Source organism: Sus scrofa, chromosome 4, assembly GCF_054392235.1.
Source record: "Sus scrofa isolate SSC_HxYL_T2T_F1_AM1 chromosome 4, Sscrofa_HxYL_maternal_Yorkshire_Landrace_v2.0, whole genome shotgun sequence".
In the NCBI taxonomy this organism is placed as follows: domain Eukaryota; kingdom Metazoa; phylum Chordata; class Mammalia; order Artiodactyla; family Suidae; genus Sus; species Sus scrofa.
Genome location: NC_139386.1, coordinates 85,698,379 through 85,820,274, shown reverse-complemented (window position 1 = coordinate 85,820,274; position 121,896 = coordinate 85,698,379). Strand labels below are relative to the sequence as shown.

Genomic DNA, 121,896 nt, shown 5'->3' with positions numbered 1-121,896 from the left:
TCTAGGGCCGCACCCGCGGCATATGGAAGTTCCCAGGCTAGCAGTCCCATTGGAGCTGTAGCTGCCGACATACACCACAGCCACAGCAACACGGGATCTGATCTGTGTCTGCGACCTACACCATAGCTCACGGCAATGCCGGATCCTTAACCCACTGAGCAAGGCCAGGGATTGAACCTGCAACTTCATGGTTGCTAGTTGGATTCGTTAACCACTGAGCCACGACGGGAATTCCAATCACAGTTCTTTTAAAGAAAAATGTAGGAGTGAAAGTTATCCAGGTTTATAAATGGTTTAAAAGAGTAATATCTCTTTTATTAATGTGTATAGGGTTTAAAAGAACTATAATGAAAAATGTTAAATACATGAATATTACTTTATATAGCATTTTTAATCAGTGAAAGAAATCTTCTCTTGTTTCTTGCTATTTTCTTATTTATATTCAAATTAATGCAGAAACAACAGTCATCATCTCAGTGGTTATAAGGAGCTATATCATAAAGATTTCACATAGAAAATTTTATTCTCTAATAGAAAAAAGAGAAATAATGGAAAAATTTTAATATTTAAAATAGCTACAAGATAAATTGCCCACTCTGATATCTTTGAGTCCCTCCTGTCTTTTTGAATATTCAGTTCTAGTAAATATCACAGCCAAAGAGTTCCAGGCGAAGTGCAATACTTTGATTCCACATTTTAGGAATGATGCGTATAAACCTGGAAATGATTGGTGGGTTGAAAAAGTTCTTCACATGTCCTTTGATATTATTATTTCCTTCAAAAATCTGAAAACGAAATATGAGAAAATCTTTAATGATGGTATAATGGATATAAAGATCTTATACCTGAAACTAACATAATATTGTATATGAACTATATTTTAAAGAAATAACTTATAGATAATTTTTTATCCTTTTAGTTCAAACCATGGGCATCAGTGAACACATGCAATTATTACAAGGATGATCCTCTATTAGTTATGAAATCACACTCCAGACATACCTCTTTGAGGATATCCCCTTACCCGTGATCTGAATTGAAACAGGGAAAAACAAAGAAATCTGCTATGGTTCTGTGAGGCAGCTGCAAAACAATTCCTGCCTTTAGCCCCTTTGTAGCTTTGTGACTTTGAGCAAATTTCTTACAGTCTCTGATTCTTCATTTCCTCATTGGCAAAATGGGGATAATAAATTTTACCATGTAGAAGTTATTGTAAAGATTTTAAAGAGTAGGCAAACATATGACAGGTGTTTAGTAAGTGCCAGATAATGGTCACCAATAAATGGTTAGCTATTACTATCATTTAAAATAAAATGCAATCATACATTTTTATTTTTCTTATTTTTCTTAAACCCTTTGTGCTGAAAAACTGCACTCTGAATACCTTATCTGGATAAAGATTACTTCTTCTTCTTTTTTTTTTTTTTGCTATTTATTCTTGTTTTCTTTTTTTAAATTTTATTTTATTTTTTAAATTATTTCCCCAATACAGTGTTTTTTCTGCTGTACAGCATGGTGACCCAGCTATACAACATGTACACATTCTATTTTCTCACATTATCATGCTCCATCATAAATGACTAGACATAGTTCCCATTGCTACACAGCAGGATCTCATTGCTAATCCATTCCAAAGGAAATAGTTTGCATCTATTAACATGCATTTTTATTTATCCTTTTTTGTCATATGCCCTATTTCCTCAACCAAACTGTGTTTTAGGCCTTTTTTTTTTTTTTGGTCATCCCCAGCAAGTTCCATAAGATTTACATGCATTAAAAAACTAAGTTACTATGTGTTTATAAAAATGATGTTTACACTGCTCTGAGAACATCTTGATACAGTGAGAAATAAACCAAAACCCAAAGAAACAAATAAACCACCCAGGGGTTTAAAGAGAGGTTCAAATTCACTAACTGAGATCAGCGCTGAGCCCATGATGAGCATTAAGTAAATGTCCATACTCTTCTTCTGTGTTGCCCCTCCTAAGGGTTTCAGCCCAATTCCCTTTCCTAGAATATCAGGTTCATCTCCTTAACTTTGCCTCTGATAGAAGTTTAAAACCATAAGTAGGAATTTAGGAGTACAATAGATTAGTTCATCTTGCAGGAAATTAGTCCCCTCATCAGGAAGGCTAACAATTGTTTTTTGCTTAGTAACCATACGACACAGAAAAGTATATATTATGGCAACAAGTGTTTGATTAGCCATGAATAATAAGTATACCCAAGCTAATGCTAGTATGATAGGTTTTCTAGATTGCTCTTATAGATAGTGTGTTTGTGTCCTTCAAAAATTCATATGTTGAGGAGTTCCTGTTGTGGTTCAGCGGTTAACAAAGCCGACTAGAAACGATGAGGTTGCGGGTTTGATCCCTGGCCTTGCTCAGTGGGTTAAGGATCTGGCATTGCCATGAGCTGTGGTGTAGACTGCAGATGTGGCTCGGATCCTGTGTTGCTGTGGCTCTGGTGTAGGCTGGTGGCTACAGCTCCTATTGGACCCCTAGCCTGGGAACTTCCATATGCTGCGGTAGCAGCCCAAGAAATGGCAAAAAGACAAAAAAAAAAAAAAAAAATTCATATGTTGAAAGCCTAATCCCCAGTGGAATGGTATTAGAAGGTGGGGCCTTTGGGAGGTGATTAGGACTAGGATGGGGGTAGAGCCCTCATGACATCTCTCTGTGTGCATACACCAAGGAAGGCCATATGAAGGCACAACCAGGAAGACTACCTTCACCAAAAATTTGACCATGTAGACACTCTGATCTAGGATTCCAGCCTCCAGAACTGTGAGAAATAAATGTTTTTCACCTAGTCTATGTTAATTTGTTACACAGCTCAAGCAATCAGGGACAACCCTTTTGCCATCTTTCCCAACCAGAGCTAATTAAGTTTCACACTATCCCCTGTTGTTTTGTCCTCATTATTTTATATGTGGCTCAGTCAAAACAGGAAGGTAGTGTGCAGTCCCTGTCCCAAGACCAAGTACCCTACAGAGAGGGGACTTGGAAGGCTTAAAGAGTAATGCATGTCAGTGCATATTTATCAAATGCAGAGAGATTTTGCAAGCTAAGGTCCTGTTCTCATAGCAGTTTTCAGACTGTTTTCTTTTGGCCAAGACACCACCCGTACCTTGTCTACCATCGAGGATTTCTCCCTGTAAGACTTCCATTCGACTCCTCGGTCACTATACTGGATGGTGTACCTCTTCACGTACATTTCAGAGGACAGGGACTTGCAACCCTGGGTTGTAATTGCAGTTATCTTCTTGATTTTGAGCAGATCAATCTGTAACCACTGATTGTTGTTGTTTGCCTATGAAAATGAAAAGATCAATGACCAAGACAGATGTTGAAACCTTTGCTTTTTTAGAGTAAGGTACCTAAAAATGCACTGAGCTCAGAAGATTTCTGTCTCATCCTTGAGGATTCCCCTTCTCCTAGAAGTCTTCCCTGTTCCTGCTTATTTATTGTCAGTGCATATATAAACTCTTGGAATATTTCACACATTTAGCTATTTGTTTCCTCACTCTTCGAGGGCAGGGACTTACCACAATGTAAGGCACACAGATGCTGCTCAACAACTAGTCACTGAATGTACAAATAAATGAATTTTATTTGACAAAATATTAAATCCCTAAATTATCAGTCAATGATCTTCACTTAAGCAAGCTTGTTTAAATATAATGATGATATTGCTGAAGAATTATCTGGGAAAGAATCAGATAGTGTGTGCTGTCTATTCAACTTATTTTAGAAAAGCCCCATTTATCTTTTCATTGCTAATGTCAAATAGGAGAAGTATTCCAATTTCTTCTTTTCTGACATTTCAAATAAATGTAGTATTTTGAGACCTAATAAAGCTATTTCCAGGGTTGGATATAGCACAGTAACTGTGCTGTCTCTGGCCTAACAAAATGCCTGATGAAAGGCCTAATCACATGTTTGGTGATATGCACTTGGAAAAAGAGGATCAGAAAGACAAATTGAGTTTTGGAGCAATTTGAGATGGTACTTTCATCTTTGAGAGATTTATCATGGCCCGCTGTCTCATTCAGTTCTGTATGAAATAATGAATATTGGTCTGTTTTCTCAACATCACTCATTTGTGCATGTCTGTGTATACATGTATACATATATGTATGTCTATGTATGCAGTCATATGTTATTATATTTTTAAAGCAAATTAATTGAAGTAAAATGACTATTAGATAACTCCGGTTAATTTTGTAATAACCTCTAGTGGCATCTGGTGGTGTTTTAGTGTGTTTTCAAATCAAGGTTGTATGAGTGATACAGAATATATATAGATAGCTAGAGGATTTTTATAAGCATAAAAGAGGTAGAGACACTTCAGTCTGCATGCATACCTGCATATGTCTGGCTGAGATTTTTTAGCATCTCTAAAGAAACCCAATAAAAGATATTTCATACTAATTCAAGGTTAAGCAAAACAGTCTGACTTAAAATTCCAGACTTAAAATGACAGCATTAAGACTTAAAATTAGCCCTTTATCTTTAGAGCCTTTATTATATCACAAAGACTAAGAACAAATTATATAGAAAGAAATATTTTTAAAATAAAATTGATGGGGCCATTTGTGAAAGAATTGGTTAATATCATCTCTCTCTCTTTAACTTTTTATTTATATTATATTTTTATTTATTTATATTATATTTATATTATAGAAATTAAATAAACATAATGTTAAACAACATTATTACTTTTATTACTTTCACTTCTGTGCCTCTAAGTTTTCCCCTTTACAAAACTGCAAATAAGGTGTTTGGTTTGCTTCAAATGGTGCAAGAAGTGCTGGTCTCTTTATCAGGAGAATGGCATTCCTGATTCTGCCACCAGGCTAAGCTAAGCTTATTTAATTTCCTTTGTGTTTGGCCTTAAAAGGAAAATCTGGACAAGATTCTTTGTGAAACTCCTTTCTTTCTAACATTCTCTGATTCCGTGATAGTCTAGAAATGAGTGTCAAGGTACAAATATTGGCTCCCGAAATTAACTCTATGGGCCCTGATCTCCTCTGTTTACTCCACTTGCACCACACAATTCCCTTCCCTTTCTGGTGGTCTAATTTAAAATTAGCACATGGAATTCTATACAGAGTCCAAGGAATGGGAGTGTAGGTGTCTTAAGGGAGGGAATTAGGAGGGTAGAAAATAGGGAACTTGGATTAAGTTGATTGACAGGACTGTTCTGATTTCTGACGCTGTTCTGACTTTCCAGGTCAGTTGAAGAATGAAATAAATATGAGTCAATTATTAATAATTACCCTAGAACTAAGTTACCTGGATTTCTCAATAAACTGATATCAAGGGCAATGTAACTCTCCATGAGATATTTGTTCAGATTTATAAACCTGGTTTTGCAGCATTTTATCATGCCACCAACTCTAAAGGAATATCATAAAGTTCTCAAAAAATGGGAATAAAAAATTTTAAATGACACTCTTAAGAAAATGAAACATATTACTAAATTGTGAGGGAAACAAAAAGAATAGAAGATGTTGCAAATCTAAATTATTTATCCCTAATGATACTTGTTTCAATCAGGAGTTGGCAAACTACAGCCCAATGCCAAAATTGGCCAAATGCCTATTTTTATAAATAAGATTTTTATAAATAAGATTATAATGAATGAGCCATGCTCATTCATTTACATATTGTTGGTGGCTGCTCTCTTCTACAATGGCGGAGTTGAACAGTTGAGAATTGATGAAAAATGTATGGCTCAAAAAGCTTAAAAATTATCTGGCCCTTTGTAGAAAAAATTTGCCTACTCTTAATCTAAATAAAGACTAGACCAAGAACCACAGAAATGATAAATAACTTCTAAGACAAAGTTCAAGCTAAGGCTATCAAAGTGACACACATCCTAGTTCTCAGATCTAGGATCATAATCTGCAGAAACAGGATATGACACTCTGGCTTCCCAGACTGTCCATGTTCCCTGTAGCGAGAGCCTATGCTTTTTTCTGAAAGGCTGAGAGCTCCATTCACAGGAGACATTTCACCTTGGCTTGCCAGGCATTCACACGGCCCTGGGCATTGAGACGGGCACGGAAGGGTTCCCAGTAATCTCCCCACCAAGATTTTTTAAATGAGGAAGCTGTGATTTGCTCGTTTTTGATATTTCCACTTTCCATACCCAGCGGTGTGGAGCATCCTGTCAGGAGACAATAATGTGATTAATTACACACTACTGATATTCCTTGCATAGCCCTTTATACTTCAGAGGAGACAAGACATAATTTGAATGCTAAGTAACAACAAAAACAACCATCACAGCAATGACCACTTATTGTCCAAGTGCTAAACCCTGTTTTCAGGCTTTACAGGTATTCCTTAATGCTCTCAAATATCTCCAAATGAGAAAACAAAAGCACAACAAGAAAAAGTAACTTGCCTAAAATAACACCATTGGAAGAATCAGAAATTAGATTTGAGCCCAGGCAGTCTGACATTAAATACCATGTCCTAAACATCTAAATGCATTTACCTCCTTTTAGACCAAATGTTCCATGATATTGTCTGTTTTTGGGGCAGACAATACTCCTAAACTATCTATGTACATAAAAACACACTCTCTTTCTTCTAACAAAAGCTACAAAGAAGAGGTTATAGTGGACCTCATTAGTCACATTTAATGTTTTATTTTCAACCTTTTGAGGACGATTCATGTTATATAGTCTTTAAAATTTTGCCAAGGCACGAATTTAAATACCACAGGCAGCAAGTGACCTGTGAGTGTAAGAAACATATCTAGTGACAGAATCCAGCTGACGGCCCACTATCATCATCTCTGTGACACTTTGTCTTTGCTAGTAAATCATATAGGAATTCTCTTGAAGTGACACCTTACTTTCTCCATTAAAAAAAAAAAGTTTAAAAAAGAAAGGCTACTGCTAAGACTAATTATATAAATATCAGGAAAGTGAAGTGTTTTTATTTTATTTTATTTTATTTTTTTGGTCTTTCTGTCATTTTAGGGCCTCACCCATGGCATATGGAGGTTCCCAAGCTAGGGGTGCAATAGGAGCTGTAGCCACCGGCCTACACCACAGCCCCAGCAGCCCTGGATCCGAGCCATATCTGTGACCTACACTACTGCTTGCGGCAATGCCAGATCCTTAACCCACTGAGCAAGGCCAGGGATTGAACCCACGTCTTCATGGATGCTAGTCGGATTCATTAACTGCTGAGCCACAATGGGAACACATTTTTTTTTTTAAGAACGTGAAGAAATTTTTAAAAATAACCCTCTTGTATGGAAAATAGAGGTTTTAAATAGACTAATATTGTTGAATGTCATATTTTAGGGTATCTGGATATTGTGATCTGAACATATTACATATACATCATAACCATATGGAAAGAAAAAAAACAATATTTAAGGAGAAATCTCAAAGAGATTCCCTGCCTGTGAAAAAATGTGCATTTTATGTGGGAGATGTTATATACCGTGGCTATCAGGTTACTGGCAAGATGCCCAAATCCATATCCCTCACAATTATCGAGTTTAGTGTACTATTATCTGCTTTGATAAGAAACTGATTCCAAGGTTCAGCTACTTCCTCCACTATGGCTATTCCTCTCTATCCTGAAAGAAGTCACTGTAGCTCCCAACGGATGTGCCACAGCAAGTTTCAGCTGTGCCTATATATTGATCTCCCTCCTCTCTCAACCCTGAGCAGCTGGATGATGCCTGGATCAGGCAAGTCCACGGTCAACTGCTTCATTCTTTTACCCCAGACTGCTAGACAAGTATTATTTTCTATACATGCTTTGAAATAAAAAACACTGGAAAGCACCACTTTAAGTGTCAGACAAGGGGAGTTCCCGTCATGGCGCAATGGTTAACGAATCCGACTGGGAACCATGAGGTTGCGGGTTTGATCTCTGGCCTTGCTCAAGTGGGTTAAGGATCTGGCGTTGCCGTGAGCTCTGGTGTAGGTTGCAGACATGGCTTGGATCCCACGTTACTGTGGCTATGGTATAGGCAAGTAGCTACAGCTCTGATTAGACCCCTAGCCTGGGAACCTCCATACGCCATGGGAGCGGCCCTAGAAAAGGCAAAAAGACAAAAAAAAAAAAAAAAAAAAAAAAAAAAGTCAGACAAGTTCCCACTGTGGCTCAGCGGTAAATGAACCCAACTAGTAACCATGAGGGTGAGAGTTTAATTCCTGGCGTGGACAGTGGGTTAAGGATCCTTCATTGCTGTGGCTGTGTGACCCCTAGCCTGGGAGCTTCCATATGCCATACATGTGACCCTAAAAAAAGAAAAAGTCTAAATTTTGGAATTCCTGCTGTGGCTCAGTGGTAATGAACCCCACTAATAACCATGAGGATGTGGGTTCTATCCCTGGCCTCACTCAGTGCATTACGTTTCTGGTGTCGCTGTGAGCTGTGGTGTAGACAGGGCTCGCAGACATGGCTCAGATTATGTGTTGCTGTGGCTGTGGTGCAGCCCGGAAACTGCAGCTCTAATTCAACCCCTAGCCTGGGAACTTCCATGTGCCAAATGCTTAGCCCTAAAAAGAAAATAAAAGTCAGATAAGAAGAATAGTTTAGAAGACTCTTAAACATCTTGTTATGTACACTATAATTTTATTATGGCCATTTATGATTACCTTGATTTATTTATACCATGGGTCACATTATATCCCCTGAAAAACAGAATCTTACATAGAAAAGGTTTGGGTACCTACAAAGAGTGTGAAACAGAATACAGAGTACAATCAAAGTTTCAGGGAGGTGGAAAGCAGATTTATGTTTCAAAAACATTCACTGAACAGCTAATATATGCCAGTGATGTCACTAGATACTTTTATTACATTATAGTCTGAATGACCTGGCTGGAAGACTTGAGAAGAGTCAGACTAGCTTGAATCTCTGATAATTTGAAAATGGGCTGCTGGAGGTCATTCTAAGTTAGAGCCCTTCCTTGGATGGTCAGGGCAGTGTCCACGAAATCCAGGTACCATTCAGAGAGATGGTGCCTGCCCTCTGGCTACTAGAACCAGTCTCAGACTAGATCACAAAGAGAATTTACCTGAGTGGAACCTCTGTGTCACAAAGGTTTTTTTAAGGAGCCTAAGTGATTGAAGAGAACTAAAAATTCTACCCATTCTCCCATACCTCCCAAATCTTGATTTTCTGAGCGGTGGTGAGAAAAAAGTACATCTGTGTTTCTTACCGTTAACCTCACAACCTTGCAGCTCCAATCGAAGGGCAGGTTTGTTATAGGATTCAGTTGGAGAGATCCTAATGTATCTAGCCACAACAGGTGGATCAAACTGATTCTCTGTTATTGTAGAGGCATCTGAATTGCCATTAAAATACTAGAGGAAAAGAGACAATTTTAGTTATGTAAACCTTTTCTATATGGTTTTAAGGTTTTCTATAAGACTTTAGTTATGTAAACCTTTTCTATAAAGTGATTTTATAATACAATTTGGGTCCAATTTAATATTGTAATATTAAGTTTTCATGTAGCCTGAACCAAATCAATGTGGTCTTATAAGATAATTGGGGATACTTCCACTTCAGGAAAATGGTATAGATGTGGTATTTCTCTTGATGAGTACAACTGAAAACAAAAAGACTCTGAAAGGTGGGGTAGAGAAGGCAGACTGTCCAGGGTTCTCAGGACCCAAGGAACAACACAGTGGTGAGTCCCCTGTGTTTTCTTTTTACCTCATATACTGATTTAGAAGTGAAGAAGCCAGGATCCAGGAATCACAAATAAGAACAGACCAAAAAAAAAAAAAAAAAAAAAGCCCCAGCAAAAAACTTTTTTTTCTTTAGCTTCAGGACCAGGAAAGGGCTGTCTAATAAGACAGAAAACTTTAAGACAACAATTGTTCTACTTCAAGCCAAACACCATAAAAAACCTGTGGGCCCCCACTCCTACCCATAGTGGCAAAGGCCAAATGGGAGCATAGATTTCCATGCAACTGTTATGAGGCACCCCAGCACCCTCACTGGGGTTGTGTCAGAGAAGGCCAAATAGAGACCCAGGATTTTTCATTCCTTCAAGCTCCTAATAAGGCTCCCTCTCCCCACCGTGTCAGTGGAGTTCCCATCCTTACCCAGCAGCAGAGAGGAGCGGTCCCAGCTCAGGTGTCACCCACGGAGGCTAAGTGGGGAATGGACTTTGACCTCTACCTGGCAGTTAATTTTACTTTTTATTTTTGTCTTCCATGGCATATGGAAGTTCCCAGGCTAGGGGTCAAATTGGAGCTGCAGCTGCCGACCTAGGCCACAGCCACAGCAACATTGGACCTCAGCCATGTTTGTGACCTACACCACAGCTCACAGCAATGCTGGTTCCTTAACACCACTGAGTGAGGCTAGGGATCGAACCCACATCCTCATGGATATAGTCGGGTTCATTACTGCTGAGCCACGATGGGAACTCCTCTACCTGGCAGTTAAGAGACTGTTCCCCCTCCCTTTTCCCTGCCAGAACAGTGTCTAAAAGAGCCAACTAAAACAAAAGATAAGAGCAGAAATCAGTAAGATTGAAAACAGAAAAGCAATAGATAAGAGCAGTGAAACAAGGAGCCAGTTATTTGAAAAGATAAGAAAAAATTGGCAAATCTCTAGCAAGACTGATGAAGCAAAAAGAGAAGAGATGCAAATTACCAATATCATAAATGAAATAGGGAATATTGCTATAGACCCTGCAGATATCAGAAAGATAATAAGGGAATAAATACTACAAATAAGCCTATACACATGACTTTAACAACTCAGAGGGAGCAGATCAATTTACTGAAAAACCGAATATATCCCAATTCATCCAACATGAAATAGATAATCTGAATAGCTTGTAACTATTAAAGAAATGGAATATAGAGTGGATAAACAACAGGGTCCTACTGTACAGCACAGGGAACCCAATTTAATATCCTGTAATAAACCATAATGAAAAAGAATATATATATATGTATATATATATATATTCTTCAAACAGAGTCACTTTGCTGTACAGCAGAAATTAACAGAACATTGTAAATCAACTATATCTCAATAAAATTTAAAAAAAAGAAATCGAGTTTGTAATTTTAAAATTCCCAGAAAAGAAATATCTAGGTTCACATAATTTTGCTGGTGAATTATACCAAATGTTTAAAAATCTAACACCAATACTAGATAATATCATCCAGAAAATAAAATAGGAGAGCACACTACTTAATTTATTTTATGAAGCTAGTATATTTGATATTAAAACAAAAAGACAGTATAAACAAAACTACACACATCTATCTCTCATGAACATAGATATAAAAATCTTTAAGCCATGAACTTTACCTGTAATCTGTGTACTCTCTCCAATACTGATTGGTAAGAGCCATGATTTAAAATTTTCATGATCTGTTCTAAGGTATAGTGCAAATAAATTATTATTAGAAAGAACTAAATGGGAGTTCCCACTGTGGTGCAGTGGGTTAAGGATCCAGCATTGCTGCAGCAGTGGCATAGATCCCCACTGTGGCTCAGATTCCATTCCTGGCCCAGGAACTTCCACATGCCTCAGGTTTGGACAAAAAAAAAAAAAAAAAAAAGGAAAGAGCTGAATGATAATATAGAAAATAGTAAGTAGTAAATGATTTATAGAAAAAATGAAACTGATTCAAGGTTATCAGTATAGTAATGTGGACTGACTCCTTGCATTCAGATAGCTTTCTTTGGAGAGGGGGACAAGAGAGGAGGGGAAGAATTAGGGTCTTTGGGAATAACCATGCCTGAGCCCCTGGGAGATCTAGCAGGGCAGGAAAAAAAAAAAAAAAAATCTGAGAATTACACTGCCTCAGAGCATTGCTGGTATTAACACTACTAATTCCTTCAGTTACACTGAAATAAAGAACAAAATGCACTGTAAAAGTTAGTAAAATAAAAACTCTTGGTGGCCAATTTTTAGCCTGAGCTCCTTTAGGCACAAGACCAGACATTCTACTCTGTTGTACACCATCTGCCAATCTGAGAAGTCTGGGTATTTAGTTTGATGATAAAGAGACTTTTTTTTCAAGTTTTACATAGTTTGGAAATTTCAGAAGTCAGGCTTATCCCTTTAATTTGTAATACATAGACGTATCATTTTACCACTTTCCTCCATAAGGCACTAATCCATTCATGTGTACAACACCCAGAAAGATGTTTTTTTAAAGACACTGTCATAGTAACCCTAGGCTGAGGAAGAAACAGTGGTGTACACAGACCATCACGTTCTTTGTGCTGTTCCCTTTGAAGATCCGCCAGTTTCTCTGGTCAGAGCTGTAAGCCACATTGAACTCAGTGGTGTAGTAGGACTTCAGGTAATATTTGGCACCTTGGGTCTGGATCCCTGTGAATACGACTTCCCTTTGCATGTCTACCTGCAATAGAGCAAAGCCATTAAACAGAACCATCCTTGTCAACAAGTCACATGGGGCCTTAATTCATTGCACAACTAACTGCTTTTAGAACAAAAGAACCAATACCTTGCAAACTAACAAAATGTTTAGGTGCAGTCCATATTTGAGCAGAGTACCTGAACTTGAATCTAAACTCAACCACTAATTAGTCGTGTGTGACATTGGGAAGTTAGTTAATATCTCTGTGTCTTAGGGGTTTTTTTTACCTGTAAAATAGAATATTGCTGGAACTAACCTCATAGGGCTCATTTTGAGTATGTAAAGTACTTAGAATGGTGCCTAGCACCTAGTAATTGTTATTTCCCTCAACAACATTGCAAAAACAGCAAGAAGAAATTACTAAATCACTGTCATTTTTATTAGTACAATATCAATAAATATTATCGGGTTAATAAGACATACCTGAATCCAAGGTTTAGAGTTAGATTCTCCTGAAAATTTATCTGTAATCCAAGCATTATATGATCCACCATTGTTTAATCTTGCTAATTTTGGTTGCCAATGTCCTAAAACAAAAGAAAGGAAAAAACTTATTCTGAATTGGGAAGAAAATAGTTTGCAATTTCTCAAGGAAGTTTAGTCCCAGTGGAAAACCAGATTCCTAGAGGAAGCTCTGCTATAGTTAGGAGATCAGGGGATTGACACAGGCCTCAGCCACTAAGTCAGTCCCCAAGGATGAATTCTTGATTTCAGGCCTGTGCTTGGACAGCTGTTAACCATCACCCACCCCCTTTCTTGCATACAAGTCATATTTATCTTTTCTCAGTTATGCTGATATTGTTTCTGCTGAGTGTGCCTGACTAATAGGAAGACATGGAAGGGATTTACAGGAGCCTCATGTTCCCTTACAACTGACCTCTTGATTTTGGGAAAAGTTTGAGAGAGAGAGAGGACATTTAGGAGGACTTCCAGACATACTGTGGGTGAACAAAAAAGTTTCTTGAAGAGAAGAACAGTTGTTGACACAGCAAAGGTCCTTACTAATGGGCACTGTAATACCTGGCCAAGAAGACCCTGTGAATCTGGCTAGAATTTTACATGGCTCAGTCCCGCTGGTATTTCACGTTCTAGGAAAGCATAATGAATAATTTCTGCTTAGAACATACATATGACAAAGTAAAAGCTCCATGGCTAGAGATTATACTTTAGATGGGTCAGTAATTAGATATTTTCTAATTTAATTAATTTTTTGCGAAGAATCGCAGCCATTTATTTAGCTCATATTTCTACAATTTGGGTATTAGGGTTGGGTTCAGCTGGTGGTCCTCTGGTTTCGGTTAGGCTTGGTTGATCTTGACTGAAGCTTACTCAAACGTCTGTATTTATTAACCTGCTCAGTAAGAAGCTTAGGATCCCTTGTTTCTTTTCCATATGACTTATCCTCTAGCCAGCTAGCTTGGGCTTGTTCATATGATAGTCAGGGTTCCAATGCATAAGTACTATTCATGCCTTTGAGTGAGTTACGCTTGAGACAGTTCCACTGGTCAACCCAGATTCATGCGGGAGGAAAACAGAGTCTGTGGGAAGGACCTGTAAAGTCACCAGATAAGTACCCCAAATGAAGCTGCTTTAGTATGTTGTGGTAGAGAAAAGCCTAGAGAGGAACAGTGACCAATAGATTCAATAGGCTGTTTGTCATGTGTGGTTTTGCAGGCTGTATACTGCCCAAATGTAGGAGGTGACTTCCACAGGTTATAACACTACTACTTACCCCAAAACTCAGAAGCCTTGATCTGTGAATCAGCTATGAGACCAGTGCTTAGTCCCATTGGCATCTTACATTCTACAAAAAATAGAAAAGTGAATAACTTTTTCTTAGAAAGAAAATGTAACAAAGTAAAATCTCCATAGCTATAATTATACCTCTGGTGGGTCAGTAATTAGTTATTTTCACCTACCTGTGTGGCACTGACTTAAATACATCAGATCATAAAATAGTAAATGAACTAGCAGGACTGGTATTTTAATAAAAATTAAAATTAGTGGCACCCTAGTGGAAAACAACTTATCTGAAATGCAGTTAGTTTTTAAATTGATTTACATCTGTTTGTATCTTTTTTTTTTTAGGGCCGCACCCAGGGCATATAGAGTTTCCCAAACTAGGGGTCAAATAGGAGCTATAGCCTCTGGCCTACACCACAGCCACAGCAACACCAGATCTGAGCCACATCTGCAACCTACACCATACCTCACAGCAAATGTCAGATCCTTAACCCACTGAGCGAGGCCAGGGATCAAACCTGCATCCTCACAGATACTAGTCAGATTCGTTCCCACTGAGCCATGATGGGAACTCCCAGTTTGTATCTTAATATAAGCCATTTAACAATATTAGGTACTATTCCTCCTAAGACTATGTTCTCAAAAGTTGACCTGAAAGTTTCGATGTTATTTATATTTGGATCACAGAAGAGAATACCAGCCACTGAGCTATCTGGATATTGAGCCAGTGCTTGGTATTCAACAAGTGTTTAAATGCTGGCTAATTGGCTGGCTGGCTGGACAGAGGGATGGACAAATGTAAATTGTCCATACCTCAAATATCAAGATGCCAAGTTCAGTGACGATCTTGGTCATAGTTGAATTTCTGGTATCTTTCCCCTCCCTTACTCCATGAATCTGAGGTTTCTTACATGCACTTCCCCATGGATCACAAATCATGAAAGAGGATGCATGATTGGCTCCCCAATTGAGAGAAATGCCTCTGGTTTAAACCATGGGTTTAAGATTCCTAGATGACTGATGTCTGCAGTACAGTCAGATCATAGGTCAGAAAGAAAATCATTGTTGCTATAGATTATTGCCTCCATCATGTCAGTGTGCTCAGAAGTTGAATATTTTCAATGGAGAAATTGGTAATCTTCTAGTAACAGGCATTCTCCTGCTAAAAATATCATGTGATTCTTGGATGATACCTCTGTCTATGATGAGAAATGGTGTTTGCATCCCTGCTCTCTGGTTTTCTCCGACTTCTGTGTCTAGGAGCCACCAGCCAGCTTTTGATGTCTTCATTTCAAGAGTTTTAAATGATCCTAAAATAGAGAGTGAAAGACAACATTACATACCCAAAGATTAACAGGTTAGCATTGGTTGACAGTTACCAAAGAATCCTAAAATTCCTGAATCACAGGTGGCTTTAGAATATAACTTGAGTTATCTATTTCTCTTTAGGCAGGACCACAGGTGTAACAAAGAGATCAAAACAAAACAGTATACATGTAAGTGTGTGTACCCATGTCACACACACACACACACATTTACTAAAAATAAATCCCCCAGGACTTAAAAAAGCCCCAACACCCCTTACCAGAAACTTTCAATTATCTAAATATAATGTTACACATTAACCCAAACATAATACAGCTTCATAGTCATAGCATCAATGTAACCTTGAATGACCCACCATAGAGCCTTAAAAATACTATGTTTCCTTTCTCACTTGCTTTTTAATATAAGAAAATTAAAATAAAACATCCTTCTCCCACATTTCAAATTTTCTATAAAGTTTATGTATTTGGATAGAGATGTACATAAATCCTTTCAGAAAAATCACTGAATGAGATTTCTGAAACCTCTGATTATCCATTCTGGTATTTAATATTGCCTCCTGCCAGTTAATACTTAAATTCTGCTGACTATAATTTGTGACCATTTCCTAGATTGTGAATAAAAATTAATAGCTGATGGTCATCCTCCTCAAACACACTAAAAAGATCTCCAGCTTTCTACTCTCTGAAAGAAATTAGGTATGGTAATAGATACAACTATTGCATTTGGAATGGATAAGCAACGAGATCCTGCTGTATAGTACTGGGAACTACATCTAGTCATTGTGATGGAGGATAATGTGAGAAAAAGAATGTGTGTGTGTGTGTGTGTGTGAGAGAGAGAGAGAGACTGGGTCACTTTGCTGTACAGTAGAAAACTGACAGAACACTGTAAACCAACTATAATGGAAAAAAATAAAAATCATTTAAAAAAAGAAGATTTAGATGGGCCAGCCAATTGCATTTTCTCACAGGCTCATGAAGAGTTGACTCATCTGGTAATGAGTGAACTTTGGTGAAAAGTTAGCAGTGAGTTTGACCTAATCCCCTCTGTCCCTGATTTTAAGAGTGGGTCTTCATAGCATTGTTAACGAGAAACTGGCATGCTTTGAATAAATGAGAACCTCTTTCCCCCCATCCTTAACCAAACCAGGCTCATGTGGATTTCTGTGCCTACATCTGAGGCAGACTCACACAGCCACTTCCCCACTCAAGGTCCTGTCAAGGGACTGTCTTGACCACTTTCTCAGACAGCATGTGTGGAAGGCAGGCTTCTTGTTAAACATGCAGATTCCTGGGGCCCTGCCAAAGTTCTACCAGATCAAAGTATCTGAGAGCAAAATCTCTCCTTAGCATCTGCATTTTAACTGACTTGGTAGGTTTTTATTATGCCCATTACAGTCTATGAGTACACCCCTACTCAAGTACCTACAACACACCTGCAAACAATTCACTGGCACATAAAAATCCTTTTTGATGATTATAGTTTGTTTAAACCTTATCCTTATTTTGCATATGAAAAGCTCTAAAGACCTTTGTTATTCTTTAGCTTTTATAATCATTAAAAATACCTTTTCCCCTCCAAACGATCTCATGACTCAGTTTAAGACTCCTAGAGTCACTTGCCTGAAGATATCAGAATGCTAGAGCAAGGAGTAGAATTCAAGAGCCCTCAAACCCTGGCAAGTTTCTCATCTCTGTCTGACAGAAAGCATTCACTGCCTGAGCCTTGTGGGATTCATTTTGTAATCTGCTTAAGATTTCACCTGTGTGCCACATAATGGCTTGGAAGAAACTGCATTGGACACAGCATCGCTTAGAACCAAATTGGGCTTCCCATTTAGTCTGTGTGGTGCTGTAAACAGTGCAGACATCAGGTGACTCTTCTGAACTCTGTGTGCAGTTTTAGAACATGACTTGGCCCAGGTGCTCTGCCAGAACCCACCCTTTGACCCCTCTGGAAGGAGTTGCTCAAGGAGAGAATGGGGGAGAGTTACAGATGCCAAGATTGTCTGCTCCTGCCATTTTGTATCAGGGACCTCTTTTCACTGCTGAGATCTTTACCAGGCAGAAGGGGCCAGACCCCTAACTGGTGCTGTTGAGTGCCATTTTCCAGCAAGGTCTGGCCATGAAAGTGAACCACATGAATGTCTCGGGAGCCGCCTAAGTTCAGCAAGTGCAACCTCACCCACTCTTGCTCATACATCCTCAGGCCAGGCAAGTTGTAGATCATTCCATTAATAGCTGAAAAGACAGAGTTGCAACTGATTAAAAATCTGTGTACACCAGGAGAGAGGCTGGTAAGGGAATATGAGGCTTCCCACTCACCACCTATCTTCTTTATTACCCTGCCTGCCCAGGCCTAGTAAGGAGGAGGAGGGCATAGGTCATCTCATCATTCAGAAGCTAAAATAGAACCACTTCTCACACCAGCCTCTGGCAGAAGTGTGGGTGAGCCTCCTTTCCAAGCAGTTTATCATTCTTCCCCCAGATTTTATACTTCTGTGCTTTATGTATTTATTCATTATGTTTATGGTATGAATTTTTCTGGGCTACTAAAAGAGTAAAGTCTAATATGGGCAGATAAGTCAATTCTAGTATTTAGAGGAAAGAGGGTAAAGGGGGGATATGCAGCATCACCCTAAGGCCTCCTAAACTCAGAGATAGTTCCAGGCAAAATTAGGAAGTCAGACTGTCTTTGTTGTACCTATTGACCTTACAGATTCATGTTTATTCCCTCATTCGCATGCTAGCCCCTTTGCCCCCTTCCCAGCTTGGATGTCTAGGATTCTCAGATTTTATCCACTCTCCCCTTACTGAACTGTTTTTATTTGTTTGTTTGTTTGTTTGTTTGTTTTAATTTTTTTACAGCCACACTTATGGGAGTTCCCAGGCTAGAGGTTGAATCAGAGCTGCAGCTGCTGGCCTATGCCACAGCCACAGCAACACAGATCCAAGCCATGGCTACAGCCTATACCACAGCTCACCGCAATGCTGGATCCTTAACCCACTGAGGGAGGCCAGGGATCGAGCCCGCAGGATGGATACTAGTATCCCCTTATGGATACTAGTCAGGTTCATAACCCACTGAGGCACAACCAGGAACTCCTGAACTATGTTTTTTTTTAAGCACCTGATAAACTTTATCACCTTAAAAAAATAATGCATTCAAAATTGTACTGATAAAGCTTAGTGCTACCATGCAGTTAACTGGGATTGAAGTGAGGGAAGTTTTGGTGGTGTTTGTTATTGCTGTTTATTCTTCTAAAGTTTTGGGACCTGCAGTGGAATTTCAGGAACCAAGCAAGTGAATTTTTGGAGGGAGAAGAGTTGAGATAATTTTGGCACCCTTAAAATTATATCAGGTATGAGAGCACCTATTTACATACTTGCAACACCAGCCTCAACCCCTCATCTTAGTTTCTGTGTAAGAAACAGATCTCCTAAGAGTGAAAGGTATCTCCAGTGATTATTAGGTCAGCGTTGCTAAACTGTTACATCAGAACACAGAAGTGAAGACTCTCAAGGTAGCAGGTGCTCAGTAAGCATTTGATAAATTGAGCTGAGTGACAGAATTCATTCATTTGCTTACTAATCCAACACATATTGAATTTGTGCATACTGCAAAGCCTAGGCACAGGTGCTCTGCTTATCAAATACTCTTATAGACCATGAAAGATTGCCAAATTATAGAGATTTTGACAACAACACATTTAAAACTAAAACTATACTGGATGCATTTTACTCTTTCTTCGAAGAGTCCTGAAGCAGGGCCTCAAGGGTACTCAGCAAGTGAAAGCCATGGCCAAGAGACAGGCCTGTTTGATTCCACAGTCTATTATTTCCCACTAGAATGAGAGATTTTCAGAGGATGGGCATCTTGCTCCTGAGATCCAGTACCCTGGGCCGAAAGGCCTAGTGATGAGAGGAGAAGAGAAAAGAAAGTTCTGCTTGGAGTCTGTTGGTCAACTCTAGACTGTTTAATAGAATTTTTAACCTTGTGTGATAAGCAGAGTCCAGAGGGTTGGCTTTTGGGGCCAATTGTAAATTGTATTATTTGCCTTCTTTTGCACCAGAGGGTTTTACAGATGAGATTAGATTGTATTCCACACTTATAGAAGTTCAATGAGGAAAATAAAAAAGGGTAGTTTGAATGTGTAAATGGAGTGGGAGAGGGAGAATGGACTGACTTAGCCTCGATGACTTGATGACTTGATGGCGGGGAGGTGGCAGTGAATTGGACATTGTATATATTTTTTTATATTCCTTAAGCAATAGCAACTTTCTCCTTTCCTGTTATACTTAATGATTCACCCATCACCCAAAGCGCAAGTCCTTCCTGATCAGAAATCTCAGAGCAATCACCTCCATTCATCAAGCTCTGAAAATAGGGCTTACTCATCTTTATCTTTTTCTAAGCCCTAAGTCATTCTTTTGGTTGTTCAAATCCTCAATTCTGCCTTTCTCTAAAACTGTAATTTCATTGTCAATTTTCAGAAAAAATTCCTGAACGGACTTCGGAGTAGATCTGCTTTCCCCACTTTCCCTACCCAAATGCTCTCTCCACACTCTTCTCCCCTTCCCAGATACCCAGTTTCCCATACCATTTTGTTCTCATATGCTTTGGATGCCACCTGGGAACTGCTGGGAGCTACAACGATCACAGTCAACTTATTTTCAAAGTACATGTGGGTGATCACTTCTACATACGTAGCTGATACTTTAGAGATCAAGGAAGAGGTCTATTAACTGTTTAAATTGCTAGATAATGCTAATTCCTTTCCAATTTACATTACCAACTGAAGCACACTGGCTTTCCTGTTGGTTTGTTTGGGTTTGTTTTGCAGCAGCCTCTGTGTGCTATTTGTCAACTTCCCATCACCTGCCAACCTTCAGAGACATTTAAGGATCTGGTTTTAGTTAGACTGTCTGATCCCACAGAAGCATCTTATGCCTAGTCTTGAGAACACCTGTGGGCAGGAATCCCTGTCACCCCATGTGGTTTAGTTCAAAGATTAGATCAAAGTCAGAGGAAAATACCATGAAACTTATGGGAGTTTTTTACTTCTGATGATGTGAGTCTCCAAGACCTTGTGAACTTCTTTTCATAGTACCAACTCTTCTTTTCATCAAAGACCATAAAAAGTAGGACAAATTCTCTCATGTCCACAGGCATATTGTTCTCCTTATGCAGTGTTCCTTTTCGGCAGATCAGAAGGGGCCCTATCAGGCCCGAATGGATATCTTTTTCCTGGAAGACAGTAAGGGCAAATAGCAAATTTCCCTCAGGATTTTCTTTGCTCTTCTGACAATTACTGACTGTATAGAAAAGGAGACCTTCTTAGAGACTCTGAATTTGAAGCTTATAAATGAAGAGCTTAGTAAGCCTAGATTATTTATCACCTAATTCTGTAATGTTCATATTCTCTTCCTCTGATTAATCCTTTATCTCAACTTGGTAGTAATGATAGAGATGATAATAATAGTAGTGATACAATAATAAATACTATTTATTGTGTTAAATAGTTGCCTATAGTATCTTATTTAATTTTGACCACAACCCTACATGGTAAAAGTAAATTCATTTATTGAATGAAAATTACCAAGTGCCTACTATATATGCTATATACTGTTATCTCATTTTAAACTTTGGAAACCGAGGCTGAAAGAGGTCCACTAACTTTCTTAGGGCCACACAGTAACTGACAGGATAGGGATTGAAATCTAAATCTATGCTCTCTTTACCACACTTAAAATGAGGGAATCTTGACTTTGCAGTTCTTTTATTTAAAAAAAAAAAAAAAGAGCAGAACCAAGCTAATACTTGTTCAAAGAAATTGCAAATAAGCATCTTCCTTAGGTAGATAATCATTCTAACTGGGGCCAACTGTTTAAGTACCCTTACTCCTCTCCACTAAACAAATGCTTCTTACTGTCATCCAGCAATCTGTGGGGATTTGGTAGCTGTCAACTGTTGACCATAGTTCTTACATGTTCCTCTAGAAAGTAGGAGAGATATTTACTAAGAAATAGAGACTTGGGGTTCTCAGTTGGGGAGAGGGGAGGAAGTGGAATGGATAGGCATTTGGAGGGTTTTTTGGATGCAAACTGTTACTTGGAATGGATGGGCAGTGGGGCCCTACTGCACAGCACAGGGAAACGTGTGTGATTGGGTCACTTTGCTGTACAACAGAACCTGAAGAAACATTGTAAATCAACTATAATTTAACAATAATAACAATAATAGAGAGGAGTTCCCTTCATGGCTCAGTGGTTAACGAACCTGACTAGGATCCATGAGGACGCTGGTTCTATCCTTGGCCTTGCTCAATGGGCTAAGGATCAGGTATTGCCATGAGCTGTGGTGTAGGTCACAGACGCAGCTGGGATCCTGCATTGCTGTGGCTGTGGCATAGGCCGGCAGCTGTAGCTCTGATTCAACCTCTAGCCTGGGAACTGCCATATGCCACAGGTGCAGCCATCAAAAGCAATAATAATAATAATATTAAAGAAAAAAAGAAATTATGTAGACTCTTCCATTTGGTGGCCTCATGTTATAAGAGTAGGGGAATGACAAAAACTCTGGATGGCTATGCTTACCGGGTTCACTGCTGAATAGTAGGCCCATGCCCTACAGGCAGAGCCAGGACTCTCTGGCCCCGATCGCTCAGTGGCATGCCAGACATATGTATAACTGCTGTTTGGTTGAACAGCATTGTCTTCCTTAAACCATTCAGGAGAATCATCTTCGTAAGTCTTTCCCTCTGATGATTTTTCATAGGAAAGCCCATGGGCATGAAGAGAGTATGGTCTGGATGCTAAATTTTTAAAACGAACCTTAAAAAAAAAAAAAAAAGAATGATCCACAAATGTGTTTAAGGTTAACAAAAACCCAAGCCCCAAATGTCAGCATTATGGGCTAAAAGTGGAGGGCTATGAAATTCGACCTAAGGTATAATGAAGACTTACAACTGTGAATCAGCTTTGGTCTACCATTCTGTGAGGTAGGGCCCAAGTAGTTTACCCCAGAAGCACCAAAACAGGTTTGTTTTTAGGCTCAAAACAAAAGGATTGATACCATCTACAAAGGAAATGATAAATATAGGCACTACAGATTTGAAAATGATTGAGGCTTGGTTCTTACAATAAATGTTCAACCTACTGTGTAGACAAATGTGAATTCAAGTTAAAAATCTGGAGACAGAAGGTGTTTCAAACAAAATATGAATGGAATTAGGTGGGGATGTCTGGGAGGAGCAATTCAGTTGAATGTTTAGGAGAGGGTGGGGGAATTAAAAAAAAAAAGTTGCTTAGGAGAAATGGAATTGGCCCTTACAGACTACACAGGAGCTCAGTAGTGGCAGACATAAAATTGTATCATTTTTTTTTCCTTAAGAGTGTCAAATTACTTGTCAAGCAGTCTTTGAAAAGAAATGTAGTTACTAATTTTGGAAAATAAGTAAACTACCCACAGCTCTCTTGCCACTTTCATCTCTACAACCCTCTGGTGCTTATAGAAATTCTTCTGATGATCTTAGCAATGCTCAAAAGATGACTTACTTGGATAACATCATCTACCTCAGCTCTAATAATAGGACCAAGGATGCCAAGATGCTCTTCATACTCCCCACGAGGATCAAGTTTGGTAAAAGTGCTATCAAGGTACTTTCGAAAAACCACTTTCTTGTATATGGTGTGCTCTGGAACACCATCGATGTCTTCCCTGAAATGATGATAGTAGCATTTGTTTAAAGAGCAAATCAAAGACCAGTCAAAGAGTTTAGGAAATTATCTGTTTCTGAATATAGTATCTGGCATAGAGAAGGCTTTGAATAAGTATTTGATAAACAAATGAATTAAAATATAAATGACTAAAAACACAAGCCAGTAAATATCCTTCAATTTCCGGCTCACATTTCATTTTGAGGTTTGTATTCCTATGATCCTTTAGATTAGGTCAAATCTCTCTATATCATTCATTACATTTATAAAGTATTACTATAGTATATATAGTAAATCCCTATAGTATTCTTTTAATATTTCTATAGTAGATATAGTAAATTATATATCATTTATTTGTGATAAATATCTGACTAATATTATCTGTTAATATCTGACTTTACCATTAGGGCAGGAATTGTGCCTAGTTTACTTATAATTTTTATTTCCAGGGCCTATCAAGTTATCGGGAACATGGTAGGCATTCAATACATTTTTGTTTAATGTATTAATGAACAGCTATAATCATATGTTGACACAGCAGATTTTAATAGCAAAAGCAGACAAAGCCATGCAATGAGAGTGCCCGGACTTGGGGCAGGCAGATGATAATGGTCAGTTGATCTAGAGGGCCACCCTTATAAAGGCCACTGGATGAATGGGGGTGTTTTATACTCTGAAAGCTGCCACTCTTATCACATTTGTTTTTGCTAAATTGCATCATTCTTCATGTAGTTCACCAGCTCAGTCTGGGGTTAGAGCACATCAGCTTTTCCTACCAACTCATAACTTTCCGCAGAGTCTGAGATGGGACAAAAGCTTATCCATCAATTTTATAGTATTTGTTATCCAACACAAGCTATCAACACAGAACCCCATTCTGCCTGTCTTCTAGTCTTTCTGCCCTATTAACTCTATTCTTCCAGACCCTAAGCATAATATACGGTCTCACAGAACATATAGGGGGGAGCAAAACAACTTTGCCATAAAAGTGGGTTGCATGTCTAGAATGGGACATAAGATTTTGAAGAAACTTTTTCCATCCCTTTACACTCTGGAAAACCTTACTCCCTCAGGACCTCATTTATAAATCTCCTGATAAACTAGTTATCAAAGGAATAAAATAAAACTTAACATGGATTAGCAATTTCGGTTGGGGTGACCTCGGAGTACAAAAAACCCTCTGAGTGATTTTAATCTAGACAAACCAGTCAAAATAATCATAATATCACTTATTGATCAAAAATGTAACATCCATCTCATATAGTGATGGATGTTACATTTAAATAGGATATCATGGGAGAAAGTCTCTTCAACTAGTAGAATTCTAATATGGAAATGTCAGGCACCCAATTAATGAAATAATTTCTGTAAGTCACACCATGCGTTGTTTTGCTTGCTCTAGCTGCACTTTGTATTTCAATTTGTTAGTGTAATAGTTAGTTTTTGTAAAAGCCGTGAGCTATGTTGGACAGTTCAAACATGGTCACCATGCTATGTCCTTGAGAAGCTGTAGGTGCTTCTTTGCCCCCTTTCTCTTTCCCTAGATTATCATCACAGAATATAGAACCCAGCCCACTATGACTTTCTACCCTTAAGCAAAAATTGAATTGCTAGCTAAATACTTTCTTAACAGCCATCCTCTTCTTGAGCTCCAGCTACGCAAGTCTTCAGCTTTAGAGCTTCCTCCTTCCACTGGCCCTTCATCACGCTGTCCTCTCTGTCTAGGATGCTTTGCCCTCTCCATCTTCTGCCTTGTTCACTCCTGTTCATCTTCAGATCTCAGCTCAAATGCCACTTCTCCAGACTAGGTTTCCCCAATTCTCTCATCACCATATATCACCTCTGCTTCTTGGTCTTTATTTATCACGGCTATTTTTTACACTCATTTATGTGAGCACTTAGTTCATATCCACCTGCCCAACTAGACATAAGCTCCATCAGGGCAGGAGTCATGTCACCTAAAGTAGAGAAGCTAATCTTGGAATTGATAATGGAAATAGTATAGGCCAAGTTGCAATGGGGGAACTCAATTATACTTAGTACAAATTATACATAGTATAATTTGCCCAGAATCATCTCTTTAGACTGTTGCAATTATTCTTTTTTAGCAGTAGTGGGAAAATGAGAATATAAAAGAATAAAAGTGGCCAAACCTTTGTGTAAATTTTGAATAATCCCAGGATAGTTCTTCAGCAGCAATGTAATAATTTCTTCTGTTTCCATTGTTGCTGCGAAGGTACCATGCGGCAATGTTGTCAGGATTTCTGGAGGAGTTAATGTCCGTCCTAACATCAGTTTGGTATGGGTCATCATACTCCACATAATCAATTTTGACATAGTCTTCTTCACTGTTCTCTTCCTGCTGCCTTGGAATAATCTCAACGTAATCTCCATCATCTCTACTGAGACCTACCACAACCATTGGATTAAATTCCCTTGGTATAAAAGTATTATTTAATGTAGAATGTGATGGAGGAGATGGCCTCTGACCAAGATCTGGAAAAGGGGAAGTCTGACCAAATTCTGGAAGAGTCACTGACTGACTAGATTCAGAAATGTAGGATGTCTTATCAGGGTCTAGATGAGGTGAGGTCTGCCTGAGATCAGGAGAAAGGGTTGTCTCATTGATGTCTGGAGAGAGAGTTGCCTGGCGAAGGTCTGGGGAAAATGGTATCTCCCTAAGGTCTGGGGAAAGGGTCACCTGGCTTAGATCTGGAGAGACAGTCTCATGGCTGAGTTCTGAGGAAAGGGTCATATGACTAAGGTCTGGGGAGAGGGTTGTTTGGCCAAAGTCTAGGGAGAGGGTTGTCTGGTCAAGGTCTGGGGAAAGGGTCATATGGCCAAGGTCTGGGGAGAGGGTTGTATGGCTAAAGTCAGGGGAAAGTGTTGTATGTCCAAGGTCTGGGGAAAGGGTTGTATGTCCAAGGTCTGGGGAAAGGGTTGTATGGCTAAGGTCTGGGGAAAGGGTCATGTGGCCAAGGTCTAGGGACAGAGTTGTCTGGCTAAAGTCTGGGGAAAGGGTCGTATGTCCAAGGTCTGGGGAAAGGGTTGTATGGCTAAGGTCTGGGGAAAGGGTTGTATGGCTAAGGTCTGAGGAGAGGGTTGTATGTCCAAGGTCTGGGGAGAGGGTTGTCTGGCTAAAGTCTGGGGAGAGGGTCGTATGTCCAAGGTCTGGGGAGAGGGTCGTATGTCCAAGGTCTGGGGAAAGGGTTGTATGGCTAAGGTCTGGGGAGAGGGTCGCATGTCCAAGGTCTGGGGAGAGGGTCGTATGGCTAAGGTCTGGGGAGAGGGTTGTCTGACTAAGGTCTGGGGAGAGGGTCGTATGGCTAAGGTCTGGGGAGAGGGTCGTATGTCCAAGGTCTGGGGAAAGGGTTGTATGGCTAAGATCTGGGGAGAGGGTCGCATGTCCAAGGTCTGGGGAGAGGGTCGTATGGCTAAGGTCTGGGGAGAGGGTTGTCTGGCTAAGGTCTTGAGAGAGGGTCACATGGCCAGGGTCTGGGGAAAGGGTTGTCTGGCTGAGTTCTGGAGAGAAGGATGGTTGATTGAGGTCTGGAGAGGTGGTTCTATGCCCGGCTTTAAGTTTCAAGGAAAAGAACATCTCACTAACATCAGTGGGGGAGGCCTTGTTTCTTAGGTCATAGTCGCGCATCTGGATGGGCTCTGGAAGAGAAGATTGGTGACTGGGGACTGCAGTGGAGTGTGTTGGGTCCAAGTCTTGAATAGGGGCTGTTTGATAGGGTTCATCTGGGGTCACTGTCTGATAAAGATCTAGAGGGGAGCTTGTCTGATGGGTGTCATTTGGGAGGTTCTGATTATGGTCAGGATGTGAGGCTATCAGGCTAAGATTCATAGAGGGGAATGTTTGATTGAGGTCTGTGGGAGATGTTTCATTGGACTCATGGAGTAACAATGAATGATTTTGTCTCCTATCTGAAAATGGGGTGTTAGCCTCTCCTCTTAGAGGATTAAAACTCCTTGGAGATAGAGGAACATGGTGTACAGGCTTTCGTTCCTTTTTCTTTCTTCGAGTCCTAATAAAAAAACGGCCTTTCTTCAATATACTATTTCCTTCATCCTGTCTTTCTTGTAGAAGTTTATGTCTAGTTACAAAAATTGGATGGCCCCTCTGCTTTCCATGCTTGTTTGTAAAAGGGATGTTTTCTCCCCAAGACCTTGAGGCATTCTGGGAGTTGTTTGGCAACTTATTAACAGCCATGTCTTCATCAGCATCTTGGACTATTTCATAACTGCCCTTCTCAGAAACCAAATGCCACTTCCCATTAATAGTAGATGGATCCTTTCTTTCTAAGAGTAACAGATCACTGGACAGGTCCTCCAAGGGCCCAATACTGGAAGAAGAAGAGTTGTCTTGGCTTATATGTCTCCCAGTTTTATGTGCTGGGAATTCCATCTGGGAGAACCTATGCTTTGCTGCTTGGTCTCTTCCTGCCTTGAATCTTTTATGTTTAGGATGTTCTCGATTTCTGAATCCTTCTGTACCAAATGGAAGCAGGCTTATCCCTGTGATAACTGACTGAAGAGGATTTTCTATAGGGTCTTCAGAATAAGGGTCGGAATGCTGTGTTCTTCGACGGTTGAGGACTAAGTTCTTAACTAAGCCAGTGTGTCTCCGGGGGGAACCAGCTTTGGTAGCTTCTGGGTGAGGAAGAATTTTCTGAGGTTCTGTAAAGGTATTGGCAGGAGCCCTGCTAATGTTACCTGGGGAAGAAGAATTTGAATCAACAGCTCTATCAGTACTTGGAGGAATGAATTCAGAGTTGTTCTCCAGAGCTAGGGCGGTAAGATTGAACTCATCATCCTCCTGATATAATGATGAATTTCTGAATGACCTAATTCCTAATACTGAAGCTAGTAGGTCCTGGTAATCATATTCATCGTCATTCTCTTCCTCTTTGTTTTCTGAAGAATCATGCATTTTCCTTGTAGTCAGGGTTGTAGATGATGAAGGTTCATATATAATCTCATATGAGTCCTCGTCATCATCCCGGATACACTTAACATCCCTGAATTTCAGCTGTAGTTTTTTGTTTCTTGGATTGGAATTCATGGTAGTTAACATCCAAGTTCCTACAAAAGAGAGACAGAGAGAACAGATCTCTAAGCACAGAAAAAAAAAAAAAAAAAAAAAAAAAGGATATAAAAACCCTACAGTCCGGAGTTCCCGTTGTGGTGCAGTGGTTAACAAATCCGACTAGGAAACATGAGGTTGCGGATTCGATCCCTGGCCTTGCTCAGTGGGTTAAGGATCCTGCGTTGCTGTGAGCTGTGATGTAGATTGCAGACACGGCTAGGATCTGGCGTTGCTGTGGCTCTGGCGTAGGCCAGTGGCTGTGGCTCCAATTAGACCCCTAGCCTGGGAATCTCCATATGCCGCAGAAGCGGCCCAAGAAACAGCAAAAAAGAAAAAAAAAGAAAAAAAAAACCCTATAGTCCATCAAGGTAGATAATTTCCAATGCAATTTCATCAGGGATACTGTGGTCTGTGGGCTACTACTGATCTGTGAACTGTTGGTTACTCTTCTATGGTGACATAAGGAAAGAAATCAAGAGTAGCGTGTATAGACAACTTGACATTTCTATGACATCCATGCATGTGATTAGTGCACTTACCTCATTTAATAGAATATAGACTAAAAGCATTAGCCAGTGGATATTAGGGAGGAAAAAACCTTTCAGCACAGATAGTTTGAGAGTCACTATTTTAGAATATATTTAAAAAGGAATTAATCAAGAATGAATGCTTGGGTTGTGGGATGGAAATCTGGTGAAAATGGATTGTGATGATCATTATACAACTACAGATGTGATAAATTCATTGAGTAATAAAAAAAAGAAAAAAAATGAAGTGGACTTTGAATATTATAAACATCTTGTGAGCTGCACATTTTGTTAGAAAGCCGGAGTTAGGGAGTTCCTGCTGTGGCATAGTGGGTTAAAAATCTGTAGTGGCTATGGAGGTAAGGGTTTGATCCCCTGCCTGGCACAGTAGGTTAAAGGATCCTGCATTGTCACAGCTACAGCATAGGTTACAGCTGTGGCTCAGATTCAATCCTTGGCCAAGAAATTCCCATCTGCTGTGGGTGCAGCCATTAAAAAAAGGAGAGATAAAAAGAACAAAAGAAAAAAAAAAGCTGGAATTAGGGGGAGGATAGTGATGCTTACCCACATAAATAAGAGACATTTACATATTTCCAAGTAATAAATAATTCAGGTGGGCCCAAGACCATTTTGAGACTCTTTGTAATGGTATAATTTTGCTGGCACGCTCAAGATTTCCTTGGATGTCTTCAGTAGTTACCATGTATTAATTTTCTACTGAGTCATAGGCACTTGACACTTGTTACAATTAATATGGTCAAAGTACATTCTGGAAGAAATGGACAATTTTCTAGAATCTTACAGCCTGCCAAAACTGAATCAAGTAGAAACAGACCAACTGAACAGACCGATCACTAGAAATGAAATTGAAGAGGTCATAAAATCACTCCCTACAAATAAAAGTCCAGGACCAGATGGCTTCACAGGTGAATTTTATCAAACATATAAAGAGGAATTGGTGCCCATCCTCCTTAAACTCTTTCAAAAGGTTGAAGAAGAAGGAATACTCCCAAAGACATTCTATGATGCCACCATTACCCTCATTCCAAAACCAGACAGAGATACCACCAAAAAAGAAAACTATCGGCCAATATCATTGACGAATATAGATGCAAAAATTCTCAACAAAATCTTAGCCAACCGAATCCAACAACATACCAAAAAAATTATACACCATGACCAGGTTGGGTTCATCCCAGGATCACAAGGATGGTTCAACATATGCAAATCAATCAGCATCATACATCACATTAACAAAAAAAAAAAAGTCAAAAATCATATGATCATCTCAATAGATGCAGAAACAGCATTTGACAAAGTTCAACATCCATTCATGATCAAGACCCTCGCCAAAGTGGGTATAGAGGGAACATTCCTGAATATCATCAAAGCCATTTATGATAAACCCACAGCAAATATAATACTCAATGGGGAAAAACTGAAAGCCTTCTCACTCAAATCTGGAACAAGACAAGGATGCCCACTCTCACCACTGCTCTTCAACATCGTTTTGGAAGTCTTAGCCACAGCAATTAGACAAACAAAAGAAATAAAAGGCATCCATATAGGAAGAGAAGAGATCAAACTGTCACTGTATGCAGACGACATGATACTATACCTAGAAAACCCTAAGGACTCAACCCCAAAACTACTTGAACTGATTAATAAATTCAGCAAAGTAGCAGGATATAAGATTAACATTCAGAAGTCAATTGCATTTCTGTATACCAGCAATGAAACATTAGAAAAGGAATACAAAAATACGATACCTTTTAAAATTGTACCACACAAAATCAAATACCTCGGAATACACCTGACCAAAGAGGTAAAGGACCTATATGCCGAGAACTATAAAACTTTAATCAAAGAAATCAAAGAAGATGTAAAGAAATGGAAAGATATTCCATGTTCCTGGATTGGAAAAATCAATATTTTAAAAATGGCCATACTACCCAAAGCAATCTACAGATTCAATGCAATCCCTATCAAATTACCCATGACATTTTTCACAGAACTAGAACAAACAATCCAAACATTTATATGGAACAACAAAAGACCCAGAATCGCCAAAGCAATCCTGAGAAACAAAAACCAAGCAGGAGGCATAACTCTCCCAGACTTCAAGAAATACTACAAAGCCACAGTCATCAAAACAGTGTGGTACTGGTATCAAAACAGACAGACAGACCAATGGAACAGAATAGAGAATCTGGAAATTAACCCTGACACCTATGGTCAATTAATCTTTGACAAGGGAGGCAAGAACATCAAATGGGAAAAGGAAAGTCTATTCAGCAAGCATTGCTGGGAAACCTGGACAGCTGCATGCAAAGCAATGAAACTAGAACACACCCTCACACCATGCACAAAAATAAACTCCAAATGGCTGAAAGACTTAAATATACGACAGGACATCATCAAACTCCTAGAAGAGAACATAGGCAAAACACTCTCGGACATCAACATCATGAATATTTTCTCAGGTCAGTCTCCCAAAGCAATAGAAATTAGGAACAAAAATAAACCCATGGGACCTCATCAAACTGAAAAGCTTTTGCACAGCAAAGGAAACCCAAAAGAAAACAAAAAGACAACTTACAGAATGGGAGAAAATAGTTTCAAATGATGCAACTGACAAGGGCTTAATCTCTAGAATATACAAGCAACTTATACAACTCAACAGCAAAAAAACCAATCAATCAATGGAAAAATGGGCAAAAGACCTGAATAGACATTTCTCCAAGGAAGATATACAGATGGTCAACAAACACATGAAAAAATGCTCAACATCGCTGATTATAAGAGAAATGCAAATCAAAACTACCATGAGATACCACCTCACACCAGTCAGAATGGCCATCATTAATAAATCCACAAATAACAAGTGCTGGAGGGGCTGTGGAGAAAAGGGAACCCTCCTGCACTGTTGGTGGGAATGTAAACTGGTACAGCCACTATGGAGAACAGTTTGGAGATACCTTAGAAATCTATACATAGAACTTCCATATGACCCTGCAATCCCACTCTTGGGCATCTATCCGGACAAAGCTCTACTTAAAAGAGACACATGCACCCGCATGTTCATTGCAGCACTATTCACAATAGCCAGGACATGGAAACAACCCAAATGTCCATCGACAGAGGATTGGATTCGGAAGATGTGGTATATATACACGATGGAATACTACTCAGCCATAAAAAAGGATGACATAATGCCATTTGCAGCAACATGGATGCAACTAGAGAATCTCATACTGAGTGAAATGAGCCAGAAAGACAAAGACAAATAACATATGACATCACTTATAACTGGAATCTAATATCCAGCACAAATGAACATCTCCTCAGAAAAGAAAATCAATCATGGACTTGGAGAAGAGACTTGTGGTTGCCTGATGGGAGGGGGAGGGAGTGGGAGGGATCGGGAGCTTGGGCTTATCAGTCACAACGTAGAATAGATTTACAAGGAGATCCCGCTGAATAGCATTGAGAACTATGTCTAGATACTCATGTTGCAACAGAAGAAATGGTGGGGGAAAAACTGTAATTGTAATGTATACATGTAAGGATAACCTGACCCCCTTGCTGTACAGTGGGAAAATAAAATTTAAAAAAAAAAAAAAAACAGTGTGGTACTGGTATCAAAACAGACAGACAGACCAATGGAACAGAACAGAGAATCCGGAAATAAACCCTGACACCTATGGTCAATTAATCTTTGACAAGGGAGGCAAGAGCATAAAATGGGAAAAGGAAAGTCTATTCAGCAAGCATTGCTGGGAAACCTGGACAGCTGCATGCAAAGCAATGAAACTAGAACACACCCTCACACCATGCGCAAAAATAAATTCAAAATGGCTGAAAGACTTAAATATATGACAGGACACCATCAAACTCCTAGAAGAAAACATAGGCAAAACATTCTCTGACATCAACATCATGAATATTTTCTCAGGTCAGTCTCCCAAAGCAATAGAAATTAGAGCAAAAATAAACCCATGGGACCTCATCAAACTGAAAAGCTTTTGCACAGCAAAGGAAACCCAAAAGAAAACAAAAAGACAACTTACAGAATGGGAGAAAATAGTTTCAAATGATGCAACTGACAAGGGCTTAACCTCTAGAATATATAAGCAACTTATACAACCCAACAGCAAAAAAACCAATCAATCAATGGAAAAATGGGCAAAAGACCTGAATAGACATTTCTCCAAAGAAGATATACAGATGGCCAACAAACACATGAAAAAATGCTCAACATCGCTGATTATAAGAGAAATGCAAATCAAAACTACCATGAGATACCACCTCACACCAGTCAGAATGGCCATCATTAATAAGTCCACAAATAACAAGTGCTGGAGGGGCTGTGGAGAAAAGGGAACCCTCCTGCACTGCTGGTGGGAATGTCAACTGGTACAGCCACTATGGAGAACAGTTTGGAGATACCTTAGAAATCTATACATAGAACTTCCATATGACCCTGCAATCCCACTCTTGGGCATCTATCTGGACAAAACTCTACTTAAAAGAGACACTTGCACCCGCATATTCATTGCAGCACTATTCAAAATAGCCAGGACATGGAAACAACCCAAATGTCCATCGACAGATGATTGGATTCGGAAGAGGTGGTATATATACACAATGGAATACTACTCAGCCATAAAAAAGAACGACATAATGCCATTTGTAGCAACATGGATGGAACTAGAGAATCTCATCCTGAGTGAAATGAGCCAGAAAGACAAAGACAAATACCATATGATATCACTTATAACTGGAATCTAATATCCAGCACAAATGAACATCTCCTCAGAAAAGAAAATCATGGACTTGGAGAAGAGACTTGTGGCTGCCTGATGGGAGGGGGAGGGAGTGGGAGGGATCGGGAGCTTGGGCTTATCAGACACAACCTAGAATAGATTTACAAGGAGATCCCGCTGAATAGCATTGAAAACTATGTCTAGATACGCATGTTGCAACAGAAGAAAGGGTGGGGGAAAAATTGTAATTGCAATGTATACATCTAAGGATAACCTGACCCCCTTGCTGTACAGTGGGAAAATAAAAAAAAAAAAAAAGAAAATTACTTGGAAGGATTAAAAAAAAAAAAAAGAATAGATTTACAAGGAGATCCTACTGAATAGCATTGAGAACTATGTCTAGATACTCATGTTGCAACAGAACAAAGGGTGGGGGAAAAATGTAATTGTAATATATACATGTAAGGATAACCTGACCCCCTTGCTGTACAGTGGGAAAATAAAAAAATTATAAAAAAATATGGTCAAAGTAACTTTGTAAGGTGTTATTATTCTGTTTTCCAGTTGAATAAACCAAGGCTCAGTGAGGCCAGGTAACTTGTCCAATATCATGCAGAGTGGCAGAGCAGGATCTGAACTCAGGTCTGATCAACTCAAAAGCCCATGTGCTTTCCATGACACTGCTGTCTCTGAGGCTAGCCGCTAAGGCATTATATCAGATGATCACTAACTCTAGGGTGAAATGACTGTCTTAGAAAACTTAAAAAGGCATTTTGATAAAAGAAATGCTCTTTGGGGAGTTCCCATTGTGGCTCAGGGTGTTCAGGACCCAATGTTGTCTCCATGAGGGTGTGGGTTCGATCCCTGGCCTAGCTCAGTGGGTTAAGGATCTGGCATTGCTGCAAGCTGTGGCATAGGTCACAGATGCAGCTCAGATCCAGTGTTGCCATGGCTGTGGTGTAGACCTGTGCAGCTGCAGCTCCAATTTGACCCCTAGCCTGGGAGCTTCCTTATGCCACAGGTGTGGCCTTAGAAAAATATAATGCTTTTTACTATGATAGTCTGAAAAGCTGTAGTGAACTGGGTAGACCAGAGGTTCCTCTCTGTGTCCAAACTCTTACCAACATTATCCATTGTGACAGTCACAGATTCTCCACGCATGGGGAATAGAGTCAAGGTGTCCTCGTGCCTCTTTCCATAGATGAATGAGTGCCCAGTGAAGTGAATGGTCAAAATGTTATTCTGATTTCCCACACTGCAGAAATGCCACTGGACAGTGTCATCAAAGCAGAATCCTAGTGTGGGTATGCTCTCAGGCACATAGCCATTGATAGCTGAAAGAGTAAAGTCTGTTACAACATCAGACCTATACCAACAAAAGAGAATGTGTCATTATACCTAAGGTAAATGTCCCAATGTTACTGTGATTGCGTCAAAGCAGTAATTATCTGAGATAAGTCTTACCAGATCTAACATGTGACTAGAAGATCAAACTCAGACTTTTCAAAGGAGAGCTTATTCTCCTAAGTTAGCCATGGGAGAAATATCAGGATAAAGACAAAGCCTTTCATTCATATTGATTTATTTATTCATTTGTTAAGTGCATATTCAATATTTTGTATCCCAGGTTCTGCTTTTAAAGATATTCTGGAAATCAACTTAGAATATTACCTAGAGTAATTTTACCTGGAGGAAAAGTACAATATACTTCTTGACACATTAGTTATTGAATTAGAACTAATGTCCTTGAAAAAAGAAGCATATTTAGCATATGTTGCATTTTTATTGCTCCATCTTGCATATATATAATCTATAGTTTGGATTCAGATATCAAGTTCAGACATTTTCATTCTCTTTCAAAGGGATACAGTTCTAGGCAGTATCATTATTTACTTATATTCATGGTAATAAAATAACAGGTGTGATTTCTATGAGGGCAAGATTCACATTTTCCTGAGTTACCACTAGAGCCCTCCAGTACAATGCCTGGCACTAGTGAGCACTTAAATATTTGTTGAATAGCTGATATTATGTGTTTTTAGTTTGTACCCCACTCAAGAAGCTTTTCTAAATAGTCTATGGCTGCACTGTCTAACAGGGTAGCCACTAGCTGCAAGTGACTATTGGGCTCTCAAAATATAGTAATCTGGATTGAGACATGCTGTGAGTGTAAAATACACACTGGATTTCAAAGACTTAGAAATAGAATAAATCTCATGATTTTTAATATGATTATATGTTGAAATGATAATATTTATGATTATATTACATAAAACATTAAGATACATTTATTCTATTTCACTTTCCTTTTTAATCTACTAGAAAATTTAAAGTTATATTTGTGGCTCATATATAATTTCTAATGGACATCACTGGTCTAGAACTGTGACAGATTCACTGCCAAAATGAAATTAAGCAAAGAAAGCTGAGGATAACTCCCTGTTTGGAATTATTTTTCTGGCACCTGCCAGTTCTGATGCTCCCCAGTTGTCAGTCATCTGAAGCTGTGTGAACAGATGAAGAAATTACCTTCATATTTGTACTTACTTATCAGAGTAGGGGATCATAGGGACTCTCAACTCTGAGAACTCTGAGGGAGGGAACTCTGACCATTGTGGAGAAGTTTGCTTCCAACTGGCTCAGGGAGATTTCTCCCAGATATCCCATAGCAGTGGCATTAAGTGGTGACTTTAAAACAGCAGCAAATGCCTGAACTTTGGCTCAGGGAATTCCTCTGTTCCAAACTTCTTACTGCTCATTTCAAACTCATCATGGGTTGACTTTCCAAGACTCTTGGCTCCCCATATACAGTTTGCCTTAGTTTTATTTGACAACCCAGTTTTGGATTACTCACCTTGTTTCTGTCCTGGCCATAAAGAGTATTCACCTTGCACTCACTCAAAAATCCCTGGATACCTCTGATGAAAGCCTATAGCCTCTTCCCTCACCACCCTACTCCTCACCCTATTTTTCCCTGCTCAGAGCATGTGCACATGCACATGTGTGCATGAAACCAAAGATACATACACACACACACACATTTGGAGTAGGAGACAAAGAAAACTTCTAAGGATAACAAACTTTTGACCTCTTGCTATAAAAATGTTGATATACTATCACCCAGTAATTTTATCAGCAAATTGGACTGGAAGTGAGGATAAGAGGTGAGTAGATTCTAATCCATGCCTCTGCCTCTAAGCATGGTCACACTTCAACCACAAGAGTGAAAAACTGATGGACAAAAAGAGTGCTCCGACTTACTGCTCATGATGTTTGACTCATAAAACTTGGGGTCATCACGTTTCACCTTCTCAGGATTTTCACAAAACTTGTAAATGTTGTCCTCAATGTACCAGCTCTTGTTCTCATCAAACACAGCAAACACAGCCTTCTGCTCAATGTCTGCTGTCCTCTGGAGGGTAAAAGTGCTATGTTCAGGGAATGACATCCAAGGCAATAACCTACAAGACTGAGTTCTCAGAAACCTAAGAAATTATCGTACTAAGTGAAGTAAGTTAGAGAAAGATAAACACAATGGAATACTACTCAGCCATAAAGAATGAAATAATGCCATTTGCAGCAACATGGATGGAACTAGAGACTCTCATACTAAGTGAAGTAAGTCAGAAAGAGACAAATACCATATTATATCGCTTATATCTAGAATCTAATACATGGCACAAATGAGCCTTTCCACAGAAAAGAAAATCATGGACTTGTTGAATAGACTTGTGGTTGCCAAGGGGGAGGGGGAGGGAATGGGGTGGATTGGGAGCTTGGGGTTAATAGATGCAAACTGTTGCCTTTGGAATGGATTAGCAATGAGATCCTGCTGTGTAGCACTGGGAACTACATCTAGTCACTTATAATGGAGCATGATAATGTGAGAAAATAGAATGTATACATGTTTTGTATCTGGGTCACCATGCTATACAGTAGAAAAAAATTGTATTGGGGAAATAGCAATTGAAAAGAAAAAGCAAAAAAAAATAAAATAAAATGATGCAAAATAACTTATTTATAAAACAGAAACAAACTTACAGATTTCAAAACCAAACTTATGGTTACCACAAGGGAAATCGTGGTGGGAAGGAAAGAATTAGGAGGATGGAAATAATGTACACACTAATGTATACGATAGATGCTCTGTATGGGGAAAAGAATGGATACACGCATATGTATAACTGGTTCACTCTGCTATACACCTGAAACTAATACAACATTGTTAGTCAACGCTACTCCAATAAAATTAAAACAAACGAACAAACAAAAAGGCATAGCCCTTGGGGCCAATGAAGCCACAAATTCAAGCATCTATGAGAACCAATTATGTACGAAACCCTTGTTAAAGCCAAAGGCAAAATGTAAAAGCAAACAAAGCATATCAGAAAATTCAGAGATTAAAATATCCTAATAGAAAAATCCCGTTTCAATATAGCCACTGTAATTCTGTTTATCTCTGTAATTGAACACCTTTCCATCTGAGTGGTTGACTGGCTGTGCTCCAAATAGTTGGAAAGGATAAATAAGGATGTAATAGGAAAGTTGTATACCTCTCCTTACCTGGCTCCTTTCCTAGCTCAATAAATTAAGGCTTTCCAAAAGTCTATTTCTGACTTTTTTAAAGGCATATATGAATTTTGTATGCCTTGGGATGAAAATTCTTTGATTATAGTGTAACCTAATTGAGAATTTTAAGTTAATAATATGAGACTTTAATTCTTCAATTAAGATAAAGTCAGAAGATCCTTTATCTTTGCTCACATTCTTCTGCGTAACTTAGTCTCACTAGAGACAGACCATTGTCTAGGTTCAATTTCATAAGAAGCTATGTCTTCAGATATATCTTTCCTTTCCCCTAGTGATGGTCTCTAAAAATAATAAGGATTGGTATAGAGCTTCACACTTTTACCAAGTGGGTATCTCTTTGAGTCCTGAAACAACCCTGTACAAATTTTAGGAGGTGGTAATACACGTTTGATGAAGGGAAGAAATTAAGAGAAATTAAGTGACTTGCTCATCACAGAGCCAGTACAGACAGTCCTGGAATTTGAAACAACAAAAAATATGGTATCACACTCTAGATTTACCATCTTCATTGTAAGAATATATGGAAATAGACAACAAAGTAACTAAAGGAATAAACATTGTTACATTCATGCTAAAGAGGACTACTTAATATTTTCTGTTTTCTAGAAGCAAAAGCCCCATCATTTAACAAGGAGAACTAATCTGTTACAGTCAGAAGAATTTCTGAAAGGTTACCTCAAGGACAAAATACCTGTATGCCTCGCTTATCCAAGGATCTGCTCTTACAAATGAGAAGTAGCCCTATCAAACCAGAGGCAATGTCCCTTGTGATGTCCACGTTACTGTAGTATGGTCTTGTTAAGCACTGAGCGTCATTCTCTGTGGGTTCATCAGACTCTAGGATGTTCCACTTATAAGTATAGGTTTCCCCTGGCTGAACTGCTCTGATCATGGTGTTATTGTCTGAAAGAAAATATAGTCAGAATTGCTTTCATTTTAAAAATCATTTCATGAAGATAAACAAGTAATAAATGAATGTATAATATAAAATAATTGAGCTCTCATTAGAATCAATTAATATTGGGAATGGGATATTCTTTTTATGTTAATCTCCACTTGATAGAACTCTGGATAGTATGTAGCTATGAGATATTAGTCCACTAGAGGCCACTACAGCACTAACAAAGGACATCATATTTTGTAATCATTAGGGTAAACAGAATCCCTGAAGTGGGCAGTGTTTGGTTGTGACTTTGAGGGTATCCCTACATATAGACTACCTGACTGTACAAGTTATACTGCTGGGCAAGAAGAGCAGTAGAAAAATATGGCAGCCTCTCAGAGGTCAGTAGTTTCGTTCAGTAGAAGTGAAAGGTTCAAACCTGAGGTGGAGGACGAGTTGACGTCATCTTCGTAAGGAGAGAAGGTCACTCCATGAGGGTAAATGCTATAGGAGCGGCTGGCCATATTTTTGAACACAATCTAGAAAATTAACCCAAATTCATTGTTTCATGGATTAAGGTCAATGGTGAGAATACATAGAGGATGCTAGTTTTCCATATTCACTTGTTGGCTGGTTTCGTGTTTGCATTGTGTGTGTGTGTGTGTGTTTCCGTGAGTGCAAACTAATTCTGTTTGAGCACCGACCTCTCCCCATGTCCTGACAGATACATGTGAGAGAGTTCCACTCACATGGTAAGGGGAAAATGGAAAGAGAAGTCTGACTTTAGAAGTGACATTTTTCTCACCCTCTCCAAGCTGGTCCCCACCCCTCTTCCCTTCTCCTTTCAGCTTGGACCACATCTGCCATAGAACCTGCTTCTTCTCTTCGGCAGACTCCAGCCTGTCAGATCTCCTAGAACTACTGTCCTTGAAGCCATGACATGACAAATACCCAGATCTTAAATTTCCAATGAGGTATATTTACACTTGCTAAGAACACCTAAAAAGGGTCAGAAATGAGGGAAGGAAAAGAGAAACAGAGAAAGGCTGCTTTCTTTCCTTGGTTATTATTTTAAATGAATAGAATTATTCTTGTTTGCCCATATCCTCTCAATTCATTCCCACGAAGAAGTGAAAGGAGGAGCATTATTCACACAGGAGTCCTGATTAGGTTCCTTAATCATCAAAAGAGAATGTTAATCTTATCTTCTACTTGGTTGCTTGCCAAAACATTTGGATAATCTTTAATTTACAGATTATCTGCTTTCTAGATTCTTGTGAAAGATTGAAACTTTTAATTCTCGGCTGTCTAGGTCTTATAAAAAAATAAGGTTGTGATGTGACAAAATATTTAAGGAAAATTGTTTGATGAACACTGAGTGCTCTTGGTACATATCAAATATACCTTCATCAGAGACCAGTCATCAGAGAACTACATACCTAGACCACATCGATGAATTGTTTTCACTCAATTGGGGTATGTTCTCAGCTACAATGAGAAACATTATTTTAAAAAACTATGCAAATTTTAAATTTATTGTAGTAGTTGTAGGGATTTTATCAAGGATTCTATCCACTACATCATACAGTATCCCAGTAGCAGGGGAAACTGCTTTTTTTATGACTACTATGAATTTTGTCCTCACCTATTTCCCTTTTTACTTTGGCTGCTAGAAAGCTTAGGACAAAATTTGAAGACATTCTAAGAGCATGTGGTATGTGTTTCATTATACTTATCTCAATCCTGCCATATTATCCTGACTCATGTGTTTAGTCCTTTTTAACTTGATAAATTGTCTCAGATTCTTTGTATTATGAGATAGGCTGTAAAAGGTGCAAATACTAAGCAAAAACTAAAAGCTGCATTCGAATTAAAAATCATGTGGCTACATTAAAAGAACAAACAAATAACCAGTATTTACAATCTGTTTTTCATGATTTAATTCACCCATGGTTCTATATTTCTGTTACTTACTTTTAGTGTGTCTCTGACCTGGGCTCTGATAACAGGGCCCAAGATTCCATCTTCTTTGTTATTGGAATTCTCCAGACGTTTGGTGAAAGACTCATCTTGGTACTGTTTGTAGACAACCTTCTTATAATGTTTTCCAATCTGGTTTGAGAAGTTATCCAAATGCAGAGACCTGTATTTTCTTAAAGTGAAATAAAATTCAGGAGATTAAATAATGTTCTCCATAAAATGGGAAAAAGAAAGTCTATTCAGCAAGCATTGCTGGGAAACCTGGACAGCTGCATGCAAAGCAATGAAACTAGAACACACCCTCACACCATGCACAAAAATAAACTCCAAATGGCTGAAAGACTTAAATATACGACAGGACATCATCAAACTCCTAGAAGAGAACATAGGCAAAACACTCTCGGACATCAACATCATGAATATTTTCTCAGGTCAGTCTCCCAAAGCAATAGAAATTAGAGCAAAAATAAACCCATGGGACCTCATCAAACTGAAAAGCTTTTGCACAGCAAAGGAAACCCAAAAGAAAACAAAAAGACAACTTACAGAATGGGAGAAAATAGCTTCAAATGATGCAACCGACAAGGGCTTAATCTCTAGAATATACAAACAACTTCTACAACCCAACAGCAAAAAAACCAATCAATCAATGGAAAAATGGGCAAAAGACCTGAATAGACATTTCTCCAAAGAAGATATACAGATGGCCAACAAACACATGAAAAAATGCTCAACATCGCTGACTATAAGAGAAATGCAAATCAAAACTACCATGAGATACCACCTCACACCAGTCAGAATGGCCATCATTAATAAATCCACAAATAACAAGTGCTGGAGGGGCTGTGGAGAAAAGGGAACCCTCCTGCACTGCTGGTGGGAATGTCAACTGGTACAGCCACTATGGAGAACAGTTTGGAGATACCTTAGAAAGCTATACATAGAACTTCCATATGACCCCGCAATCCCACTCTTGGGCATCTATCCGGACAAAGCTCTACTTAAAAGAGACACGTGCACCCGCATGTTCATTGCAGCACTATTCACAATAGCCAGGACATGGAAACAACCCAAATGTCCATCGACAGATGATTGGATTCGGAAGAGGTGGTATATATACACAATGGAATACTACTCAGCCATAAAAAAGAACGACATAATGCCATTTGCAGCAACATGGATGGAACTAGAGAATCTCATCCTGAGTGAAATGAGCCAGAAAAAGACAAATACCATATGATATCACTTATAACTGGAATCTAATATCCAGCACAAATGAACATCTCCTCAGAAAAGAAAATCATGGACTTGGAGAAGAGACTTGTGGCTGCCTGATGGGAGGGGGAGGGAGTGGGAGGGATCGGGAGCTGGAGCTTATCAGACACAACCTAGAATAGATTTACAAGGAGATCCTGCTGAATAGCATTGAAAACTATGTCTAGATACTCATGTTGCAACAGAAGAAAGGGTGGGGGAAAAATGTAATTGCAATGTATACATGTAAGGATAACCTGACCCCCTTGCTGTACAGTGGGGAAATAAAATAAATAAATAAATAAATAAATAAATAAATAATGTTCTCAAGTAAAGACCTCCCAGTAGGATGGGGGAACCCATATGCTTAGAAGTTCTCCTCTTGAATTAGCTAAAATGACAGTTTTATTAAACAAAAAAAAAAAAAAACACAAAAACCAAAAAAACCTAACGTGATTCACAAAATCTCCGTATCTTCTCTGTAGTTGAAAAACTGGGAACCTCCAATATGTCTCTTCTACTGCTGATACAGTTATAATCATGATTAGAAGCAGGATCTTCCTGTCACCCTGGTTGCTAGTGTAGACCTTACCTATCGCTGAAAGGTCTAACTTATGAAAGGATAAGTAAGATACACTATGAATTTTTCTTAAGTCTTTCTTATCATTTAGTTTATGGTATCTTATCAGCTTTCCAGTCTCCGAAAGCACTTTCCCATTCCAGAAAGCTTCTACTGTCTTTATTAGACATAGTTCTGTGATGTTGGGTTGTCCTTTCCACCATCCACCTAATCCTGGTGCCAACTGAAAACCAACCATTTTCACCCATTTTCTATTCCTATTGGAATAAACGATTGGGGGGGCAGCAAATGAACCTCTTTCCCCCTTTGTCCTTTTTATTGTCTTAATAAGCAGAAACCCCATGACAGAGTTTATTCATTTTATGCATTTATTTTATAGAATAAAAAGCACTGACTGTTTCTAGAGAGTCCTGGATTTCAATCTCAACTCCCCTTCCTTAGCTATTCCTGTGTTTTCTAAATATTCACGTATATTAATTCCATGTGTATAATTCCAGAGGATCTTTATACAAATGTGACTTGAAAATATAAATATTCTTATCCTCTCCTTTAACAAAAGGTAGCTATTTATATATTCTGTGCTACACCTTGCCTTTTTTTTTGCATTTTTTCCAGCTTTATTGATGTATAACTGACAAATGTATATATTTGGACTTGGAGAAGAGACTTGTGGCTGCCTGATGGGAGGGGGAGGGAGTGGGAGGGAGCGGGAGCTTGGGCTTATCAGACACAACTTAGAATAGATTTACAAGGAGATCCTGCTGAATAGCATTGAGAACTATGTCTAGATACTCATGTTGCAACAGAACAAAGGGTGGGGGAAAAAATGTAATTGTAATGTATACATGTAAGGATAACCTGACCCCCTTGCTGTACAGTGGGAAAAAAAAAAAAAGAAATGTACATCATAACTATTTGTATATGTATATATAAGATTACCGCGGTCAAACTAATTACCACTTCTATCACCTCATCTACTTACTATTTTTAGCACTATTCACAATAGCCAGGACATGGAAACAACCCAAATGTCCATCGACAGATGATTGGATTCGGAAGAGGTGGTATATATACACAATGGAATACTACTCAGCCATAAAAAAGAATGACATAATGCCATTTGCAGCAACATGGATGGAACTAGAGAATCTCATCCTGAGTGAAATGAGCCAGAAAGACAAAGACAAATACCATATGATATCACTTATAACTGGAATCTAATATCCAGCACAAATGAACATCTCCTCAGAAAAGAAAATCATGGACTTGGAGAAAAGACTTGTGGCTGCCTGATGGTGGGGGGGCAGTGGGAGGGATCGGGAGCTTGGGATTATCAGACACAACTTAGAATAGATTTACAAGGAGATCCTACTGAATAGCATTGAGAACTATGTCTAGATACTCATGTTGCAACAGAACAAAGGGTGGGGGAAAAATGTAATTGCAATGTATACATGTAAGGATAACCTGACCCCCTTGCTGTACAGAGGGGAAAAAAAAATTTTTTTGTGGTGAGAACACTTAACATCTGCTGTCTTAATAAATAAAATTTCTTGGTGTTCCCATCATGGCTCAGTGGAAATAAATCTGACTAGCATCCATGAGGATGCAGGTTTGATTCCTGGCCTTGTTCAATGGGTTAAGGATTTCGCATTGCCATGAGCTGTTTGTGTAGCTCACTGACGTGTCTCAGATCCTGCGTTGCTGTGGCTATGGTGTAGGCAAGCAGCCACAGCTCTGATTCAACCACTGGCCTCCATATGCCATGAGTGCAGCCCTAAAAAGACAAAAAAGAAAAAAAAAGTTTTCCTGTTGGATACAGCCACACTTGTTTATTTTTGCTTTTGTTACCTGTGCTTTTGGTATCATATCCAAACAATCATTGCCAAGACCAATGTCAAAGAAGCTTTTTTCTCTCTGTTTTCTTCTAGGAGTTTTATGGTTTCAAGTATTACATTTAAGTCTTTAATTTATTTACAGTTGATTTTTTTAATGTGGTAAGCTAAGCGTCTAATTTTATTTTTTGCATGTGGATATCCAGTTTTTCCATCATCATTTATTGAACAGATTTTCTTTCCCCATTTTGTACTCTTAGTGCCCTTGTGAATGACTCCTTGACTATAATCACAGCAAAAGAAACAATCAACAAAATGAAAAGATAATCTACAGGAGAAATATTTGTAAACCATATATCTGACCAGAGGTTAATATCTAAAATATAAGAGGAACTTACATGAAAGATAAATATCATATGATATCACGTGTGCAGAATCTTAAAAAATTATTTAAATGAACTTAAAAAACAAAAACAGACCCATAGACATAGAAAACAAACTCATGGTTACCAGAGGGAATAGTGGGGTTATAAATTAGGAGTGTGGGATTAACATATATACACTACTATGTATAAAACAGATAAACAACAAGAACCTACTGCAGAGCACAGGGAAATACATTCAACATCTGGCAATAATCTATTATGGAAAAGAATCTAAAAAAGTATATGCATGTGTGTAACTAGATCACTTTGCTGTACATCTGAAGCTAATATAATGTGAATTAACTATATTTCAATTGAAAAAATGGTTACTGAAAAAAAAACAACAGGAAATCATATAACTCAGTGGCAAAACAAACAAAAATGGCCTGATTAAAAAATGGGCAAAAGGCCTCGACTGACTTCTTTCCAAAGAAAATATATATAAGTATTATATCAGTCACCTCAAATTTGTCTATTAAACTTCTCCCAGTTAAGATCATAGGAGAATCTTCTGATTAGATTGATTTGTTTTATTTTCTTATCTCAAATTTTGCCAACTCTGGGGGTAGCTCCAACAGGGTTTGGGGTGGTTTGTTTGTTTTTTATGGCTGAACCCATGGCATATAGAAGTTCCCAGGCCAGGAAATGAATCTGAGCCACAGCCTATGCTCTAGCTGCAGCAACGAGATCGTTTAACCCACTGCACTGGGCCAGGGATTGAACCTGCGCCTCCACAGTAACCTGAGCCATTGAAGTCGGATTCTTAACCCACTGTGCCATGACAGGAACTCCAGAGTATTTTATTCTTTGTAAAAATTCTATTGTAAATGGATTGTTTTCTTAATTTCTATCTTGGATAGGTTGTTTGTGTGTATAAATGCAGCTGATCATAATTGTGTTCATTTTGTCTCCTGCAACTTACTAAATTCCTTTATTCTAATATATTTTTGGTAGAATCTTAACGATTTTTCAATATATCAAGGCACATTATCTGCAAATAGAGACAATTTTACTTCTTTTCTGATGAGGATGCCTTTTCTTGCCAGATTTCCAGTACCATGCTAAATGAAAGTGGCAAGAATTGGCACCCTTGTCTTTTCCTGATATCAGAGGAAAAGTTTTCACTGAGTATGATGTTAGCTTTTGGTTTGTTATACAGTGCATTTTTGGGCATCTATTGAGATGATGATATAATTTTTATTAGTCATTTTTTAATGTGGTGTATCATATTTATTGAACTTTCCTTGAATCTCAGGTATAAATCTCACTTGACCATGGTTTATGAAAATTTTAATGTGCTGTTGAATTCAGTTCACTAATGTTTTGATATTTTTGGCATCTATATTCATCAGGGATATTGGTCTGTACTTTATTTCTTGTAATGTCCTTATCTGGTTTTGGTATGTGGGCAATGATTGCCTTGTAAAATAAGTTTGGAAGTATTCCCTACTCTTTAATGTTTGGGAGGAGTTTGAAGATCAGTGTATAATACAACCCATGAAGCTATCTGATCCTGGGCTTCTTTGTTTGGAGGGTTTTATTATTGATTCAATATTGTCACTTGTTATTGGTATATTCAGATTTTCAATTTCTTTGTGATTCAGTAAAGAATCATAGTAGTAGGATGTATGTTTCTAGGAAATTTTTCCTTTCTTCTAGTTACCCAATTTGTTGGCATGTAATTGTTCATGGTAGTCTCTCATCATCCTTTGCATTTCTGTGGTATCACTTGTAATGTTTCCTTTTTAAATTTATAATCTCATTTATTTGAGTCCTCTCTTTTTCTCCCTTGCTTAGTCTAGCTAAAGATTTGTGAATATTGTTTATCTGTTAACAAATTAACTCTTGGTTATATTGATCTTTTCTATTGTATTTCTAGTCTCTAACTCATTTATTTTTTCTTTTTATTTCCTTCTTTCTGCTAACTTTGGGCTTAGTTTGCTAGTTACTTGAGGTATAAAGTTAGGTTGTTTACTTGAGACCTTTCTTTCTTTCTTTTTTTTCCCTCCCTTCCTTCCTTCTTGCTCTCTTTCTCTCTCTCTCTGTTTTAAATGTAGACATTTATTCCTATAAACTTTCCTCCTACAATTGCTTTTACTATATTCTATAAGTTCTAGTATGCTGTGTTTCCATTTTCATTTGTCTCAAGATATATTTTGATTTCCCATTTGATTTATTCTTTGACTCATTAGTTGTTCAGGAGATTATTGTTTAATTTCCACATATTTGAGACTTTTCTGAGTTTCTTCTGTAATTGATTTCTAGTTTCATACCATTGCGATCAGAAAAGATACTTGATATAATTTTAATATTCTTAATTTGTTGATGTTTTGTGGACAATATGTTATGATAAATCCTAGAGAATGTTCCCTGTGCATCTGAGAAGAATACATTTTCTTTTGTTGGGTGGAATGCTCTTTATACATCTGTTAGGTCCATTTGGTTTATAGTGTTATTCAGTTCCACTGCTTTCTTATTGATTTTATGTCTGGGTAATCTATCCATTATTTAAAGTGGCATATTCAAGTTCCCTACTATTATTGTATTGCTATTTACTTTTTCATTAATTAATATGTTAATATTTGCTTCACATATTTGTGTGCTCCAATGTCGGGTACATATATACTCATAATTGTTATAATCTTTTAATGAGTTGACCCTGTATCATTATATGGTGACCTTGTCTTTTTCATCCCTTCACTTTTAATCTATATGTGTCCTAAAGCTAAAGTGATAGAATATGCTATTGAAGCTCTCTACTGAACTTTTCAGTTCTGTCATTATATTTTTCAGTTCCAGGATTTCTGTTTGGTTATTTTTTTATGATTTCTATTTCTTTCATTTTTCTTTTTTTGGCTTCCTTGCAGCATATGCAGTTCCTGAGCCAGAGATCAGATCTGAGCCTCAGTTGTGGCCTACACTGCAGCTGCAGCAATGCTGGATCCTTTAACCCACTGTGCCAGGTCAGGGATTGAACCTGCATCCCGGTGCTGTAGAGATTCCATAAATCCTACTGCACCACAGTGGGAACTCCAGTTTCTATGTCTTCTTTTTCTTTTTTTCTTTTTTCTTTTCTTTCCTTTTTTTTTTTTTTTTTTTTTTTTGGTCCTTTGTCTTTATAGGGCCACACCCAAGGCATATGGAGGTTCCCAGGCTGGGGGTCTAATCAGAGCTGCTGTGGCTCACCTATACTACAGCTCACAGAAACACTGGATCCTTAACCTGCTGAGTGAGGCCAGGGATCGAACCTGCAACCTCGTAGTTTCTAGTCGGATTTGTTTCCACTGTGCCGTGACAGGAACTCCTCCAGTTTCTATTTCTTTATTAAACTTCTTATATTATTCACGCATTGTTTTCCTGATTTCATTTAGTCGCCTATGTTATCTCGTACCTCACTGATTCTTTAACCTGATTATTTTGGATTTTTCTCAGGCAGTTTGTAGATTTCCATTTCTTTCACATTGGTTACTTGAGCTCTATTAGTTTCCTTTGGTGATGTGGTATGCCAGATTCTTTGTGATGTACATAGCCTTGTGTTGGTATTTGTGCATTTTAAGGAAAAAACACCATATTCCAGTCTTTACAGAAAGATTTTGGCAGGTAAAGACCTTCTCCTGACAGGTATTCAGGCTGATGGAATTGCCTCTAGGATCATAGTCAAAGGAGGTTGGAACCAGGTCACGTGGTTGCTGCTGGACCTGCAGCAGCACTTGTGGTTGGCAAGCCTTTTACCAGGGGCTTAGGTGGGCATATACCCTAGCTGGTTTCTGAGAAGATTAAACTGCCTGCAGACCTTGGTCGGTAGAGCTGGCACTGGGATAACAGTTCACTTCAAGGTCCACAGTGGGTTTGCAAATGGTAAGTCTGTTACAGGTGTACAAATAGGTATTGCTCCCATCTGGCCCTTTGGAGAGCTCACATTTGGTCACTGGATTGGTCCCTGAGTGGGCATGACTGCCCATGAACTACAGTTTGGAGAGCTAGAGCTAGGTTACAGGGCCACTTCAAGATCTGAGGCCACTTCAATACCTAAGTTCTATAAGCCAGTCTCCAGGGGCATGAGTGAGTGTAACTTCCAGCAGGTTCCTGAGCTGGGACAGGGATAGAACTAGTTACAAGGAAGCTTTAAGGTCCACAGTCATACTGAGGTCTACAGGTCAGCCTCCAAGGTCACAGACAGGTGTGACCCCTCCTGGGTCCCTTGTCCAATGGTGTTGATGGCAGTACCAAGGTTAAGTGGGGCTGTAGCTGAGTCCATAAGGGGATGAGGCTATTTCCATGTTTGTAGCTGGAAACACACTCAGTGAACCTACCATCTGAGCATGGACTTGCCTTCTCAAAACAGTCCATCTTGTCCTCAGCTTCCAATTGGATTTTACAAGTTCCTACTTTGATTCCAAAGATCTCACAAAAGCACTTTTGTTCATGGAGTGGATGTCAAATTATTGTTGCTGTGGTGGGAAGCAAGTGGGGGATTTGCTATTCTATCATCTTGCTCCCTTTGACTTTTTAATTTAAAAATATCTCTTGGAGAATTTTTGTATTCATACAGAGGGAGTATTTACATCCTTTTAAAAACAGGTGCATAGTATTCCACTGTATGGATGCACCATAATTTATTAATTTCCTATTGATGGACATTTTGGACTGTTTCTAATCTTTTCTGCTACTAACAGTGCAGTGGTGACTGTCTTGTGTATACATCATTTCACCTGTAAATAAGGATATCTATGTAGTAAATTCCAAGAGTGAGACCGCTGGGTCAAAAGATGTATGCATTTATAGTTTTAAAACATATTGCCAAACTATCTTCTATAATAGCTTTTCCAATTCACTCTTCCACCAGCAATACATGATAGAGCTTGTTCCTATAGCCTCTCCAATAGATGTGTCATCTAAACTTATGAGTCTGATAGGTGAAAATAGTATTTCAGAAAAGTTTAATTTGCATATTTTTCTCCCTGTGAGTGTGAATATTTTTCAAGTGTTTAAGAGCTATTTGAATTTCAATTTTCTTAATCTTATTCTCCCATTTCCTAATCTGTAAAATAAACGAGAGCTGTTTCTAACTTATTGAGTTAAAACAAAATACTTAGAAAAGTTTAACACACTTCTTGGCAATAGCAACCATTCAACAAGTTGATATTATTATTTTTTGTTGTTGTTACTACTACTACTGTTATTATGCAGAGTTCTCTTGGTGAGTTTGAAGTAATTCCAGACTGATTTGGAAAAGAAGACCTGAATAGGATCCAATACATGTATCCCCCTGAAAGCTATCAACTCACGACATTTCACGCCACACATCTCAGACTCTATGAAGCATGTCTTGAACCTTTGCACAGTAGTAATAATCCCCCATACTCACTTGTCCATGTTTGCTGGTATTATAGGTGCATAGTCCCAAATGACTTCCTCTGCAGCAATGAAGTATTCCCACCTCTTGATGTGCCGCCTCTGGTCTCGAGTTAGTTTCTTAGGCTTCCTGGTTTTCTTTGCACAGTTTTTAATGTCTATGTAAGCCTGCATCCCAGCTAAGTTAGGACATGAAGAAAAAGGAAGAATTTGAAAGAGGAAGTTAAGTGTGATCAAAATGCATATCTTTTCAACAAATCTGTGGAAGATCTCAATAATAACCACGAAAGTAATGCTCAGGCAGCTTTTAAACATTATGGTTTGAAGCTCTTTTAGTGCAGTGGAGAAGGGGTAAGAATAAAAAAGCAAGAGAAAGAGAGAATGGGTTAGGGAAAAAACTTGGAAAGCTATCCTTTGTCTCTTCCAGGGGGTGGGGGGGGGATTTTTTGTAATTTCCCAGTCCTCAAAACCTTGTGACTTAAGTCTTGCTGAATTCTCATTTTTCCTACCATCCATTCCTTTTATTTGTAAGGAATAAAATTATGTGCTCTATGAAATTCTTGTTAAAAATTAAATAAGATAATTCAAAAAGCACGTAGCCTCTATACAATGTTAGTTTTGTTGTTTATTTCATTATTATTTTGGACTCTATATTCCAGGGATATTTTACTACTTCAAATATAATTTTGACTGTTCAGTGTGAAGAAAAAATGAAATGGTTCCGTAAAGTGTCTCATTCTTATGCCTTGCTTTTATACACTTTATTTCAGTAACACAATGGTTTCCTATAGCGATATTTACTTATATTTACAGGAATCCTCCTCCCAACAGTTTTAAAGCAACAACGTGTAATAGAACAGTTAGTTATTTTGTTTACCTTATATCATATAACAACCTAGACTGATTATTTACCCACTGATGTTCTTTAAAGCCCATTTTTCAGATGGTTAGATACCATGTTTTGTTTTGTTTTTTTTTCCATTTAACACACTTCTATTGAGTTCCTCTTTGTGCCAGGTTTTGCATGCATCTTTGCATTACATCTTTTCATATTAAAACTTTTACACTTTCTATCACTTGGTGCTTCTATAAATTTACAAATGTTTGACTTGTTCCAACACCTTGTTCTTTTCCTTTAGCTGAATATTAAATACCCCAAGAAAGAATATCTCTATGTATGTTTTTGTTTCCTTCATCCTCTCTCCTTTCAAGGAAGTAGAGGCCTCTTTGGCTTTTGTAGCATTTAAAAAACAAAACAAAACTTTGTTAATCTCTCTACTTTCTCCATTCCCAATTAATGAGTTATAAGAGCAAAGTATCTAAATTCTATTTAGATTTAGTCCGAAGAATGTATGTCTGAAATTGGGTGGCCTGAAAGGGCAAAGGAGAATGAAGGAGTTAGTATCTAGAAAGGAAGAATCCAACAGTCATAAGCAAGACTGTTAGAAGAATTACTTGCCTTGAAAATGTTTGGGGATGAGAGAAGATATGGGCCACTTTCCCTCTGGGCTCACAGTCATGTTTGCAGTAGTGGACGTGGCACTGACGAGAGTGATGGCTGAGACCTTATGATGGTTCTGCTCCAGGACCTGGCCACTGAAATGAATGGAAAACAGTTCTGGCCCAGAGCTCATTCCAATCAGATGCCAACTGATGTGGTCATAGGCACAAACTGTTATATCTGAGGGAGAGGGAGAGATGGAGGCCAAAACAGGAAGTCAGCAGTCTGTTACCAAAAATTCACTCATCAGATACATATTGAGCACCTGCTATGCCTCAGGCATTGTGCAAGGTTCTGGGGGTATAGACATTCCAGTTGCAGTTCCGGCCCTAGAAAAGCAGACATCTGAGCGGCCGGCAAACAGACAGTCACAACTCATTACAATAAGTGTTACTATAGAGTCCAGAGATGGGGTATGTTAGTTCAGAAACACAGGGATTGCTAAAGCTAAAGAGAGAAGCAAGTGGGTGACCAACCATCCTGGTTTACCCAGGGCTGAAGTTTCCCAGAATGCAGGACTTTCAGAGTTAGAAGTGAGAAAGCCTGAGTAGTTGGTCACTCTAGAGCCAATCTGGGTTCATCTGAAGAGAACTGCCAGAACTTCCAATAGAGCTGAGTTTAAGGCCCTAATTATCTAATCCTGAAAGGGATCAGATTGATCCTAAGAGGAATAAGATGTGAAGATGGGGCTTTAAGGGTTTTATACTGCTTCTTTACTCACTAGCTGATTGTTTTAGTGACAAGGCAATGAGTTACTCTGTGGGTTATAGGATCTCCTTAAAATGCAGGGGACAAATCCTCATTATACTGGGCCACTGAGAGCATTTCATAAATGAAGTACTGAGAACTAAGTTGAAAAGCTGTTTGGCTCCCTCTTTGTTCCCACAGTGACTGGAAAAATGCTAATTTGCTCTGTTGGAGATTCCAACCCTGGCTTCCATCCTTGGCTTGGGTTTTAAACTTCAGATCTCTAACCTCTTGATACTGGATCATGGCACCATGAATCAATGCCTTCCCCAACGAGGGGCTAAGAACCTGTCTTTTTTTTAGACCATTCCAACAAGGCAGGGATTCCTGGTATCATAGGTGAGAACAAGAAGCTGGAAAATAGGAAGCTTTGATGCAAGCATTTATCTGCCCCAAATCAGTGCTCATATTGGGTTGGGCATTTAATACATCTGTGTTAGCATTTATCATATCTGTTCAATTTATACTGCTCCATAAGGCAATTTTGCAAGCATTACTATTTCTCAGTCTCTATTAATAACATTGCCCTATGCCACACTTCATAGCCCCAACTACTCTGTCTTTTTCAATTATAAATTCATAACCTCTATGCCCCAATAGATATTTTTGCATGCTTTTTTTTTTGCTTTTTTCTCTTTGTATTTATACAGATGATTTACTCTGGCAGGATACAGATACAATTTCTCTTTGACTACTCCCCTCTGGAGCACATAGTACCAGACATGACATGTTATCTACAAAAAAAATTTATAAATATCCTCTGCACCAGGATAAATGATTAACCCATTTTTGTAAGTACATTGAGACAACTAACTGCCAAAAACCACACTGAGGTAGAGAAGTGAGCAAGGTGTGAACTCAGATGTCCTAAGGTATATGTCAGTTAACTAACTTTTGAAACTCTGAATCAAAACCCAGGGTCACTTGAGTACATCTTTAATGACCCAGGTGGGAAGATGGAATCAAATGAAATGGAGTACAATTTAAAAGCAAAGTCCAGACCTCAACCCTCGACAAGTTTTATTTTTTCAGTAAGAGAAGCTATTTGTGAATTTCAGATATAAAGAATGGTCTCTGTAAAGCCCAGTGTTTTGAAGCACGGTTTATTTAATAAAATAATATTTTAACTTTCCCCATTGTTCCTCCTCGGGATCTTTGGTTCCAGGTCATTTCTACCAGAGAGACATAGGAGTAGTCTAGATGGAGGTCAATTTTTTTAAACAAGTGTTTATTATTTTTCTTTTTTACAATAATCTACATGTAAATGAAAAGAGAAAAGTATTGCACATGCCATTGACTATTACTCAACATCATCTTTTGAAATGCTGGTAGTGTATTTGTATGTTGGATATTTCTCCTAATCTCTTGTTCATCTCCCCTGTAAGTATGTTCCTTGCATTCTTCTTGCTGACCCTTCCTGGTAGAGACTAACTTTGGAGTCTGTCCTTTACGGTTTCTTTTCTGGAAGAAGGCATGGTCACCATGCAGCAAGGACCACATAACTCACTGAAGGATATCCTAGAGGTTTTCCTGGAGATGTAGCCCAATGTGAAACCTCCTCAGAGCACTACATCTGATAAAACTGCACACTCCTCCTCTTAGGTAGCTGCTAATTTGTCTGTTGTACTTGCATGTTAAAAAATATATAGGATACTAAGAACCACTGAACTAGATTACATTGCCTTTCAGATTAGGAGTTAAAAGACAGTGAATATGGTCAACTTCCCCAGTGCCTTGAAGAAAACAATGGGACAAAAGGTACTGATGCTTTAACTGTTGTTGGATAATGCACAGACCACATGTTACCTGGCATCGTCCCATTCACATAGCCATTGACTGTGTACATTAGGGATGATGACTGGTTCCAGCTTTTACTTTCATCAAACACAGCAAACATCAATACATATTGCTTGTCAAACATCTTCTGAATACCATCCTCAGTTAGAGTGCCTATGAAAAAAGACATACATTTAATAGCATCCCAGATAGAAGGCTCTCATTAGATATTCCTAGTTAGCAGAGTTTTAGGTAAGCAGCCAATAATAACTGTGAAAACTGTAAGACATTCTTATAGAAAAATAGCATCTATTAAGTAATAATGATTGAAGGCTTATTAAAATCCTAGTGCCATCTTGTCTTCTCTGGCACCTGATAGCCTTGAGGAATGGGGCTTTAAAGGTAAATTTGATCTGACAGAAAATATTGAGTGCCTGTCAAGACTTTAGTAAAAGTATCTATGTCTTCCAGTGTCATTAAGTGAATATATAGGTACCTTAGCTCATTGGGTAAAAGCATCACACTGCAAGTTTAATACAGCCATCTTGCTAATACGTGTAATAGGATACTAGAGTACTGGTTTGAGAGGGTCAAGATTAATCCATTCTTTTATTATGATTTATTATTATTAAATTATTATTGATTTACAGTGTTTCTTCAAGTTCTGTTGTACAGCAAAGTGACTCAATCACACACATTTCACTATGCTGTACAGTAGGGCTCCACTGCCCATCCATTCCAAATATAACAGTTTACATCTAAAAAACCCCAAAATGCCCATCCATCCCACTCCCTCCCCTTTCCCCCCCCCCCCCGGGATCCCAAATCTGTTCTCCTTGGCCATGATTGGTTTCTGTTTTTTTAGATAGGATCATCTGTTCCATATTTTAGATTCCGCAAATAAGTGATACCTTATGGTATTTGTCTTTCTAGCTTACTTCACTTAGTATGAGAATCGATAATATCATTCACGTTGCTGCCAGTGACATTAGTTTGTCTTTTTTTACAGCTGAGTAATAGAAATAATCCATTCTCATGAGGGGAAAATGCAGCTGATAGTAAAACAAAAGAAGAGCATTTTATAAATTTAATTTTTTTCTGTATCATCGCAGTATCGTCTATATTAGGAATGTATGTAGGTTTGGTATGTGTGTATATTTAGATAGATGATGAATCCATCACATTATTTCCCACAGTACAGTTAGTCGTGGTTGTTTGTTTTAATGAAAGATGAGATGAATTCATTTTGGTCTAAAATGAAAATCCAAGCTTGCTCCTAAGAAGCCCATTCAATGAAATTTCTTATAAAATCAGTTAAGTAGGTTTGAAACCTACCACCCAAAGTGTTCAGCTTGTTTACAAGAAAGAAACATGGAGTTTTGTATGTTTATAGACCAAATTACCAACCCAAATCTCAGATATGTTAATCAAAGTTCTTTACAAATACTCTCAGCAGAGTATAGGCTGCTGTATACTTTCAGAACAACTTGGCCTGGGGATAAATGTTATGGATCATACTCTTAGACAGGGATTTACTTGGGAGAGACTCCCAAGACTGAGATGAAGGAGGGATTGAAGAAAGAGAGGAAGATTCCAACTCCTTGAATATCAATGTCAAGCAATGACTTGGTTTCTGCATCCTTTTCTCTCTGCTTGATTTATGAAAAGACACCAAGATGCTCCAAAGCTTCATTCCATTATAGCACTCCTTACTAATCCAATATCTTGGTTATTCTGAATTTTTTTTTTTACCTTTCTTACAAATAAGCAGAGGTCCAATCAACCCAGAATTGAAGTCCTGTATGAGATTTTCATAGGAGTAATAGATGTGTGTGAGGCATGGAGGGTCATTATGTGTGGGCCCACTGTCCTCACTGATGTTCCACTCATAGGTATATTCTTGGCCCGGGGCTACAGCATCATCCATCTTCTCCACAAGGAATGTGTGGTCAGGATAAGAAGCACCTGGAGAAATAAAAGCCATGAGAACACCTGGATAGTTTCTGAGACCTACCTTTCATCACTCTCAAATCAGGGGTAAAGATCTCTACAAAGAGACATATGCCTTTCTCTAATAGGCACATGAAAAATGTTCAACACCACTAATTATTAGAGAAATGCAAATCAAAACTACAATGAGGTACCACCTCACACTAATCTGAATGACCATATCATTACTAAGTCTACAAACAATAAATGCTAGAGAGGATGTGAAGAAAAGGGAACCCTCCTACACTGATGGTGGGAATCTAAGTTGGTACAACCACTATGGAAAATAGTATGGAAGTTTCTCAGAAAACTAAGGATAGAATTACCATATGATCCAGCAATCTCACTCCTGGGTATATATCCAGACGAAACTATAATTCGCAAAAGCTACATGCACCCTTATGTTTGTAGAAGCACTGTTCGCAATAGCCAAGACATGGAAACAACCTAAATTCCATTGACAGATGAATGGATTAAGAAGATGTAGTACATATATACAGTTGAATACTACTCAGCTATAAAAAAAGAACATAATAATTCCATTTGCAACAACATAGACACAACTAGAGATTCTCATACTAAGTGAAATAAGTCATAAAAAGACAAATATGATATCACATATGTGGGATCTAAAATATGGCACAAATGAATCCTATCTACAAAACAGAAACAGACTCACAGACATATAGAACAGACTTGTGGTTGTCAAGGGGGAAGGGATTGGGGTAGGTATCATTTGAGAGGTTGGGGTTAGTAGATATAAGTTATTATAAATGGAAGGGATAAACAACAGGGTCCTACTGCGTAGCACAGAGAATTTTTCAATGTCCTATGATAAATCGTAATGGAAAAGAATACTAAAAAAGGGTGTATATATATGTGTATAATTGAATCACTTTTCTGTATATCAGAGATTAGCACAACATGGTAAATCAACTATATGTCAATAAAAGTAGTGAAACATATATATGTCGTTCTAGAGTAAACCTTCACTATTTGGAAAGATTCAGACATATCCACTTCTATGTCTATGTCATTATAAAGGCTTTGAGTCCATGGTAATCTGAAGTGAACAAAAAATGTTACCGGTATATTATTTAAAGGTTAGCAAGTTAATTTTCCAGCATATCTAAATAATTATTATTTAAATATAGTCAGAGAAGTGAATCACCTTTGATCAGGATATCATCTCAGAATATAAGAATGATTATATTTTCTCTATGGGGCTTGGTAATATTTCTTATAGTTTTAAAAATTATTTTTTAATAAAGTATAGTTGTTTTTACAGTATTGTGTTAGTTTCTTGTGTACAGCAGTGTGATTCAATTATATACATATATATTCAGATTCTATCAGTTATGGTTTATTTAGGATATTGAATATAATTCCTTGTGCTATAAAGTAGGACCTCATTGCTTATCTACTTTTATATATAATATTTGGATCTGCTAATTTATCCCCCCCACACACACCTCTTTTCCCCTTTGGTAACCATAAATTTGTTTTTCATATCTATGAGTCTCTTTCTGTTTTGTAAATAAATTCATTTGTATTGGTTTTTTTAGATTCCACATGTAAGTGATATTATATGATATTTGTCTTTGATTTATTTCTTCACTTAATATGATAATCTTTAGTTGCATCTATGTTGCTGTGAATGGCAACACTTCTTTCCTTTTTTATGGTTGAATATATATATACCACATCTTCTGTATCCATTCATCTGTCAATGGACTTTTAGGTTGCTTCCACATCTCGGCTATTGTAAGTAGTGGTGCAATGAATTTTGGGGTGCATGTATCTTTTCCAACTAGAGTTTTCTATGGATATATGCCCAAGAGTGGGATTGCAGGATCATATGGCAACTCTATTTTTAGTTAAGGAACTTCCATACTGTTTTCCATAGTTGCTGCACCAATATACATTTCCACCAACAGTTAGGAGGTTTCCTTTTTCACCCTCTCCAGCATTTATTATTTGTAGACTTTTTGATGATGGCCATTCTGACCAGTGTGAGATGATACCTTATGGTAGTTTTGATTTGCATTTCTCTAACAATTAATGATGCAGAGTATCTTTTCATGTACTTTTTGGCCATCTGTTTATCCTCTTTGGAGAAAAGTCTGTTTAGGTCTTCTGCTCATTTTTGGTTTTTGTTGTTGTTGTTGTTATTGTTATTGAGTTGTATGAGCTGTTTGTATGTTTTGGAGATTAAGCCCTCATCAGTCACATTGTTTGCAAATATTTTCTCCCAGTCCATAGATGAGACATCTTATATTAAATCACCTGTTAGCACGTGATGTAAGTACATTCATATCTATTTATACATTGTTTTGTTCTGTATTTCATGTCTTTTTAATACCCTCAGCCCTGTTTTATCAATTTATCACAGCTCCACCATCTGATTATCCTAACTCTTTCTCCAGAGTCTTACAGTCTAGCTCCTCATGCAGTCTGTTGTCCTTATGAATATGAAATGTATCCACCCTCTGAAGTTCACATCTTATTTTGGTCTTTTGTGAACCCAAAGGCCTATGGTAATAATTTCATGTGTATTCAACTTTTCCTACTGGTGGGAGAAGGGGGAGGATATAGAAATTGGTCTTCCTTATTGAAGAAAGGGAACTATGATGCTGAAGAGTAAAAGCAGTACAGAGGGTTGGGTGTGGCTTTCAACAACAAAAGGAAGATGTGGCTAGAGATGGAGCAAGTGAGGTCAGGAAGTGCATATGTTGGTGTCAAAGACAGCAAGGAGAGGGACAGTTTCTTCTGAGGCTATTCCTCGTTTAATTAGTTGGAAGTTTCACATCATCAGCTGGTGCCAGAATTTCTCTTTGGGATATAGTTATCTTTGCTTAGTACAACAGCTTGATAAAGTTCTTGAGGTGGAAAATAAGACCCTCAGAGTGTAGATATGGGTAGAAAATAAGGATCAGAAAAAAGGACTAAAATATTTTACATAATGGAATGAAGGGCCAGTGGAAACTACTCTTAAAGAGGTGACTGAAGTTTTTGAAAATAAAATGTTTAATTTCTTTTCTTCTCTGTTTCTTTTTGTCTCCTCTTTATTACTCCCTCCTTTCCTTCTTCCCTCCCTCTCCCTCTCTGTCTCTATCTCCCTCCTCCTTTCATTATCTTTATTGAGGTACAAATTTCAAACATCGATTTTAAGTACAATAGTTGCTGAACTTTGACAAATACATACAGTTCTATAGCTACCATCACTATCAAGCTGCAGAACAATTCCATCACTCCAAAAAGTTTAAATGTACCATTTGTAGTCAATACATTCCTCTAATCTTTGGAACTAGGCAACCACTAAACTGCTCTCTGTCACTCTGTTTTGTTTTCCTATATTGTCACACAAATGGAATGATACATGAATTGTGTTTGATTAGTGTTAGTGTGGTTTATTTTCCATCTTTCACTTTTTATCTATCTTGGTCTTTAAAGTAGATTTCTTGAGTTGGGTGTTGCTTTTTATCCAAACTTAAAATCTGTCCCTTAATTGTAGTGCTCTCCCCATTTGCTTTTTTTTTTTTTTATTGTCTTTTTTCTAGGGCCGCTCCCACAGCATATGGAGGTTCCCAGGCTAGGGGTCTAATGGGAGCCGTAGCCACTGACCCATGCCAGAGCCACAGCAACACGGGATCCGTACTTTCAAGTCTTATTTTTAAAGCTATTTCATTTCCTGAGCAGCCTATAGTCTAGATTAATTTTATCCAACTCCTGCTCCTTCTGAGTATTCTACCCAATGCCCATTTATTAGGAGGTCTTTCCACTTTTGCTGGTGGGGACATACACTATTCCTGGCCCTGTGTGTGGTCTAGGGATTGTTCTGTTTCTTTTTGGTGGTATTTTCTTTACCCTTAATACTTTCCTCACATGCATGAGAAGATTAGAATTTAAAGACTTGACAGGACCTCTCTGCAGATTCTCAAAAGCTCTTTCTCTCTGGCAGTACCATTCTCTCTAGGACTTTGCCCTACCTAAAGTCCAAACTCTTTATTTAGACTCTTTAAAAGAGATCACTGGGCTCTGTCTGAGTTCACCCTCATTACGTTGTACCCTGGAAACTAACTCCAGGGAGGGCCCATGTCTTTGGTTATTCTTCTCTCATGGATCATTCTCTTGCATTATCTGTTCTCAATGTCTAAAAACTGTTGTTTCATATGTTTTGTCTGCCTGTCTGGTTGATAAGAAAAATGGTAAATCTGGTTCCTCATGTCCAGAAGCCAGAGTTTGAGATGCTAAGTTTCTATAAGAAATAGTTTATGTTGTAGCAAGATCAGCTACCCTTGTCTAATTACACATCATCAGGAAATATACTCCACTCAGAATACTCTACTCAGAAATATTCATGTGAGTTTGCATGGTGTCAGCATACATTTGGGCTCCCCATATGGGAATGGAAAACAAGGTGTATGCATCCATCAGCAATGGACATTCAGACATTGCAGCAACATGCATTACTGTACCTCATAAAGTTCTGAGCATGGAAGCCATAAGATAGAAAGAGTATATCTAGATTTACTGATATAATCTCCAGAGGACAGAGCATCATCTTCTTTTTTCAGCTATATTGAGGTATAATTGACAAATATAATTGTAAAATATTTAAAGTGTGCTTCTTGGTGATTTAGTGTACTATACATCACGAAAGTATTCCCACTGTCTAGTTTATTCACACATCAATCATCTCACATATTTATCATTATTTTGGTGAGAACTTTTAAATTCTACTCTATTAGCAGATTTCAATTATATAATACCATGTTATCAACTATAGTCACCATGTTTACATTAGATTATCAGAACTTATTCACCTTATAGATAAAAGTTTGTACCCTTTTGCTAGCCTTTCCCTCTTTCCACCAACCCACAGCTTCCAGCAACTACTTTTCTACACTCTGTTTACATGATGCTGATTTTTTTAAAATCCATATTTAAGTGATACCAAGAGCATGATCTTCTATATATGGAAGAGAATGTAACCAAATTTGAAGTAATATTATAGTCATGATTTCATTTGCCTTACAGATTAGTAACAGAGGTGGACTTTAATACCTTCAGAAGCTGCCAATTTATATCATCAATGATTAAGCTGGTGTCATGGGGGAAAAAAGACTAGTTATGGATGGACCATAAGTCTTGATTGAAGACAAGAGACAGTATGAAATTTCTATTGGCTCAATACAAATTCAACTGTATCAAACCATTCCCTCAAACTTTCAAGAGCTCTTGTCTTACCCACAGGATAAAGACCAAGTTTGTTACTATGGCAGCTGAATTCACTCCTGAGTTTGCCCAGTCTACCTATCCAGTGTCATCTCCCTTTGTACCTCTATGCTGTGCACATTTTGTACTCCACATCAGTCTACTATCTCTAAAAGATATTCCAAGGTTTCACTCTTCTTTGTATCTCTACAGTTATCATTCTATGACAAGTCTAGACTCCAGAATTAGCCTATTAACTGGTCATTGAAGTTCTGGTATAAGAAGTTCCTCCCAATCTTATTTCCCAGCCTGTAGACAGAGAATGATCCCTTAAAATCCCCAGATCTTATTTTGCTGTGTTCCTGCTTAAAATTCTGACAATGGCTTCTTCTTCTTTATTATTATTATTGTTGTTGTTATTATTATTATTATTATTATTATTGCTGCATCTGTGGTATGTGGAAGTTCCCAGGACAGGGATTGAATCAGAGCCTCACTGTGGCAATGCCAGACTCTTTAACCAACTACCCTGGGATGAGGATCTAATTGCTGCCTCTGTAGTGACCTGAGCTACTGCAGTTGGATTCTTTTTTTTTTTTTCTTCACTTTGCAGTTGGATTCTTAACCCACTATGCCACAGGAGGAACTCTGACAATGGCTTCTTATTTTATAAAATCTTTAATACCAACTATAGGTCTGTTATGATCTACCCCTACCTTTCTCTCCATTCTCAACATGCATGACTTTTCCCTTTGTTTACTGTGTGCCAGTCACACTTGGGCCACCTTTTAGTTTCCCAGACATGCCAAGTTCTATCCAGCTCAGGGACTTTGCAGATATTATTCCCTTTGCCTAATATTCTTTCTCCCTTTTTTCCTTTGGAGAAAAGTGTGCTTATCCTTCAGATGTCATCTTAAGTATAAGCTTACTTCTTCTCAGATCTCTGATTGCACTATGAATTTTTATCTATTCCAGCACTCCTCACAATTTTTAATTAAATATGTATGACATTATATGATTAGTTATGTTTCCTTATTCTAGATAATAATTATTTGCACTGTGAACATTTCTGTCACTAGAATGTGAGAAATTCCAACAAAGGTTCTGGATTGATTGTCTTAGTATCTCTGGTATGAAAACAGCACTTAACATGGAGAAGATCCTCAATGAATGTTTATTAAAATTTAGGGTCCTGTGTGATAGAAGCAAGGTCATCAAGTCTAAGATCATGGGCATGTTTTGTCAGAATTGCATGGTATTAAAATAAATTAAATGCCAACATTAAAAATATGGAGATCTTATTTAAGTGTCTCGATTGCTGGTTTCTCCTAGAGAACAACAACAACAAATAAAACCCGAAGATCTGGTGACACGGGACAAAATTCCTGCATAGAATTTGGCTAGGTCTGATTCGTGGCTGCCCCCTTCAGACAGGACACTGGCTTTCTGATCACCGGTCCCCACTACACTCATTTTTTCATTGAATTACCCTCCTGGCTACTGTAGGCATCTTGTGCTAGTGAAAAGCTTAACAAACATGGGACTTTTTTTTTCTCCCCTGTGAAAGCTATCTTTTTGACACCAATAAACAATATTTAATAGGCTGAACTTTCACTCTGTTGATAAAAAAGAACTGGAGTGTTAAAATTATCAGGAGCTGAGAAACGTTAAAAGTTGAAATAACTTCCTATGAATACTAATATCATCTAAATCAAAAAGAAAAAAGTTTATGAGGAAGATTCTCTGCTCATATAAACAGGATGGATTATCTCTGTAAATCTGCAAAATTGCTTTAGGTTGCAAAGCACAAAACAGGACTGATAAGGAGAGTTGCCATCTCAGGTCAAATCTTGCTTGTTGACTGGAACTGGCATGGCGAATTGTTGACCAGAGCCCTACTAAATCAAGCTTGATGACCCTTATTCAATGCTTCATGCTTTGTGACCTCATGAAGTTAAAAAATGGCATTGCTTCCACTGTTTCAACTGTGGTATAATAGGGGATTCCTTCAGTAGAAAATGGCATTCCTAAGCTCTCAAAAAGACAAAGTGTGATATTCTTTGTAGGGTGAGAGATAACTTTTGCAGTTCTCCTCTCTTCCTCTGGATAAATGTATGCTTATACTTCAGATAGCAGCCTATATGTCAGTTTACTCATTCCCTGATCTCTGATACATACCAAATAATTACACAAATATTTATTTAAAAATTGAGAAGATAATTAAATATTTGTGAAATTATATGATTAATGATACTTTCTTCTGCTAGCTTGTGGGAGAAAGTACATGAGTTAGGCGGCCAGAATTGAGATTGCATGGTTGGACCACTTGCCACATGTATGAATTTGGGTAAGTTTCTTAACCCTGCTTTCAGTTTTCTATTCATAACTTAAGATAATATATATTTTAACAATATCATTTTTGATGGGTTATGAGGACTGGGTCACTATACTATGTAGCAGAGTTGACAGAACACTATAAATCAACTATACTCTAATACAAAATTTTTTTAAAGATTTGCATATGGGGATAGATTCTATACTTATACTGAGTAAGGGTTACTAATGAAATGGTTTGGGGATTATTTTACCAAAGTTTCAATTCTTTCCACTTCGAAGTATTTTTTTCTACCTTTCATCTAGAATAAAACAGGCATATTGTATCTTTGATGTTGCAACCTATATAACATGAGGTATGAAATATAAGTAGCTATTTAGAGGAAGCATTTATGAAAGACATTTTTGGTAAATATGATCTTGACCTTGTAATCAAAATAAAAAAACTTTAAACTCTTAGCTGAAAAGAGGAGAAATGGACAGGAAAGACTATTATGCTAGAGCACAAAAAGTCCTTGTTCAGCTTCTTGCTAGAGTAAATACTTTACACAAGGGTAGTCCTTCATTTTATACTTTCTTAATTCTGTTCACTTCCTGCTCAGCCCAATGTCAGCTTTGTGATTTGTTTACTCTTGTCGTGAAGAACTAATTATTTGCCAAGAGGATCTCAGTATTTTTTTTTTCAAATGTAAAATGGTGCGTACAAGCTTTGGACAAGTGGAGTTACATAAAGCGCCACTTTGCTCACCCATCAGGGTGCTTGTTCATGAAATCCTCTCTTGTTACTTATCCTTTTGGACAGCTCTTTTCCTCTCCACTTAAACTTAGTGAAGGGTGTATGCATTCAAAGATTCAGAACATTCTTTTAGAGGCTATAATTTAGGCAGTGGGTAAATTAGAGTGCTGATGTTTTATAAAGAGCCTGGGTTCACTGAATAGGGCATGCAAGTTTCTTTGAAGGAGAGTCCACAATTTTTGGATTTCGATTTAGGAGAATTCTTATATTAGCCTTTATGTGTCCAGTATTTATCATATACGCAAAGAAGTGTCTATATCAAGGCCAAAAAATTCAGATGCAAAATGAAAAATGTAATTAAATACGTTACGGCCAGCATTGCAATGTTTTGGAAAAACCTAAAAAACTAGGTTATCATACAGAGAATTTGGCAAATCTTAGATGCAAAGAACAATCTCCAGCAAAAAAATTATTTAATTATATATTATTTGGAGAATTAACTGACCTGCAGACAGTTGGATATCATAGTATTATAATACTCATAATGCAACTCACACACTTAAAAGGTGAGAATATATATCAAAGAATAACATTAAGATTCACTCTGAGTTCCCTGGTGGCTTAGCAGGTTAAGGATCCACATTGTCACTACTGTGGTGCGGGTATGATCTCTGGCTTGAGAATTTCCACATGCTGCAGATGTGACCAAAAGAAAAAAAGAAAAGAAGATTCACTCTGAAATAAATTTTAAAGATAACTTACCGAAACAGCTTCAGAAATCTTACCAGGCAACAAAATTTGCTCAAAGGCACAGCATTATAATCAAACAGTTCAGCACATGCTAGCTACAAAGTTTCTGAAATTTTAGCCTCAAATTGAAATTCTCGTAGCAATACAATGTTTAAAAGTGATTAAGTACAGTTTCAGATATTTTGTTTACTAGCTTAAAAATATATTCCTATTAAATACATTTATGAAAGAAATGTTCTTGGAAACATTTTTACAAATCACAATTTGTCCATCCTCTCAAAAGGGTTACTCATCCCTTCCCTATATAACATTGTACACCCGGGGAGTGGGTGCAACTGGGAGTAATTTGGTAACACCAAGCTACAACTTGGCATTTATGTCAGATGCTGCCAATTTATGGATGAATGAGCCTTCCATACTAAATACAGAAACATCTCTCCTGGCTGGAACTCAGATTTCCCATCATCTCCTAACAGAAGCATAGTTAAGAATTTAAAAAGCAAAAAAATAAATGTTACTAAATCCATGAATGAAAACTCAAGCTCTTCACCTGTAACAGTACAAGAGACATAACATAGGCCTTCATTTAGTCTGTTTTATTCTTAGATTGCACACAATTCTAATATTGGTGAATATTTGTAAAATCTCATTGTAGGAGTTCCCGTTGTGTCTCAGTGGTTAACGAATCCGACTAGGAACCATGAGGTTGTGGGTTTGATCCCTGGCCTTGCTCAGTGGGTTAAGGATCCAGCGTTGCCATGAGCTGTGGTGTAGGTTGCAGACGCGGCTCAGATCCCGCATTGCTGTGGCTCTGGCATAGGCCAGTGGCTACAGCTCCGATTAGACCCCTAGCCTGGGGACCTCCACATGCTATGGGAGCGGCCCAAGAAATGGCAAAAAGACAAAAAACAAACAAACAAACAAAAAAAACCTCATTGTAAACTGCAATTAATTGGTTAGAAAGAGGGGAAAGTATAACATTTAGAAAGATTTATATTCAAAGGGATTAAAAGAAAATACCTTACACTTAGAGAAGTAAACCTCAAACTATCCAGAAAATGTTATTATTCAAAATGACTCATTCTTGGAGTTCCTGTTGTGGTGCAGTGGTAATGAATCCAACTAGGAACCATGAGGTTGTAGGTTCAATCCCTGGCCTTGCTTAGTGGGTTGGGGATCCAGCGTTGCCCTGAGCTGTGGTGTGGGTTGCAGATGCGGCTCAGATCCCACATTGCTGTGGCTGTGATGTAGGCCAGCAGTTGTGGCTCTGATTCGACCCCTAGCCTGGGAACCTCCATATGCCTGTGGGTGTGACCCTAAAAAGCAAACAAACAAAAAAAGACTCATTTTTTATGTGCTCTAGATAACTGTGGCTTTCTGTGCAATTTTCCTTCATTTTGTCATCAGAATTCTATGGTACCGTTTTATTTCATTTGAGTAGAAATAAAATGATGAGCATTATTTAAAGCCAAGGCCTCCATTCCATCTAATTTTCATAAAATTTAATGCCTGCACTATAAACAGCTATGAAATAACTGTGGCAACAAGAGCTGTCATTATTGTGTGCAACCAAGTGCCAGATACTTTCCATATATTATGACTAATCCTTGCAATAACTTTAGATGGGAGGAATTACTGTCTCCATATTATAGATACACAACTGAGGAGGAGAGGTAAAGGAAATTGCCCAGGTTAAGTTAGAGTTCAAGCCCAGGTCATTTTGGCTCTCAAGCCAGCATTATTTCCATGGCTATCTTTTTCTTCTAGCTTATGGCAGTAGGTCTCCAAATCCTTGCTGGGTCTCAAAGATTAATTTTCAGATAAGAAGGTTCCCAGATAAGGATTAATTCCCTGTCTAGGTTGGATCATTCACTGGTTAGATCGAGGGCCACATGGGCAATGATTGAGTCCTCTCTCAAGCCATTTACAGTGTTTCAACGTCCCACCATTCCTCTCTCAAATATATACCTCTGAGGCAACGAAATCTGGATTCTCTTGTAGCTGACTCAGCATGTACTTTATCTCTGCTCCTGAAAAAATAGTTCAAACCATAGAAGGAGGCTACGGGCAAGAGTGAGTGTCAGACGTGACAAAGGAGATGTTTTAACAGAGGGCCCAATAAAATGAAAAGAAGGCTTGTTTTATTTTTTTTATTTTTTACTACAAAGCCACTTCTAACCTATTTACTAGATTACATCTCATTTCCAAGATAAAATTTGACTTTCCCCATCAATATGTATTTACCTTTCTCAGACTCATGCAACAGGGCCAATAACCAAGTGATCAATGGAAGTTGTGGGAGCATTGTAGACCATTTCTCATAAGTGGTTCTGGCTGTAGGGGAGTGTAGGGACAAATAAACAGTACAGGAAGGGGGATCATGTTGCAAGGTTCATTCCCTGTGCAAACAGCTTAGCTGGAATACAAAGTCCACCATGCTTACCTCCTCCCACATTTGAAATGGAACCTGCACAGGAGAGTTTGAAGGTTCTCCCTTCATGCGTTACATTGCTGAATTCCTGAGGATTCCTCTGGAATCTTCATAAGTAGGCGAAATGGTTGTTTACTATGTCACTGCACACTACCTTACCCAGATGCCTGAAATTTTAGTTAATGCTTCACTATTTTTCCTCAAGCCAAAGATTGAGTGATAATGCTAAAAGTCCTGGGGATGTTAGTTCATTGACTTATTATCAGTCATGTATACCTTGTCAGAATGATTTGATAACAATATACATAGGAAATACTAAACATCAAAGTCACTTATTAATCCACATGTTATCAGATAAATATTAAATTATTTGATCATATTTTTAAAGTTTTTAAAATTTTAACTGAGATATAATTGACAAAAACATTATAATTTGAACATATTTTGATTGAAGAATTAACTTTACCATCATAGATAATATTTATAAAGTGCTTAATTATATACTAAGAATTATTCTAATATTTCATAACAACAAACCTGTAAGAGGTAGGTATGATTATTACCGCTATTTTGCAGATGAGAAAGATGAGGCATAGAAGAGTTAAGTAACTTCCCAAAAGTCACATAGCTAATAAATGTCTGAGCCGGGATTTGCACCAAGAGTCTAGTTCTAGAGCCCACACTGTAAACCACTCTCCTACTCAATTCTCTTCCACGGTAAAATGACTGGAATGGAAAAAAGAAAACTTGTAAATTGTGAAAGGTTAAAATTTATTTTTAAATGTTATTATACCAGCATCTCTTTTAACAGGGATAATTTTCTTACATCACTTTCTAACAGAACTCTACTCCGCTTATTGCGGCCTGAACATCAACATAATGGAAATAATCACCAACAGGAACAATATCAACAATAGGAACTTACTATCTTGCAGCTGAGGTGTTCACTTTTATCACCACCGTCTTCATGATCTTCACCATCTGTGTCATCATTATCTTCATCATTGTTGTCATCATTTATCGAGGGCTTACCAGATTCCAGAAACCACACTTAGTACATTACCTAAGTGATCTCATTCGATCCTCAAAGCAATCTTATAGAATGGGTATGACCATTCCCATTTTATAGATGAGAAAACTAAGGCTCAGAGATGCTAAGGTCACAGAATCAGAAATTGTAAACCTGGAATTTGAATCTAAGCCGGCCTTCAAAGCTTATGGTCTTAACCACTTCTCTATGTTCAGACCTTTAATGTTACTTCTATTACCACCACTACCATCAAATATCACTAACTAGGTGCCATGTATGTCCCAGGCTAGTCCTATGTCACTATTTCAAACTATGGCCCATGGGCTAAATCCAAATCTTTTTCATTTTCTCTCTGAAATCTATGAAGGCAATGATTTTTATAATTCCCAGTTGCAGGAAAGGAGGCTTCTCTATCATGGTTAACAATATGGTTTTGAATGTTTGGCACTGGCAATAAGGAGTTGTACATTTTCCTTGTCAGAGGGATATCAAATTCCCCTTACCTTCTGCGAATTTACTGTACTTAATTCCTTGAGGATGGATGCTTAAGGGCTTGTCTGCCTTATTCCTAAAGTGAACTTTCATGATGTCTCCAACTTCTGCATATAAAGTAGGCCCAAGAAGTCCTGTGAAAACAAGGATTTAAAATATGTCTGTGTTCAGGATTACCAAGACAGAGCCGCTAAGCAAGAAAAACATGGGAAAAACCCCATGGGTGATTGCAGTCATTCCTCTCGCTCCTGAGGCTGACCTGCTTATTTTCAATCTAGAAGGCTTTGCCAGCTCATTAACTCTATATTACATGCAGTCAGATAAGAAAAGGAAAGTAGAAACACTTAGGTTGGGCCCAAAGCCAGTTAAGAGAGTATGATACTTGGTTCTGATCACGTCCACCCCATTCTGACCCACTGTCATGTCTGGAGATACTACTACCTTTGGTCAAGAAGAGAAAAGTATCGGACTTCTCATGTGGCTCACAACATAACTACTTGGTGTTGCTTCTACAGTCGCTGTGGCTCGACCCCTAGCCTGGGAACGTCCATGTGCTACAAGTGCGGCCAGGAAAAAAAAAAAAAAAGAGAAAAGTATTCATTTTCACTTATACGAGGTGATGTGAGGGAGGATGAGTGGCTATTTTAGATCTCCCTGAGGTGGGAGACCTCAGGGACCTAAATGAAGTGAGGGAACAAAATAGGACCAGTTCTCTGGTCCTGAGGCAAGTTCAGAGTCCCTGAGGCAAGAGCAAGCTCGATGTATCCAAAGAACAGTCAGACAAAGAGCATGCCCAGAATGAGAAGGGTTGGGGATTGGCCGGGCTGACAGAGCAGGGTAGGGGATGGGGGAAGGCAGATCACATAAGGCCCTGTAAGGACTTTGGATTTTTTTCTAAGTGAAATGGGAAGTCCCTGGGGCTTTGTGAAGCAGAGACATGGTCTGATATGTTTGAAATTTCACCTTAGCTGCCGTAGAGAAGATATTCTGTGTAATGACAAGCATGGAAGCAGACTGGTTGATATAGACAAGAGACAGTGTTGTATTGGGCTAGCATGTATAGCAGTGAAGTGGTGAGAAGATGTTGGATTCTGGACATTTTAAAAGTAGAGCCAGGAATATCTACTGAGAGGTTGGATGTGGCACTTGAGGGAAGTCAAGGATGACGAAAAGATTTTTGATCTGAGCAGCTGGGTAAATAATATCAGCTACTTAGATGGGGAATGCTGGGGAGACAGCAGGTTGGGGTGCAAAAATCAAGAATGAAGTTCCACTTACTACATGCCAGGTGTTGTGCTAAGTATTAAGTAGCACTGAGTATAGTAAAAATAAAATAATCATAATAATAATGATGATGGATAATATAAGATGACACAGTCCCTGTCCTTAAGGAGCTCACAAGCTCATTTGGAGATAGACAGAAGGTAGCAGCTACTGCTGAGACAAGGCCACAGGAGTAGACAGGGTAAAGGACCAGTTCTGTCTAGGGAGTTAGGGGCAGGGTTGATATATGAGTCAGATTTTTGAAGAGTCATATTCTAGAATTTCCCAAAGAGTAGTCTTTGGATTTTCTGCATTCGAATCAGTGGGGGCCAAACTAAAAGGCAGATTCTCAAGTACTGGAGCAGCCCCCAGTAAACTCAAGTCTCTGGAGGTGGGTTTGGGAATATGCATTTTAAACATGTGCTCCTGAGGGACTCTGATGTCCCTGAGAGCTTAAGAACCTGACACCAACTGTATTTCAGACAATTGACTGTTCTCACTTCCAAACCATCCATAAGCTCTCATGGGGTTGACTTCTGCCTGTTAGAAATGGCAGGAGTGAGAGGGAGAAGTTACAGTGGTCATGGAGTTCAACCGGCATTTGTTGGCAGTGGTGATAATTAAAATAGAGCTTCTGCTTATTGTCTCCCTTGATATATTCAAGCACTTTAAGCCCTTACATTAAATCTCCTTCCAATACATCTTTAAGGTAGATATCAAGATTTTTATTTTATAGATGAACACACTGAACCCCAGAGAATTTAAATATCTTGCCCAATATTATATAGCTAATTAGAGGCAGAAGCATAATTTAAACTTAAATCTATCTGACTCCAGATTTTTAGCTTTTGCACCCACCATCATGTATTTATTCATCATTCAGTAAATATTAACTGAATGCTTACATTATCCTAGGTTTTCAATGGTGAGTGAAATAGGTATGCCCTCTGTCTTCACAGAGCTTAGAAAATGGAAGGATAGATTTTAACAGATGATCACACAAATATTTAATTGCAAACTGGGGTTCACATTATAAAGCACAAATGCTGAAGAGCATTTGACAGAGGCATCTCATCTAATCTTAGAGGCTGGAGGGGATCAGTTCTGGGAAATGTTTCCCTGGGGAAGTGATGCATTAATTGAAGTGCAAAGAAGCAAAGAGATGGACAAAGACATTTCAGGGAGTGAGATTAACACATGCAAAGGCCCTGATATGCTGGAAAACTTGGCCTCTTAAGAGAACTGACAGGTTGCCAAAGGGAAAGTAGAGCTTAGTACACAAGAGAGACAGGCAGAATGTGAAGCCAAAGGTGAGATCAGAGGTCCAGTCACATAGGCCCATGCAGTCCTCTTAGAGTTTTGCCCTTAATTTAAGCAAATTAAATTGATTTGGAAGCAAGGGTGTGACATGAACCAGATACTGGCTTTTAAATATCTGGCTGCATTTGTGGAGTGTGATCCTAGGGAGAAACCAGAGTGAACAGTTAGAGAATGGATAGAAGACTCCAGCAGAGAGAAGGTGGTGACTTCGTTTGAGGTTAGGGCAATGGAGATACAGAGAAGAAAACATATTAGAGAGCTATTTGAAAGATCAAATTGTCAAGACTTGATGGGCTGGGTACAGGGTGAAGGGTTAGGGAGATCAAGTCACCATGGATGGCTGTTGGGGTTCTGCCTTGGAGGGCTGGGTGGATGAGGGTGCCATTCTCCAAAAGGGAGGACACTGGGAAAATTTTGTTTGGTGGGTGTGGTGGGCAGAATAATGGCCTTCCAGAGATGTCCATGCTCTAACCCCTGGGACCTATGGATATGCTACCTTATGTGGCAAAGTGAACTCTAACTGTACAATTAAGTGAAGGATTTGAGATGGGAGAGTTTCCTGGATTATCCAGGTGGGCTCAGTGTAATCAGAAAGGTCGGGAGTTCCCGTCATGGCGCAGTGGTTAACAAATCCGACTAGGAACCATGAGGTTGCGGGTTCGGTCCCTGCCCTTGCTTGTGGGTTAACGATCCGGCGTTGCCGTGAGCTGTGGTGTAGGTTGCAAGGTTGCAGACGCGGCTCGGATCCCGCGTTGCTGTGGCTCTGGCGTAGGCCTGTGGCTACAGCTCCGATTCGACCCCTAGCCTGGGAACCTCCACATGCCACGGGAGCGGCCCAAGAAATAGCAAAAAAAAAAAAAAAAAAAAGAAAGAAAGGTCCTCATAAATGGGATGGGGGAGCATCTGAGTGAGCAATTTGGAAGAAGCTACCCTGCTGGCTTTGAAGATGGAGGAAGGGGGCATGAGCCTGTGAGTGCAGGTGGCTCCCAGTACTGGGAAGAGGCAAGAAAACAATTCTCCCCTGAGGCCTCCAGAGGACACAGAATTCTACAAACACTTTGATTTAACCCAATGAGACTAATTTTGGAGTTCTGGCCTCAAGAACCCTAAGAAAATAAATTTGTGTTGTTTTTAGCCACTGTTTGTGTTAATTTGTTACAGCAAAAATAGCAAACTGATATCATATTAGCAATAAGAAAGTATGATCTCTGAGATAAGATCCTATCTTTCCCCAACTCCTATATTCATACCCACTGTTGTCATATTCCTTTCACTGAACACCAAATCCTAGAGTTTATACTTATCTTGTGCCTGAAGTTTCTTGTCCTAGTTTAAGCCTCATTTTAGAGATGGTGACAAAGCTGGGGAAGTGAGTGGGGAGAGTGGCTTGCCCAGGGTCAGTGATGGGGTGGCATCATTGGGACTAGAACTCAGGTCTCTAGACTCTGGAACCAAAGTTTCTCTACTACCTTCTGCAGGGCAGGTCAGACCCCCCCACACACACACCAACTTTCCTGGAATAGTCCCACTGTCTACGTCAGTTTTTAGTTCTGCCATCTGAATTCACTGGTCAACCCCTCTCTTCTGGCTGCTACCCTCAGTCCCAGAGCCCAACAGAAGCCCTCGCTGGCTATCCCACGTGTCCAGAATGCCCAGGAACCCAGTCTGGTGCCGACTGTGCATTTACATGGTGTGCTGGGTTTTGTTGCCATGGTTGCCTTGCCTGGTTGATTTGTTTGTTGTCATCACACGGCTGCAAATGCCAGATGCCCAAAATAAGTCTTTGAAGTTATTTACCCTTTTACTGCAATGAGTAGTTTGAAATATTTATTTAGCCTCCCTATCCACTACTTCAGAATTAAATCAAAACAAAGGGCTGTTTTTATAAATGCAAACCAAATACCTTCAGGCGTGTAAGAAAACACATGGCTGAATGTTGTCTGAGCTGCTGTTTACTTCCTCCATCTGTCATGTGGTCTAAGACCTTTCTCATCCTCTCCTCGGTGCAGCCAAAGTGGGGGAAGGGGTGACCTATCTTGAGAGCTCAGAAAGTTACTACAGTCTGTACCCAATTTCATGCTATTCGGAGTTGGAAAGGACTGAGGAGGTCAGTTAATCCAATCCTCTGCTCTCAGGTAAATAATGTGTTATCAGAAACAGGGCAGCCCATTGTTGCTGCTATTATAAAACTCCTTTGGGGACAAACATTTCATAATATTCCTTGAAAAGACTCACAGACTCAAAAGTAGCCATTTTAAAGCCCAAGACAGGATTCCTAAAAATGATCCTGGCCCCTTCACCTATCCACATGTCCACACACCTGACGGGACAGGCATCTCTTCAGACCTCCAGTCCTAGAGCCTCGCCCCACCTGCAATTACAATAACTTCTGGGCTCATGCTGCAGAAATGGGGCACATGGCTAGTATCATATTCACCAGATGGGTAGAGGCAGAAATAAGGGAAATGTACAAATAATACAGAACTAGACAATGGAATGTGCAAGACCACTTAGTCAAAGGCAGTGTTCACATCAGATCTTATTAAGATTCTGAGGTTTTTCCTTTATAGCAGATTTTCTTCCTTGCATCAACAGTAGTTGATAGGGATACAGAGATGAATAAAATACCCTCCCACGTGCTCTAGGGGTTCATAATTAAGCAACTTTGGGAGTTCAGGAAGAGGCTTCATAAAAATGGATGTTAAAATGCCTCAGAGTTCACAGAAAACAAATATGTTAGGAGATACATAAGAGTTGACAGAAAATGTTTCAAGTGCCTCAGGCTTAAACATAAATCAGTTACCAAGGTCAGCTTCTACTAATGAGACTGAAACAGAAACCACTAAAAAACTTATTCATCTCAAAGGATTTCGATCACAGTCCTCTCCTCTTCAAAAATTTTCAGTGCCTCTGTATCATTCAGAAGATAGTCTCCAGCCTGGCACTTGGCCTTTCCATCACTTTCTGCACTTGGTGAAATGGCTGATACAGCACAGACATTGTGATTCAGATAACTTGGCAAAAGTCACAAAAAGCAGAGCTCCACACATCTGCCCAATTCCTCTTTTCCCAGACCTAATGAATACAGTTTCCCAGCTCATTTTCCCTCTATCCCTCTACAACTTACTTAAGGAGATAGTTCTTAAGTGTCTATTATACATACCAAGCTTGAAGCTGGACTATGAAAATGAACAGACTCTAAGACAGAAGACAGGAGAGCCTTTCATTTCCTGCCCAAAACAACAAACTTAATTTTATTAGTAACTTTGCTAATAAAAGATGACTCACCCAGTCCCTTGCCTGGCCCCTGCACCCGCCCCCATGATGGTGGTATCTCTTCTACCTCAGGCTGATCCAGTTGAGTTTTGAATCCCATCACTTCCTATTTCCTCTGAGTCTGGCTCCATCAGTTGTTCCCCACCAGATGTCTTTAGCCTCTCCTTTTCTATTGGATTATTCCCTTAAGCACTTAAATATTTTAAGTCACTTGTCATTCTTTTTTTTTTTTTTAAATAAAACTCTTAAAATATCCTTAAACCCTCATTCCCTTCCGGAACTACCCTATCTCTACTCCCATTTGGAGCCACATTTCAGGAGTTATCTATGTCAGTTCCTGCTCCTCCTTCTCCCCTTTCTTTATCTTCCATTTCCATTTCTGTTCACCAGAAGAAGTGGTACCAGGGAAACTGGGTAAAGAGAGAGTTTCAAGAAGGGGGAGGATTAAATGTCCTAGTCATGTCAAGTGGGAAGAGAAGTGGAAAGCAGACATTGGTTTGGCATCTCAGAAGTCATGGGTTTACTTTTTTTGAGAGTCATTTTAGTTGACTCATATTAGAACAGATTAGGGAGGAAAGATAAGAAAAGAAATGGTATGCTAGAGAATGAAATGGACTAATAACACAGGAAATAGGTAGTGAAGGAAAAGGGGGAAGAGGCAGGCAGAGTCAAGGGGAGATTTCTTTCTAGATGGGGGTTAACCTGAGCATAAGTTGTGCTCTGTGATATTGTTGATGACTTTTGATGGAAGGGGGGGGGTGTCTAGTCAAGGAAAGACTGAAGGTAAACAGAGATCCAAAGAGGAGGCAGGATAAGACGGAATGAATAAGACAGGTAGAAGGATGAGTCTGGGGAAGATGACAGGTCTTCACCTGGTAGGGGGAGAAGGATGAGTGAATTATTGACTAGTGGACCCAATTAAAGGAACTTCTCTCTTAACAGCCTTTATCATTCCTGCCAACTATGTTACCATATTTAAGACTCCAGAAATCCATTCAGCCTCCTTTCCTTATTAAAAAAAGAGATGAGAGAAAAATAAGAGATTTTTCTTTAAAAATGATAGCTACTGTGTACATCACACTAAACAGAATAGAAGAGATGTGGAAGATAGATGTAAAAGAATCAGCCATATACAGTGCCTTTAAATGCGTCTAGGAAGTCATATGGGAGCAAAATGTCATTTGTTAAGGTTCATCTGTATACATTAAGCTAGACCATAAGCTCCAGAAAGATAGGGTAAGACCTGTCTTGTCCACTATGGCATCCATAGTGCCTAGTTCAAGGCCCAGCAAGTGCTCAGTAATAGTTTGTTAGACAAATGAATAAAAATTCAAACACTTAAAAGTTTCCTTTAGCTTTTTGTTTAAATAAAGGTTAAAAACAGCTGGCTTCATGGGCATGTGACCCATGCAATTGCACAGGGTCCCATGCATAGAAGGGCCCCCAGCTTGGCTTAATATTTTGCTGTCACTGTTCTGAAATCCTCAATACTAGAAGTGAGGCCCCTACAAATTATGTAGCCATTCTGGTTAAAGACAACAAAACCACACATTTCTAGAAAATGTCACTAAAAAATATTTAGATATATGTGAATGTCAAATTATCTATAGAACTTTATCTTTAAAATTTTAAAATATACTTATGGTTTACCTGACATTCTGGATGGTGGTTTCTCTTTCTGAAAATATGCTTCATACTCTCTGTAAACAACTTTCTTAAAGGAGGTTGCAAAAGGGCTTGAACTGGAAATACAAAATAAATTTGAAAGGCTTATGTAACATTTACTTCTCACGTTAAAACAAAAGAGATCTCTCATGTCCTCAGACTTTTACTAGGAATAGCAGTATTTTTAACTGAATTGCAGAAACCCAAGATTTTATAAATATGAAAAATAAGTGAAGTTAATAAAATAATCATTGGTCTCGTCAGGAATATTCTGTTGTGATGATAACTATTCTTCCACAAATTTAAGTCTGCAGTAACTAATCTTGTTAATCAATTTCCAAAGAAAGCACCCCAAATCATTGTATGAACCGAAGCTTTAGGCTTAGATTTTAAATGATTCAGGATAACTGAATCCTTTTTGGGTAACTGTGTGAGCTATTTTTCAACTCACCCCCCCAAATGTAGTTTTTTTTTTTGAAGTTAATAATATGATAGGGATTATTTTTTTTTTCCAAATGTAGTTTTAAGCTACTGGGGAACATTGTAAAGAACTGTTAATTTGGTGGATTCTATTTCTGGTTGAGAAGTTGGAAGCCAGCTAATGGAAGAAAAGTCCAGGGACTCATATAGGAAACAAACAAATGAAAAAACTGGAGTTCCTGTTGTGGCTCAGTGGTAATGAACCCAAAAGTATCCACGAGGATGCAGGTTCAATCCCTGGCCTTTCTCAGTGGGTTAAGGATCCAGCATTGTTATGAGCTGTGGTGTAGGTCACAGATGTGGCTCGGATCTGGCATTGCTGTGGCTGTGGCATAGGCTGGCAGCTGCAGCTCTAATTTGACCCCTTGCCTGAAAACTTCCATATGCCAAAACCAAAAAATAAAAAACAAAAAACAAAAAACAAAAAAACCCTAAGTCTTGGGAAGTTTAAGTAACTTGTCTGAGCAGACACAGTTGATAAATGGCCAAGTCAAGATTCAAAAAGGTGAGGCCATTGTTCAGTCATCTCTTGGTATCTGTGGGGGATTGGTTTCAGGACCCTCATGGACATCAAAATCTGCAGATGTTCAAGTTCCTTCTATAAAGTGGAATGGTATGGTCAACTCTCCATATCCACAGGTTCCACATCCACAGACACACAGGGCTGTTTTCAGATGGTTAAGGGTCCAGAGAGAGGGAGGAAGGGAGAATACTGGGTTAATTTCCCACCTTCTGCCTCTTAGAGATAGAGGCACATTTTTCCTATCCTTGTCTTAAACTCAAAGATGAACGTAAAATGGAAGAGAGTTGGGGGAAATTTCTTATAGATATTTAAACCAGTTTGACCATAACTGGGCTTTGTTATGTTTCCTAAACCAGAGATTGGCCCAGCTATACTTAGGGCATAGTAGAGAGGGATACAAATTACATTTGCCATGACATCTATGTAGGACAGAAGCTAAGAGAACTGGTGGTAGATTCAGAGTGTCTGGGCTTGAATCCTGTGTGTGCCCCTTGTTAGCTGTGTAAACTTGACACAGTTTATTGAATCCATTTATTCCTCTGTTTCTGTAATTGATAGCTGTGAATAATAGTAAAATCTCCCTTATGCAACTGTTACAAAATTTAAATAAGCTGATATCTGCAAAGGGTTTAGAGCTGGCACATTGAAGATATTCAGGACATATTAGCTAATAATATTTTAAAAATGTAATAAAAGTTGGTTTTTAGCTTTCAGATTTTCCCAGAAAGCAGAAAAATCTATAACTATTGATTCTCATAATTTTAAAATGTGGGATACAAGAACTTAATATTTGGAGGCAGAATTAAAGGAGACATTAGTAAGTATTTTTGGAATGGTAGCTATTGAAAGTTCTCAGTCACTGGACACATTGAAGTAGAAATTAGACAACTATTTGCTAGAGGGGTTGGTGCTTAGGGTGTGGGGAAAGTTGAAAATGAATTAAACAACATCTTAGAGTTTTTAGATCCTAAGAACCCTAGGATTCTATATGCTAACTTTTGTCCTTAATGTGAAAGTCCATTTTTGTTTATTTGTGTGGCTTTTTTATACAGTTGAAAAGTATCTCCCATCCCTAATGTTAGATCTTTAAATATGGGGATATAGGCGACAGTATAAAATCTTTACTAAGAAAAATCAGTCTTTCATGCAGAGTAATTTTAATAGAGGTATGTTTCCTAATATGTTTCACTGTGTATATTGTGTGTGCATACCAAGATATATTTATTTTGATTTGAACAATTGAATTGCTATTGAAAAATAATGTCTGAACAGAAAGTTAAAGATGATATGAATTCAAATGATATGCATGATAAATTTTACATTTAGGAGGACTGTTTAAAGATGATTTATTCAGAATAAAAATCATATCAAGCTAGAACCCTAGAGGAAAAAAATATATCTTTTTTCACTGTCAGGTACTATCTACATGTAAGTGATTGGACATGTATTCTTAGGAAAAAATTTTAAAACATTCACTTCAGAACTGGAGCAAGAATAAAAGATGTATTTCACCTCTAAAAGGCATTGTCTTGCCAATATTACATGAAATAAGGAAAGATCTTTGCTTTGGGCTAAAATACACTTTGGCAAAGGATGGAGTTGTCTATGTTGATTTCTTTATGGTGAGTATCGTCAGCCAAGGGGTAGGACAATTTAGAACAAGCTCATAGTTTAAGCAGCCAGCTATAGATTTTTCACAAAAAAATTCTTGAAAGAGAAGTTCCCGTCATGGTGCTGCGGAAACAAATCTGACTAGGAACCATGAGGTCGAGGGTTCAATCCCTGGCCTCGCTCGGTGGGTTAAGGATCTGGCATTGCTGTGAGCTGTGGTGTAGGTCACAGACGCAGCTTGGATCCTGCATTGCTGTGGCTGTGGCATAGGCCGGCAGCAACAGCTCTGATTAGAACCACCATATGCTTTGGGTATGGCCCTAAAAAGCAAAACAAACAAACAAACAAACAAAACCTAAAGAAATGACATAATTTGAGGTGCAAAAATATGGATAGTTGGTTCATGTATGGTCAACTGTATGGTTTTGACTCAATAATTGATTGATATGAGAGGAACAACTCTCCCCTGAATTCTGGAAACTCAGCCACAGAGTAAGAATATAGGATGATCAGTCATGGCTCTTGATGTGAATTCACCATGTGAATCAGCCTCATGTGGTTCTGCCTACAGAATTCTGCTTGTGATTCTTCGTGTTAATTATGGAAGATGATTATTTCATAATAATGAAAACTTCCAAGCACAAGCACCGTGTGACAAAGAAAAGCCAGTAACAAAATTAATGTTCTACCCATGAGCAGGAAAATTAATGTTGGAAAGACTGTCATTTCCTTTGGGGTTGTAGTTAGTAGTAGTTCCCTAATGTTGTGGGTGTGACCTAGATTATCACCTTGAAATGCAATGTTTTAAATGACTTTTTTTTTAAAAAAAGAGAGATTTCTTATTATTACAAGACCAAGATACTATGTAATACCCTCCAAAATAACCCAGTTACAAAGAAAAGATTTTAAAAGGGTTAATATTATGCACTAAAAGGCTCAAAATATTACAATATTTTCTTGGCAGATCGCTTTAGTTTCGAAATTATAAAAGAGGAACATATCTTTCACAATTGTTTAAGCTGTGATGTTAAGTTAAAAGAAAACTTAGTCACATTAGCAGTTTATCATTAAAAGAAATAAAAATGTAGCTAACCAGAAATATTGAGTAGAACCTATAATTTGTTTAATTTCTGAGAAGTCTTGTTTGTAAGCTTTCAATTAGGAAAAACAGTTCTGTGACTCAAGTATACTTTTATTATTTAAACCCCCTTGTAGTTACATATGCCCTTTAACAGTGACTCCACCAAAATAGCCAGTTTAGACCATATCCCAGGGAGTGATTAAGAATGAGAGAAAAACAATGAGCCACATGCAGCAGAAAAAGGTAAAGGAACAACAATGTCCATTTTTATGAACTGATGATGTTTTGAAAGTCATCTATAAGAAAACAAAACCCTAAATTATGACAATTGTTGAATAATCAGCTTATAAGAAAGTACAAGGTATATACATCTTTAGTTGTAGAAGATGAAGCCGTGTGGAATAAATAATATGTAAATGGAAGTTTAATAAAAATACCAGGCTACTAAAAATCTGGAACAGGAGTTTGCAGGAAAGGCTAATGACCTAGGTACCTGGTGATTTTGAATCAATCAATATATTAAAGAAACAGTCGATCGTGCTAACAAAACTGCATTAACAACAAACTCTTGAAAGCAGTATCTAGGCAATGAAACAATATTTTCTATATCTTCACAATGGTAAACTGTATTATTGTGGGCAAAATGAGCATCCACCAGGTTTAGTTTATTCATTTTACTTTCCTATTTACTGTATTTACCTACCTGAAGTTGGGGCGAGGGTGAGGGGAAGGGAACAATGGAATTGCAAAGGAATGATCTCTAAAAGAAATAGATTATCCTTCCTAGAGAAGCCCACCCAGACACCAGACCTGCCTTACCTGGGGTGTGTGGGCTCAGGGTGATAGTTCCAGCTGATGCTCTGAGCAGCCACGTAGAACTGTCTTACCCTCGCTGCTTCAGTCCCTAGGTTTCCCCAGGCTGCCCAGCTGGTGCCCAGGACCACAAGGACCCAGGGGCAAGGGAGAGCTGGGAACATGGTTCCTTTCTGCTCCTCCCTGCCGTCACCACCCCAGGGAGGGTGGAATGCCGAGGCGGATTGCGCTCGCTTCGATGGCTGTCCGCTGTTGGCACTGCAGTGAGCTCAGGGAGGCTGCGGGTGGCAGTGTCCTCCTCCCCTTTGGCTCTCCCGGGAGGCTTCCACGGCAGCGTTGGCTGCAGCCTGGGGCTGTCCCCACCTCCTGGGACCTTTCCAGGCGGGGGTTGGCTAAGTCACTGCCCCAGATGACTGGAGATATTAGGGAGAGCAACTGGGTTAGTGACTGTTTTACTACAGATGAAGGAGGGACAGAGATCAGAGGCTCTAGCAGGTGGGGCAATGCTCAGGGATTCAGGAAACAGGGCAAAACTGTACTCCTGCACTTCTACCTGCTAACTCCTCTGAGCAGGAGCCCCAGCCAACATAACAACCGCCTGGGGCAAAGGTCACACTTCCCAGACCCTCTGCAATTCCCAATGCAACGGAACCCCAAACCCTCAACCATACTACACTCCTTCTGATCTAAGGAAAACAGCATTATACCCTGTTACTAGGCACAGAAATACTGCATTTTCAGGTGGTGAGGAAGCAAGGGGGATGAGCACACGAATGGAACCTGCTGGCCTGGCCCACTTTACTGAATTTATGGTCAGTTCTGTCTTGACTAGGGCAGTGGCCACCTAAGGCAGAATGCAGGGCTTAAAGAGCTTCCCTAAGAGAATCAGTTAGACCAAATTTCAATCCCACCTATTAGCTGCGTCCTCTTGGATAAGTTACTTAGCTTCTTTGGAGCTCGGTTTTGACATCTGCAAAACAGAGATGACAATAGTAGTTTTCCCCATTAGGGTTGTTGGGAGAGTAAAAGAAAACTGTGAAGTTTACAGTTACCAGCAATTGGAAAGCACACAGCACATGTTTATTACAGTGATTATATTTTTCCTGCCTCCAGGGACCCTTATAGATTTCGGAGGACCTGGGTGTGTCATACAGCCTTGAGATATGATTTGGCTACTTATAGAGAATCTGAGGGTTATATTGTCAGAAACTTCATTATAACATATCCCGGGTTCCCTGAATCTACATGCCTCTAAGCTTCTGCCTTATGATTTGTCTCATCAGATTCAATACATTGTAATTTAGCACCTCAGGTGAGGTCTGGGTGATGTCAGGTCCCTCGACATTTTCACATCCCTATAAATTCTTCTGTCTGTGCCCCTTGGCTTATATTATTTGACCAATTTAGAATGCCACTCTCTTCCTCTTTGCTGCCCACTCTTTAAAGTCCAGAGTTCTGCTTATCTCCTTGAGTCTGGGCCAAATAGACATTTCCATATTATGAATTTCTACCACACACTTCAAATAATATACTCCTGTTAATTACCCACTGTCTCTTTTCTTTGTAAGAGTGTCTATTGTGTCCCCAACTGGATTATAAACTTTCGAGGGCAGGAGCAGGGCCTTATTCTTTCTGTATCTATAATATCAGTCGGTCACAAAGCTGGTAAACCATCAGAATTCTCTGGGAAGTTTTTACAAAATGTAGCTTCTGACTCAGGATAATCACCTGATAATCATCGTCCTGTAATACCAAACCTAGTGATTGGCAAAAAATAAGCAGTCAGAGATGCCATGGACAGTAGAGGAGAGAAACTTTTTAAAAGCAATGTGTCCCTAAATCCCAAGGTTATTACCAAAATTCTTGCAAAATTCTTTTAACCTTTAGTTAGACTGTTACACCATTTTTATTTGCAAGCTTTATTTGCGTTTTTATTTGCTTGTTTACCTAGTGTCACATGTTCATTGCCTCACATTTCACAGAGACAGGACAACTATATTGTTTGGCTGTCTTTTTTTTTTTTGCATCAGTTTCAGAACTTTCAACAACCTATTTATTAAGCATGTGAATTAAAGAACATGGAAAACACATCTGTTCTTCCCTATAGAACATTCATTCAGATGATAAAGACCTTTTCTGCTTTTCTGATTTTCTTCTTGTGTGTATGGGGGTAGAAAGATATATATTTGCTAACCGAAGGGGTGAGCTGTAATTGGGACAACTGTAATTGCGCATTACATTGATTTAAATAAGGTGATGAACATAGACTTTATTCAACAAAACACCAAATAATAGAACAATGGCATTTGGGGAAATCCTTTTAATTAAACATTCACATATTGGTCTTTGGGTCTTTGGGTCTTTTGGCGGGGAGAGTGACAGTAGAGGGAAAGTCTACAGTGACATGTACCTTCCGGTCCTAATTCTCAGTCTTCTGCGGCCTCTGGTGCCATCCAGAGGCTTCTCTGCAACCTCTCAGCAGAGGTCTAAAAGGCTTCATAAAAGGCAAGCACTGAAGATCCCAGGAGGTCCTACAGAAGTTCCCTCTCATCAGAGATGCTGCCTGCTTTCCAAAAAAGTAGAGGATGACTTCCTCCAATCCAAAAATAAAGAGACCTTTTTATTTTTCCACAGTCTGGCCTTCTGGTGAGTCAGATGCTCCAGGCTGTAGCTAATTAGTATCTCAAGTGACAGCTGGGGCAAAGCCCACAGACCACTTCAGAAACATGCAGTCCCAGTTCCTGAGGCTTGGGTTGGAGGAAGAGGAAATGGTGCAGGAAGGGGCAGTGGGTAGAGTTGGGGCTTGTGGTACAATTCTTCTGCTCTGGTCTAGAGCTTATCTAAAGGAAATTCCATGTCCTTTATTCACAAGTATTTACAGAAAACTGCAGTAGATATGCTACAGTTATGGTCAAGTCTATCGGGGGGGCTGATGTTCAAAAATAGGATCCTGTCGATGTTGAGTGAGGGGACCAAGAGAAGGACATTTTCTGAAAATGAGACAAAAAAATTAAAATAATTATATTTTCCTTAACAAATAAAAGAAATAAAGAAAGCTCTAATCCTATGTCTCCCATGAGGCTCAGAATAAGCTTTTTCTCGATTCCAGATATTCTGCCATCTTGGCTACTTTTGTTAGGAAACTCAGCTACTTGCTGAGCTTTTTGGGGGAGAAAGAAGGTAGCAGGTTATTTTTGTTTTCCCAGCAGGTCACACAGGAAAATGGTTCCATAAAGTCTGTAAAATTTTCCCAGCCATCATGACTTCTGGTTATCAGGCAAGACCACAGTGTCAGTACCATCTAGCAGCCAGTAATGGGAATGTCATATATCCCGAAATAAGTTTTGTCTAATTAGAACATTTCTATCCCAGAGGAAATGGAAATCCTCCTGTGAATGTACTATTATCACTCTACTGCCATGCCTGTTCCCTACTGCCAAAACAATTTCCTGCACAGCTTAAGAATGTAACGCATGCTTAAAGTGTAACTCATGACTATATAAAGAAAAGTCAAGCTTTATATTCTTCCTCTTTCCCCTACTATTCTATTTCCTTCAAAAATACCTTCATAGGTTACTTACCTTAAGGATTCGGATCAAAGGCAGCATTTGTAAAAACTCCATATGTTCCTAGGTGGCTAAAGAACAGAAACACAAAGATGACCTGCCATGTAGTGCTTTGTCCTTGACCCCAGTCCTGCACATGGTTCTTTCAGAGGCCATGGATTACCACCCCACCCCTGGAATTCTCTGCTTTTAGAGGGAAAGAAGAATAAAAGCCAAAGAGATTTCCAAGATCCCACTTAACAGCTCTGGATTAATGCATTGTGTTTTGTACCCATGTTAAGTTGTTATTTATTTTTCTTTTGGTTTGGAAGTATATTTATTAAACTCTAAATAATGGCCATTCCTATCAAGTATATTTCTATATACTTGTCTTATTTTTATTTATTTTTATTTTTTATTGATGCTTTAGTACTATGCACCCCCTGCTGTATCTTCTTCTTGGTGAGAGAAAATCCTTATAAAATTCCAGCCTTTATCCTTGACCATATGGCAATAGTTTTCAAAGCATGGTAGTATTGTTCCCTATGGGAATATTTTGACTTTCATAATGACCAAGCCTTATTGTTGGCATTTAGGGCTGGTGCCAGGGGCACTGGATGTCCTAATATACATGGGGTACCAAAGAATTATCTTACGCACTCCATATAGCTTTAGAATATCTACTCAACATTTATGGAAGTGAAAAATCTCTGAGCTTGGAAATTAACTGCTTTTACATGCAAATATTAAGTTTTTTTGTGCGTCTTTTAAAATGTAATTGCCATGTGAATTGAGGGAAGATAATAACAGGTTATCCAGCTCTTTACCAGACTTGTTCATCATTTAAAAAAAATCAGGTTGGTGTTGGCAATGCTTCTCATACTGTTTGAGTCACTAATAGACTATTCCTGTCAGTTGGCCTTTATGGCTGTTCCCTTCACTGTGATTCTACTTGAACAAAGATACAAGCCTCTAATGACCGCATAGCATCTGCTCGTGTGGTGCCCAAGCTCTAGTGTTATATTTCTTTTTCTTTTCTTTTTAGGGCCCCACCTGTGACATATGGAAGTTCCTGGGCTAGGGGTCCAAATCAGAGCTGCAGCTGCAGGCCTACGCCACAGCCACAGCCACAGCCACACCAGATCCCAGGAACATCTGCAACCTATGCTGCAGCTTGTCTTGCCAGACCCTTAACCTGCTGAGTGAGGCTAGGGATCAAACCTGCATCCTCATGGACACTGCATTGGATTCTTAACTCACTGAGCCACAACTGGAACTCCTCTAGCATTTTATTTCTAGGTCATTTTCCCTTGTACGTCTCCTTTATATTTTGATTAGGGCACTTATTGATTTTTAAAAACATTACATATTGTTAGGATGTATTATCTGTGTGTTTTACTTCTGAACTATAAAGGGCACATTGACAAAGATTTGTTCCAAAAAGGGGGCATCTGCATAATCATTCTGACATACTACAGTGAATTAAAAAGTCAAACTAGGAAAACTTAATCATAAAGCATTTTCACATTACCTTTGAGGGCTCAAGGGGCTTTTCCCATCATCTGAAATAAGCAAAATGACACAAAAGATTGGTTTAAGAGAAAAAAATGAGATAAAGGAGAAAGGTCATCAGTAATGAGAATTACTGGGGATAATCAGCAGACTGATTCCAGATGGACTCACTCTAAGGGATGTGTTGGGACCAATCAATCCCTGAGGGTAGGTCCTGTTTTAGGCTAAAGTAAACATTTGAAAATATGTAACTCTCCAGTTCACTCATCCTTCTCCTCTTTCCTTTCAGCAACAACCTCTCCTTCTACCTCTGCTCTCTGCCTTCAGCCTCTTGGCTACTTTTGGTTGTTGTTGTGAGAACACTGGTTTTTAAAACTCATGTCTTTGACTCTTGAGACCCTCTCTCTTTGCATCCTGTGACACACTTCCTCAACCATTAGTTGGGAAAACTAATTTTATAAACAAATTCACACCAACATAACAGCAGATGGTTTCCTTCCTGGGTCACATATGTCATTGCGGGGCCTCCTGTATTAATCCAAACTGTGGACTGTGATAGTGGAAACTTCCAACATGGCAGCAGGTCTGTCAACTATCTCATGAGCGCATAAAAAGGGGAAAACATCTCATGGCTAAATAAATTTAGTAAATATTAGGTACAATGAAGATGAACAAGTATATTTGTTATGGGGCATGACTGAGACTTCAGTGTGATAATGAATGTGCATTTTGAATCTGTAGAAGAGGGACAGAATATGCCACAGAGTATCTGCCCATGGAATCCTATAAATTTAAAATCAAATTGGGACAGATCAAGAGAAAACTCCCTATCCCCACGAATGGATTTATTTCTTGTTGAGATATTGGAAGATGGGTGGCTGCTGGTCCCACTCCATGGTTCAGAGGGATCCCTGGATATGTCTCAGAACTAAGAAAGAACTTGGGGAAAATGCAGGAATAATGCGATTCCTACATGGCAGTGGAGATTAAGATGCAGGTCTTAGGAGCTCTTGACTCTGCCTTCTAGATTTGGTTAAGCAAGCACAGATGCTGCACAGAGGGATTAGCTGTAGCTTTTTGGTCTTTAAGCAAATGTGTTACTTTTGTCTTTTGTCCTATTCACTAATCACAGGAGAGTATTTGAGGGAACTTTAGAAAACCATTGCAACTAATGCAATGAAGACTTTCTTTGTGAATGAAGAGAGCATGTGAGTAGGGAACAAGAGGTCTCTCTCCTGAGCAGTTAAAAATAGGTGTTGAAATCTCAATTCCATGACAATGCTGTCAGGTAGTTTTTTTGTTTTGTTTTGTTTTTTGCTTTTTAGGGCTGCACCCATGGCATATGGAGGTTCCCAGGCTAGGGGTCAAATTGGAGCTACAGCTATAGCTGCCGGCCAAGGCCACAGCCAACGCCAGATCCCAGCTACATCTGTGACCTACACCACAGCTCACGGCAACGCCAGATCCTTAACCCACTGAGTGAGGCCAGGGATCGAACCCGCAACCTCATGGTTCCTAGTCGGATTCATTTCCATTGTGCCACGATGGGAACTCCTGTCAGGCACTTTTAACGTTGGCACTTTCAGTCCCTGGATTTGATCTCCTGACCCCGTCCGATACCCCCAGTTGCTTTCCATGAGGAATAATGAAGAGCCCCTTTAGCTTATTAAAAGTGGTTTCTCAGCTTATGGGCAGGCTGAACTTCTGGGACAGACAGTGAAAAGATCTTTTAACTCCTAAGGCTCTCTCTCTTTTTTAAATCCCTAGGCCAGAGCTATTTTTTGATGAACAGTCTGATAAACATAATTTTCCTTATAGACAGTCTTCCTCCATTTTGGTTGCTTTCTTGCTTCAATCCTGAAGTAGCTCCACAAGTTTTCAGGAGCAAGAACACATCTCTTAGCTTGTTATACGAGCCATTTATTAAGCAGCAGCTCTTTATACCTCTAGCTTCATTTTTCACTTCCTCCACCAGTTTTTTCTGATTCGGATGCTTAACATTTTCTGATAAACAACTGAGCATAACACTTTTCCAGCTATTTCATCCTTTTAGGGCTTTTCACAAGATATTATCTCTGCTATAACTCGATTTCATTTTTTTTTTTTCTTTTTAGGCCCCACCCGAAGCATATGGAGGTTCCCAGGCTAGGGGTCAAATCAGAGCTGTCACTGCCGGCCTACACCACAGCCACAGCAATGTGGGATCTGAGCCATGTCTGTGACCTACACCACAGCTTGTAGCAATACCGGATCCTTAACCCACTGAGCAAGGTCAGGGGTCACACCCACCTCCTCATGGATAATATATTGGATTCTTAACTCGCTAAGCCACACTGGGAACTCCAGCCTTGTTTTCTTTTAATGCAAATATTTTCAGACATGTATTACTGAAGTTGTGGTTTTACTGCCCCATCCCAAACCACATGAAAGAAGAAAATAAGGAGGGTATTCTTTCCTCTTTACCTTTTTGTCTGCGGCGCTTCCTTAACAGAGCCAGGAGTGTCCCACCCATCACTAAACCTGTTGTAGAAGCCACTGCTCCACCAAAATAAGTCAGGGCTTCCTGGATAGTCAATGGCCCTGCTGCAAAAGAAATACACCCATGTGTGAGACATAAGACATGAACTGGACAGAAGACCATCATTCCCCCAGAAGGCCCCCAGAACCCTAAGATGTGCAACCAAGTAGGTCATCAGAGGTCCTTGCAGTGCTAACGACCCAGCACAAGAATATCTGCAAGTTATAAACCACTGCAACAGGATGCGAGACAAGGCCTGGCTTTCTTCCTGATGCTTAGATATCAAACATAATTTCCAAAAGAGTCAGGGTAAGGACTCAATAAAAGGAATTAAATGATTAAATGGTAGATACAATAAATAGAAGTTTACATAAATAAGTTGTGGGTAGTTTAAGGGAGGATAATCAAAGATTCAGTTATTTAGCAAAAAGTTGTTATAACCAGTTGCTAGAGAAAAAAGTGGGAAAAAGAAGGGGTGGGAATGAAATAAACCTTAAAAACAGATGGACCTTAATTAAGGAAGATCTACATACTTTGGGAGGTATACAGTGAATAAAGATCTTCTGAGATAATAAATTAGAATTCTGCATTAAATAAGCTCGAATTTAAAACATTTTGAAACTTCAAGACGTACTGCATAGAGCTTTTAAGAAATGGAAGAATTCATTGCACACATTGGAGCTCTGAAAAAAGAGCAGTGATTATCTACATGAAGTCACTGAGTTTGATTCCCACTGCTCTGCATAAGGCAAGGAAATTCTGATTCATTGTGAAACAATTATTAAACGCAGGGGAATCCCAGTGATGGAAAGTGAGACTACTGTCATAAATACACAGAGGAGAAATACTAATTTTGTTGTTTTCTGTATCAAAGTGACTTCCTAATCTGTATGGGAAACATACCTAGGCAGGTTGGCATCGTAGTTGACCACTCTCCATTCTCTTTGCACACTGTTAACTCTGAGCCATTAAGTAATTGACCCTCTGGACAGTGGAAGCTGCAGGTTGATCCATAGCTGAAACTTCCCCAAGGGTTGGAGCAGTTCATCACTATTGGCCCAATAATGTGTAGCTCATAGCATTTGACAGCTACAGAAAAAAAGAACACAGGAAAAACAAACATAGAGAATGAAGGTAAAAGAGATTATGGTTTCATTTGAAACCTGGCTAGCATTGCCAGTAGATAGGGTAGAATACAAAAGATCAGAAAGGAGATGAGCCACTTTTGACATTCACACCAGCTCTTCCAACATCACATGGACTCAGAGAATGATTGCCAAAGAGCTAGAGGGGGCACATAGTAGAATTCAATAAATACCTGTCAAAAATTTTGTATTTCCTACAAAAATACTATCTATGAATTTTTTCTTCTCAAAAATACTATTGTTCTGAGTGTTATTATCACTACTGCTGGTGATTAGCTAGCATGTCAGCATGTATTTCTGAAAATAATTTTTCAGCATTGCTGGCCCCTGAAAGTATGAAAGAAGTAGAAACTGCCACCTTCTTTAAACTATTTTTCATGAAATTTCAGGCTATTCTCCCAATTTTGTGGATAGGGAACTAAATTGAACTCAAATTTAACTCAACTCAGGAAATTAAATTTAACTCAGATAAATGTTATTGAATAATAGCGACATTTGCAAAGCACTCTCCTGTGCTTCCTGGGAATCATTGATGAAAGGGACACAGTACTTCCTGCATAGGGAAATAGGTCTTCAAGGAGTATCATACATGTTTTATCTTTTTGTTTCGGTTCCAATTATGAAAATATGGAATGTTTATACTGTAACATCGTAATATAATTGCAACTTGCATTTCAAAATTCATACAGCTGGTTTCATGTTCAGCATGCATATTATTCTAATGCATTTTGGACATTTACGAATGTTTTCTCCTTTAGGTCTTTGAGTACCCAGGGCACAAGGAAGGGGAAAAGTGATATGCCTGTTGCATATTACTTCTAACTGGGACTGGTGTGGATTGCATGGAGGAGCTAACACTCATTGTGGTTGGATGGGATTTCAGAGGCATGTATGATGACTAGCTTGCTGGAAGATGGCATCCTTTTCACGTTACCTCTGCATACTGGAGCTACTGCTGTCCATTGTCCAGAAGGTCTGCATCTCAAAGCATTGTTTCCCATGATTGTGAATCCAGTTTTGCATCTGAAGTAGCAAGTCGTATTCAAGCCGAAGGTTCCCAGATGATGTTGACAGTGCATTGTTCCCTGCTCTGGAGTGATGAGGGCTGGGCACCGCACCTCTGGAGGAGGAGCTGATACTATGCCTGTTGTGAGAAAATGTTTTCAAGTTAGAGAGCTCCTAATTAAAAGGAGTATAACAGAGTTAAGAATGACATAGAATAACTGCCTTCCATTCCTTTCATAATCAGGGAGGTTTTCGTTCCTTAAGGAAGTTAAGGAAAACTATCAATCTCAGATATGAAAGCCAGCTGAGAAAAATGACTTAAAATTATCCTTGGAGAGAGGTTGGATTCAGGTCTTTGTTCCATTCTGAGGGTTTCGCAGAGGTGTGCAGGTAATGGCTACCAAGGGTGTGGCAGAGGAGGAGAGAGAGAGAGAGGAGACTGTTTTAGAACACAGCAACTGAAATCAGTGTGTGTGTGTGTGTCCCTAACACACCAGGGCAGCACTGGGTTAGAAATGATCATTTGAGTTCCTGGTGCTTTGTCACCAGGACAGATGAAAGAGCAGCAGCTGACAGGAGATTGGTTTCCTGAAACGCTCACACACAAGGGGCTTTAGAGGTGATTTCAAAGGGAGCTGGTGATTTGTTGGGAGAGATAGTGATCATTTGCCGCTGGACAAGAGAGGGAGTCTGTTTCCTTGACATCATCTTCAGAGACAGAGCCAAAGACCTTGCCAGCAATGACAAGTGATTAGAAATAGGGAAAGGGAGTCATAAAATACTTCCCCCTGACAAAAACTCCTTCCTCCAAACAGCTGGTGGAAAGAATTGGGTCCAAATCCTGCCACTGTTACTTACTAGCAATGTATCTAATAGACAATAAGCTTTCTGAACCTCAGTTGCTTCATCTATGGTATGGGGAAAATAATAACCCTTGCCTTGCAGGAATCTCTAGTTACATAAAATAGCAAGTTAGCTAAACTGGAGGTAAAAATTAGAAGTATTTTAAAAATCATGGACACAAGGGAGACACACAATGTAATTGGCCACCTGCAAATGCTCTTCCCACCAGTCTCAGCTTACAGTGACCAGCCCCAAATGAGTCTACTTATTCACTTATAAAAAAGGATAAATGAGATCCCATGGTTCTTTGCTGCAGTTTATACATGCAGAGTTTGATGTGCTAGAGGATTTGATTTGGTTGGGGATCATGGTCTGTGACTTTTGGCAAATCACTTAACCTCTCTGAATCTCAGTATCGTGACTTCTAAAATTTGGAGAATAGCATGATGTTACATAGCTCTCAGGATTTTTACAAGGCTCAAAAGTGAAAGCACTCTGTATGCAAATGTTAATGGCTAACAAAATGTCCTTCTGGCAATTGATGAAATAACACTCAGATCAAACATATTGGCATTAAAAAATGAAGACTAAGAGAATACATGGTTTAGGGTGTTTCTTCTTCACTGTTTGGCCTGATTGAGTGATGTAAGGCTTTAAACCAAAGATGGAGGTAGTATGCATGAACCTAGGGTTGTTTTTTTTAGCCACGGATTTGAACTGCTTGAGGTTTCTAGAGCATTTTCTATACCTTTCTCTTCCTTTCTACCTTTCTTCTCTCCAGCTACATTCTTCCCAATCTCATCCATTTGTCCAGAGACCTAGTTACTCTCAGCCACTTGAACAGTTTTTCTGTATTCAGTGGGGGTGGGTTGGTAGGGGGGAAGAGGAGAAAAGTCAAGAAGCCTAAAACCAAAAGGACAAATCACAGGGTGCTGGTGCCATGAATCCATTTGCAGTTCCTTTGTGGCCTTGCCTTCTGATAGCTGGGGTGGAGAGACAGGGGCAAGGGGAGGAGGCTTTGGAAAGGGAAATTGTCTAATAACACTCTCTTAGGAGTATTATAGCAACTAGTAGATTGCAAGCCTCGTGGTACTTTCCTGCCCAGACCACATTTGGGTATTTCACTTGATGCTCACCCAGCAGCAAGAGGAGAAAGTTCAGTCAGAGTAAACAAAGAACTAAAAGCGGAAGGGAAATGGCAGGTCACAGGAAGTGGTGGTGAGTGTCAGTCTCCTCCCTGTGAAACGCCCACAGGCAGGACAGTGTGGAGCAACAAACTATAATCTGTGCCCCATACAACTCAGGGTTTCCCGGAAGGGTGCTGATCACTGTGACACCCTTCTCAAGTTCTTCCCCAAAGGTGTGTAGACTTTGCAGCATATCTAGGCTTCAGTGTAGCCAGGGTGAGAACTGAGGAGCCAAGGTCTCAAGCCTCACCCTCATCTCTGCAGCTCTGAAGGTGTGCCCAGCCCTTGCCCCAGTGGCTTGCCATGCTCTCTGGTGCCTGGTGATAAAGGACATGCAAATCTGCTGAGTTTGTCAGCCCGTTCATTCATTCATTCATTCATTCATTCACTCGCTGTTGACCTAACTTAACAGTGGTGTGTGTATGTGTGCATGTGTGTGCTTGTGTATGATCTGAATAGTTTCCTTTTTATTAAAAACATGTGTCTGCCTGCTTTCACTCAGATGTTGGAAGTTTTTACAAAGTAAAAAACAAAGGCAAGCAGTGCAGAATTGCCTAGTATTTTACCTATTTAATTATTAAAATTATATATATATATGCATCATAAAAATACTAATTGTGTGGAGGAAAAGGTGGATAGGGAAAATCTTGGAAGATTGGAAAAACATAACCAGTGTCTGTTTTAGGGTGGGGTATTTTAGGGGGATATTTAAGAAGATTTTTTTGTTTTTATGCAGCTGTTATAAATAAAAATCTTTTTAAAAGCAGTATTTGTGATAAATATAAGTAAATAATTGGATACATTGAGTAGAAAAAGGAATGGGGAATATTAAAAAAATACATGTATTTTTCAATTCCCAAACACAGATGATTAGAATGAGGTCTATTTCATATGAGAACTGGCTTTATTTTATATCAAGTATAGTGCTTATATATATATATATATATATATATGCATACTTTTTTCCTGAGAATCCTGTGACTTTGCATTTTTAAGTTAGTTTCTTCCTCTTTTCATCAGTCTTCACTTTATCCTAAGTGTATGTTTCCCATCTTACACAACTCTTGAAGGATATTTGCAGCCAGGTACCTGTAAATTCTACCCTCCCATTCCACTACTATACACATGAGTTATCCCCAGTCCACCATTATACTCTATGGTTCCTAGGAGTAAATTGCCAGGTTACCCTTGGGACAAACATCCTGAGGCAATTTTTTCCCTCTGGCCTTCTTTCCAGATACTATCTTTAGCCAAGTGAGAACAGTTCACCTGGTTCATGAGAGGAGCCTGCAGGTCCTGGTAAAGGCCCTAGTACAGAGTCAGCTGGGGGCCATTCCCATGCCCTATTGCCAAGCATCCTCTCACTTGTGGTACTGTCTAGCCCCTGAAGACATCTGCATTTGGGATCCCTGGGTTATGTAATTACCGTGTTAATTTTCCATTCCATTTCAAGCTTCTGTCCCCCAGATAATCACCACTTCTAAAAATACAGCTTTTGAAAATAAGCCTACAGTTTCCAAGATGCTAGAAAGAGTTCATCTTACCTTGGCATTCTGGAGCAGGAGCACTCCAGTTCCCCGTCTCCAAGCATTGCAGCACACTTGCTCCCACCAGGGACGAGCCTTCATCACAGGTGAAGCTGCAGGTTGACTGGTACCTAAAGGCACCAAAGGGATGGGAGCAGTTCACCTGGGCCTTTTCTGGGGCTGGGAGATCCTGGCACTGCAATGCTAAGGAGTGAGGAAGAAAGAAAGGGAATGAGGAACAGTAATGTACAAGTACTCATTGATTTCAACCCCTTAATCCTTTCTAGTGCCAAGAGGAGGGGTTTTGGAATGGATCGTGTTTAACCTGGAGGATGACAAAAATATCCTTTAATCACAATGCCAAATGGAGGACTCTATAAGGAAAATGTTGAGCCATTGTTAAGCATTTTGGCAACATGTATCCATAATTTTAAAAAAAATCATACTTTTGGACCCAAGAATCTACACTATGTAATCGAGATGCAAATCAAAAATCAATTTAGAGAATTTTTACCATGGTATTATTTGTGAGAGAAAAATGTCAAAAATAAATAAATGCAACTAAGTAGAGACTTAAAATTAATTATATTGGCTCCATGAAGGGAATATTAAAGGTTACTTAAAATGATATATTTTACTTTGAAAAGATATGGGAGTTGTCTCACTGATTGAGGATAAGTGAAAAAGAATAAAAATTATATATACCATGATCTCAATCATATAAAATAGATGGCCACAAATGGAGAGAATGCATGTGTTCTATATATGTTAAATCTTTTCTCATTGTTAAAATAGGAGCAATAATTTTAACTACCATATGGAGTTAGACTAAAATGCTCCATAAATATTATCTGCTATTATTATTAACAGTAGCAGTAGCAGTCATAGTGTTAAAATCATTATAGTAGCAGTAGCAGTCATAGTGTTAAAATCATTATAGCTATGCATCAGATGCAGACCTTGACCATCAGAGTGGAAAACACTAGGAAAGCCTATCAAGAGAATTATGGAAAACCCGTATCTGGATGCTTAAGAGAATAGCAAGTTCTCTCTTCTAAATGACTGGGTATTAGCTACCTAGAGATAAAAATGCTTCCAGTGACTCTTAAGATCGCTCCCTTTTGAGTGTGTCAGTCTCTCCAAGAATATATCCCCAACACAGCCCATTACCCTCACTAAGCCTCACCATCATAGTGCATAGTGAGCTGTTCCTCTACTGCCTCATTTTTTTAATCGTAGTAAAATACACATAGCATAAAATTTATCTTTTACCACTTAGCCACTTTTTTTTTTTTTTGGCTGCACCTGTGGCACACAGAAGTTCCCAGGCCAGGGACTAAACCCGAGCCTCAGCAATTACAATGCCGGATCCTTAGCCACTAGGCCACCAGGGAACTCCCCACTTAGCTCTTTTGAAGCATACGGCTCAGTGATATTAAATACATTCATATATAGGGGCAACCATCACCACCATCCATCCCCAGAACATTTTTCATCATCTCAAACTGAAACTCTACATTCATTAAATAGTAACCACCTATTCCCCTCCCCTCAGCCCCCAGCAATCACTGTTCTACTTTGTGTCTCTATGATTCTGACTGCTCTAAGAACCTCATATGTGTGGAACCATTCAGTACTTGTCTTTTCATGACTGGCTCATTACACTCAGTGTAACATCCTGGAGGTTCATCCTTGTTATAGCACAGGTCAGAATTTCCTTCCTTCTTAAGGCCAAACAATATTACATCATCTGTAAAGGAACATCTTTCTTTTCTTTTTTGTGATGGACACTTGGGTTGCTTCCACATTTTAACTATTATTTAGTAATGCTGCTATGAACATGGGTGTATAAATCTCTCTTTGAGATCCTGCTTTCAAGCCACTGCCTCATTTTAAAATCAGGAAGGACCCTGGGGATTCACATAAATTTCTTGAGGATATCACATGAAATGCCAATATTCTTTCTTTCTTTCTTTTTTTTTTTTTGGTCTTTTTGCCTTTTCTAGGGCCACTTTCTGAGGCATATGGAGGTTCCCAGGCTAGGGATCTAATCAGAGCTGTAGCCACCGGCCTATGCCAGAGCCATAGCAATGTGGGATCTGAGCCGCATCTTCGACCTACACCACAGCTCATGTCAACACTGGATCCTTAACCCACTGAGCAAGGCCAGGGATCAAACCCGCAACCTCATGGTTCCTAGTCAGATTAGTTAACCAATGAGCCACGACAGGAACTCCGAAATGCCAATATCCTAATGCTGGGACAGGAATTCTGTGTAGGGTATTCCTTGTTTAAAAAAAAAAAATGATCCTAGTGATTTCCTTATAAATTGATTCTCTCATAAGAGCAAGTTAGAGATGATTTTGTAAAATCAGATCACAGACATATGATTTACAAGGTAATGTCATTATTATTATTTATTATTATTATTATTATTGTAAAGCTCATAGCAGTTTTACGCTTGCATCTACATGCATTAACCCACAACAACTAGTGAGAAGGGTAGATAAGACAGATAATAGTACTCTTATTTTGCAGATGACACTGAGTTTCAGAGAGACCAAAAGCTTGTTGCTAGGAAATGACGGAACTGGACTAAATGTCTTGTCATTACTCTTCCACTGATCCATGCTGTTCCTCATGCATCATTCTTTCCTCCCAACCTTCCCTCTTTCACACCAATCTGTGTCAATCAGTGTAGCCCTCGTCTTGCATTTCAGGATGCTGCATGGACACGTGCCTAGGACTGCCTCCACTCACCACTTCATCCCCAGTGCCAGCACAAGGGCCTGGCACATAACAGATTCTTAGTAAATGCTTGAGTAATAAATGAGTGACAGAGCTAAGTGCAGATGCTGATGTCTTCAACAAGCTGAGAGGACACGGAGAGAATGTTATGTGTCACAGTACCTTGACAGACTGGAGCTGGTGCTGTCCACTGTCCCAAGTTAGAACATCGAACTGTGTCAGCTCCTCTCAGCGTGAAACCCTTAGCACAGCGAAAGCTACAGCTCGTGTTGTACTGAAATGCTCTCGAAGACGGGAAGCAATCCATGCTTCCCCGGACAGGACTCTCCAGAGGCTCACAGGTAATGGCTAAATGGAAAAAGGTGTCATTTGAAATCTGATAATGGAAGGTCTCAGTTCCTTTTCAGAAGAGCCCCTGGAGAGATGCTACATCTTTCTGACCCATGTTACCAATATATTCAGAACCCTACGTCCTCCCTTTTCCAAAAGGGGACCCTGCCCGGAACCACTTGCCATGCTCCTATTTGCCTGAACCACACTCACCTGCTCTTAAGGTCTCAACTTAGACTTCACTTTCCTTAAGAAGCCTTCCCTGCCCACCCAAGACTGGGGGAGGAGCTCTTCCTGTATGCTCCCACAGCCCCTGTTCTTGAGCTGCTCATGTACTACTGTCATTCTGCCCCTTAGACAGTAGTGTCCTTGAGGCTGATATTAATCATCCGCAGTTGTATTGCAGAGCCTGGCAGTGTTTGGGACATAGAAGTTGCTCTTTATTTATGTATTCATTTTGGCCGTGCCTACAGCATGCAGAAGTTCCTAGCGCAGGGATCAAACCTGAGTCACAGCAATGACAACACTGAATCCTTAACTGCTAGGCCACTAGGGAATTCCATCAAAGCTGTCCTTTAAATATTCATTGGCAGTATTTGTGAAATTGGATCTGGAAGGGGCAGATATAGAGCAGACTGGACTTTTAAGGAAAAAGCTGGAACAACATAGCTTCTTGTTGACACTCTATTTACGCAGCCCTACAAAACCATCCTGAATGAGCCCTGGTATTTTAAGTGACATCCCTGAGGTCTCATATCTAGAATACAGGATGTCATCTTAATCAGACTTCAGTTGCCTAGAGAGTACAGCCCAAGGTCAGTTCCTGAGCACAATTAAACGCTGGGTAACCTCAATTCTGATAAAGACTGGTTTCCTCATGCTCTTCCTTGATAAAGCATTTCATCTTCAGGATATTCTTGGGATTTTTCAGAGTGTAGAGACTATCATTACACTGTGACCCTAAACCTCTGCTTTTTAAGACTCAATGGTCCGCTAGTGTTTCTGTCTTACTTTGCAGATGAGGAAAGTAAGGTTCAGATATTTTAAGTGACATCCCCGAGGTCTCATATCTACACAGCAGCAGAGCTAGGTTTATAATCCAGGTCTCCTAGAATTCACTAATCCTATCCCCCTTACTGCTCTATAGGAAGAAGTTGTGAAGCAATTTCACAGAATTCAGTTTTGTGGTATTATGCAATTGCCTAGGATTGTCTCATAACCTCCTTTTCTTTCTTCCTTTTTTTTTTTTTTTTTTTGGCCACACCTGAGGCATGTGGAAGTTCCTGGGGCCAGGGATCAAATCTACGCCACGGCAAGCAACCTGAGCCACTGCAGTGACAATGCTGGATCCTTAACCTGCTGAGCCTCAAGATAACTCTCATAACTTCCTTTTTCAAATGCAGTGTCCCTTCGATGCTTTGCCAAAGGCTACCACCAAGGGCTGTGATAAGCAATTTCTCTGTCCCAGTAGCCACTGTTCTGACTCCATCTGATTTATAGGAAGGGCATTGTCCCACAGTGTCTATATGCCAGTGAGCCAGGGAGGGAACAAAAGGGAGAAGCAAAGGCTATCTGCTAGGTACTTTATACATCCTATTTAATTGTATACTTTTTATATACTTCTTCCTCATAAAAGCTCCTTGCAACTCATAGCTCCTTTCAAGGAGGTGAAAACCATACTTCCCAGACACTGAACAACCTGTTTCAGTGTCAGAGCCTGGAGTAGATCATTCTGATGTTAAGAGCCCTGATCTTTCCACTGTGCCATGACTCCTTCCCAGGTGAACCGGAGGCTGCTAATGGAAAAATCCTACCCTCACAGGTTGGCAAGGGTGCAGTCCCTTGGCCAGTGCCAACACAGCAGAGTGTGCCCCAGCCCCTCACATGATGGCCAGGTTTGCCTTCAGATTTGCAGCTGAGCCATATGCAAAGGCAATGAGGGGATGGACACACCCTAGGGTTCCTTTGCTAGGGGCTTCAAGGAGCTAACACTGCATAGCTGGAGAGAACAATCATGGCGAGGGGAAAGGCATGGAGGAAGGAGAAAGACCATGGCCACAGCTGGAGAGCAACAATGAAACAACCTCTGAAAATCCAGGTGGAGCTAGGAAGTTGTAAGGGTCAGGAGCCCCTAGTGATGTTTGTCCAAATGTGGAGTATCAGTCCTCAGTGTTACCCTAATCTCTTTATTAGAAAAAAGTCTTTTTTTTTTTTTTTTGTCTTTCTAGGGCTGCACCCATGGCATATGGAGGTTCCCAGGCTAGGGGTCTATTCGGAGCTGTAGCCACCAGCCTACACCAGAGCCGTAGCAACTTGGGATCTGAGCCACATCTTCAACCTACACCACAGCTCACGGCAATGCTGGATCCTTAACCCACTGAGCGAGGCCAGGGATCAAACCCGCAACCTCATGGTTTCTAGTTGGATTCCTTAACCACTGAGCCACGATGGGAACTCCAGAAAAAATTCCTTTAAGCTTTTTCTAATATCCTCTCTTCCCTTTATCTCTATAACTGTCCTGGTGGGTCTTCTAGTGTCTACTTACAGATGTAGATGCCACCCTAGGCCTCTTAGGTGAAATTTACAAATGAGGTCATTCTGAAACTGCTTGAAGTCAGAGAGTTTGGGCCAAAGGAGGAGTTTTAAATCTTTAAAATCAGCTGTAAAATCAGCCTCTTGTTTTTCTAGAGTCCACATTCTTTTCCTAGCCCAGATATACCTGATCTGAGTAGTAGGTAAAAGGGGAGTCAAGTTTTTGTGATTCAGGCCAGTTTTTCTACAAGCTCAGTTTCATCTGTGCTCCCAGCAAGAACCAGGTACAGTGGACAATGTACATCCCCAACTGCCTGAAACTCACCTTTACACACTGGAACTGGGGCCGTCCACATCCCCGAGGCTGTGCACTGCACCACCTCTGGCCCAACTAATGCATATCCCTCTTCACAACTGAAGTTGCAGCTGGACTGGTACTGGAATGCTTTTTCAGAGTGGAGACAGGCCATGTTCCCTTTCTCAGGAGACTTCAGGGCTGGGCACTGAACAGCTAACAACAACCACAGAACAATGACATGAGACCTTGGGTTAGGCCCAGCACCTTGGAAGCCTCAGGATGCTGCAAACAGCAATTCACACCTTCCTAAAGTGTCAGGCAAGGTGGTGAACTTGGTTGGTTAAGTGGTACTTTCAGTACCTATTTGGAAGATCTGAACATATGTTTTTACTTGCTTTTTAAAGAAGCAAGGTAAAGTTATCATATTAATAATACCCAACCCCTAAATCATCATTGTACTCAGTTCACTTTGCCATTCCCAAAGGGAGAGGGACCTTTTTTAATGCTTTTGCCTGAGGATCAAGAATTAAACTGATTTTCTCACTCTACAGATACAGAATACCATGAAAATAAAATTATTATTACTCTGGTTGGTGGGCAAAAGTAATAACCAGAATTTCTTATCTGATGTAGATGTTCATTGTTTTTTTCTTTTTTTGCTTTTTAGGGCTGCACCCATGGCATATGGAGGTTCCCAGGCTAGGGGTCGAATCAGAACCGCAGCTGCCAGCCCACACTGCAGCCACAGCCACATGGGATCCAAGCCGTGCCTGCAACCTACACCACAGCTCATAGTAACACAAGATCCTTAACTTACTGAGCGAGGCCAGGGATCGAACCTGCATCCTCATGGATCCTAGTCAGGTTTGTTAACCACTGAGACAAGAAGGGAACTCCATTAAAAAAAAATTTATAATGATTTTTATTTCTTCCATTATAGCTGGTTTAGTGTTCTGTCAATTTTCTACTGTACAGCAAAGGTTACCTTCAATGGTTTTTAAATGGAGGAACTCCCCTCTGAAATTCTAGCTGTCAGGAAGAATGGAAAGAATTGGGTCTACATACCTACACACTGCGGGGGCGGATGAGTCCAATTTCCAGAAGCCAAACATTCCAGCTCACTGGGTCCATTTAGTGTGTACCCTTCAGCACAGTGGAAGCTGCACTGAGAGTTGAAGGAGAAATTTCCCAGAGGGTGACTGCAGTTTGTGAGCACATATCGAGGGAGTTTAAATTCTCCACACTCTTTGACTGTGGAGACAAAATATTGATATTTTTCTTTGCAGGTTGAAAGACAATGTCAGGCTTGCTAAAACCTAGAACTGTTTATATACCCCTCCTAAACCCATCTCCTTGGGCTTCTAGCCCAACCTGTTCATCTTTACCTGGTTCCTTTGCATTGGTTGCATCTTGGGAAATAATCATTCTTTCACTGGTTTTTATTTCAAGCAAGCAAAGTTAGCCTGAGAGGATTCTCTTTGTTATAATGCCTTTATGGTTCCCTTTTACCTTTTGAGGTTTTTTTATTGAGGAAATGTTCTAAGAATAAAGTGTGTTAACACAGAGTGTCTGTCTTGGACAATTTGAGTGGTGCAGACTGACAGATGGTATAGAGAGGGGCCAGGACTAATCTTAGCTCACTGGGAAGTCTCCAATATGATTTATTTCCTGGCATCACTTCTAGAAAAAGACCAATGACCACAATAATATCAATAAAAAAGTGGCCTCACCATATTCACATCTTGGTCCATAGAATCCAGAGTAGCAGGAGCAGGTATAGTTCCCGATGGTCTCAGTGCACTCTCCCTGCTTGCTGCAGGATGTGCTCTGGCAAGAGGCTGAATGGAAACAGAACAGTCAGAAAGAATCATGGGCATTCCCAGGAGGTGTGGAAAAAAGCTGGATTCTTGTTCCATGTCACAGACTTAGCCCAGCTTGGGTAAGTTTGAGCTAGCCAGACAACAGAAAACCACAGCATCCTCTGGAGAGCCAGTCTGTTCCCTGTGAAGGGCATAGGAGGAGGCTGCAGGAACATTGCATGGTTTCCATTCAGGCTACATTTACTGTTTCCAGAGGAAGAGTTGCCATGTGTGGATGCAGAGGGATGGATGGAGCTCCCAATAATAGATATTCAGACAGGAACAGGTTGTGGCTTTTTAACCAAGAGCATTTATAGAGTTGTATTATTACAGAAGCTCATATGACAGATATTACAACCTAGAGATTAGGAACGAAGATGTGGGGAGGGGTCTTGTATATGATCAGAATCCATACTCTGCTCCCTACTATTATGTACCCTCAGGCAAGTTACTTCTTTGAACCCAACCTACCCAATGTTAGGGTCTAAGCCCTTCTACCTTTTGTTTGTCTTAAGTTGATGCACAGCACCATATGGTGGAGGAGCAGAGGAGCTGAAGGAGATCTTCAAGACCTACTCATGATCAACGACAAATAACCTTATGGGGAGCTGTGTCACATGTCTAACTATGCCAGGTTTACATGGTGCTGAGCGTGACTGCCCTGACAGGCTTTCCTCACTAAGGCTGTGCCACTTGGGTAACATAACAGAGAAGATCCAGGTTGCTTTCCTGCAAGAGACTCTTGGCGGGTGTAGGCATTATGGTAATGATGCTGCATTATTAGAATTGTTACAATGAAAGCACTGAGCGTTTTTTTCTTGATGGTTTTATCAATGAGGTCATGGCTGGGGTAAGATAAGTAGCTAGGTTGTTTCCTGGTGGTGTTTCCTGAGCCCGTCTGCATTGGTCCACATTGGGGTTTTTCACAAGAGGAAATCCATGTCATGTAGAGGGTAGTGCTAGATAATCTCTATGTTTGCTGTCCACTCTGAGATCCTATAGTTCTCCAAGCCATGCAAGTTTCTACCACAGGACATTCCCAGGGCAGCCAGTGAGTTTAGTGAAGCTGCACTAGGTCACTGGGAAGGGTTCCAAGTAAAGAGAAGATAAAGAAAGCAACAGTAGCCCCTAGAGATTTTGCCCACAGCTTTCATCCTATTCACCCTGACCCACCAATTGCCTTACAGTAGCAATACCTGCCTGCCCTGTGCTCACGGAACATTCAAACTTTGTTCTGACCATAGCTTCCTCAGCGTCTCAGAACTCTATGAATGAAAAAACAGCCAACGTTCTGCATTCCATTCCATTCCAGGGTTTCCAGGCAGGTTAGTAACTTATCTATTCCTTTGGGTCTCCAGGAAAGAATGTAATGATGATTCAATGAATATATCTTTTTTTTTTTTTCTGGTTTTGCTCTTTTAATACCCTGCTTTGCAGTCTAGCAGATCCTGGCATTTTAGGGAATTATTCCAACTTGATTTCTTGTTGCAGTGTACATATCTATTTCTCATATTTCCCATGGAGAATTAATGGTTCCCTACATCTTTTACATCGTAGATAACAAAATGCCAATCAATGATAGTGGCTGCCTAGAGTATTGTGCTAATGGAGATGGGAGCCAACTGTGTTCAGGTGTAATTGTTAATTAGAGATGTCTTCCATTGTTGCAGTTTAGAGCAGTGGCATTGTTCATGCCAGTAATATTCAATCTATTTTCTTCCCTGAAATTGTTTGCAAGCTTCGTTGAGAAAAACTATCCTGCTGATATGGATGTTGAAGGTAGGGCGTGGGGTTGAGGGGGAGCAGTAGCATGTTGGAACATCTAGTGGCAGCTAAGATCATCAGTTTCAGGGAGGCATAGCCCTGGGAGGGTAGGGAGCTGACTAGGAGGGCAGAAGAACAAGCTAATATTCTGGTACCATCCATCCCGGCCTATGAAGAACAGGTCATTATTTTATCTATTAATTTAATAATAAGTAAGTTATTTATAAAATGAGATCTGACCCATGACAACACATGTATGGCTATGGATATGTTTCCTCTCAGCCAGGAGGCTGTGTGAGGAGAGGGAGAAAGGATAGACACTACACTGGGTATTCTGTCCCATTATTGTTGAGGGCTTCTGAGGGGAGGTGTTTATAATCTAAAGGATTTAGAACATGCATAGCAGAGTGTGACATCTATAAGATGACTTCTTAAAGATGCTTCAGAGTGGTTGGGACTGTATCCCCGGGCAGTCAATACTTTCCCTCTCTGCAGTGTCCTTGTGCTACCCAGGGCAGGAGGGGGTCCTCTGGATGGGAAGCCTATCAGAAAGACAGGAGCAGTTCTGGCATGAGGTGCATGACTACAGGAAGAACAGGCTTACATGAGTGTCTGTGTACTCTCCAACCTGGAGAGTGAAGAATCAAATATATACCCCGGATCTTGCTTTCCTTCCCTCTTCCCTTTCCTCACCAACCCTCCCTGCCCCAGCCCCTACCAAAGTCCAAAAGACCTGGAGATATATTGTGAAGGGGCTCTGCAAAGCATCTGTCTTCCTTGGTCATGTTCTCAAATTGTCTCCTGAGAATATTGAGCCAAGAGTGTGGTCACATATGGAGCTAAAAAAACACCACCTTTGGAGCCAGCATGAGTTTAAAACCGGCTGTATCATCAAGCAGCTTAGAAATTGGGTAGATTCCAGAATAGCTCTGAGCCTTTTCCTCATCAGCAAAATGAGAGGAATAGAAGGGGTTAATTGATTAGGTTCTCATGAGAACTAAGTACAACTAATCCTAAATAGACTAATGACACCTGAACCAATAACAGTGCCTGAAACATCCTGATGTTCTGTAGGTATTAGTTACAGCTGCATCTCTTAGAGGCAGAGTCAAGTTACCTTTCAACTTTATACTGTCTCTTATACTATGGTATAGTGGTGCAAAAAAGGTTCTTGACATAAATTTTAGGAGACTAAACCTTTCTGAGCATCTGTTTCATCAATTATAAATTATAAGGATGGACCAGATGATATCAAAATTTCCTTCTGGTTTCAAAAGGCCAGTTTTCTCTAATCCTGATCTTAAATTCTTCAAGGTGCTCATAACACTTTGTTTTCATGTACCTGACATAATGACTCAATGTTATTGACTCTGGGGCTATATTAATGACCTGGAGAAGGCATTTTTTTTAAGAGGCAGATTTTGGAATAGAGAAGTCCCTACCTGTATAGCACAGAGCCCGCTTTCTTTTCACACAAGGCTCATCATTCCACTTGCCAGGAGCTAATGGACTCTTGATGTACATCTCCACACAGTCCTGGTTGTTGCTCTCGTTATTGGGCTCATTCTTAGCCCAGTTCTCAGCCTCCTGGGTTAGGGTCTTTTTGGTTCCCACCCAGGTCCACTTATTGTTGATCTTTCGCATCCCAATCCAGTAATAAGAGCTGTAGTAAGGTATGACGTCATTGAGGTAGGCAATCTCCTTTTTATTCTGGATGGCCACTAAGTCTGTGAAGTACCTCTGGCAGAATACTCGCGAAGTATTCCATGAGTAAGCGGAGGTGCTATAATTATAAGTCCATGCTGCCACTCCCTTCTGGTTCATTAGATCTAGGTAAAGGAGAGTGAGGGCCACGTTAGCATTCCAAACGAGAAGGAGGCTGTGAACATAAGCATGCTTTTTTGATGAGTTTGACCAGAAGACAAATCCTAACATAGGACTTTTTATGTCTAATCTAGTTGTCTTAAGGAAAAAGAGTGTTTTCTATCATTGATGTATCATGAAGTCAGAGTTCCTGTTGAGGCTCAGCAGATTAAGAACCCAAGTAGTATCTGTGAGGACTCAGGTTCAATCCCTGGTCTCACTCAGGGGGTTAAGGAACTGGCCATTGCCGTGAGCTGTGGTTTAGGTCCCAGACGAGGCTCATATCTGGCATTGTTGTGGCTATGGTGTGGGCCTGCAGCTGCAGCTCCAACTCAACCCCTAGCCTGGCAATTTCCATATGCCATGGGCACAGCCCTAATAAAGAAAAAAATATATATACCTGAAGTCAGAATAGGAAAATGTTCTCTTCTAAGGATCTTTGCTATTAAAGATTTGAAATCATAAGATGCCAGAGTTAGATGTCAGAGATCATCTAATCTTCTTTTGTAAATGGAGGAAACATATTAAATACTTTGCCCAAGCCCACATAAAATGTCTTGAGGGCTGCTTCATATCTACAAGTACTACCTCTTCACATGGAAAAAAGATGCTTTATGATCTGGAGCCTACCTGCTGGCCCAGCCTCATTACCTACCATGTTATGTTTACATTTATTTATTTGAGCAAAACAGAACTCCCAAGCCTTTGCACATGCTCTTCCTGTGATTCTGCCTGCCCTTTCCACTTAGCCCTGGTAAACTTTTCCTCCCCTACTTTCCATGACTTTCCCAGGTAGGCTTTGTGTTCTTTCCCAGGTAGGCTTTGTGTTCCTTCCCTGAGCCCCATCTCTGCCTCCACCTTCATTGCTGTCAGGTACTGCAACATCTGTGCTGATAACATGGGCCACATCTGCTAGATTCTGAATCCTGATGGTAGCCTTTTTTACCTCTGGATTCTGAACACCAACCCTAGAGCTGGGCATTTCACAGACATTTGCTAAATACCTGTTGAGTGAAACAACAGTTTTGTGACAGAGGCTCATCAGATCTCCTGTTTTGCAGTCTCACATGCCACTGTTCTTGGCTGTTTTTCTTTGATAAATTATTCCACTTCCTCCGTCTCTGCTTACTCACTTGTTAAAATAAACCAAGCCTTGCAAAAAAAAAAAAATGTTTGTGAAATCAAATGAAATTAAAGGATGTGCCCTTCAAAGGTATAAAGGGCACCACAAGGTATTGTTTTTGTAGCCAGTGGGAGCTCACCTCAGCCAGAAGAGGCCAGTTCCCATGTAAAGAGGTGTACAATGTAAGCAATCAGGCCTGGAAATGGCTCTTTCCTGTTTATGAAGTCTCGCTCCTATTCAGCCCTCACCTCTGTTGCCCACAGAAGGGTTGGTTGTGTTTGTCCCTCCCTCCCAGCCACCTCCATGGAATTGTTTTAACAGAAGCCTCTTTTCTGATATCACCAGGGCTACATTTTGGCTTGCATGGACTCTAGACAGTTTTACCTTCAGAATCCTCTTCCTCCCTAAGAAACTATTAAAAACCTTATTTTACAACAGCATTGGTAGAAAGATGAATATATTAGTATTATATAAGAAAACAGCTTCTATGGCCTAGAAAAAAATGATTTTTACAGAAATTAAAACATTTTTGTGGGTCCCTGGAAGAAACATGGGCCTGTGACTCTTGAGTCTAATGGCTAAGTTGGTCCTGGATATGTCTGTTGACATTCTTCCTGAAAGCTTTCCTACCAATATGATGGTGTTGGGTGCATTTTTCCTTCAGGAATGTGGGTGGGGACAGTTTTCCCCTGCCTCACAACAACTGGCTACCATCCTTAACGAACGTCTTCCACCTGGAGAGGTTACCCCTATTCCCTCAGGGCTAGGTGAAAGGTTAGCATGGTTTACCAGAGATCAGGGCATTGAAGAAGAGCAGTTGGACAGTTCTGAAGCTCACTCTCTGAAATCTCCAGTTGCAGATGGCTTTTAGGCAGCTGGCCTGGAATAAGAAAAGAAGACTTGCTTTTAGTATCCATGTGCAATTAGTGTGGCCAAAAAAATTGTGGTTAATAATCATTCTATTGAGTAATAATACTGCTCGTTTCCATTAAGTGTGGCTCAAGCCCTCTGCTCTCTTTTTGCCTCTAGCTTCTCTGTTCTTTTTGCCTCTCGCTGCTCTGTTCAAGTCCTACCTACCCTACTTGGATATTGCACCATGGCTCAGGACAGAATTCATGTCTTCATTCATTCAAAAAATATTTATTGAGTAACTGCTTTGTGCTACTAGTATTTTTAATGACATATTTTGTAATGTGCATGTAAAAAAACCACTACCATTATTGTTATGCAATAATCTCCCTTTAAGAACTGGTATACCATACCCAAGAATAATAGGAAGTCACATGAAAACTCCCTGATTTACACGGTTGTCTGACCTATACCTTGATGTACAGAACATCAACCAGTTGTTCTGTGCTATGCCATTTTTTCTATATTATCGATCTATATTTTCTTTTCTTCCTTAACTCATTCAGCATATGTCTATAATACTATTCAATGTTAATATATGTGTGTATACATACATATTTAATTTTTATTAGTATATGTATAATAAACCTATTCTCCTTGGGCCTATAACAAGTATGATTTCTCATGAGCTCCCTTCTGTTGGGAATTCATCAGATCTATTAACATTTTAAAGGTTTTTTTTTTTTTTTTGATAAACAGTTTCTGGAAATGCTCATCTCCCTCATGTTACATATGGAAACCTAAAAGTTGGAGAGTCTAAAATAGCATATTCGATGGAGTTCCCATCATGGCACAGTGGTTAATGAATCCGACCAGGAACCATGAGGCTGTGGGTTCAATCCCTGGCCTTGCTCAGTGGGTTAAGGGTCCGGCGTTGATGTGAGCTGTGGTGTAGGTTGCAGATGCGGCTCGGATCCCGCGTTGCTCTGGCTCTGGTGTAGGCCAGTGTCTACAGCTCAATTCAACTCCTAGCCTGGGAATTTCCATATGCTGTGGGAGCGGCCTTAGAAAAGACAAAAAAATAAAAATAAAATAAAATAAAATAAAAACATATTCGAAATGACAGAAGCAGAGCCTGACTCTGAAACAAGAGCTTTTCCCACATTACTTTCTTACCTTTATAAACCCCTAGGCTTCCAAATCCATGCTGTATTGTTTTTGTGGATGACAGAATGTATGACATGTCCAAGCCTAGCTGCCACAACTATACCCATCCAGAGTCACCCCAATGTCACCACCAACATAAAAATAGTGCATTTGCTTTGAAACTGAAACTTTATTGTTCTTCCAGCAGATTACTACCTCAAGATCCTCCTGTATAGAAATTCTCAATTGCCAGAGACTGGCTTCCAAGATGGATGATATAGGGTGTATGGGGTGGTGTGGAGGAGAGGGGTGGTGGTGGTAGTGGTGGTGTGTGTGTGCAATGCATATGCACTGTTGACTGCAGCTGGACCAGATAGTAAAAGTGGACATAACTTAAAGCAGGGCAAATCCCCCAGATAGTGGGGTTATCTTTGTACAAGAAGCTTGGCAGTTTTCCATCTAGGAGTTTCCAAATATTGACTTTGGTAAGTAGGCATATTATGTGCTCTTATGAACTAGGACACTAATCAACTGGCCTCTGTAAGACCGATGGTCAAACATTGAGTATCATAATGCTATGACTTATGGTCCTGTTTATTTGCACAGGAAGTAAGGTGATAATCCTTAGTGGGAACATAACCCCTCAGCGTCCTCTGTGGATTGTATTATATCACCAGCTATTGTTAGCACCACATTTCTATTCAATACCTGGAGAATACCACGCCAGGAGCTATGGCAGAAATCTTTAAACTAGGATGAGCCTGGTTTCACAAAGGGGTACACAGCAAGGAAAATTTAAGTAAGTCTGTGCTCAGATTCTCAGCTCCAACATGTACACTTTCCTAAAACCGATTTGCCTACAAATGTATCCTTCTCCCATTTTACAAAAGAAATCACACCTTTTACTAACTTCTTATTTATTATGGGGTCTTGCCTCTGTATGTGAAAAGAATAGGTGTGAAAAGCATAGGTGTGCCAGGCAGAGACCATCCCAAATATTGGTTTAGACCTTGAGAACTTGAATGCTTCAAATCATAGGGAGTGTGGCAAATCTTTTTAAAGTCCAATAGTTTCCATTTTTCTATTTTAATCTGCTTTGATGGAGACCAAATTAAGTGGACAGATGCTAAACTGTTGACTAAATATTGATACTAAATCACTCTGTAATTTGGGGCATGTGACTTGAAAGGAGTTCAAAGAATTGAGAGACATTGCTATGATAAGCTTTCATTTACTGATTCATGTGAATAAATTTCGTCAGTGTTAAGATCCTTAAGAATTAAGTATAAGAACGGAATTGATGGTGAATTTATTTGATTGTATGAATAAATAATAGTCCTACAAAGATACATGAAAAGAGGAAAAGGCCCACTTCTTATGTAGAGATGCATTGTTAATAGCATTTTAGATAGGAAAGTTTAAGTTAGTTATCAAAATCTAGAGTATGTTTATGCCATTTTACTGTGTACTAAAACTAATTGTCATGCTAACTCGATCAAAAAGGAAAACATTTTACCACATAGAAATTTATGGTTTTAAAATTGATCTTTTACATTTCAACTTATGTTTTTATTTTGTAAAGAATACGATATAGGGAATTCCCATTGTGGTGCAACAGAAACGAATCTGACTAGTATCCATGAGGACACAGGTTTGACCCCTGGCCTTTCTCAGTGGGTTAAGGATCCAGCATTGCTGTGAGCTGTGGTGTAGGTTGCAGACATGGCTCCGATCTGGAGCGGCTGCAGCTATGGCTGTGGTGGCTGATTTTGACACCTAGCCTGGGAACCTCCATATGCCACTAGTGCGGCCCTAAAAAGGCAAGGAAAAAAAAAAAAAAACAAGAAGAATATGATATAGTGATCAAGAAAATACTTTAAGCTTAAAAATATATTATCCTAGGTTAAAATTCTGTAGAGTAAGTGAAATAAAATAAGTATTAGAGAAAATGAATCATAAAATTTCCTATCATTGGGAACTAGTTTATGGATTTTTTAAGTGATAAGTGTTATCAGATCACTGTAATATTTAATTCCATTGGATAAATTCTAAGAAATAATGTAATTTTTTTTTATTATGAAAGGACAACCTTTACAATGTACTGGAAATTCCATCTTTTATTTAAAAACTTACAATGAAAAATTTTAGCTCCCCACTTTGAAATGTTCAAGAGGTCACATAGTTTTCCAGATTCTTTTTAGAGGTACAAAAGCAAAAATATTTCTGGCGATGAGCATAATAATATAGCCTAATGAAGAGAATCCCAGTATTTGCCTTTGAACCTGTGCTGAGTGTCTTCTCAGGGAGGCTGAGGAAGGACTGCAGTGTTTTTAATCTGGTGGTGCTCTTCCTGTGCCCTTAGAAAGTAGTTTTCTTCCTGTAGAGAGTATTTCTAGGGGTTTCTCTGGCTTTGGGAACAGCTCAAGGAAATGTGTTGGGACAGAGCCCAGGTGCTGCTCCTGACTTCCTATCACCATTCCCAACTCCATCCACTATCCCAACAGAGCTGTTTTATGTTTTAACTTGTTTGTTTAAACTTTTCAATATGGTTTGGTTTAAACATAAATAAGGAGGAGGGGGGAGGAAGAGAGGAAGAGGGAGAGAAGATGGTTTTAAAAGACTGGTAGGTCAAGGAGTTCCCTTTGTAGCTCAGGGTTAACAAACATGACTACGATCCATGAGGATATAGGTTCAACCCCTGGCCTTGCTCAGTGGGTGAAGGATCCAGTGTTGCTGTGGCTGTGGTATAGGCTAGTGGCTACAGCGCTGAGTTGACTCCTAGCCTGGGAACCTCCGTATGCCACGGGTATGGCCCTTAAAAAAAGGCCAAAAAAAAAAAAAAGACCAAAAAATAAAACAAAAGACTGGTAGGTCCTTCTAACCAAGACACAACATCCAAGAAAGGAAAACACAAGTCATTATGAGTTCTCTGCTTTCATCTGACCATACTTTTCTATTTTTTTGAAAGCATCCAAATATCAAGAATCACTTATCACAGAATGTTTGAAAGCTGTAAGAGACCATAAAGATTACTACCAAATCAATTAAGCATTTCTCCAGCATTCTTCAGCAGGGCTTTTGGACCATGGAACCTCAAGATGGTGCCAACATTACTCCCCATCCCTGAGACTCAAGGAGTCTAGATGATTTGCCAAAGCTTACTCACTAGAATGTATGTTGGGTTAACACAGTGATTCTTATTCTCACTGAATTCATGAGCTCCTTTGAAAGTCTGATAAAAAGCCATAGTTATGATTCTTTCAAAAATGCATGCTTGAAATTATTTAGATAATTTCAGAAGGTTACGGGCCCTGAGTTCAAATCTTTGTGTTAAATGTCAGGCAGCACCTTGACACATTGACAATTGACAAGGGTGTTGTCTGTGGGTGCAGAGGATGAATGATGCTTAAAAATCTTCCTTTGAGTAGTAACTTTCCTCTGAAACTTCCTTGGTGTGGGCAAGCCTTCTCACATCTGCTCCTGCTCTCAGTTTCATCTTCAGGATAGGACAGTGCTAGATCTAGAATGCTAAAGAGTTAAGGACTCTGTCCTGGTATTTGTTACTAAACAACTTAAGTGCTGAAACAAGATAAAATGCCTCTCTAAGAGAAGCAGCCATATGCTCTGTCAATCTTTAATGTTCCCTGGAAGCCTGCTTCAAACTGGAAGTCACCGAGAGGGAGTCTGAGACTGGTCATTAGAGTAACATCCTGTGCCTGTGTAAACTTTCTTTAAGGCTGCTTTGCACCATATTTATCTTTTACTTTGCTTTCCAAATAACTAAAAGTGATTGCAGGGTGAAGAGAGGGGCAGAGAGAAAGTAGGAGTGAGTGTTTTTTCTCAACCTTCCTTTACATGGAAAGAGGCAGTAGATACCAATAGAAGCTCCATGGCTGCCAGCATTCCAGATGGCTTACAAAGTCATCAGGAAAGGTACTGCACAAAGCAGAATCTGTTCTCCTACGTTGTAGACCATAAACAGGCCTTGCACTTTTAGAGGCAGAACTTACAATGTCCCTCCCTAGACACTCTGTCTCCTGTCTAGGTCTTATCCTATTTCTCCCCTTCCTCTACAGTTCAGTTGTCTTAACTTCCTTGCCTCCCCTTTCCTCTCTAGCTCCCTGTCCCGCCAGCCTAAAAACTGCTCTTGCTGCTTTACCACTTACACCCTAATTACCAAACCCATTGAAGACTTTGCACCTTTATCTTCCTTGACCTTTCTGCAGTAATAAATATTACTGACTACTTCCTTTTGGGTAAAGTGTTTCCCTTTGTTCTTCTCTAACATCTTGAGCAATTTTTGAGACTTCCCATATCCATGTCAACCCTCTGCCTTCACTTGCAGAGATGGATTCCCCTGGGTTCTTGCCTCTATGACCCTATTCTCTTATAATTCTTCTGCTTTCCCAGGGTCTCCTTATGGCCATCTGTTTGCCAGTGGCCTTCCACCAGCAGCATCTTCATCCCTGACTTCCCTACTGAGCATCAAGTCTGCAACCCAAATATAAAACAAGTATATGAGCACAGAGCCAGAGGCAGATGTGGCAGAGGCTTCTCAGGGCAAGGGTTGTGACTTACACGCATCTGAATTCCAGCCATAGTAGAGAGCAGCTGCTTACTGCTTAATAAATATGATATGGAAGAATGAATGAATAACAGTAGGAGTATGACTGGCAGTAAGATAGAAGTGTGCTGAATGGGAAAATTTGGGGAAAATATGTGATAATTATAAATAACTACAACATGGCTACAGCAGTGAGCATGTCAGATTAAAAAATGTATTATGATTAAGTAGAAAAACATAAGGCTGTGCAAAAAAAATATGTTCTTGGAACTTTGTCTCATTCTCTTTGAGTATGAGAGAAATAAGGAGTACTATGGCTCACATCCCACATGAGAGAACAAAGGAGGGACCCACTCTCTTAACTCCTTGTGGGTAGCAGAGACAGATAAGGAGAGAAGTGAGGGAATCAGGACTTACCATAGGTGGTGTGTCTCAGGAAAGCCTGGAGGTACATCAAATAACAGCAGCTCTTAGAAGTAGAGGAGAAAGCAAATTCCAACTAACTCTCTGGGGTGTGTGTGTGTGTCCCTTTGAAAGGCTCTAGCCCTGAAGAAGCTCACATAAGGGATTCATGTTCTTACTTCACAGACAGAATCACTGACCCAAGCCCCATAACCTACTTCCCCACATAGACCCTGATATCCTCCATCAGGTGGGACCAGGGAGGGAAGACCAAGGATCCCTTCACATCAATCTGCCAGCAAATCCTACTGACCACTTTACCTTCTGACGAGATATCTGGCTGTTCTCCAAATTTCCACTAGTTCAAACATTACCATTTCTTTCCTGGACCAGAGAAATCATCTTCTAATGGGTTTCTTCTTCTCAGGATTACCCATAGGTGGTGTGTCTCCACCAATTCTTTCTCTCTAATGCAGTCAGAATGATATTCCTAACACAAAATATGATCATATCACTTCACTACTTAAAACCCATCCTACTCACTGAGCAATATATACAAACTCCTTAAGATGATACGTGCAAGGCTCTTCAAAATGAGGCTTCTTCCTATTTGTCTAGTCTCATCTCCTGCCATCACTCCTGTTAACCCCCACCCCTGCCACACTTCTACAGTGCATTTGTAACAAAACTTCTTGTACTTTCCAGAAGGTACTTTGTGCTCCCTATGTTCTTCTTATGCTCATAGCACCGTCTTCTATGAGTGCCTAGTGCTATAAATCCAAAAATCCCTCCCTCAGAGCAGCCTTCCTTATTACCGATCTCTTCCTCCCCAACACCAAGATAGGTATAACCTTGTTATTACTTGTGTTCTTTCCCATTACTTGTTTCAGTAACTATTGATTCATTAAGTGTCTACAATGTGTCAGGCACTGTTCTAGGTACTGGCATTAAAATGATTAAGAAAACCCAACTATCCCCATCCTTATGGAAGTACATCCGATGGAAGGCATACAATGAAACAAACAACAGTAAATATACAACATTACTGAACAAGTAAACATAAAAATTAGAAGATAATGATAAGTGCTAGGTAGAGAATTAAAGCCAGGTTATGATAGAGTGACTGGGTGATAACACTCCACAGGGAGGCAGGCATGTCACCATGTAAGCTGACAACAGAATGACCAGAAGAAGCTAGGGAAAGAGGTGGAAGAGCATTAAAGACAGAAGGAAATGCTAATATTAGGGCTTTTGGGTGGAAGGAGAGTATGAAGTGTTCAGAGAACATGAAGACATCAGTGTGGCTGGAATGGAAGGAGCAAGGGGAAGAAGAGTATGATGTGAAGCTGGTGAGAGATCATTCTGGGCTTTGGGAACCAACACGAGGGGATGAGATTTTGTTCCAAGTGTGATGACAAGTAGGGCAGTGAGCTGATTTTAAGAGAAATAGTGATGTGGTCTGAATGATGCTGAAAATTGACAGATCCTATAGGTTAAATGAAAAGGAAGTACGTCAGGGCCAGATCTTGTGAGTCTGAAATGACAGTTGCAGAAGGGGATCCAGTTGCCAGAGTTCTGAATAAAGTGTCCTGGAACAGATACATCTACCAATGTCGGTTTTCTTTTTAAAGTTGGAGGCAATATTATTATCTGTAGTCTTTCAAATTAAAAAAGTAACAAGTCTACAGTGGTTTTAAATTAATTATTTCTCTTAAACATTTATTTAGATGTACTTCTAGCATGCTACTAGGTATATGGTGGGACACTGAATAAATATTTGCAAATATTGGATATTATAATAGCTACAAAATTAGTTTGTTTTGTCTTAGAGATTTCTTATGAAGAAAAAAGGAAGTTAAAGAGGGTCAATGGGGATGCAAAGGGAAGTGGTGGATATGAGAGTCATTGAGGAGGCAGAACTTTTCAATGTGGTGGCAGAGTCCAGATTTTCAAGGTAGTGCAACTGATATCATTATTTCCCTTAATTTTCTGGGTGGTACTAGTGGTATAGCATAGATACTAGCAGCCCCAGCCTAAAAGCAGAAAACGAAATAGTGAAACAAAGAGGTCTACAAGTCCAACAGCAAATAGAAACAAAGACAAGAATAAGCCAGAACATCAATGCTAAAAATTAAAATGTCTATATATTTAGACTCCTGATCACCTTCACTATGGGTAAAATATTAGCATTAAAAATAAAGTAGCATACTTAAAAGATTTTTTTTTATCATTTAGAGCATACCTGAGTTATATCCCTACAAATATAAAAGATTTTTTTGTGTTTGACTTTATAAAATTTCTGTTTTGCTTTTCACTCAAAGAAATGAGTCACTTAGAAAACAATGTAATGAATGTCATTTATTTATTTATTTATTTATTGTCTTTTTTTTGCTATTTCTTGGGCCTCTCCCGCAGCATATGGAGGTTCCCAGGCTAGGGGTCGAATCGGAGCTGTAGCCACCGGCCTACACCAGAGCCACAGCAACGTGGGATCTGAGCCGTGTCTGCAACCTGCACCACAGCTCACAGCAACGCCGGATCCTTAACCCACTGAGCAAGGCCAGGGACCGAACCCGCAGCCTCATGGTTCCTAGTCGGATTCGTTAACCACCACACCATGACGGGAACTCTTGAATGTCATTCATGAAATACCATGTGCCTGTCCTCCAGGACAGGTCCAGGGTCTTTTCCCAGTACTTCCTGTTATGTAGTAAGTCATTTTGATGTTTGATTAATAAGCTTCCACTTACAAAATTCTGAGGCTGCACATTCTAAGAGCTAGCAGCCAGCCCAGGAGACCATAAACCATTTAATTACACTTTGAAAAACTGGTAATGGAAGGAAAAGGAAGAACTAGAATCAACACACATAAGATGGCTAAAAGGTATAAATGGAAGTGAATCCAGACTTGCTCCTTAGCCCACTCACACCCTGATTAGCATGGGCACAATTTAACTGTAAATTCTCCATCTAGAGCTCCCCCTCTGAGGGTCTGCCTGAATGAAAACACCTCACCAGATAAACCTTAACAACTTTCCTCAGGTCTTAGAGGTGGACTGAAGCCACTCTGAACTTGAAGTCAAATTTACACATAGTTTGAGGTTCCTGAATCCCAAGAGCCAAATGTGCTCAAGGGCAAAGGAAAAGGAAAGTATTTAGAATATTTAACGCCAGGGCTGGAGTTCTTAGCACATCATTGCAGAGTTCCTTCCAGCCTAGTTGCAGGATATATCGGTGGAGGAACTTCTGAGCACAAAGCATAGAAGGCCACAGAGTTCCTAATTAGAGACAGACCCACCACAAGCAGGTCTGGGAACCCTCTGGGGTTATCCATAAAGCTCCGGGTTTGGGTGGATATCTGCAATTTCATCTGGTAAGAGGAGATATACCTTTCATCAGAATCTCAAAGAATTCCATGATTTAATATGTTAACATATCTCTAAAATAAAGGAGGATCCCAAAGAGAATAGAAGGAAGAAAGAAATAACTGCATTCATGTAAGTTGACCAATTCAGGAGAAGTATGATACACAAGAGATAAGAATAACCCACATTCTTTCATCATTGGAGTTCAAGTTCATGACAGACTCAAACTCCTTCTTCTTTTCATCATCCATCCTTTTATTCCTATTCTCCCTGACATGGAAAATCCTTATTAAAAGTATTTGAAAATTATACTATAGTAAAGCAAAAAGTTGGGGTGATTAGGGTTTAAGTGCTTCTTATAGAAGCACTTTCCCGTAGAAAGGGGCTCAAAAAATAGGAACAACCTGGTTCTTCTCCAGACACAGACTGTAGGATTTTGGACCCTAGGACTGTATGAGATACACTGGTAAGTCAGAATAAAACCCTGTGTGTCTTCTCTAGAGTAATGTTAGCAAGTTCAAGAATGCCTTTTTACTTGGATCCTCCGTGGATCCCCAAACCCACAAAACCCAAGACTTTTCTCTTTCTCGGAGTTCCTGTTGTGGCTCAGTGGTTAACGAATCCAACTAGGAACCATGACACTGCGGGATTCGATCCCTGGCCTTGCTCAGAGGGTTAAGGATCCGGCGTTGCTGTGAGCTGTGGTGTAGGTTGCAGACGCGGCTCGGATACCACGTTGCTGTGGCTCTGGTGTAGGCCGGCGGCTACAGCTCCGATTCGACCCCTAGCCTGGGAACCTCCATGTGCCATGGGAGCAGCCCAAGAAATGGCAAAAAGACAAAAAAAAAAAAAAAAAAAAAAGAATTTTCTCTTTCTCATGAAAATAGTAGCTAACATTCACTAATCAGTAACTATATGCCAGGCTCAGACCTAAATGCTTTTCAGTGTAAGCTTACTCAATCCTTATAATGATACTCCACAGTAGGGTACTATTATTCTATCCATTTTACAGGTGAGGAACTGGGTCACTAACAGGACTGAGAGTTGGGACAGAAATGGGAACTGTGTGGATACTCCACATCAGTCCCAGTAGACTCCTAGGGCTCAGAGAAAGAAATAGGAGAGCTGGGGACGAGAAATCAGTCAATCATAGCCTTGTCCCAGGGCACTTGCTCAGCTTTACGTTCAATCCAAACAGAATAGCAATCCTGGAGAAGAGGGTTGAAGGTTTACCAAGATTTCCTCCAAGAGAATCCCTATAAGCCCTGGTAGGAAAAATAGCAGCTGTGCAGCCAGAGGACAGAAGATCAAATCCAGACATCGTCAAGCCTAGTAGCACACCCTGGGTCAAACACCCAGCCTCTGTGAGGCACAGTGGCTTCATCTAGAACATGGACATAGCAACCTCGGCTCACAGGGATAATGGGAGGGTCAAAGTGGACAGCAGGCTTTAAAATGCTTACCAGCTCTAAAGGGCTGTTCAACATAAAGCTCCATGACTATTGTGATTCCTCATTTTCAGAAACTTTGCCTGACTGCCTCAGCCCCAAACCACTTCAACCCAACCACTTCCCATAGAAAAGAGAAATGAACTCACCATCTCCTCTGCGCCTTGGCTGGCTTTCTGCTGTCTGCCCAACCCAGCCTTCTTATAGTCTTGTTGCCTCCCCTCCGTTGTCAGGCTGTTTAGAAAAACAGCTTCCTATTCACTTTCCTGAAAGTCACCACGGCCCTTCCCATGAAGTTAGAATGTTGATAATACAGGAGCGATGTTGGCAGCTTAGAAATAACAGTCACAGAAGCCAAGAGCGGGGGAGGGGGGGGCAGTGGAGGGTTGCCTACTTCCACAGAAGGTGGTCTGGACACAGGGACAAATATGAATCACTCCTGGATATCCCAGGATGAGAAGTGCAGGAATTGTACCCACACCGCCCGTTTCCTTTGACTATGATACGAACTCCAATTTAAGGCAAAGTATTTGGAAAGCATGCTTTTTCTTAATCAAAAGATCTTAGTGTAAATTTTCCAGGTATTGTGAAATCTCAGTGAATGTTTCTCTTCCGGCAGGCTTCTGAGGGATAAGGAACAAAGATAGTAACAAAAAAAATAATAATTAGGTGGGAAAGGGAAAAGCCACTGAGGGTTTCTGGCAATTGAGACAGGGGGGATTGTTGGAGTTTTGAAGTTTAATATGAAATAGACATGGATCATTATTAGAAAGGAACTTCTGCTTCTTAAATCAGAAAAAAAAAACCTATATAAAAATGGTTATTGTGGGGAAGTAAAAGGCTGTGTGGCACAGTGGTTAAGACTTGGGCTCTGGGTGATTAAACAGCCTGAAGCCCATCTAGGCTCCATATGTGGCTATTCACTAGGTTAAATTACTTAAACTCTCTATTGCTATTGGTTTTTTTAAACTGTCAAATGACGATAATAACAGAACTTACCTTACAGGGTTGTTATGTGATTAAATGAGTTAATGCATGGAGGGTGCTTGAAACAAGAACTGGCTCACAGTTGGTGCTCAACAAATGCAGGCTATTATTATTACTTTTCAGATTGGCCATCAGACAGTAAAATCAAGTACCAAGCATTGAGTGTCAAGTCAGAAAACTGTGACACCAATTTATCCTCTTGGAATTCTAGTCGTGCTGTGGTGGGTGTTATTGTTCATTCACTCCACAATTATTTCATAGCTGGTACGGGGGCATCTTACAGATTGATTAAAAATGGAATAAAATGGAAAAATCTAGCAGGAATTCGAAAGATAAAGATAATTTAAGGAACTTGGGGCTGCATTTGCACTTAAGGATTTAAGATGAAGAGGAAGGGATTAATACACGGTGGAAACAGAAAGCCTGTAAAGGAGGTGGTGACAGGGGAATTGTAGTAGGGGAACAAGGGCTGTTGAGAGAGGGGAAAGCATGGGGAACTTGGGCAGTGTGAAACAGGAGCTCAGAGCCAGACTGCCTGGCTCCATTGCCTAATAGCTCTGTGTCATGGGCATGTTACTACCCTCCTGTGACTCAGTTCCCTCAGTTATATTAATGAATAAGGATAATAGTCACCAGCTATCACCATGTAGATGCTTTAGGACAATTAAACAGATTTACATGTGAAGTGCTCAGAACAGTACCTGGCACACTGCACACACAGGGGATGTGTTATCTATTATTTTTCTAAGACTTGCCTCCGGTTCCTCTTGGTTTTATTTTCACTCTCCAGACCCTCTTTTTGGCATTGCCTCCTTAAAAAAAAAATTCTCAGATGGATATGAGGGAAGGTGCTACATAGACTGTAGTTTCTACCAACAATGTGTTTTAAGTGGGATCATGTTAAATTTTATTTCATTTTATTTTTTTCATGTTAAATTTTAAGGAGTATGAGGGAAGTAGAAAAGGATTCCAAGGAACAGAATCAAAGGAAAATATGATTGACTTTGTTTGAAAGCTCATCAGGCTAAATACCTTTTGATTATATGAATTTAGTCTATGTAGAATATTTAGATAGTTATAATTAATGCGGCCCCTAAAAGCATGATGATCCCAATATAATTTAAGTAGCGATGTTACTTACCGGTTTAGTATGTTTTCTCATCTCGTCATATTATAGTATAAACTCCCAAAGGGTAGGGACACTTTTTTATATTAGTCTTGCTCCTTTTATAGTATCTAGCAGAGGGCAAATAGACACCCAATAGACAGCTGTTGATTCATTGATTAGATTGATGGCTCTGAGCAGGCACAATAAAAATCCTTTCTGAATTCTATTTATCTTATTTCAGTGGTGCATTAATATGCACAAGAAATATTTAAGCCCTTTCAAGGCTTCAGGCATTGTGCTAACTAATGCTAGGATTATAATAATGAGCAAAACCCTTGTGGAGCTCACAGTTGTTTTATTTGTGGGGGGGGGAGGCGGGGGCATTAGAGATTAGTTTTTTAAAAAATCACACAACTGAATGTAGGAAGAAAAAGATAGGATATGGGGAGAAGATTCTAGGTCAATCAAGGCTTGGAGCAGCGCAGAAGCCACCAGACAGCCATAGTGGCTGGAAGTTGGCAAAGAAGGCTGGGGAGTTAGGGAGCAACCAGACCATGCTGGGTCTCACTGGCCATTTAAGCTCATGTCTTCATATGTAGCATCTGTCATTAAGTCAAACAGAAGGCAGTTAATTCTTCAAGGAAATTCCACCTGCAGAGTGGGTTCTCTTCTCAGAGAAGACTACTTTCTACAGAATCGTCTATAGGAGGG

General features: G+C 39.4%; 2 protein-coding genes across 2 annotated transcripts; both read right to left on the bottom strand.

Annotated features, from left to right (window-relative positions):
• Positions 1-452: 452 nt before the first annotated feature.
• Positions 453-81,781, bottom strand: F5 (coagulation factor V). The gene is given in 26 exon segments (NM_214120.1): positions 453-785; positions 3,130-3,312; positions 6,023-6,174; positions 9,205-9,349; positions 12,233-12,388; positions 12,830-12,933; positions 14,139-14,210; positions 15,343-15,459; positions 17,539-17,718; positions 20,515-20,725; positions 22,075-22,311; positions 23,035-23,197; positions 25,350-26,115; positions 26,143-28,284; positions 34,703-34,915; positions 36,843-36,993; positions 38,863-39,074; positions 39,494-39,593; positions 41,029-41,206; positions 50,497-50,662; positions 51,943-52,164; positions 54,538-54,681; positions 56,260-56,472; positions 69,498-69,620; positions 76,996-77,087; positions 81,525-81,781. Coding segments are annotated over 26 exon segments (6,747 nt in total). The 5' UTR covers positions 81,683-81,781; the 3' UTR covers positions 453-638.
• A 2,037-nt stretch (positions 81,782-83,818) lies between these two features.
• SELP (selectin P) lies at positions 83,819-108,197 on the bottom strand (the record flags this gene model as incomplete). Its single annotated transcript, NM_214078.1, is given in 13 exon segments — positions 83,819-84,508; positions 85,100-85,155; positions 86,595-86,625; positions 89,039-89,158; positions 89,997-90,182; positions 91,173-91,382; positions 94,812-95,003; positions 97,710-97,895; positions 100,735-100,920; positions 101,773-101,958; positions 102,438-102,545; positions 105,773-106,159; positions 108,106-108,197. Coding segments are annotated over 12 exon segments (1,939 nt in total), but the record flags the coding sequence as incomplete, so codon positions are not given.
• Positions 108,198-121,896: the final 13,699 nt, after the last annotated feature.